The sequence below is a fragment of the Rhipicephalus microplus genome, chromosome 4 (genome assembly GCF_043290135.1).
Source record: "Rhipicephalus microplus isolate Deutch F79 chromosome 4, USDA_Rmic, whole genome shotgun sequence".
Lineage (NCBI taxonomy): Eukaryota > Metazoa > Arthropoda > Arachnida > Ixodida > Ixodidae > Rhipicephalus > Rhipicephalus microplus.
Window position 1 is genome coordinate 107,130,429 of NC_134703.1, and position 144,179 is coordinate 107,274,607.

At 43.0% G+C, this 144,179-nt stretch overlaps 6 protein-coding genes across 13 annotated transcripts in view; 2 read left to right on the forward strand and 4 right to left on the reverse strand.

Annotated features, from left to right (window-relative positions):
• Positions 1–4,652: 4,652 nt before the first annotated feature.
• Positions 4,653–15,740, reverse strand: LOC119172235 (glutathione S-transferase omega-1). Of its 2 annotated transcripts, none has more exons than XM_037423269.2 (5): positions 15,574–15,740; positions 14,214–14,319; positions 13,319–13,538; positions 7,944–8,070; positions 4,653–4,988 (listed from the first exon to the last, which is right to left on the reverse strand). In XM_037423269.2, the coding sequence occupies exons 1-5, from the start codon at positions 15,596–15,598 to the stop codon at positions 4,750–4,752; spliced, it is 717 nt and encodes a 238-aa protein (XP_037279166.2). In that variant the 5' UTR covers positions 15,599–15,740; the 3' UTR covers positions 4,653–4,749. The 2 variants fall into 2 exon arrangements, with proteins under 2 accessions (XP_037279166.2, XP_075749579.1); XM_075893464.1 differs by lacking the exon at positions 15,574–15,740 and adding an exon at positions 14,691–14,801.
• A 10,291-nt stretch (positions 15,741–26,031) lies between these two features.
• Faa (fumarylacetoacetate hydrolase) lies at positions 26,032–38,253 on the forward strand. The gene is made up of 12 exons (XM_037423272.2): positions 26,032–26,262; positions 29,139–29,249; positions 29,320–29,441; positions 30,256–30,305; positions 30,377–30,467; positions 30,575–30,672; positions 31,216–31,368; positions 32,710–32,916; positions 33,343–33,389; positions 35,859–35,960; positions 37,211–37,328; positions 38,117–38,253. The coding sequence occupies exons 1-12, from the start codon at positions 26,050–26,052 to the stop codon at positions 38,191–38,193; spliced, it is 1,389 nt and encodes a 462-aa protein (XP_037279169.2). The 5' UTR covers positions 26,032–26,049; the 3' UTR covers positions 38,194–38,253.
• Positions 38,226–73,348, reverse strand: LOC119172236 (pyruvate kinase PKM). 3 transcript variants are annotated; one of them, XM_037423270.2, is made up of 12 exons: positions 73,202–73,348; positions 60,722–60,880; positions 56,972–57,063; positions 55,925–56,059; positions 55,086–55,278; positions 53,551–53,693; positions 52,780–52,907; positions 52,535–52,685; positions 46,328–46,647; positions 45,176–45,294; positions 39,536–39,692; positions 38,226–38,381 (listed from the first exon to the last, which is right to left on the reverse strand). In XM_037423270.2, the coding sequence occupies exons 2-12, from the start codon at positions 60,858–60,860 to the stop codon at positions 38,324–38,326; spliced, it is 1,635 nt and encodes a 544-aa protein (XP_037279167.2). In that variant the 5' UTR covers positions 60,861–60,880; positions 73,202–73,348; the 3' UTR covers positions 38,226–38,323. The 3 variants fall into 3 exon arrangements, with proteins under 3 accessions (XP_037279167.2, XP_075749581.1, XP_037279168.2); XM_075893466.1 differs by lacking the exon at positions 73,202–73,348 and adding an exon at positions 64,245–64,381; XM_037423271.2 differs by lacking the exon at positions 73,202–73,348 and adding an exon at positions 61,025–61,162.
• Positions 73,349–74,162: 814 nt separating this feature from the next.
• Positions 74,163–94,158, forward strand: LOC119172239 (phosphoserine aminotransferase). The gene is made up of 10 exons (XM_037423273.2): positions 74,163–74,422; positions 74,542–74,602; positions 74,979–75,048; positions 77,030–77,235; positions 81,160–81,237; positions 82,829–82,923; positions 84,740–84,909; positions 88,707–88,835; positions 89,712–89,849; positions 93,873–94,158. Exons 1-10 carry the CDS (start codon positions 74,369–74,371, stop codon positions 93,976–93,978), a joined length of 1,107 nt encoding a protein of 368 aa, XP_037279170.2. The 5' UTR covers positions 74,163–74,368; the 3' UTR covers positions 93,979–94,158.
• Mesh1 (Metazoan SpoT homolog-1) lies at positions 91,507–101,632 on the reverse strand. The gene is made up of 4 exons (XM_037423275.2): positions 101,254–101,632; positions 101,103–101,158; positions 98,336–98,686; positions 91,507–91,660 (listed from the first exon to the last, which is right to left on the reverse strand). The coding sequence occupies exons 1-4, from the start codon at positions 101,441–101,443 to the stop codon at positions 91,574–91,576; spliced, it is 684 nt and encodes a 227-aa protein (XP_037279172.2). The 5' UTR covers positions 101,444–101,632; the 3' UTR covers positions 91,507–91,573.
• Positions 101,633–109,004: 7,372 nt separating this feature from the next.
• The window catches only part of fra (neogenin protein frazzled), a 500,782-nt gene continuing 465,607 nt past the window's right edge, over positions 109,005–144,179 (reverse strand). Inside the window, exons 2-26 of one of the 5 annotated variants that reach the window (XM_075893470.1) lie at positions 141,961–142,129; positions 141,041–141,186; positions 139,844–140,128; positions 138,301–138,454; positions 137,873–138,015; positions 136,564–136,839; positions 134,983–135,142; positions 133,916–134,070; positions 133,244–133,537; positions 132,237–132,286; positions 131,457–131,601; positions 128,494–128,604; positions 127,083–127,277; positions 126,383–126,478; positions 124,470–124,781; positions 124,221–124,328; positions 123,303–123,497; positions 122,555–122,587; positions 121,461–121,593; positions 120,381–120,613; positions 117,139–117,261; positions 115,417–115,557; positions 112,654–113,001; positions 110,839–111,047; positions 109,005–109,280 (exon numbers count right to left, since the gene is read on the reverse strand). In XM_075893470.1, the coding sequence (XP_075749585.1) occupies positions 109,182–109,280; positions 110,839–111,047; positions 112,654–113,001; positions 115,417–115,557; positions 117,139–117,261; positions 120,381–120,613; positions 121,461–121,593; positions 122,555–122,587; positions 123,303–123,497; positions 124,221–124,328; positions 124,470–124,781; positions 126,383–126,478; positions 127,083–127,277; positions 128,494–128,604; positions 131,457–131,601; positions 132,237–132,286; positions 133,244–133,537; positions 133,916–134,070; positions 134,983–135,142; positions 136,564–136,839; positions 137,873–138,015; positions 138,301–138,454; positions 139,844–140,128; positions 141,041–141,186; positions 141,961–142,129 (4,313 nt within the window). In that variant the 3' untranslated portion in view covers positions 109,005–109,181. Of the gene's footprint in view, positions 109,281–110,838; positions 111,048–112,653; positions 113,002–115,416; positions 115,558–117,138; positions 117,262–120,380; positions 120,614–121,460; positions 121,594–122,554; positions 122,588–123,302; positions 123,498–124,220; positions 124,329–124,469; positions 124,782–126,382; positions 126,479–127,082; positions 127,278–128,493; positions 128,605–131,456; positions 131,602–132,236; positions 132,287–133,243; positions 133,538–133,915; positions 134,071–134,982; positions 135,200–136,563; positions 136,840–137,872; positions 138,016–138,300; positions 138,455–139,843; positions 140,129–141,040; positions 141,187–141,960; positions 142,130–144,179 lie in introns of all 5 variants that reach the window. The other 4 variants (XM_075893468.1, XM_037423277.2, XM_075893469.1 and 1 more) reach the window with 4 other exon arrangements.

The following is a 144,179-nucleotide window of genomic DNA, read 5'->3' on the forward strand; positions in this document are numbered from 1 at the left end:
TGCTTTCACCGCACTACATGTATAAAACCAGCCGAAAAAGTTGAAGCCCTAATCAGCTGTGATAAGGCACAACTTTTGTCTGACGTCACACGCTGCAGCGATGGAACCTGTCCAAGCCACGTGTTCCCCTGATGCGTCTGCTTTCACCGCACTACATGTCTAAAACCAGCCGAAAAAGTTAAAGCCCTAATCAGCTGTGATAAGGCACAACTTTTGTCTGACGTCACACGCTGCAGCGATGGAACCTATCCAAGCCACGTGTTCCCCTGATGCGTCTGCTTTCACCGCACTACATGTATAAAACCAGCCGAAAAAGTTGAAGCCCTAATCAGCTGTGATAAGGCACAACTTTTGTCTGACGTCACACGCTGCAGCGATGGAACCTATCCAAGCCACGTGTTCCCCTGATGCGTCTGCTTTCACCGCACTACATGTCTAAAACCAGCCGAAAAAGTTAAAGCCCTAATCAGCTGTGATAAGGCACAACTTTTGTCTGACGTCACACGCTGCAGCGATGGAACCTATCCAAGCCACGTGTTCCCCTGATGCGTCTGCTTTCACCGCACTACATGTATAAAACCAGCCGAAAAAGTTGAAGCCCTAATCAGCTGTGATAAGGCACAACTTTTGTCTGACGTCACACGCTGCAGCGATGGAACCTATCCAAGCCACGTGTTCCCCTGATGCGTCTGCTTTCACCGCACTACATGTCTAAGACCAGCCGAAAAAGTTGAAGCTCTAATCAGCTATGATAAGGCTCAACTTTTGTCTGATGTCACACGCTGCAGCGATGGAACCTATCCAAGCCACGTGTTCCCCTGATGCGTCTGCTTTCACCGCACTACATGTCTAAAACCAGCCGAAAAAGTTGAAGCCCTAATCAGCTGTGATAAGGCACAACTTTTGTCTGACGTCACACGCTGCAGCGATGGAACCTATCCAAGCCACGTGTTCCCTTGATGCGTCTGCTTTCACCGCACTACATGTCTAAAACCAGCCGAAAAAGTTGAAGCCCTAATCAGCTGTGATAAGGCACAACTTTTGTCTGACGTCACACGCTGCAGCGATGGAACCTATCCAAGCCACGTGTTCCCCTGATGCGTCTGCTTTCACCGCACTACATGTCTAAAACCAGCCGAAAAAGTTGAAGCCCTAATCAGCTGTGATAAGGCACAACTTTTGTCTGACGTCACACGCTGCAGCGATGGAACCTATCCAAGCCACGTGTTCCCCTGATGCGTCTGCTTTCACCGCACTACATGTCTAAAACCAGCCGAAAAAGTTGAAGCCCTAACCAGCTGTGATAAGGCACAACTTTTGTCTGACGTCACACGCTGCATTGAGAGAAACTATCCGAGCAACGTGTACCCCTGTTGCGTCTGCTTCACCGCACTACATGCCTAAAAACAGCCGAAAAAGTTGAAGCTCTAATCAGCTGTGATAAGGCGCAACTTTTGTTTGACGTCACACGCTGCAGCGATGGAACCTATCCAAGCCACGTGTTCCCTTGATGCGTCTGCTTTCACCGCACTACATGTCTAAAACCAGCCGAAAAAGTTGAAGCCCTAATCAGCTGTGATAAGGCACAACTTTTGTCTGACGTCACACGCTGCAGCGATGGAACCTATCCAAGCCACGTGTTCCCCTGATGCGTCTGCTTTCACCGCACTACATGTCTAAAACCAGCCGAAAAAGTTGAAGCCCTAATCAGCTGTGATAAGGCACAACTTTTGTCTGACGTCACACGCTGCAGCGATGGAACCTATCCAAGCCACGTGTTCCCCTGATGCGTCTGCTTTCACCGCACTACATGTCTAAAACCAGCCGAAAAAGTTGAAGCCCTAACCAGCTGTGATAAGGCACAACTTTTGTCTGACGTCACACGCTGCATTGAGAGAAACTATCCGAGCAACGTGTACCCCTGTTGCGTCTGCTTCACCGCACTACATGCCTAAAAACAGCCGAAAAAGTTGAAGCTCTAATCAGCTGTGATAAGGCGCAACTTTTGTTTGACGTCACACACTGCAGCGAGAGAACCTATCCGAGCCACGTGTTCCCTTATGCGCCTGCTTCACCGCATTACATGTCGAAAACCAGAAAAAAAGTTGAAGCCCTAATCAGCTGTGATAAGGCTCAACTTTTGTTCAACAGGCTTCACCATTTTGATTTGAAGTGCCCATTTATCAGAATCCGACATACCTAAAGAAAAAATTGTAAATGCCACAGCCTTACCACAATTTGTTCTGAAGTGCCCCTTTATCCAAATTTGATGAACCTTTGGAGAACTCCAATCTTTCGATTTTCAAAGGCTACACACAGACTTAGCATTTTGGTCTGAAGTGCTCATTCATCCAAATTCGACAAACTTTAGAAAATTGGCTAACTAGAGATTTTCAAGTGTTACAGGCTTACCATGTTGGTCTGAAGTGCCTATTTATCAAAATTCGATTAACTTTTGGAAAGCTCAAGTTTGCCAAATTTCAACTGCTACCAGCTTACCATTTTGGCCTGGAGTGCTCATTCATCAAAATTCTATTAATTATTCAAAATCGGAAAACTGGAGAGTTTGTCTGATGTGCCCATTAATCCAAATTGGACCAAGCTGTTGCCTTCCTTAATTCAGAGGTGTATTTGGTTGCTGCAAACATGCCATGGAGCCAATTTTGTGACAAATTGTGTCATTAATGCTTTCACATGTACAACTTTTTCAAGTTCTAATGTGTCCCCGACATTTTTTTTCCCTTTTTTTTAGAGGTAGAAGGTAAGGGGATGGAACTTAATTCGACAAGTAATCTTGGTTGTTCAGTGGGTGAGTGACACAAGCCATGTCAGTTAAACAAGGTTAACGAAAAGTCTCATTTTTACGCATACAGTCTTGCGATTTCTGATCTGGTCTGAAGCTAGCCAAATAATTAAAAAGCCTAGTCTGCAAAAAACACTTTAATGACATGGACATCCTATGCAGCATAAAGAGAATATAAAATCACGAGACATACTGTAATACGTGACAATATTGTTAAGTAGCTTGCCTTTTAGGACACAAAAACTTTGGAGGACAGCAGCGCTTGACAAGAATGACACTTTTGAGAGAAGACAAGCTAGATTAGATGAATACAGATACTTACGATTTCTTTATTCTTAGAACAGAAACAGTGGAAATCCTGGAACACAATGCTGAGCCTCTTAACAAGCAAAACAGATTGCATAGTTTAAAGCACTTTAACCTTACCTTTCTCATTCTAAAGTATGTGTTATATATGTCCTGTATATTAACAAGAATGCAAAAGCAGTGGCAACCACAGGGGACTTAGTGACCTCATTGAAAGGACCCGACATAAGCAGCAACTTTATTTAAAAGCTCTCAAATTTTTAGGATACTGTGACAGCAATTACACATACAACTGCATTGGCAATAAACATGCAACGGCAATAAACATGACAACTGCATTTGGGAGCACAGGCCACATCATCAGTTCTACCCGCTTTCATTTTCCCACTTCTCGACTGTGCAAGAATAGCTTTAGAGTACTAGAAACCAAAACCATTCAGCAGCAAGAACGCATGCTGATGTGTGTACAGGTGCTCCAAAGTAAAACGGAGCACCCAAGCTGTGGCCAAACTACACAACAGCGATGCCGGCGTGCTCCATTACAGAAGTGGTTGTTCATTTTTATACAGAAATGACGGCCTTATCTCCTGGCACATTTTCATATAAAAATAAAGAACCACTTCTCTAATGCAGCACGCTGGCATTTACTTTTGCGTACCTTGGCCACAGTTCATGTGCTCCGTTTTACTTTTGGAGCACCTGTAACCACTGCTCACATCATATTCTACACTTCATTTGTCTAAAATTGCATCAACACTTCTTTGAGAAGCAAATAGGGTCCAAGCAACAAGGCTGTAAATGTGCTCCTTCAACATTCTAACAGGAGCTATCACAGTTATATTAAAAATAAATGTAAGCCACTGGCAGTGTAAATGGTCCAGTACATAGATCATGTGCTCACTATCACAACACAAAAGTTTCCAACAATTAATTCCAGCAAACCACATAAGTAGACCAACAATTCGCAATCACAGCACACACAAAAAAAGATGTGAACTAAGAAGAGAGATGAACTGCTTTTATGATCATTTCAATGCACCCTTACCAACCCTCCACACTCGCCACACTTGACACATCAAAACTGCAAGAAGGATGCTACCTAGTCACTTTCAAGCATGAAATAAATATTACACATGTTGTATCTAATCAAACAAGATGGACAATACAATTACTCATCGAGAATATATAGTTCTGCACTTCAAAGTGGCCTAACTAAGGTCAACATAACACTGCTGCTTCAAAGCACTTAGTGTTCTTGTCAGAGAAAGTTGAGCAATGCATTAGCAGCAAGTAACTATAAACTTGACATGTCACAGGTGTCATTAAAGTAGTGAAGCGGTACAGGCTCTCAATGTTACAGGACAGTTTTTGGGAAATACAGGGCCATACGCTGTACAAGATCAGTATGCAGAATAAAAGCTTTACTTCATAAATGCAAAGACGTTTATAAAAAAAGATATAGGCATGGCAAAGATCCCGGATATGCATAGTTTAAGCGGACTGGCTGTAACCGAAAGCGTATAAGGGTAGATACTGCTACAAATCCCTGTTATTCCAAAACTTACTTTATGGATAACACTTTTTTATGGTGAGATGGTGCTTAATAACACCTGCATAACCATATCTGTCCACTTGCATAATCACAGGCCTACATCGTAATCAACATTGTTCTCAAGCACACTCTTTGTGTGCTGCAGCAGGTAATCTCCGTTCAGAGTCGTCATAACTGCTTTGTCTTTCTTCATAGCTTCGATCCACTTGTAAAGGTGTGGGAACTCTTCGACAGTCGGAGGCTTCAACTCGGGAAAGATGGTTGCAAAGGCTTGCACTCGAGGAAAGAAGGGCCACACCATGTAGTCTGCAAAACCAGGCTTGTCACCTGAAGTAAAAGTGAAAGAAAACACAGCTAAACATTAATGGATCCTTGAGCTACAAACAGGTTATTCATTCAGTTCATTCATTCATTCAGTTTATTCATTCATTTATCTTTCTGATAACCAGAAAAGAAGGGTAAGTGTGTACTAATCACAAGATCTAGAGTCCATGTAATTCGAGATCAAATAGCAAAGTTATTTATGAATGATTGATTGACTGGTTATTACTGTTTGAGTACACAGTGCTCCCGGAACAATTACACTCATGAAATACATTCAAAACCATCACCTTAATGATGCTTTCAAGTGCGCATACCTGTTTGTCAGTTTTAATAAGAAAAATAAACACGTACTCCTTGGAATAAGCAAGCCACAACAACAAACTCAAGTTACCAGAGTTTCATTCTTGACATTAGAGAAGGCTTGCTATGTTTGGCCCATCCACAATTGCACAATAGTGTGGCTATGAGCAACCTGTCTGCTTTGAGCAGAGGAAGCCATGGCTAGTGCATGATGGGCTATGCAATGAGATGTCCACATGGCTTCCCGCATTTAAACCCTCACATCAAAAATGCAGTGTTGCGATCTCAGCACATTAAACCGTAACTATTTCTACTGTAGCAGTCATAAATATGTTAAGAGGAGTGCTTTTGCCTCATGACAGCAATCCTTACACATTTCCAGGCTGATAGGCCCTCGTTTGTAGAAACTGCATTAAGTGAAGAAACTCAGTCCTACTTCAAGTAAGGCAATGACTATACATGGCAGCACAGTTTCCTCTAAACCATCTGATTTGCACAATGACGAAGTATCAATGTATCAGCAGTGGTCCCCCGCAATATAAGCAAACCACCCCAGGCGCATCCAAGGTTTGTTATCAGGACTGTTTATCTTCAAAATTTCATCAAAGAGATGTTTTCTACAGTGAAAAGTGGAGAGCTCAGGGTACTCTCCATGGTGCAGATTAGTGATGTTACCTAATCCTCTGCCTGTTTCAGAAAAGAAATTGCATGAATCTTGGAAATGAAGTGCCTCTGAATAATTTTTTAGGTCTTCTCAGACACATAGAATAAAAAAAAAACAAATAAAAAATCTGTATTTTTGCATTGTTTCCGAAAAAAAGCTTAGTAGGGAAAGTTTATATAAGGTGGTGCAGTTGACATGAGAGCAATGCTGACCTACATACCCAAACCACATTGGTTGCATCTCTTTTGTGGCCTGCGTGCGCAGACAGGTATTTGTGACTGTGCCAACACTGCTGAGCAGTGGTCATTCAAGAGTAGTGTATACCCCCCGCAAAAATGACATTTATGCATGCAATTTTATCATTATGGCAAATGAGGAGACTGAACATGGGACGTGTGCAATAAAAATGCAGGATCAGCTCAGGACGAAATGAATAAGCACACACTTTTGGTCCTTTAGTAACATTAGATGAATAGAAAACATGAAAATGTGTGCAAGGCATTTGAGCCAGGCAGGCTTTCGAGGCGCTGTTAACACTTGCAAACTGCTTTACATATCTGCATATTGTAAGGGATGCCAAAGTGGCTTTTGGTGTTTAACCCTTTCCCAGCAGAAAACAATCTTGGCTCGTCCATGGTGAAAAGAGTATTCAGGGGCTCCACAGTTAAGTTATATTGACTCATTTTGCTCAGTTCTTTTTGGCTTGAAAAGATGGTGCAGTAAAAAATTTATAAATGTGCTCAAAGCACGCATTTTGGTAAAAAAAAAAAACTTGGTTCTACCAACACGTATAACAAAATGAAGTCCTCGTTTGTACAGGAGTGTGTCGGCAACAGCTCTGTTCAGAAATAAAGCAAAAAAATGCTTGTTTGCTGAGGTTTTGTTGAACTTGGATAAATTTCAGTTCTCCTGCAAGTGTTGCAGTGACTACACAGAGCATTGTATTTTCCCTCACCAACACATCCGGGCCACAAACGCATCTCAGTGTATTCGCAGTGGATGCCGATAGATGTAAACAAACCCCCAAGTTTTTTTGTTTTTTTTCAAAGGCTAGTTTTCCCTAGCCCTTTATTTTTTATTTTATTTCAAATAGATGTTTTCTGCATTGAGGACTAGAGTGGCTAGAGCAGTTTCTATGGTGCAGTGCAATGATGCCAGTACTCTGCATATTTCAAAAAGAAAAATGACTTCACTTGCATCTTGTGAAAAAAAAAAGAAAAAATGTCTTTAATTAGTTTCTTAAGTTGCTTCAAGAAAATTAAAATGAAAAATCACATAAAGAATCGGTATTTTTGTGCCACTTTTGGCCCAAAAGCTTGGTTGGGAAAAGGTTGATGTAATGTAATGGCTATGCAGAACTATATAGTACTTGTATTCACTTGCACGTCTTAAATATAAGAGATTTGATACCAAAGTACACTGAAAGTGCTTGAAGGGTCCCTAACCAGGCTACATAGCGAATTTTAGTTATGCACTAGAAGTTATAACGTGCCCAATAGAGTGCCTTCTGCTGCAAGAATTTTTCAAATTTGTTTGTTAGAAGGAGAGCTATAACACATTTAGAAGTTGTGCGAAACTATGACGTGAGGAGGTGAGCTTCACACTTTTAGCCACTTGCCCTGTTGAACATTCGCAAGCTGAATTGCAGCCCTGCATTCTCTTGTACCGGACGTGGAGCCTCACGTGATGAGCGCACATCACAGTACGCACACGCCCAATTTGTGTGCATGATGCACCTTCTTTATTATGCTGTGCAGTGAAGCACAAGCACTTACATGTACCGAGTGTGATACACCGCTATCCCAACACAGCACAGCGCCTGCAGAAAAGGCTAACGATGTTCAGTCTGAAATTTGACAATTTCCATGGGATGCAGCGTGTAACTTATGGCAGACGTGATTGTGAATGAACAATGTAAGCACTGTGATTGTCAGCTGAAAGTGGCCAGATCTTAAGAGGGGCCCTTTGAGAAAGCACATAGAGCACAAACTCGCCAGAAATGTAGAGAGTCTTTCTTGCAGACAGTTCCTCTTCGTAAGCTCGCACCTTCTCCTTAAACTCTTTCCACAGCTCGACTCTGTTGTCCTTGTTGTAATGTATCTTGAGCACTGGCATAAGGGCCTGTCAGTAAGGTTTGAAATCGAAACAGAAACAAATCCACTAACTAAACAATAACATCAGAACCAAAGATGCATTCCAAATAGTACCATCATGACTACTTTTGGCTTCTACAACTTAAAACATAGACTGATACTTCTAATGAAGCATGGTACAGTGGCTTTGAGAATTTCAGGACTATAATGGCATAGAGTGCAAAAGATATAAGTCTCTTGGACGTGAATGAAAAGAGTTTCAAAAGCTGCACGTGGTGCCCCTGCAAGAGATGCACTAAATGGCCAGTGCTGTGCCTCTTTTTTTTTTTCTTTTTTTTCATATACCATTGCAAGAACCAGATAGGCTAGTTGTAAATACTTATACTAATTAATTTTTCACTGTAAGCAACCGTCATTAACTTGCTCGGAGTATAAAGCTACAAAAAAACATTGTTTTTTCAGAATAAGAAATACCGTATTTACTCGATTCTACCGCGCCCTCATTGTAACGCGCACCCGATTTCCACCGCGAAAAAAAAAAAAAAAATGTTAGACATCGATTGCAACGCGCACCCATTTTTCTCGCTCGCCCGCACGATCACACCACTCGAAAAAACAACTCCTTTTGGTAGCATCTTCTATTTAAATATGAAGTACGGGCGAAGCTTGTGCCCATCTGACGTGTAACAGAGCATTGCCGTCACTGTAGTTTTACCGTGGACCGATGTCAGCACGCGAACTTGCTTTGCCCCCTTCTTCTCGACGGTTGTAGTGCCAGGCATGTCGAAGTAAAGAGGCGTCTGATCGGCAATTCCGATTTGCCCAAGCAGGTAGCCGTTGTTGCGCCGCAAGTTTAGAATGAACCTCTGAAAACTGTGAAGCTTTTCATCGTACTCCTCCGCAAAACTTTTCGCATATGCATGTTCTTCTTCGGAGGGAAAAGCCTTTCCTCTTCATAAAGTTAGTTAGCCAGCACCTGCTCGCTTTAAACTGGCTCCGCATTAGACCTTTTTCTAAGACTAATTGCATAGCTCGCATTTGGAGCAGTTCTGTCGTCACGGGCCGCTGTGCCGCTTGCTGCTCAAGCACATACTCGCCGAGCAGCTCTTTAATTTGCGGAAACCGACCCTGCTGTGGTCCACTGAAGCCTTTGCGTGAACCTTTGCTGTCGACAATCTTCTGCTTTTGTTTCCGCCGGTCCCGCACGCATGTTTCGGGAACTCCGAACGACCGCGATGCGGTCCGATTTCCGTCCGTTTCTGCACACGCGATGACTTTTCTTTTAAAAGCGGCATCGTGGTGCACTCGAGTTTTTGGAGTTGGCCCTTCCATGCCGTCGATGCGAATGCACTACTAGATGACGAACTCCTCAGCACACGTACGAAGTGCCGCACATGGGAAACACATAGGCAGAAATGGCCGACGCGCCATGCCGACGCACGTAGGAGGTGGTCATTTTGGATTTGCCGATGGCAATAGATTGACCGTAATTTTTTTGTTCGTACTCGATTCTAACGCGCATGCGATTTATGAACTGGCTTAACCGGAAAAAAGGTGCGCGTTAGATTCGAGTAATTACGGTAGTATTTTTTTCTTGTGAGCCAAGTGAATCACAAACTTAAGCGAATTTCGGTGAAACACTTTGAAATCAGATATTGCTACTGAAGCTGACATGAGAAAAATTCCAAGGTCTACTGCACTTTGACAAAGATGTGTGACACTTCGTAAAATGTTCTTTAGCTTACCTTTTCGTCTCGTGTTATGCCTTAAGTCTCAATTGCTGTTTTTTGTTTTGCACTATATATAACTATTATTCTTAATATGTCTTGAATTTGCTATTTTAACAGTACCCCGTTCCCATTTAATACACTCCGAATGAGGATGTGCAAGTGCAACTTGAATAAGTATATAAATAAATAAATAAAAGAGGACACTTAACTAAAGTTTAGTGCAAGGAGACCTAGTTGAGAAACAACAATGACAAATTTAGTGACCCATTGAGAAATGAGCTGCATTTGACTGGTCAGTGTCGTTGAAAACAGAAGGTGTCGCCTCGCTTATACCAATGTTGCTAAAATAACTGATCAGTGAAAAATGTGCCTTCAAACTTTCCTTGATCACAGAAATGTTCAATGCTGACACGTGCAGATGGTTCCAAAACCTTTGTCATGTACACAGGAAAGAAACCATGACTTATGTGCGGGGCTGTAGGATATTATTGGAAACAAAAAAGACTAAACAGAAATGCCATGCAGCTTCTCTGAAATAGCTGATTTAATAGGATGTGCCTCTACCCTAACCCTCGAATGCAGAGATGTTACTTGACTCGTACTTGACTCGTTCTTGACTCAAGACAGTCTTGCCGGTCGCCATAAATCGTTCTCGAACTTGCGGATGACTTGAAGGCGACTTGACTCGGTCGAAGTCAGGACAAGTTTCAAGTCAGCTGCGGGGCTTGCTTGAAAGCGACTTCACGCGTTATTCCAACATGGCCACCTCTCGAATGGACGTCGCGTGAAAGGTGGCCGCTTTTGAGTTTGCTTGCCTCGCCATAAGCGTAGCATTTTTTGAGGCGCACTGCCTGCCGAAGATTCTTGGAACCGCTTTACGTGACCAAGGAAATCCGATGGAGTTGTACGACGAGCAACAATTCCACGCTAGGTACAGATTCATGAAGAACGCCGTGGGGCAGCTGCTCGTTATGTTGCCGCTCCGTGAAAGTGGGGACAACCGAAGACAGCCCGTGCATCCAGTGTTACAGCTACTGATGGCTCTCAGGTTTTACAGCGCTGGCACATTCCAACCAGTCACCGGAAATTTCGTCCACATTCCGTAGTCGACAGTGTGCCGTGCAGTCGGAAAAGTTACGCTACTCATCGCAAAGCACCTGTACGCGATGCTGGTGCGCTTTCCGCAGCCGGCGGACTGTTATGAAGTGGCTGAGTTCCCTTGCGTTACAGGTTGTGTCGACTACACACACGTGCGTATAAATAGCCCCGGTGTCGACAACGCCGAAGTGTTCCGTAACCGCAAAGGCTATTTCTGTTTTTCTATAACACGATGACACTTTCCGTGTCTTTCGGTAAAAAAAAAAAAATTGACTTGGTGCTGCGTCCGTGTGCCTCGTCTATCCTTTCGTCCCGTCCAGGGCGCTGTTTCTCGCTCAGAAAGGCATCGCTTGTAGCACAACGCTACGTAAAATTACACACACACAAAAAAGAGGTGCCCCTATCACGGGTTTTTTTATCCGCGTCACCATCATGCAGCGATACATTGCTGCACCCCACGAGACAGAATTCTGCTGAGGGCAATGTCCTGACCCCCGCTTTTTCTTTTGTTTACCAAGCTCAACAAAAGGATACGAATCACATTTGTTCCCAGAACTTGTTTTTTTTTTTTCATAATAACTGCGACCTAGCCAATTACAGGCATGCACACAGGCGAACAGAAAGGCAAATACCGTGAAAATCGCGTCACCTCGTGAGCCAGGTCAGCACAAATACATGCCATGGCGTTCGATTGAGAAAAAAAAACGACGGAAGAACCCAACGCGATGCTTGTTTCTCCTCCAAACAAGCAACCGTGGAGAAACGCACCGCATTTGGGTGGCCACTAAAACCAGCGGGCAACGAACGCTTTACAGAAGCAACACTGCGCATCGCTGTGGTGGCAGGCACCACGTGCCGCTCGTTAGCCGTAAAATGGCAAGAATATGCTTGTGGCCCTTCGTTTTTATGGTTATTTTAAAACGTAGGGTCTTTTTTTGGTGTAATGCATGCCTTACGCGAACAACTTCATTATTACCCTCGCTAGCAGGCGAGCAGCGTGTTTCTGCTTTGAAGCTCGTTCTTGACTTGACCAAGCAAGACAGCCTGAGCATCTATGAAACGCGAAGGCTGACTTGGGCGTTTTGAAGTCCGCTACTTGCTTCGCACCGACTTGCTCAAGTTAAGTTGAAGTCGCGAGCCAAGTAACATCTCTGCATTCGGGGGTAAAGCTGACAATTTTGGGGTGCCTGACTGCTGCAAGGAGATTACAAAGGAATGTTCAAAGGTTTCATGATGCGGAATAGTTTTGCACCAGGGGCTGCATTGTATGTCAAGACCTTTCAAGCTATCACTATAAGCAGATATTGCAACGGTTGATCCCCTGACCCGTTTGCATACCACTTCGATGAAGTCTTCACAAGGTTCCATACTGCATGAAAACAAAGAAAACAAATCCCTGAAAGCAGTATGTTGTCCCACCGTGGTTGTCTAGTGGCTAAGGCACTCGGCTGCTGACACGCAAGTCGCGGGATCGAATCCCGGCTGCATTTTCGATGGAGGACTAAATGCTGTAGGCCAGATTTGGGCGCATGTTAAACAGCTCGTAAACAACCTCCGATATTTTTTCGAAGCATTTCAAGTAAACGCGCACATCGTTTGCAGAATGCCGTCGCGATCAACGATTCTGCACGTGGCAGCGCTAAGAGCCGCCGGTGCACCACCAATTTCAAGAAACAATCTCTCCTTCTTTCTGGGCCTCCGCGTGACGCGCCGTGCCACATCTCCAACGCGCCGAGCCAAATATGCCAAATATACTGTGACTGGTCGAGCAAGAGCCTACGACTTCTCATCAGTGTACAAGCAGCTGTCCACGCTGCTTGTTGTTGTTTGTCATGTGCGTGCGTGTAACATGTGCGGGGCACAACGTGTCTTTGTACGGGTCTATCGCGTTGGCAATCCTTCGAAGGCGTGCGCGCAACGCAGGTTTTATACCGGCACGATTATGGCAGCCACGGTTTGCCAACAAGCACGCAACTGACGGAGTCGACGGCCGGAGTCGCAGCAACCGAAACTAGATGGTGTATCAAGCAGCGTGTCAGTGATGACGTATGCCACTTGAGATTGGGAGGGGTATAGGAGGGGCGCTCGGCAAGAGGGCAAAGTGGCGTGAGAGAGAATACCAGCTTAGCAAAGCGCATGAGAAAGCGAAAGGTGTGGTCATCACGGTTTGATAATCAACAAGTCTAAAAAATTCTCGCAGTTCTGTGTTCGTCGTACACTCGTGCACAATTTCCCCACCACAACTTAATTTCGACCTCTGGGTAGTTTACGGGCCCTTTAAAGAACCCCAGGTGGTCGAAATTTTCAGAACCCTCCACTAAGACGTCTCTCCTCATCATAAGGTGCATTTGGGAAGTTAAACACGACATAGCAATCAATCAATCAATGAAAGCAATATGTGAAGACCAAAGCCCAGTTGCCTCTTTGTACACTTTCAAAGTCACTCACCGCAGAGCCGACTTCAATAAACATCTTCTGCCTCGCTTTGAGGTAGGGATCCGTTGGCAGAAGCTTCTCCTTTCCATAAGCATCGTCCAAATACTCTGCCACAATCAACGATTCGCAGACCAGCTTGTCGTCCTGTTGGAGTATTGGGACTTTGCCAGCTGGATTCAACTTGAAATGCCATTCGGGCTTGTCCTTGAGGTTTATATTAACAACTTCATGGCTGGAAACAAGACAGAATTTAAATAGAGGGTTTCATTCCAAAAAGCACTGAGAGTACATGGAACAATTATAAAATGATTAGACAACAGAGGCAAAGGGTGCTGACTTCCAACTAAGTTTTATTTAGATAGGAAGGGCATATATACAAGTCAAAGAAGACGGTTCGAGACAAACAGAATAAAAAAAAAGGAGAAACGAAAGGATGTACAGGTGCAGCGAGTATTGCTTCATTCTTTTAGATACTTCAAGCATACCTCCACAAGCCACCATTTGTGCCCTAAAACCCAGCCAGGTAATCAAATTCTTGATTAAAGCGCTACAGAAGGTGCACTAACGCATTTATCATCTAGCTTGTGTATCTAATCAGCTTTGATAACTTCAGTTATTGCTTATGTATCAAATCGGCTACGATAACTGAAGTTATTGAGCTGATTTGATACATGATTTGAAACACACAATGGACAGTCCACGAGGTGGACACCATGAGAATCGCGCTCCAGCTGTGCTTCAGTACAATAAACCTGCGGTAAGCCCCTAAGGAGGTGCTTATTTCAGTGTGATTCGAGTCGGTTCAGTTTTCACAGCGTACAGTTAGCATAGATCACTATTTTGTAATGATTATTCTAACAAACAGTCATCACTTGCATTTTGCAAATCGTACGCGATTGATACTTACTCAATATTCTTTGCATGGAGCACGAGGAGGGCCCTCTGACAGAATGGGCAGAAGCGCATGCTGTAGATGCGGAGCTTACCAGGTGCCAGAGGGGGACATGGCATGCCTGCACAGTGGTTCCACAGATCATCAGAGATACATTATTTGAAACAATACAGAAGAGCATTCCCTGGGAGATCGGCTGCTTCACCACGAAACTGAACCATAAAAACGAAGTTGCATCTGCTCAATAGATTCGCTGCTTGGGATATGCATCATGAACATCGTAGGCATGCGCATGAGGGGGGTAGAGGAGGGTGCCTCCTCCCCCCTATCACGTAGGTGAAGGGTGCTGTGATGAACCTTCGCCCCCCCCCCCCCCCCTCCTGAAGAAGAAGCCTGCACAGGCATACGGTGAACATGTAGCTGTTACAAGGGCAAGGACGTGCATTTTCAATTACTTTATCCGATATCATAGGAAATCTATCTTGTACTTACTGCTCCTTTGTTCTTCAGCATATTTTGCAGAAAGATAGCTGAGCCAGCTAAAATTAGGAAGGCATACAGCTAAACACTAAGTACTGCGACCTGGGGGAAGGGGAGGCCCACAACCTCCACCGTTGCTGCCTATGGAATTGATGCTCACACATATTTAAATATTATAATCATAATTATGTTATTACTTGTTATTAGAAGTTATTACGAACACAATAAAGTGCCTCCTGCACGCTACAGGACGTAGCCACTCCCTGGCTACGTCCTGTAGCGTGCAAAACAAGACAAAAAAAGAAAAAGTCTGACAGTGGCTTAACAAGCAGGAAGGGGTTTTCAATCTCACCCCCCCTAGTCCCCCACCTCCCCCAACATATTTACATGCCTAGAACCAACATATCCGCGCGCATGACGATAAAAAGCAGTAGGACCCCCCGTGAGAAAGAAGTCTCTGGCTAGCCCCGTCATTAAAATTAAACATTTCCAACTCATAGAATCTTTTCCAGCAACGTTTTTCCTGAAAAGTGACAAAAAATGTTTTTCAGGCATTACAGTGAATGATCCAGCGCATAGCGCATACAATGCGTTCTCGCTTCGGCGTTTCGATTAACAACAAAACAGCGCTAATCGTCAAACAGCTGTTATACGATTGTCAGAGAAAAGCGTAACACATCTGTACGTAACAGTACAAAGCTTCTGTCACAGGCGTTCGTTTCAACGACCACGTGTTGAGGAATGTGCAATAGAGTGCATATTGTAAGGTATAAATTTTCGGTCTGACACCAAACTTCCGCGACATCCGCCGAACGCGTCTCAGGAGAGGATTTGCGCTGGAGTTGGACGTTCACAAGATCACACAAAATAAAGCGAAAACAAACGCAAACCTTACCAGATTTACAAGCTTTCAGCGACATCCTGGCAGCACAGAATATGCCGTGCAGCCACTTCAGTTTGAGCGTAGTGTAAGAACAGCCAGTCGATAACAGCTGTTATATCAAACTGTGTAACGTTGCAGCTGGTGCGACCCGGAATGCTGCAGAGCAGCGAGCACAGTCCTGAGCCTCCTGAGCGGTCGGTAAGCCAGCCGGCAAAAAAAACATCACGCCAATCTTTGAGGCCGCTGCGGGCATGATCCATCCCCACTGGATGGCAGCACGTATTTATATTGACAAAAGCGAGCCATCATGCGGGAAATTGAAAGTGATAGTAACGGAGGAACCTTTCGCTGTGGTTGCAAACTATATTATAGACCCTACCAGAGCCAGCCGCAAGCCCAGAGCTCTACCTTACATATTACCCAACGTTTTTTACTAACCGCATTTACTACAGTGGCCCTGACGAAGCCTGTTATGGTGTGGAAACTTACAGATTAATCATAATGTGATTGAAATACAGCAGAATGTCACTGAGAATAAACGGAGGGAAGCCGACGTTATAAGCGAAAGAAATGGGCCATAGCCGGTCACATCATGACAACCGTAGGGCAGCGGCGGTGGGGCATAATTTGAAGTTGGAGGTCCAGCAAAGCGAGAGAGAGGGGGGTTGAGGAAAGGAAAAGACTCAACTTCTGCAGCCCTGATTGGAAGCACGACTCTGCGCCTGAAGGGGTGGAGTGAGGGTATTAAATAAGCGGAGAATAGAGAAGAAGGAAAGAAATGGCGTCCATGACCGAGGACGTGGTGGGCGGTTTCTATAGCCGGTTGTCCAATCCAGTGTCCCCAGGGAAGCGAAGAACCACCTTGAAGACCTGAGTGTGGTGGCGTACAGGGAAAAGCTAGGAGATTGCTCTCTGTAGCCGCGGCAGACTATGACGACTGAGTGCGGCGAGCAAGACGTCTCGTTGTGTGCGAAGCGCTGGACAAACACACAGCAGGTGCTGGCTACACGATCGTCAGGGCGGCAGCGTAGCGACAGCCACCTCAATGTGAGCCTCGAAAAGTCTGAGGCGACCACGGAACGGCACACACAGACGGCGGAGTGATTCACTTCTTTCGCCAGGGCGTCTGCCTGCTCGTTTCCTTGAATTCCCACATGAGATGGGACCCAGTGCAGAGAAACGTACATCGACGCCACAGGCAAGGAGGCATGCAGTTTGGTGATAAAGAGTGCCTAACAGCGCAAACGACAGGAGGGGATAGGATCATGCGCTCCTTATCATGTTATACCCACACGCCCAATCCTACTGTCTCTTCAGTTTGGTGGCGAGCAGCTGTGTTCCGAAGGCTGCCCATACAGGTTTTGCCATGGCGAGCAACGCAGCTCTTGAGTCGCACGCGACAGCCACGAAGCACATGGGGGGGGGGGGGGGGGGGCTCCAAGCGTCGTTCACCCATTTACGCTCTCAAGCAGGAGAGCGCAGATGGGTGAACGACGCTTGGAGAGCCCTCCCAGACCGGTGTCGATAGCCAGTGGTTTTTCTGTTGGAGGAGGAAGATTGATGGATGGCTGGAGGCACTGGTCCCACAGCTTTTCGATAGATCTGCCGCAGCTCGCCCATCCCAGTTCCTGGTCGACTTTGCAGCCGGGCAAGCAGGCGGCACCTATCAGGCGCATGGGCTAGCCGATCAATGTGTAGTAGGCCACGTTGCTGTAGGAGCTAGAAGAGAGGCCAGATACCCGCCTCTACCAGGGTGGCTACGACTTGAGAGGACCACGGCAGGCTGAGAACACAGCGAATGAGGCGTCTGTTGCAACTCGAGGTGCTCCAGAAGCCACCGAGGAAGCCAGCAAAGCGATAGACGGTTTATTTGTGCAGCGTTCCTGTTCTTTTTGAGAAGATGAGCTCCCAGAATGGCTGTGTCCGGAAATCCAACAGAACATGCTAGATTTTGTAGTTTCCGTAAATGAACCGTCAATTGGTTTGCTGGACTTCCAACTTCAATTTATGCACGACCGCTTCTGATACGCACATGTTGATTTATTCGTTTATGCGCATGCGTGACAAAAGGGTATCTGAAGATTGTTGAGTAGCGCACGTCCTCGTCTTCTATCATGCGGTTATGGTAGTGCGATCATCGGTTTCATTTTGCGGCTTTGAACGCACTCGGGGCTTTGTTTATATTTGTTGTGTTTTGGTGTTTGTTTCGGATGAAAGAATAGATCCCTGTGAACTTCGTGAGCCGATTTGAATTGGTGAGCCTAAAAGTTTAAGACGAACAAGTGGAACTGCTCACATTTGCTGAAATTCGCCTAGCGGCAAAATAGCCACGTGCCACATGGCACCAAACGGAGAAGTTTCTTTAGGTGGCGTAAAACGGAGCCGAAACAACGAAACTTAGTCATATCCGTGAACAACCCGTAATTCCCAAGCTGGCTGAAGAGTCATGCGTTGAAGCCAACGTTTTCAGATTCTTGTTGCAGCTACCACAGACACTCCCGCCAGACTTTCCTCTAGTGTACTTTAAGGAAACTCTGTGGTATTAACTACCAATTGATATTTGCGAACTGGAGAACTATTGTCTACTTCGAAAACTAATCCTGAAGTTATTGCTATAGAGCCTAGAGGATGGAGCTCGCGCACATAACTGTGAAATCAAATTGAGTCATGGTCATGCATTGCAACGTGGTGGAACATGTTAAGGCTTCACAAGTGGTGTTTATACATATATACGCTACCTATAACTGAGTATTGGGGGAAAGGTGAAAAAGCTAAGGACATTTGAGCAGAGGCGTGGCCAGAAATATTTTGCAAGGGCGAGGGGTGGGGAGATTGCACTTTTTGAAATGGTCATTATACGCTATGTCATGGCGAAAAATTATTTGCAGGGGGGTGGGGAGGGGGGGAGTCCGGTGTGCCGCCTTTGGCTATACGTCCCTGCATTTAAGTGAACCATGTGCATTTCGCTGAGGATGTTGTACAGTCGCCTGGTAGACATCGTACAGTATTCTATAAATGCGTTGTACAGTGTGTGTGTTGCATAAGTAACCAGGCTGCTGTTAGAAAACATCAGTAGAGTAGCCAGACTTTCTTTTTTTCACGGGAGGAGAGGGGATTCAATTATACTTTCTGTTCGTGTGTGCGTTGATATGTACGTGTAGTGGTATATTTTTGAGCACTCTATTACGCTTTACGGGCGCTATTGCAGTCATTGACTCGTTTACCTTCGCACAGACGGCCCACCAAACGTTCGCAGCTGGGAAACAACGGCACTATGCACAGGATATAGTATTTTGTTTTTTTTTTTTTTTTGCTCGCCGCGCTTATCCGGTCGTCAATGCGCGCGTGTATAGAGGCGGTACATTGACGTGAATTTAGAGCTGGGCTATAAATATTTTAAAAAATTCTTGTCTTTATCTCCGCGAGGGTAGCGGTGATCGAATTTTTGGTGGAGGAGAAAACACCCCAGGTTTGCTTTTTCAAATTTAGGTGCACGTTAGAAAACCTCAGGTGATCAAAATTTCCGGAGTCCTCCATCATGATGTCCCTCAAAATCATATCGTGGCTTTGTAATGTTAAACCCCGACAATTATTACTTCTCTTTGGTAGATTCTAGAAAAAAAGTAAAGAAAAAGCTAACCCTACTGCCATTCGTAATGACGTACAAAATACCATCGCAATTTTCTTATTTTGATGTGATCGAGCTTCACAAGCAAAAAGAAAAAAAAATACAGCATATCCATGAAGTGAATGATGATGAGTGGGCGAAGCTCTGGGGGCCATTCGGATGGACTTGAATACCCCTTACATTGCCCACTCGAACACACAAATGAGTGACAGCACGTGTGCACAGCATTACAATGCTGTTTTATGGGTCGTATATGGTACTGAGGTGCGGACTTCGTTTTCCCTTCATGAATACTGCCTTATGATTGTCGAAATAAAGAATCAAGGGTTCTTGGATTGAATTTAATGTGAAGTGCGCAAAGACGAGCTCTATATATGTCCTCCTGGATGTTATTCTATATTTGATTGCTTATTTCATAGTTTATTGTACTATATGTTACTGTTATTCTATATTTTAGTGTATGCTTTTTTGTGCTTACCAGCACACTTTGTATAACCTATTTGTTTTTTATGTGTTTATCAGTACAGTCTGTAATACTTATATTATCTATCTGTACCACTGTCTACTATGGCGTTATATCTCTGATGTATGGCTTCATATCTTATGCATTGTATCACTTGTTTTGTATTTAAATTTCAAATAGATTAATTTTGACAGCTATAGACACGTGAAGGACGAGAGAAAAGAGAGGAAAGGGCCTTTTACTCCTCCACACCGGCTCTTCCAACTAAGTACGACAACGCAAACGGTGTAAGCTCGAACTATTTCAAATATATATATATATATATATATATATATATATATATATATATATATATATATATATATATATATATATATATATATATATATATATATATATATATATATATATATATATATATATATATATATATATATATATATATATATACAATGTGAGCAATAATAACAACGGTACGGTTAAACTACCCCACATTTCTTCCTTCCGTATCATACGTTTATGACTCATCGAAATATTGCAGGTCATGCACACAGTACACCTGCGCGTTACGCAATGCAACAAATTTCGCGATATTAATTAACCATCGCGTAAATGACCACTTACGCACGACTACGTAAAAAAATAGGAATAAATTATTTTCAATGCGGTGTATTGTTGGTCATTGGTTCACCAGTGTGCGTCAGAAATTTTCGGCGTGCCAAGATCACCTGCTCTCTGCGTGGCGTCACAAATCCGCGAAAACTCGCCGTTACAATGACGCGTGCACACTAAACAACGCTATGCTCGGCGGTATACGCTGAATAATACGTAAACCTTTTTTTGAAGTAGTGTCTCATTGCAAACGTAATTCGAAGAAGCCACCCGCCAATCACACTGGCAGCGGCTATACCGTACATAAACTGGCGATGCTCAGACACGTGCGTAGATATTTTCAGTTGTAATACTACAATATTGAACGCTTTGTGCGCGTATACAATTACTTTATGTACACGCATCCTTGTTGAAAGAGGGGCCACAGAAGACGGGTGTTTTCCCAAAGCAGGTTCGAAACCTGTCGCAACTCTGTGGTTTATTACTAAATTGCCGCGCAGATAGCTTTGGTTTCATTCCTGCAGGGACGCTGAAATTATTTATTTTCTTGCATTGATGGCCACCTTTCAAGTTGAAGGGCAAGCTTGAAAGGTGGCCATCTCAATGCACTCGAGTATGATTGTTTATAATTCATCACATTGTTACAAGCCGATGCATTCGCCACAGGCTCGCGTCTCTCATAATCATATGGCGGTTTTGTAACGTTAAACCCCAACAATTATATCGCTACAGGCTGCCTCATGATAAGGAAGGCGAAGCAAGTGGAAACCTTAACTCTCCAGGTTAACCCAAGCCCCTAAAACACTGAACACTGCTGCACACGCCTTCATCGAGTAACATGGAACTGCTTCAATATTGAGCAGCGGCGATGCTAATCGTTTTTCGAAGAAAGCAATTGAAGTTTGTCAAACAGGAAGAGCGTTTGATCAGTCCGTATACCTAAAAAGTTTGCTGGTTCCCTCCCATTTTGCGCCGCCCAAGATGCGAATTTCAGGCCATACAGAACGAGGAGGAGGAAGAATAAACTCCATTAGAAACCACAAAATTTGGATAACCCGGCCTTTTTTATATAGTGGGCTCAAAATTTGACCAAGTCTATACTGTACGAGCAATAACGACCACCGGATGACCGCGGCGAGCAAAACTATGTGGTATGTGCATGCAGCGTTTTGTTTCTACAGCTGCGAATATTTTTATGGGGGTATGTGAGGATATGTCAAGTAATCAGTGACGGAACAACGCTCGTAAAGTGCTATCAAGAACTTAACAGCTATGCTACGCAAATGCATCACAAACAGAAAAGGAATAACTTTTGCGCTCCCTTCATTTTGGTGATTTAAGTAGAGTAGAGCGACATCTCAAGCTTGATATTGAGCGAAATCATGCGAAATTTTTAGCCGTTGGTATATTGATTGCCAGGTGCTACTTCTAATTTTTAAGTGAATTTTATTTTCCATTTATATGTAAGTGTACACATTTTTTATATATTCGTTTCCCCTCCGATTTCACATTTTTGCTTTCATCTTTCGCTCTTCTTGATGTTTATTTCAGGAGAAAATAAAACGGATCAGCAACCACTACATAGAATGTGGATAGAAGGGGCCTATGAGGAAGGCATTTGCCCTTAAATGATTCTCGAATTACATTTATAACTAGGAATCGAATGGATTCACTAAAGAACGTTATTGTTTCACGAATTCACCGCCGCAAAATTTTTCAGAATCCTACCAGTACGAGCGGAGTTACGAAGATTTGTCGCACGCTGCAATCGCATTGTCTCTTCTCTTGTGCCGACGAAAACGTTAGAAGCTAAGCACGGAGGGATCATACGGGGGAAAGAAAATGTGCCACGCGCGTAGTGACTTTGAGCACCTTTAGGGGCGAAGCTCCTCTTAGTCTGACATTGCCACATGTCACGCGTAACCGGCAGTATCTTCCGAACAGTATAATAGATGACCATTTCTCCTCGGTTTCCTAGATGGCGTTACTCTGACGCTACTCTCCGCTCGGCTGCTGCACGCGCTTTGCCTGAGTGCGCGAGGAACAAGTGCCTCTCTCTGTCTCTGGATCGTCGACGTACGTGTCGTATCGTTGGTGGGGCATGGACGAAGCAAAGCAGCGGGTGTGGAGGGCCGATCTCCCTAGACCACATTGCAGCTACTACCGTGCAGGGTCGTGAATAGACATCGTGTTTGCTAACATTTCCCTAAAACCGGTACTCGAACCCCTAGCTGTGCACTTCTCCGACTACAAGTGAGTAATATGTAATGGTAACTTGAAATCCCAATAAAAGTTTTCTTCAGCGTACCTCACGTGATCGCATGATGATTTTATCAGGCGAACTACTCGAAGGATTAACGGCATTAGCCATAACCTACGAAGATTCGCCCACCTCACCATCATTCAGCTCGTGAATATGCTGTGATTTTTTTTTCTTCGAATGCGCAGCTTTTCGGTGCAGTCGCGAGCACAAGCATGCCAAAGTAGTGACCTTTCGCGGCGGCTCCAGTAACAGCCGAGCGCGCCATGCTCAAATCAGCCAATGGCTGTTATTAGGTCTAGGACGTAGTGCTTTTGAGCCTGTAGCGTCATTTGTCGAGAGAATAGAAAGTGATATTTAGTTAAGTTTCGAGAAGTTATTGTAATTTCCAGGTCGCGTGCTGCGCTATGATATTTGGTACGCGTGTTCTCTGGAGCAGCGACTACCGATCAGCAGCGTTTTCTGACCATGCTGAAAAAGTGTTGCAGGTCTCCTTTGAAAAAGAACACTGGTGTGTCCTAACTGAGGAAACTGCGAAGCGCGAAAGTTCTGCAGTTTAGGAACCACGAATTGCAAGTTCGCAAATATTCCCGAGTTGTTCAGGGCTATGAAATTATGACATGCTTAGCAGCACAACACTTCTAGCTATTACTACAGGTAACAACGATGGTCATGTCTCAAACAATAACATGGGCAACGAAAGGCAGAAATGCAATATGGCAACGTGAAACCAGTATAGGTAACTTGTCCTTGCAACACTACCGACTCGCACGCCTTCCCTCCCTATTTTTTTTTCTTTTTCGGACCTATATAATTGTTTTTAGATGCGGAGCATCTAATACTCGAGGCTTGTAGTGCGGCGCCGTCCGCAAGCTTCCTCCTCCTTCTTCCACCATCTGTGCATCTCTTCCTCCTCTACACACCGCGCGCGCTTCACTCCTCCACCATCTGTGCACCCTTCCTCCTCTACACACCGCGTGCGCTTTTCCTCTTCACGAACATTCGCTAGCTGTATAATGTAGCGCGCATGCGCCGTCACGCTTCGAGAACATCGGCAGCTGACGCGCGCGCATGCGCCGTCGCGCTTCGAGAACATCGGCAGCTGACGCGCGCGCATGCGCCGTTGCGCTTCTCCCCCTTCTCGAACATTCGACAGCTGACAGTGCATGCGCCGTCGCGCTGTATATGTACTCAAGGTCGGCGCTCGCTCGCTCAGTTGCCGCTCGTCGGTTGGTTTGTACGGCGCGTCGACGTCCAAGGTCGCGGTGAAATGAATTCCAACGAATCCACAAACACAATGATCGACGTCCCTTCGACCAGCGCCGCCCTTTCGCATACGTGTGTACGTGTTCACTCATTTAACACCCCCTCCTACAACCACGTTAACCAATTTAGCCATCGACCCAAGTAAGTCGCACTTTAACACCCTGTTAACCAATTATATGCTCTGCATCCTCCTCAGTGTTCCCCCGAGGGAAGCTGCGGGCAATTTTTTTTAATACACCCAAGACGCATAAGGGACGAAAAATTTCGCGACACGCGTTCATTTTATTATCTGGGCTATAACGTCCCAAACCCTCGATATGATTATGAGAGACTTCGTAGTAGAGGGCTCCAGAAATTTTGACTGTTAACGCGCGCTGACATCTCACAGCACACGGGCCTCCACCGTTTCGCCTCCACCGAAATGCGACCGCGATCAAACCCGGTCGCGGGTCAGCAGCAGAGCACCGTATCCTCCGATAAACCGCGGCGGACACGCCACGCGTTTAGTACGCAGTTTTTGACGTCATCTTACGCCGTGCTCTTGTCATTCAGTTTAAGAAGACGCATTCTAGCAATACGGTACGCTGTCGAGGTGCTGCCTTTGATCCTCCACGCACGTTTCTACAGAATTTACAGAATTAATATGATTTGAAAGTTGTATAGCAAAGTTGTATAGCAAAATGCTGTATAGCAAAACGAATGAGAGACGCCGTAGTGGAGGGCTCCGGAAATTTCGACCACCTGGGATTCTTTAACGTGCACCCAAATCTGAGCACACGGGCCTGGTGCATTTTCGCCTCTATAAAAAAAAAAAATGCAACCGGAATTCGATCCCGCGACCTGCGTGTCAGCAGCCGAGTACTTTAGCCGTAGAGCCTTAGCCACTAGACCACCACGGCGGGGCGCCGTGTAGGAAAGAAAGGGAATTTGAAGGGCTGTTTTTTATTTGTTACGAACCACATCCTCTATACTTTCCTTTAGTTTGCGCTTCTTGTCTTGTACATGTATCATTAGTATAGGTCTGCAAAAACTGCGGAACTCACTCAGGCTCACTTGCACGCTGGACTTGCTCGGACGCAGACTTACCGAAATGTTTCTTAGTCGGACTCACGAAAATTTTCTTGAATAAAACTCAGACGCACTCCGACTGACGACTGGATCTGAGTCCGAGTGAGTCGACGCATGAGTCAGTTCGTCTACAATTAGCTACAATTTCGGTCATGGTGTCAAGGCTCTTTAAAACCAATATATCACGCAAACGATGCTCTTCTAGGTGCCAGTTCGTCTACAATTAGCTACAATTTCGGTCATGGTGTCAAGGCTCTTTAAAAACAATATATCACGCAAACGATGCTCTTCTAGGTGCCTTTTGACATGATACCTTCGAATACGAGTTATAAATGGTTGCAAACCAGCAAGAACAGTTTTCTTGAAAGTGATGACACCATAAGATATATTTGTCAAGAAAATCTCAGAAACAGGTGGCAAGCGGAGTGGGGGGAGAGGGGGAGAGGAAAAGCTCATGGCACTCCCTGCGGAATTCATACCTCTCATCAATAAATATTCAAATGGTGTATGGACGATGCTGCTTTTAGAATATGGTGCGAGTAGGTGTGAGTATAAACGTGAATCCAGGTAAGGCTCACCGATGCTGAAGATGGGTGATAGGACCATAGGTCGGCAGACAGAAGTGGAACTCGCTGAGACTCACTCAAGAAATATATCTCAACGCGCTTTGGACTCACTCGGACTAAAACTCACCAAAATATCCCTCACCCGCACTCACTCAGACTCACATTCACATCTGCATCTGAGTGAGTCAACTCATGAGTGAGTTCGCTGACCTATGATCGTCGTACAGACACAAGATACGCAAACAGCATCTCAAGAAGTCTCAGAAACGCGCGATTTCAATATTTTGGACGTCTCGTCATTGGCGGACCTCATAGCAACAAAACGTAAGGCACTTTGGCAAATTACTGCAAAATTTAGCGAGAGTACGTATTCGTCGCCGCGAATAAATTCGTCAGCTTTTGTGAATAGCACGGCTTGGACTAATGAGCTAAGTAAACGAAGCAGCGCGTGGCGATAGGCAGCCGGAAAAAGCCACACACGCTGGCTAATCGCAGATGGGTCCGAAGATGTCTAGCAGAGAGCGAATGCGACGAGACGAACGATGCAGCCACGTGGCCTTGGCTGTAGTTACTTGATGCCCCTAGACCAGTTCCAGCGCCTCGGGTCAAACCAAGCGATAAGGAAATGAAGAGCACGCCGCAGCTGAAACGACTCCCCACCCCCATCATCTCCCTCTCACATACTCGCACCGGTCCGACGCCACTTGCCTCTCGCAACCCACTGTCTGCTTGTTGTGCTGAAACCGACCGCTTGAACATGTCGTTTGTGTCCGTGCCCGAGGATTGTGACTTTTCGTACGAAAACCTGCCGTACGGGATCTTCTCTACACCGACAAACGTATGTATAATGCATGCTGTTCAAAGAGCTCAACTCGTGATACTTCGTCCAACGAAGGCATCACCGTCACATTGTAGCTGGTACCTGCGCGGCTACTGTTCTTGCGCAAGAGCATGGACTCTTCGGGTCCCCAGTTGGTCGTACGGGGCATTCTTTTTAGCCATTAGCAGTGCGCTGTAACAGTTTTCCAACCGGTGGTTTTAACTTTCCGGCTTCGCGTACGAGGTGCTGGGCGTGCCGCGGCGCGAGACCGCGCGATTACGGTGCCCTCTGTTCATGGGCGCAAAAATGTCCAGGGTGTTATGCTCAGCAACATTTCTACTAAATAAATGAAAAATGAAGTGTGCAACTGCAACGAGCCATGGTGGTAGTAGCGTCTGACTGTATGTTGCGCGCTCTGACGATATGTTGGTAGCTTTGTCACGTGATTGTGAGGCGCGTTATTCAAACTTTACGTTCGGAGATCTTGATAATGGGAGTGTTCGGTGATTTTCGGAACAGCTGGGTCAGCGAAACGAAATAAATAATGGACAGCACTGCACGTTACCTCACGCTTCATCATCGATGCAACGTTTTCTTTTTTTTTTTTTTTCAGAAGGAGTTTACTCGCTTTGAGTGACATACTTATGTTGTCATTGCGTGCGGGTAACCCTTGAACGCAGGACAAAGTTTACTGTTTCTATAGGCAAGTTCATGGCTTGCATAGATAAAAGAATCCAAGTGCAGTGGTTATCTGACAGTCGTGTATCTGTTGAGACAAATATTGACGACTTATGTTAAGCTCTTGTGAAAGCAATGTGCCGATAATGATCTGTGTAAAAAAACAAGCGTGATAACGCAGTTTTCAAATATCAAACAAGTTAATACAAAGCACAATGTTGTTGATTCACTCACACCTTAGTTTACAGAGTTCAGGTTTTGATGGGTTGGACGCGCTATTTTTCTGTAAGAAGAAGGGTGTGGGGTAACAATGAAAAGCTTGACATTTAAAAGTTAAATATGGGTCTGCAACACCCCTACTCAGCTTAAAGATTAAGAAAACAGAGTTGTGTCAGTACATCCGGATCCCCCCCCCCCTCCAGCACCCCTAGATTCGCCAATGTAAATTATACCGCATTTTCGCCAATGTCAATTATGTAACGAATGTGTCATCAAAAGCTGTTAGCTTTGTAGCCATTGCTCAGAAAAACAAAATAACATTAGGGGTAGGGAATCATGAAAGGGTAGGTTTCATGAAAGGTGTATAACATCCAAAAAAGATGGATATATTACACAAGAGTAATACACGGTGTGAACCATGTTTATTGGCAGCATTATATACATAGAACTTGATACACTTCTGAAGTCAATATGCTATTACTGTAAATATCGATAAAGGTGTGTTATTAAACAACTGTAATAAAGTTTGGATGAGTAGAATTGAAATACATTGTTATGCACTCACACAATGACAGCTAGAAAAGTAAATCAGTTGCTCCTGTTCTAGTTATCACTTGGATCCACATTTCATGCCTGTCATTTGACTTAGTTGCCTTAAAGAGCTTCGAGATTTATTTTGTCCAAGGAATCTTTGTTCACTGTCTCTTATTCACCACGGTGGAGCAGTTATTGTGCTTGGCTGCTGACCCGAAGCTTGCGGTTTCAAACCTGGGCGCAACGGTCGCATTTCGACAGAGCCAAAATGCGAGAGGCCTGTGTACTGTATGATGTCAGTGCTCGTCAAAGAACATCAGACGGTTAAAATTTCTGGAACCCTCCACTACAGCATCTCTCATGATCGCATTGTGGTTTTGGGATGTAAAACACTAGATATTATGATATGATTGCTGTTCATTATCGCTACTTCGACACAATAGCAAAATGTAGAAGAGACTGAAAATAAACCTGTCACAAATAAAGAATTATTACGGTTCTCTGCAACAGAGGTGCTACACAAACATGGCAGGTCCTAAATATCTACATGGAAGCATACTGTACATTCAGAGATAAGTTAACATAGGGCTACAGATGGAGCCCGTTAGCTCATATGGAAGTAAAGCTATGACTGTTCCTCTCCCTCCCTGTACCTAACAGTACATGGGAAACAATTGTGTGCATATACTAGCTTCCTCTATTGGTTTTTAATATTTGAAAGGGCATCTCCAAACTGACCAATCCAACATGCCTCACAAGAAAAATGTTTGGTGTGCTTTCTCTGAGAAACGCGCATGCAGCACAGCGTGTCATGCTGGTAAGACTAGACTCACGGGCTAAAAACTCGAGATAGCAAGCTCAACAGTACTGCAGTATGAGAAGTACCGTAATGGCAGAGGGTGTACATTGTGACAGCAAAAATTATCGGCCAGTAACACGTGTACATGTCACAGCAGTTTAGCTGAAACTTTCGCAGGAAATGACAGAAATATTGTATTATTTGATTCGGTTGTTGATCAGAACAGTGAGGATAAATGAATACGAGATTCTGGATATCAACTAGTGTAGTATTTGTGCACTTCCGAGGATACAAAAAGCTCACACAGTTAAAAAAATAACAGTGTTGCTTCAAATAGCCAATTGCTATTTGTTTCAAGGTTAGTTGGTGATAAACGAAATTGTGGTAGTACATTACGATGCCACGAGAGTTTCACTTCTTTCAGTGCATGAAATCCGCTACTTGAGTCACCGTTTTTGCATATTTGACAATCTTCAGCTTATCGACAAATAGTGTCAAAGGTTGAATTCCGACCCACTGCATTTCAGTGTAGGTAGAATGCAATGTTTCTATAGCACAGCGCACTCAAAAATATTGTTGCCTGCTCAAAACTATACTGTATTTCCCTACTACATGGCTTGTGCATTGCTGTAAAATATTCCAACCCATTATTGATCTCCCACAGAAAACACCTCGCCCTGGCGTAGCCATTGGAGACTACATCCTTGATCTAACCGTGGTCAAGCACTTCTTCACTGGGCCCCACTTGAAACAATCACAGCATGTGTTTGAACAGGTATGTAGTAATACTTCTAAAGAAATGTTACCCTGGAGAAAAAGTTGACTTTTTGCATGTATTCCAATAGAAAACCTTAAATGAGTTCATGGCACTGGGCAGACCAGCATGGGTGGAGGCCAGACAAGTGATTCAGAAGTTGCTATCGAAGAACGAGCCAGTCTTGAAAGATGACATAGCTCTGAAAGCCAAGTAAGTAATGCTGCTTGTAGAGCAGTGCATGGTTACTTTGACAAAAACTGATCGCTTCATCTGCATGAGCTGGTTTTCCTAATCAAGTCTTACTTTCTGGCTTCACTCTGTCTCGTGTTCTTTTTGAACTGTTGATTTATTACTGTTATTTAAAGGGCAAAAGCAAATTGGTTTGAGACAAGCTAGTGATAGTGTCCACAAAATACACTGCACACAATTGCCTCAATATAAATGGAAGAAGAGCTGCACTGAATTGGAAAACAGGGGAAAAAAGAAAAATAAGTGTGTTTAAGGCTTTGAAAAATTACTGAACCAGTTAACATGTCTGATAACAAAAAAGATATACACATGACAGTTTGAAGGGGCATTAGACAGAAACAAATGCGTCAGCTCGTGAGAAGCTAGAAATAAAAGAAATTCTGTAACTCAAAAAAAAAAAAACAGTGCTTATTCTTTTCTTTTTTTCATTTTTTGCCAACCTTATTTACCAAATGCTCCACATACCATATAAAAGGATGTCATAATTCGTCTAGATAACTATTGACACAAACTACTAGCTTTTTTTCTAATACAGGGATGTCTTTTTGCATACTCATTTTAGAATGTGTGACAGTGAAATGGCAAGCATATAAATCTAACTGCCCTTGTTAATAGTAAAATTGCAATAAACCCTTCTGGCATAATGAAAAAAAGCAATTCTTGACAAGCTTCAGAGTTGACACTGCAATGCTCATCTTGCGCTAATTGTCACCACATCTGTCCCGTATTTAGTAATGAAGAATAAGCCCCAGTTATCATTTGTCTCTTTCCCAAGGGCACTGGTTCCGATGTCGCAAGCAACAATGCATTTGCCAGCACAAATCGGTAAGGTGCACGGTGTGTTGAGTACGTTAGGCAAGGTGTATGCTCATTGTTTGTATAATTTGATTCATCAGGCGACTACACCGACTTCTACTCGTCTATGAACCATGCCACCAACGTTGGCATAATGTTTCGTGGCAAAGACAATCCCCTGTTGCCTAACTGGTAAGAAAGAACATTCTTATGTAGCCACACCCTGCACAGGCCTGTCCTCTAATGTAAATGCAGTGTTAAAGATGTACAATAATGAATTATTGCCCACTGCTTTGCAGGAAGTACTTGCCTGTTGGGTACCACGGTCGTTCCTCTTCAGTCGTTGTCTCGGGAACTCCGATACGTCGTCCAAATGGCCAAACCAGGCCCGATGACGGTAAGCATTGTGCCGAGTTCATGACCACGTAAATATTATGTCAGACTTCAGTCCAGTTAAATTAACCACTCATCATCACTCACTAAATAAAAAATGCAGAAAGCCTTTGCCTACGCATGTGTTAACTAGCATACTAATAGAAGTTAAGTTGACATAAGCTGTATCAAGAGTGAGTATGAAACCACTGCTTTTAAATGTATTCATAGAAGAGAGTAGGTAACTCAATTACCCATCTTCAAAAGACATTAGCATCGCAAAGGTGCATATCTATCGCCTGTTTTGTGGCAAATTCTCTATCCAACCATTAGAAGTGTGTTTAATGAAAACATGTAATGCCCACAGTTGCAAAAAAATTTACCTATGGCACGTGTTGCACCTTTAACATAGAATTGTATACAAAAGTAGCTCCAGGAATCCATCACATAATTGCTTTGCAGTGCTCACATTGGAAATGTCAATATGTCCTTCATGCATTATTTAAGAATTGGACTGCATTAAACGCTAAGCCAAAGTAGTGATCTCATGCGGTTTCTCTTACTACAGCCAAGCCTCCTGTGTTCGGACCTTGTCGGCTGATGGACTTTGAGCTGGAGATGGCGTTTTTCGTTGGTCCAGCTAATAAGTTGGGTGATCCAGTGCCAGTGCAGCAGGCTCATGACCATATCTTTGGAATGGTGCTCATGAATGACTGGAGCGGTAAGATTTAAGAATACCGAGTTCAAATTTCTTTAGGTAAAAATTTGGTAGGCTAAACATGCCCTCGACCAAGTGTTCTATCCATTCATCAACAAGCCCCTTTAACATGAATATGGATGTGTGGAGAAAACGAAAGGAAATTAATTCCGTTTCAATTCTAGTTAGAATCATGCATGGGCAACCATTCAACAGTGAAAAGATATAACACTGCAAAATGTGTGTATGTTATCAACAAGTATTCTTCAGTGTATATACAAAGCACATTATTGTTTATGATAACTAAGTTGTAGAAATGTGATGGCCATTTGATTTCGGATCGTATATTTAGATCACTCTCAAGCATATTCTTTCAGTTCCATGAGGATATTGGGACTACATCTTTACACATCCAGGAACAATCCCTTATAGTACATACTGACATTGCCATTGTAGTGACACATTCAAAGCTGTGAAGGGAAACTTGATGAAATGGCTTGACGAAAAAGGGAAACTTGACGAAAAAGCCACATCTCAACTATGGCTCAATACTTTCGCGGCATTAGCCGCAAAAATACTCAGCCATAATCTCCTCTTAAGTTACCTCTAATGCTCTCCCAGTTTAAAGAATCATTTTTCAAGAAGTGCAGCCTGCGAAATTTCATCTCGTGGAACACATTCTGTAACTTGGTATTACCGTCTGCATCTGTACATGGTCGCCATGATATGGGTAAGCATGTAAAATGAAATGCAATTCAAATATACTGTGAACACCTTCCTCTCACCCCATGCTATGAGTGGAAAGGAGGAGGAAAGCAGAGAATGCTTACTTATAGGAAATGACAGAGGAGATTGGACAAACTACATTTCTTTAGCCAGTTGCTTTTTCAAGGGTGAAGAAATAGGTATTGCCTGTATGACTCGTATTATAATAAGTTGTAAGTTCAATGTCAGTAACTCAGCAAACTCATAACAACACATTAACATCTGTCTAGCTATTTTCATAACTTTGAATTCCTTGCGCAAATGATACGGAGACAAAAAAGACAAATATTTCCCTTCCTTTTGTCTCCGTATTTTTTGCGCAAAGAATTCGAAGTTATGCATCTTTATCAACCCGCCTAACTCGCTGCACTCATCAGCTATTTTCCCTACATATTTACATTTTACTATGCGAATATACATGAATTTTTTACAAATCGGTCCATTTTACTGTGCCAATGTCGATGAGTTATCATTTAGGAATCAGACATGTTGCACACTTTTTTCCAACAAACATCCCAGGTGTTTGCACCAACATTCAGCGATCTCGTGAAATGTGTTTGCAGCATTTTGAAATGCTGATATCACTTTTGTTGTGTGCAGCACGCGACTTGCAGAAGTGGGAGTATGTGCCGCTGGGCCCATTCACGGCCAAAAACCTGGGCACCACCATCAGTCCTTGGGTCGTTACCATGGAAGCACTTGAACCCTTCCTCTGTGCAAATGTACCACAAGACCCAGCTCCCATGCCTTACTTAACTCATTCAGACCACTACAACTATGATATCAACCTTCTGGTGGATATTAAACGTGAGTAAATATAGTTTTTCTTTTCCTTTAATACATTTGGGCATGCATTAGTCACACACACACGTGCTTGTATGTGTTGCACTCGTTTGTCTCTCGTCTCTGAAGTTTGCGCTGTTTATCATTTCAATTGTGGACTGTCGCCTATCAACTGATGTTGAATTACAAGAAACAAACTTTGCCTCCTGTAAAGCATGTTATTGAATGGCTAAGATAAAACTACTGAAGTACTAGACCACATAAAATGCTCAGTGAAAAGAGGCTGAGCTGAAAATTAATATAGTCTTAGTGACTGCATAGATACTGTGAAGGCTAATTATTAAAAGAAAAGAAAAATCTGACTCACTAAATATATGCAGCTGCAGTGTTCAAATTTCTACATTTACAAAAGCAAATGAGTGACTTAAACATCATATTTCTTCTCGACAGCAAAGGGTGCTGCAGCAGCAACTACTGTGTGCAAATCCAACTTCAAGGTGAGCAAATGCAACTTGATTATCTAGCAAAACTAATATCTACTAGAATTACACGATCTGTCTTAACTGTTACTGAATGATGGCACTCCTGAACTAGACAAGCTCCATAACACCAACAAAGAACAAGCACTTTTGGACAAAGAAATTTGCCATACTTGCTTACATAACTTGTGCCCCCTTTATTGCTCTTTAATTTACATAGCGCCCCAGTTGAAACAAGAACCTAAATTACACGACTAAATAAGTACTTGCCCTGTGAAGAAATTAATGGGTGTTATTTAATGTGTTCAAGCACTCAAAGCAATACAATAACTCGATCGGACTTTAATAATGACAGTACATTATACGTTTGTCAGCACTGGCTGGATGTAGAGCAGTTTTTAAAGGGCAGTAAAGAGTTCCGCACTTTTGCTACGTGAACATGCTGCCGCAAGAATTTTGTAAATATGTGCTACAATAAGGAAGTGACAGGAGTTAGAGCATTCGTCTCAGCCGGTTCCAAACTTTCGCGTGGCTCGCCACCCTTCTCTGCCATAGGAAGCGGAAAGAGTAGCCCATCCACGCGACTCCGCCCACTTCTGCAATGTCACACAACATCCATGATACGTCGTCAGCGCGCACCCAATGACCGAGCAGGGCTCCCCGCAAATGAGTACGTGTCATAGCGGCAAGCCCAGGAAATACGGAGCGAGGGGCACTTTTTCCCTCGCGCTGAGGTAGTGACACGCTTCTTTATCTTGGAGGCTTTCGTTCTGGCGATACCGCTTCTCCCGGTGTCTAAGGCTGTACAAAACTGCAGAGGGCAGCACAGAAAAATGAAAATGCTGACTGCGTGGCTGAAACTGCATTGCCTTAAGGCCAAGGTGCTGTTTCGTAAGGCGAAGAGCCAATCGGCGAACTCAGTGGTGCATAATATTGCCCATGGGCAAGCTTTCGTCAAACTGCGCCTACGAGGAAGATTTGGTCAGGCAAGAAAAACAAACAGGGATTGTTTTTCGAAATGGAGGGTCTGCGCAGCACTGCAATATTCGGCAGATCTAGTTCTTATTGTTTCTTCATGCATGTGCAAGAACCGAAAATTTCTTGAAGTGTGCCATGTTATGACATGTACGCAAGCATGTGGGCTAAACTCAAGAGAGTTAAGTAGAGCTGTCCAAATAGCGAAATTTTGGGTGCGAAGCTAATTCGGATATTTAAGTGTGAGTGCAAATAGAATATTTTTCAAACATTACTAGGATATTTCTAGGATACCTCAAAGTGAAATAGCAGGAAAAGGTTAGGGAGGATTTTAAGCAAATTCTTATACGATAGGAACATCTAAATGTTTCTTTTGGTTAGGTTAATAAAGTGCTGGCAGGGTGGTCCTTCATAGTCATCTTATCAAGAATAAGGCAATGCAGAGGCCAAATTGTATTTAAGTACTTGATTCGGTGCAATCAAAGTGTTGCGGACAACTCTACACACTTGAAAAGCAAAGATGCTACTTCCTCAGCCTCTCCTCCTTTTTCAACTTGTGAAGAAGCCCAAATGACGTGGCACACAAAGGTGTGCTCCCTTGAAGTCCAGACTTGCGAATCTGCCTTGCAGATATCAATACACAAGCACTGAAACTTTGGATGCTAAAAATCTGAACCTGATTTCTTCAACTTTCTGCCCAAACATTGGGTCCAAAACAGCATTAATTGAGCCCCAACATTTGCCACCTTTATCATCTCCATGTTAGAACTAGCGCTTTATTGAATCAATACACTTGTGACTGTAGCAGAGTCTGAAAGGCAACTTTGCGACAATACAAGAATGTAATAGGGAGAAGCAAAAAAAAAAAAAAAATCCGAAGGGGTTATTGCCATTTAGACGATGACTACCTGCCTTTAGGAAGTTCAAATAGTAAAATTCCAGTGCAAATCGAATCGAATAGCAAACATTAAAAAAAAATCAAAATCTAGAATATTCGTGCACCCCTAGAGTTGATGTAGTGTCATGTTAGATATACTAGAAAGAAAAAAAAAAACTTTCAGGAAGATGCAACAAAATGAATTGCAATAAATTATGAGGTGTAAAATGCAAGAATCTTTTTTCATCCTTTTTTCATGTGTGTCATCCACATTAATGAACACCAACCAGGTGGTCAAAATTAAGCAATTAAGAGCATTCATACAGTAGCCTCTGTGCTGTCTTGAAACGTTGAGCCCATAAGTCGTTTCCATATCAAGATCCTTTATACATGTGTTGCATGGTGCACTGATGATTGAGCTCACCATCGATTAACTACCTCCTGCAGCTTGAGTAAAAAAGCCAATTGTGGTCAAGAAATTAGATCCAGATCAAGCCTGATCGCATTCGGAAGTGACCGACATAAGTGTTACCTACAATCATCTACACCAGCAGAACAGTTCATTGTGGCACACAACGATCTATATACGTGGCGCTGCTGTCATAGGCTGGTAACTACGTGTTTCTTCACCGCAGTACATGTATTGGACCATGAAACAGCAACTGGCTCACCACACCATAACTGGTTGCAACCTGAACCCCGGAGACTTGCTGGGTTCTGGAACCATCAGTGGATCGGTAAATATGCAGTTTTCTTTGGCGTCCACAGCTTGTGATAAGTGCGAATTTAAACTACGCATAGAAAACTTTGTCTTCTGTCTCCATCGGCTACTTTCAAAAATTTTTCACTAGCACTGATTGCGTGACAATGGTGTAAAAAAAAAGTTGTGCTGTGCTCATAGGCTCCTTATTCGATTGCTTCCCGAGCTGCTGCTTTGTGGCTTTCAATGGAAGTGAGGCTACAATGCTTTCTGGACTACAATATGCTCACTTGTGCACTCCTCACGGACAGAAATAAGAATTCAGGATTAAAGTGATGCGCACACTTTTGTGTCGACCACCTTCAGTTTGTGTCCCATTTGTTTTGTAGCGACATGACCCGGAGGCCACGAGAAATCGCCCACACCAGACGTTTCACTGAACAGTTTTGATATGGCGGTTGAATCCGCGACTGATCATAGCTTATTACTGCCAACGAAATGTGAGGATGTTGACTCCCACAACACCCGTTTTATATTTGGCGAACAATATTCATGGTAGATGACATAGTATCTGAGAGATTCAGTGACAAAAGAAAGAAAAACGAAGCCTCATGCATATGTTACATTTTCCCCCGGCCCTTCAACCACGAAATACCAATCACTTTTAGCGTCACGTGTGTATGAGCTTCGTGTTCAGTAAGAATGCGCACATGCCAACAGCTGTGTGTTCCTACTGGAAATGGTCATGGCACCTGCTGTGCATTTTTTTATATTTAAACAAACTGCGAAACTTTGTTGCATTTACTAATCACCAGCTCATGGATCATTTCATTACTCACTAATGTGCCAGCAAACAATGCACGTGTGAATGTGTGTAAGAGGGGCCTGAGGCATGTATGCAATCTGCTTTTCATCTTTGCCACGTGCTCACCAGATAATCCAATGGTGAAGCACTACATTTTTGTGAATCATGCATTCTTTCTTTAAGGTCCCTCAAGAAACCTAGCAATAGCGTTCACAGGGGCAGAATACAAGTGCTTGCTCTATGTGTGAAATATACAATGAGGTGAATAGAAAGGACTTGGCTCAAGAAAGATTTTGAATATGATTCGAGGCATTGCCAACAGATGTGTTGCATGTGATACCTGGTGCGACTCTTCCATTTGTGTTAAGAATGTTGAAAAAAATAAGATGTTGGTGTGCAAGTTGTGTACACGTTTCTTCAACTCCCAAAGTGCTCTCGTATTAGGCATTCATACGTCCCACGCTTTGCAACTACAATTTCAGACTGAGGACTCCTATGGTTCGATGCTTGAGCTATGCTGGAAGGGAACGAAGCCTGTTCCCCTGAACAACGGAGAAACGAGGACATTTTTGAAAGATGAGGACGAAGTTATCCTTAAAGGTAAGCATGAACTATTACACTTGTCCTAGATCGCATTATTATTTACGCAGCTGGACCCCTTAAAATAAGAGGCACAGGGGAGCAAACTAATATAAGCAAGTTTACAAGCACTCATTCTGATCAACCCGTATAGGATGCCGCATATCCCGCATCCTATAAAAGGGTGCAACTCAATAAATAAAGTCTACTCTCGTTAATTCAACCTCGAAGGGACCTCTAAATTTTGTTTGATTATCAGAAGTTCTCAGATACAAGACTGTGTGCAAGGTGACATCACACATTATGCTTAGGCATTGATTTTATCCGATCTAATTTGAAAACCTAACTGCACACAATGATCATAAAGCAGAGGTGTAAGGTCCACAAGTTTATCAGCCATTTACTGCTGGTCAGACCTCTCAAAAAAATTGTGAACTGCCAACTGCTTCTTTGCTACATGTGCCTTCAGCACAAAGTTCTCAATACCAGCTTTAGAAATATTGTGCAGGTTAGATGGGTCACCACAGTTTTCATATGCAACATACTATCCGAATTCGATCAGTTTATTCTACCAAATCACCATTTGCTATAGTTTTCGTGTGAGCAGGTGCAGACAAAGTGCATTTGTTGAGTGTGGCGTTAAATGCCACAGTGCCAACAGTAAGCTTTTCAAAGCAGCATACGCCGCTGTATAATAGGCCCCTGTATATTAATCTACAGCATGCAAACAACATACGCCGCTGTATAATAGGCCCCTGTACATTAATCTACAGCATGCAAACAACCCATCCACACATTTTTGCATGCAGGTTACTGCCAAGGCAAAGGACATCGTGTGGGATTCGGAGAATGCAGGGGTGTCGTGCTGCCAGCTCATCCCCTTTGAGAGCACAAGGAGCAAGCATGCCAAGCAGGGAGTGGGGAGAATAAACAGTTTTTGCATTTATTTTTGCCACCACCTTGCAATTTTGCACAGCATGCATGGTCTTGGAAGCAGGCAAAGCTTGGACCGAGGTTCAAGGCATATGGTGGTCTCCCTCGACACCCTCAAACATTCTGTTCTCAGGCACATACCTGTAAATTGAGAAAGTGCATTATTGCATTCGCCGCGCAAGGCTTTTATTTGTAAAACAGTGCGAGAAAGCAAAGATTTTATTACAGTATAGCGAATGTTAATTACTACTGAAATGTGATGCACAGCAACACCTAATGCAGTTTTTACTGCAGGAACTTGCACAAAAGCTGGAGTGCAGAATGAGAAATTGCAAATGGAAGGCAGAGAGATTCTTTTAATTATCTGATCACACGGACACCTTCCTACATCTTCATACATTTCACAACATGGGGATCACAGCACACTTTCAAACCGGTTGCCAGCAGCTGCTCGATGAAGTTTTATTCTGAGAGTTCAAATAATTGACTGGATCACTTAAAATGATGCCACCAGCACCTATATACAATGAAATAGGTTTAAGCTTTAAGTGGAAAATGGTTAAGAACAACATAATTCGCATGTTCAAACTGCATCAATTGAAGTTTTGATTGCCCTGTATATGATCTGCCATTACAATTGCACCTGTGCTCTAAAGTGCCTTAATGCTGCTGGTGGCCATGCTTTAGAGAGTGAGAAACATCAAAATGTGATCCTCAAATTTCCTTTGGATTGCGTGTGGCACCACTGCTGTACATGTATGGGAATGACAGAGAAGGGGCCTTTCGCGACCGGCTCAACACATCTATCACTAGGGTGGTACTGCACAAACAGCAGTGCCACAAATTTAACACAATTGTGAAAATTTTGTTACAGCTGCCACTCTACAAGCAAGCATGTGCTGGCAGCAGAGTTGCAGACTAGAGACTTCATTTTGGTCTACTACTTTTGCTTTCAGAAGTCTAACCACAGAAGTGGTCACTTCCTCTCACACAAACTGCACAAGAGATAATGCAACCAAGTTTGAAAAACATACGTCGAATGAAGGATGCAATGGGGGTGGGGAAAAGGGATTTCAAACATCGCGCAGGTTTGGTGTAATAAACCTTAGGGAAAAGACTACAGGAGGACACAATCCATACCAGGCCTTTCGCGAACAGCCCCCTCCCCGCCAATCCCGTTCAGAACGGGTGAAATACATCCGCCAGCGGCTTCACACCTCCCGACAGGCAACTGCGATTGCGCAGCGCAATATACGCATTGCACTGGCTGGTGGTGGGGGCCGCCTTAGACGTACACAACACGCAGGGTGTTGGTGGCCCCGGCGCCCTTGCGCCAACCGGTCACGACGATGACGGCGTCATCCTTGCGCAGAAAACCACGCAGCTTGCCAACCTCGAGGGCGTACTCAATGCGAGCATCAACGTCAGCAGGCCAGTCAGCCTGGCGCTCACCTGCACAAAAACAAGGTAGATCAATGCCTTTAGTGATCATACCTGCCAACCTGGCAACAAAAAAATTTGTAAAACGCCCTGTACAAGGACATACAAACAAAAAAAAAATCGCGAAAAACAAAAGGGGGTGGGAAGGGGGCCTCAATCACAAGCGCCAACATCAGCGTTGCGGTCTTATAGTGGATAGGAGTCACCGAACCGAAACAACTTAAGGTAGAGAACCGAACGAAACAACCGAGGGTAGAGTTTTTCACTAAGGTGAGAGTCTCAAAGGATCAACACAACTAGCAGAATCTATTTCAGTTTAAACAACTCGCGTATGTCTTCCTGGGACACATGTGAACGGATGGGACGGCGCAGCTGGCTGCCGCAAAAGCGCGGGTCAAAGCTTTGCTCACTACTAGATTCTTTTGGCAGGAATGCCAAAATGCATCTGGCCCCTTTTTATTGTGATAGCAGTTATATGAACAGTCCAGGCTACTTTTTTACAGTCACCAGTGCCGCTATTCTTCATATATGTATACATATCTAAATACTCAAAAAAAAAAAAAAGGCCACTCGCGCTCGCCCCCGAGCTCGTCGCAATGTGCCTCTGCTTGCTTATCTCTTCCGTGTACTTTGCCCCATGAATGGATGCCTGTGCGCGCACGCTTATCCTTTGGTGGGGGAATCATGTGCCTTCGGCTTTCACTAAAACGAAAGCGTTAGTTACGGGGCGAGGTAAAACAACTGGGAGATTTGTCAATTTCTACTCATCGGTACCTGTGATTACGTATCGTGCATAGTTTTTGTTTAAATTTGCGTTACGTGTTGAATTCGTCCTGCGAGTATTGTGTTCGGGCATCATTTGTGTGTGAGCAGGGTGCTGCACGTTTCAATCTGCTTGCCGTTTTCAGTGTTGCATTCCAAGTTGTTGCTGTCGCATTTATTGCTTCGCCCTTGCGGTGAAACTAACATTTGCTATTTTTTTTCCGTATTTACTGCCTATAACCTACCCCTGCGTGCCCTCTGAGCTGGTAGATCGCCATCGCGCCGCCCCGACTGTGGTTTCGTGCGCGGTGGTTGCGGCAAACAGTAGTTCAGGCACGCGCCTTGAAAACTAAGTCGTTTTATGCGGTCTACGATAGCATCTGCCGCAGTTTTGCGTAAAGCAGCGTTGCTTTCACTGGTTGAGCGCACACTCTCGGGGTTCTGTCAGTTATGTTGTGGCTATACATGATCGTGTCAAGAGTGACCGCAGTTTCGTCCACAGCGGTTGTGGCAACGACAATCATACGCACTGTAGAAGACAGCGCGTGCGCCGGTCGCACGCGTACTTCTGAAACTTCGAGTATGCGGCTCTTGGCCTTCGTTCGACGGTTTTCGTACTAGAGTTTGTATCACGTGCCGCGATTAGGAAATGTGTTCAGAACGTTCGAAGTGAGGCCCAATGAACATAATGGAATTTGGCTTGGGGATTTAAGAATTCGTATCTGCCGCGGTTTCGCATCACTGAAATTATACTGTACGTTTACATGAACGCCTCTCAAACTCATAATAAAATAGGGTAGGTTCAAAAACCCTGGAGCAGATTGTGCTGATTTTTTGTCAATGGGGCCAGATTATGCACAGAAATTTCATGACAATCGTAAAACCGCAAAAAACGGTCAAAATCCGGGAGACTTGGCAGGTATGCACATGAACGGCCGGGACGGCGCAGCTGGCTGCCACGAAAGCGTGGGTCAAAGCTTTTGTTTGGCTAGCTACTAGATTCTTAGGACAGGAATGCCAAAACTTTCGTTCAAAACTAAGTCATTTTATGCTATCACAACTGCCACAGTTCTGTAAGTAACCTTGCCCTACAGTTACTGTAGAAGATAGTGCGTGCGTTGGTCGCACGCATACTTTAATGTTTGCTCATGCTACTCTCGAATGGCCATCATTCGACGGTTTCACTACTATTGGCCCAATGGACACATGAATTTGGCTGGAGAATTTCACGAATTCGTATCTGTCGCAGTTTCGCATCACTGAGACTACTGTACGTTTATATGACCACCTCTCAAATTCATTTATAACAAAATGCGGTGGGCTCTCAAAAAGCCTGGAACGGACTGACCTGAACTTTCGTCAATGCGGCCACAACTCGCACACAAATTTAGATTTCAGAGATGTTTTTACGGCAACCGTGCAAACAAAAATCGTCGAAATCCGAGAGTCTCCTGGACAGTGCGGGAGACTTGGGTATGTGATGATAACACCAATACATGTTCTCTACTGGTGGCGGAATATAGCACACAGACAAGCTATGACAATATGCCGTAGCCAATCACAGATGCTACACTATTTTATAATTTTTTTTTTATCGGAAATGAAATATTTTTCGTAAAATTTCAGGTAAGATTAGTAAAATTGTAAACACGGTCGAAATGTGTTTACTTTACGTGAAGAAAAAAGTTAGAAGGTATGAAAGTAAGCCTCTGCATTATTTGCATGAAACCTGGTGCTACTGTGTACTGAACGCAAGATATTTGTGTTTGAAGTCGCTAAATAACTGCTGCACTGCCTGTACTACTGGCTTGGCACACTGAGCTTTTAATTGGCATGGGCCAAGGCAAACAAGCATGTGAGGGGGAGACAAAGCTAGGAAAGCTAATGATATTTAAATATCTGAAGATATACAGTCGAGCCTCAATATATCGAACAGCGCGGCGATCGTAAAATAGTTCGATATATCCAGAATTCGATATAAGAAATCACGAAAAAAATGCGTCAACAGCTTGCTGAAAACAACCAACGAACCGTTCAAGCGTGGCGCAGTAAATACTCACTTGACTCAAACATAGTATTTATTGTGTTGGTTCAAAATATTGAAAAAGAGTAGCCTGCTTTTTGTTGGCCATGGCGTGTTTGACGACTGCGTCCTCAATATAGTCCAGGCGATCCATAAGTGATAGGCCGGTGCCTTCAATCGCGCCGCAGTGGCGGCGCACAAGGCCCAAGGCAGCTACGACCTCATCTGATGTCGGGAGTGGGGCACCATCAGCGCTTGCGAGATCCACCTCTGCAGAGTCTTCATTTGGCTGCTCAGCAGTAGTTTCGGTGACAATCTCCACATCCGTGAGCTCTGCCGTTCGGAGTTAGGCCTGTCGCACACCACAGCGCGCGACAGGCCTAACTCCGAACGCAAGAACACTGCGAGCACAACGACTGATGCCTGCCGATGCTACACGGGAGGAGCTTGCAACAAGTGGTGGTGGTAGTGATTGGAAGGAAGTGGAAAAAGGCACCTAATTTCTGTCTGCCTTCAGGCGACACGGCCCAGTGCCTTATAGGGGTGGGGGGAAGGAGGGATAAAAAGAATAGAAGGAAATAGATGAAGAAATAGACAGGCAAGCCACGGAAAAAAGAAGGGGATAAGAAAGTGGGGATCCAGCCGAAACAGTCCAAGGGCAGGGCGCCACAATGCGAGAGCTGCTGCACGGCGTCAGGAGACCGCGGAGGGCGAACCAGTCGGCGGGAGCTACGCTGGCGTCGGAGATCGCGAGGGCACAACCGTCCAGCTTGAAATCCTGCGAGCGAATCCTCCCAACAAGTGCGCAGTGTGCCGTTGACACCATGGAGACTGCAACGACTGCAAGCTGCAAGGCTGCGGCCCGCGAATGCCGCTACCTTAAAAGTGGCGCTCTCGGCGCCATCGATGTGTGCAGCATTCGTAAACGCCCGCCGCTCTACCGCTACTTTCGAGAGTTGCGGGAAAGCTCGCCACCTGTCAATGGAGCGCGTGCGGTTTGGGGTGGCTGAGTTCGATATATCCATTATGTCAAACTTTGTTCGAAATAAAAAATCAATAATGCGATTTCCCGCGTTCCGTTCGATATAGGAACCATTCGATATAGGCAATAATTCGACATATCCGTGTTTGATATATTGAGGTTTGACTGTAACATGGCAGGAGAAAGCACAAAACCGGATCGATTGGCAGATCATGGGAGAGGCCTTTACCCTGCAGTGGGCATAGTCAGGCTGATGATTGAAGTGACTAGCTTTCAAGGGGACATACTATTCAAAAAAATTATATTATAGCTTAGGGCAATGAAACTTGTTTACGTAGGTTTTTATGCAGATTTCAAATCAGAAACAGCTCTATATTGAGTGGCATAGTTTTCGTTTTGTATAATTGCTCCACATCAAGACTTCACATTTTATTAATGAATGAGAAAAATGCTCAGCCCATATGCTCCTACTACATTCATAATATTTATTGTCGTGAGAGTTAATTGTCGTGACAGCTTGGTATTTACATTAAATAATGAACGAGAAAAATGCTCAGTATGCAGATTTAGTGAAATTGTGCAAAATGCAATGGCAAGAGGAGAGGTGACAATTTTTAGGAGACTATAAAGAATTTATTATAATTTAATTTAATAACTTAAATAATTTAATTTGAGAGCCCTCTTGAGCTTTTTAAATCCTATTTTAACCTACTTTGAGGTTAACGCTTTTTTCTCTTGCCATGAGAAAGCAGAGTATATTTAAGGGCTCTTTTTTTTTGTTAAGACAACAACAGACTGAATAGGTGTTCAACATTCACCATCATGGCTAGAGGTGGCGCTGACTAACACTCCCACATTTATATTCAGTTGGTAGAGCATCAAATGCATTATTCAAAGGTCGCAGGTTCGATCCCTGCCCACGGCAAGTTATCTTTTCATCCACTTTTCACATTTACATTACAATGCCCTCATACAAACTCCCCTGTACTTTCCTCGACATGATTGTCCATTAGATCTCATTTAGTAAGTAAAAAAAGTTATGCATATGGGAAATTCAGAGCTTAAGTTGGTGTACAGTTTGTGTACAAATTTCAGTGCATAGCGTAGCACAGTGAAGCGTGGAAATACCTTTCAGTACTTCTTGAAATACGCAATACCACCACACGAGGTACACCACAGAGGAGACAAATTATCTTGTGCAGTGGTATTGCATTTTAAATGTAGCAGCAGTGACAAGGTGACAAACTGTCTTTACACTTGGCACTGTAGCACCTTGTTAAGGGGAGACGATTGTCTTAAAAAATAGCACGAAATTGTGAAAAGCGCCAACTGAAATTTAAGATGAGAAAGTAGAGTAAATTTAAGGGCCATTTGTTTTTAAAAGCTTAATATACGGAACAAATGTTTTTAAAACTGAAAAGAATGTTTTTGGCATCATTTATTTCTGATAAATGAAAAACATGTTTAAAACTGAAAAGAATGTTTTTGACATCATTTATTTCTGATAAATGAAAAACATGTAGTTTTGAAAACTACACATGCACACATGCATGGCAATTGCCCCCCTTTAGGGCACCAACAGGAGATGTAAAATACAACCCGGCTGTGACCGGCTTTTACGATAAATCACTGCATTATAATAGATATGTTTTGCCTTATTACAAAGTGGATTTTAAAAGTTGACTTTCACAAATTGCTCATATAACCCATGCAAATGCATTAACTCACCCTGGTAGAGCAATGGCAGAATACCCCTGTAGAGATGGGCCTGGCGAACGGTCTGCTCCATTCGAGAGATTGCCAGGATGGGGCACCGGGGTCGGTACTTGGCAATCAGGTGGGCAGTCCTGTGCATTAGACATGCAGATTTGTTTGGAGGCACTGTCAACACTGCAGTCCACTATGACAGCGTGGTTAAGCGATTTGGCACCGGACCCAAGGAACTAGACTTCCTTTGTGCTGAAGTGTACCGCTACGGCACAATTTCCTGCGACATCGCTTAGACAAAGCGCTTGTTGGAAGAGCTAGTTCCATGGCTGCAAATTCATCATGTTGGTGACATGCAGCAAGTGTTATTAATCGAGAGCTTCAAGGCTGGCTGCAGGAGCAATAAAGTCAATTGCCCCCCCCCCCCCCCCTTAAAGTGTCTGCACTCCTTCACTTGGAACCGCTGTGAGCGCACATTGACATGTTACAAAGTGGCTGGATCCGCCTTTGGGCTTCATATGCCGAATGTACTCGCGTAATTCTCGCACTCTTATAATTCTCGCACCCCTACCTAATTATCGTATCCCTGAAAACTGCAGCAATAATGTCTGCTCGTTCCAGCCACTGATGATGATAGCAAGTTTTATCTGGCGCCATATTTTAAGCATCAAGTGCAGTAATATTGCACGGAGGTTCAATCCAAGCCAAGCCAAAATGGCAAGTGTGATGCGGCGTGTTCTGTATGTTGTGTTGGTAATCTTGTCACATTATCTCTGTACGTTTTTGTGGAAAGTTTTCCCCTCGTAATTCTCGCACCCTCCTACTTTGCATCAAAGTGCAATGATTAAGCTTCGATTGATATGTGGGGTTTAACGTCCCAAAACAACTATATGATTATGAGAGACGCCGTAGTGGAGGGCTCCGGAAATTTCGACCACCTGGGGTTCTTTAACGTGCACCCAAATCTGAGCACACGGGCCTACAACATTTCTGCCTCCATCGGAAATGCAGCCGCCGCAGCCGGGATTCGATCCCGCGACCTGCGGGTCAGCAGCCGAGTACTTTAGCCACTAGACCACCCCGACGGGGCGACAATGATTACGTGAGTAAATACGGTACATTGCTGTGGTACAGATAAGCTAGAAGAGAGACAAGGAAGGGGATGCCACTTGCCTGCCAGTAGTAGTGATGACAACGATTGCAGCGGCGAGGCACTTGATGGATGCCGTGACAGCAGCAATGGCAATGGTGTGGGTGCCATCCGTGGGGCAGGGAGCAATGTGAGACAGGTGGACGAAGACATCCTTCTGGTAGAAGGCGGACTCTGCTTCGACGCAGATCTTGTGCATCATGGTCACCACTTCCAGAGGGTAGTCTCCCTTGGCGGTCTCGCCGGAGAGCATTACGCAGTCGGCTCCGTCCAGAACTGCATTGGCCACGTCGGATGCCTCGGCTCGGGTGGGCCGTGGCAGGTGGGTCATGCTCTCCAACATCTGCAGAAGAGGAGCACATATAGCCCGGTAGTTACTTTACAGCAACTGAGCACTGAAAGTGCTTGTTTACCCCCTAATTAGTGTTTATTTGCTTTTTTGAATTTATATGAAAAATTCCCTATGGTATAAGTGCTTGTTTTTTTTAGACAATATTAATGAGAACTGTGAAGAAGAAAACGCATCGTTGGCAAACAACATCGCCACCGCTTGGGTACTGGGTGCTTGGCTTCGCTCGCTCGGCTCGTGCTGATCATCGCCGGCATCTGCTCGACCGTTGCTCTTGTCCGATCGTGTTTCATCGTAGGACCACCGTCGCAACAGTCGCCAATAAACCCTTTTTCAATTGGTGGAGGGTGCTGACATTCCCCGTCGCCTGAACCTGGGTGCTGCCATTCGCCGTCGCCTCAACCTGGAGCTGCGCAACCGAACGCTACCTACCATCATGGCTACCAACAACGCACAACCTGGCTCTTCCACTCCATCCCCCAGCAACCCCGGCGTTCTTCGTTTGCGAGAGCCCAAAGTCTTTAGCGGAGCTGATGAGACTGACGTGGAAGACTGGTTCGTTAACTACGAACTGGTAAGCGCAAACAACAAGTGGGATGACGCGGACAAATTGACTTACGTCATCTTTTACCTCACTGACGTAGCCGAAATGTGGTATAACAACCACAAAAACGACATTACGACGTGGTCCATCTTCAAAACGTTGTTCGCTGACGTTTTTGGCCGACCCGCTGTCCGCAAGTCCAGAGCCGAACAACGCTTGCGGACTCGCGCACAAAAACCAACGGAATCTTTCACAAGCTACATTGAAGACATCATTGGACTTTGCAACCGACTGAACACCACCATGCCCGAGTCGGAGAAGATTCGACACATCCTCAAAGGGATAAATGACGGTGCATATCAGCTGCTCCTCGCCCGTAATCCTGCCACCGTTGCGGAACTTGTTACTTTGTGTCAAAGTTTCGACGAGTTGAGCAAGCAGCGCGCCCTGACTCGGCCATTTTCCTCACACGCCGACTCGCTCTCCAGTCTCACTTCCGTTCCTGACCACGCACCAACCCTGCAAGAGATTAAAGACTTCGTGCGTGAAGAAGTAGCTCGGCAACTGTCGTTGATTCCCTTCACGCAGCAGCCGCCGTCCTCTCGTCTGCCCTCACCACTCCGCGACGTTATTGCCGAAGAGGTAGCTCAGGCTGTTCCCGTCGCTGCCCACCAGCAGCCTGTGGCCGTGACTGTTCCCCATGCGCCGGCTATGCAGCCCGTGGCCGCGCCTCTTACTTATGCCCAGGTGGTACGCAGCAGACCCCGCCAGCAGCTTTTGCCACCCATGCCTGCAGTTGCTCCCCACTCTACCCCTCTTTCGACACCTTGGCCTGCACCGCGAGTCAGCAATTCCTGGCGCACTGCTGACAATCGACCAATCTGCTACGCCTGCGGTACTCCAGGACACGTGGCACGATATTGTCGTCGTCGTTTCCAATCGCAACACAACGCTACTTGGCCGTTACCGTATGACCCGCCGCCCACGCACCTACCTGCTCCCTATCCTTCACCGCAGTATGGCTACACTAATCTTCCCGGGTCTCAGTCACCCCAGCGCCCAGCTCCGACTCACTCTTCCCGCTCGCCGTCTCCTCGCAGGCGATCTCTGTCCCCAATGCGTCCCCGACCCGCTTCCTCCAACCGGGAAAACTGAACGCCGCAGTTCCAGAGGCAAGAACTGCGCCGTCATCGAAATGCCCAAGTCCTCGCACTTCACCTGCTAACGTCGTCGCCATATCTGTCGATGGTGTTTCTACATTTGCCCTCATCGACACAGGTGCTGCCGTTTCTGTTATAGCCGCCCAGCTCTGCCGCTCCCTACGCAAAGTGACCACGCCGCTCTCTGGACTATCGCTTCGTACGGCTAGCGCACAGCCAGTCAGACCTCTCGGCACCTGTACAGCCCGCATTTTCATCCAAGGCTCTATGTACGTTGTCGAGTTCATCGTCCTTTCGGTGTGCTCGCATGACGTTATCCTCGGGTGGGACTTCCTGTCACAACATCATGCCGTCATCGACTGCGCACGCGCTGAAGTTCAATTTTCGCACCTGTATGACGAACCTTTGCACGAAACTCTTGAGCGGTCTCCAAAACTCGTCGTACGTGAAGACACTGAAATTCCGCCAGCCTCTCTTGCCGTTGTCCCTGTTTGCTGCGATGACCATAACGACGCTACAGTAATGTTTACACCTTCCGACATTTTCATGAGCCGCAGAGCCGTTTCCTTGCCTTTCGCTACACTCGACGTCACTGCGGGCCGAAGCAATATTTTCGTCCACAACCCCCTTTCTGCACCGCTTACGCTACTTGCCGGCGAATGTCTCGGTCGAGTGGAGTACCTCGATTCGTCTTTATTCCTTAACATGCCAGACGAATCGTGCAGTAGCGCCTCGACCGAACTTCATGCCCTTTCCCCACTGGAATGCTCATCGAGTGACACCTTCTCGAGTTCCATCGCCGACACCTTAAGTGCCCATGAACGCACCGAGCTTCTTAATCTTCTCCAGCACTTCGCGAATTCATTCGACGTTTCTCAGCCGCAATTGGGTCGGACTTCCGCAGTGCACCACTACATTGACACCGGTTCGCACCAGCCATTGCGTCAAAGACCGTACCGTGTCTCTGCAGCAGAACGTCACGTCATCAACGACCAGGTCGAAGAGATGCTACGCCGTCGCGTTATTCAACCATCGCACAGTCCTTGGGCATCTCCTGTCGTTCTAGTTCGAAAGAAGGATGGATCGATTCGATTTTGCGTCGACTACCGGCGATTAAACAAGGTGACGCGGAAAGACGTCTATCCATTACCGCGCATCGACGACGCCCTTGACAGCCTCCAAGGAGCCGAATTCTTCTCCTCCTTAGACTTACGATCTGGATACTGGCAGGTTCCTATGGCAGAAGCTGATCGCCAGAAAACTGCGTTCATTACACCAGATGGCCTGTACGAATTTAACGTAATGCCATTTGGGCTTTGTAATGCTCCTGCCACGTTTGAACGACTCATGGACAACACACTGCGTGGACTGAAGTGGTCTGTGTGTCTATGCTACCTCGACGACATTGTCGTTTTCTCTCCCGATTTTCCTACACATCTGCGTCGGCTCCAACTGGTGCTGACGTGTTTAACCAACGCTGGGCTCCAACTGAACCTTAAAAAGTGCCGCTTCGCCGCGCGAGAGCTGTCCATCTTAGGGCACATCGTGTCCAAGGATGGTGTTCGACCCGACCCTGCAAAACTGCGAGCAGTCGCTGAGTTCCCGAAACCTACTACACTGAAAGAATTACGCAGTTTTGTCGGACTATGCTCGTACTTCCGGCGCTTCGTGCGAAATTTTGCGTCGATCATGTCACCACTGACCAACCTCCTACGCTGTGATGCAGACCTTTCATCCTGGTCTTCTGACTGCGACGTCGCGTTTGCCACGCTCCGTAGTCTGCTAACATCTCCTCCAATTCTTCGGCATTTCGACCCAACAGCTGCAACGGAAGTTCACACAGACGCTAGTGGGGTTGGTCTAGGCGCCGTCCTTGCCCAACGCAAGCCGGGCTACTCCGAATACGTCGTCGCTTATGCGAGTCGCACACTTACTAAAGCTGAGGCCAATTACAGCGTCACTGAAAAAGAGTGCTTGGCGCTAGTGTGGGCGCTTCGCAAGTTCCGCCCTTATTTGTACGGTCGCCCATTCAACCTGGTAACGGACCACCATGCACTTTGTTGGCTCGCCACATTGAAAGATCCTTCTGGCCGCCTAGCTCGGTGGGCACTGCAAATCCAGGAGTACGACATTCGTGTCATCTATCGCAGCGGACGCAAGCATTCTGACGCCGACGCCCTGTCGCGTTCGCCTTTACCTCCCGACTCGGCCTGCGAAACCACTGGTACCAACTCCGTCGCATCTCTCGACCTCGACTCTTTTACCGGTGAACAACACAAGGACCCGTGGATCGCTTCCCTTTTTAACTGTCTCTCTGGATCGTCAACCACTGCGGTACCACGATCTCTCCGACGTCAAGCTGCTCATTTCGCGATTCGTGATCGGCTGCTACACCGACGCAACTACGCCCCCGAAGGTCGTAAGTGGCTCTTGGTTGTCCCGCGCAGCTTGCGATCACAAATCTGCGCCTCCTTTCACGACGATCCCCAATGTGGTCATGCCGGAGTTTTCAAAACTTACGAACGCATTCGCCATCGCTTCTACTGGCGCGGAATGTATAATTTCGTTCGAAAATTCGTTATGGGCTGCCCTGACTGTCAACGCCGCAAATCACCGCCTTTCCACTCGTCCGGTGCGCTTCAACCGCTCCCGTGCCCTGCCAAACCTTTCGATCGGATCGGAATTGATCTCTATGGCCCCCTACCGACCACATCAGATGAAAATCGGTGGATAATAGTCGCTGTGGACCATTTAACACGCTACGCTGAGACCGCCGCCCTTCCAAGTGCCACTGCGCGGGACGTAGCATCCTTCATCCTTCATCGCTTCATACTAAGACATGGTGCACCTCGAGAGCTACTAAGCGACCGAGGTCGAGCCTTCCTATCAGAAGTCGTCACGTCTCTGCTTTCTCAATGCCATGTTGTTCATCGCAAGACCACTGCATACCACCCGCAAACTAACGGGCTCACGGAAAGATTTAACCGCACCCTTGGCGATATGCTCGCCATGTATGTGACATCCGATCATACTAACTGGGATCGCATTCTTCCATTCATCACGTTCGCATATAACACCGCGGCACAGTCTACCACTGGATTTTCACCTTTCTTTCTTCTTTATGGACGCGAACCATCCCACACCATCGACACTCTCCTTCCATACCATCCTGACGCATCCGAATGCCCATCTGTGTCCGAAGCTGCCCGTAATGCGGAAGAGTGCCGTGAACTCGCACGCACCTTTACGTCGCAAGAACAACAGCGCCAGAAAGAAAACAACGCCGACTCTTCACAAAGCCCCAGCTATTCCCCGGGATCACTTGTATGGCTGGCTGTTCCTTACCAAAGCGCCGGCATATCCTCAAAACTCGTTCCAAAGTACGAGGGCCCATACCGCGTTTTGGAGCAAACCTCGCCGGTGAATTTTCTCATCGAGCCACTTTCCCCATCTGACGACATGCGCCGGCGTGGACGTGACATCGTCCACATCGCCCGCCTTAAGCCATATCATAGCCCTCTGCCTCCAGACTCTTAGGTCGCCAGGATGGCTCTTTTTCGGCGGGGGCAAATTGTGAAGAAGAAAACGCATCGTTGGCAAACAACATCGCCACCGCTTGGGTACTGGGTGCTTGGCTTCGCTCGCTCGGCTCGTGCTGATCATCGCCGGCATCTGCTCGACCGTTGCTCTTGTCCGATCGTGTTTCATCGTAGGACCACCGTCGCAACAGTCGCCAATAAACCCTTTTTCAGAACTAACAAAACAATGATGCCGAAATATAGGGTATGCTAGAATGGCAACAGGCGGTGTTGATTGACATTTATGTTAATTTATGTCGAGCACATTTGCACTCATGTACCTTATGAAGTGGTCAGAGGGATGACCACCATGATAGCTTAGTTATCGGACTCCTTATTCGAAGGGCCCAAATTTGAAACCCGCCGGTGGCAAGCTATCATTTTGTCTGCTTTTCTTTGTTCACATATGTATTCATTACATTTAACACCCCCTACACTTCTCTTGGGACCATTGTTCATTAGTTCTCATTATGTTGCTTTATTAGCTGTAGGTTTTATTCGTAGGAATAATAGAGCTATTTATCCAGGAAACTGCCAAGGCTGTCAAGAAACTAAAAACTGTAGAAGAAAAAGCTGAATAGTATAACTGTAGCACATACCTGAGTAGCACAAATAACTGGCTTGCCAAGCATCTGGCACTTAGCAATCATCATTTTCTGAGCCAGGAAAACTTTCTCAGCTGGAATATTGATTCCCAGGTCCCCCCTGGCCACCATAACGCCATCAGCCACATCAAGGATTTCATCAAAACTGCAAGACATTAAGGACACGGTCCGAAGAGTTAGCAAAAGCGCTGCATGTGAACATTAAAAGGACAACATTACAAGGACAAGCCAAAACGCACTTGTTAACACCCTCATCGTTTTCGATCTTGCACATGATCTTGATGTCCTTGCCTTTCTCACCCAGGATTTGTCGAATTTCCTTCACACCGTTAGCACTTCTAATAAAAGAAGCGAAGATCATGTCCACCTGAAAAAAAAAATACTTGACATTCAGCGCAGAAAAAAAAGACTAAAAGCGGGAAAAATTTTTCCCATGCCAGGTTTCTACAGAACTATTGAACTTCAACCGATTATTCCAGCTATGTTGCATGCCTTCGAACCTTCGAAGTATACAATGAGCTTCCAGGGAGTTTCTTGTTAGTACTTCAGGCAATAAGAGATTAATAAGAGTTTTCAGAGGCTCCAGCCATGCACACATCCATGAAAAGACATGTTTACATTACATTTGGTTTAGTGGCCTGAAAATCACAGATTTCGAAAAAAAATAGCACAAGAAACGAAAGACCAGAAAGAATGACATGTGTGTTTTTTGTGTGCCCTCCTCTGCTTGGTCTTTTATATTTCCTGCAGTTTCCCTCCACTATGTTTTACTATGATGTCTAAGCAACTGCTTTGTGTATTTTGACCATATTGCTTTATTAAACAGTTTCTGGCTCTCTTGGAAGACTATAGAGCCTCACTTGTAGAGCCTGAGTATATATCTGTAAAATCTGCGTCATGGTAGTAGTTGGTGGAGAATTTCATGTGGAGTCTGCACGCATTTTCGTGGCAAGTGCAGAGTTTTTGGTATCGTGAAAACCAACGAGAAAATACAGCAAATGGAGCCTAACCTCTTGTTCAACACCGAACAGCAGGTCAGATTTGTCCTTTTCGGAGATCGCTGGCAGGTCGACCGCAGTTCCAGGTAAGTTTATACTTTTCTTGCTACCAAGCATGCCACCATTATCAATGGTGCAGATCACCTTGTCATCAACTGAAAAGGAAACATTTTTTGCCAGTTATTTGTCAGCTACAGACACGCCCATACTTGCCATACTCATATCTACACTCACACCGGCGCACAAAGGGATAGGCTGGTAGGTTAGGTTATGAAGAGTCATGAAACCGCACAAAACGACGTCAACTAGCGAGATTGTGTTTTTTTTGTTACAAGTACGAAACTGTGATATCAAGCGAAATTTTGTGATACTGCACTAAAAGATACAGCGTTTTGTAAGCCTACAAGTGCGAAAGTTAGGTTAGGTTATTGTGATACCACAAAAAGCTATGTAAACTAGCGAGATACAGCGTTTCGTAACGCTAAAGGTGCGAAGGTTAGGTTAGGTTATATTAGCAAGCGTTAACGATATCAACTAGCAATAGTGCTTTGTTTCGTTACAAGTACGAAACTGCAATATCATGTCGTGAAGGCAGGCAGGTATGGTTAATCGTAATTTTTCCTCGGCGAAGAAACATTGGGAGGGGGGCAAGAGCCTAACGTGCTACCCCTGACTACGCCACTGCCTACGTCTCGTCTGACAGAGGAAGGTAGTCGAGCATAAATATGTTGTTATTTATACAATTGCCCTATGCATTGTTTGCTTCATTTTTATTTTTAAACAATATCAACAAAAACTAACAAAACAATGATGCCGAATATAGGGTGCGTTGGAACAGGTGGTGTTGCCGTTCCGGGAGACTTGGTATTAATATTGCTTTTGAAAACCAATCGCAACAAAGACTAGGGCAAATTGGGTCTGAATGCATAGTACATGTTGGGGAATGATATTTACAGCGAATTACTTGCAATGGTTTATTTCATTTATAATCAGTTTAACTCTTTTGTAGTACGAAAGGTGGGGCGGGAACATGAAATTATGGCTGGGACCAGCTTTCACTCTTTTGAAAAATGTAAAGCTCCAAAAAGCTGTGGGTATCTCTGCTTTGATAAGATTGAAACCGAAATCAATGTTGAATCCTCGCGCAGTGCCTTCAATATTCAGCTACAGCATATTGCAGGCCGACTAGTGTTTGGAGAAGCGCCGACAACAAGGGGTACGGTGCAACTGCAGAGAAGCAGACCATTCTCCTGCACCGGTCGGTCTGTCAGGCTATGTCTATGTCACTTGCTCACAACTGTAATGGTGCAGCTTTTTTTTTCTAGTTTCAGTATAAGAATTTAAGTTAGTTTTTCTTATTGGTTAACCACTTCCATAAATTTAAGAGGTTGCAGTTTGGCAGGTAGCAGCATGATCAGCTAGTCTGCCTATTAAATAGGGCCTTTTTGAGGTGTGCACAATTTCATTGCAGTAAGCCTCCTACATGACAACCACAACTAAACTACACTAAAATTTTAGAAACTTGTGCACATGTGCTGGATACTCACCAATCTCGTTCACAGAGAGGCAGATGAGTCCATCATCAATGTAGACCTTGCTGCCCACGTTGAGCACCTTGGTGATGTTCTTGTAGTCTACGTAGAGAGTGTTCTCGTCGCACTTGTCTTTGAAGGCCTCGTCTGTGGTAACGGTGATGGTTGCACCCTTCTTCATTTCAATTTCAGTTGTCTTGCCCTCTTGCTGCAAAGACGTGCATGCCGTTATCAGTATCAATGCACACACGAGGTGAAATCTGGTGCAACAATAATAGTCGTTGCTTTTAACATGACATGACCAGGCAGCCGGGTCTTTTTTACAGCGAAAGTCCGTTGCGAGATCACAACAGTTGTTTTGGTGACGTAGTTGTGCGCCTATAACACCACCGGTGGTTGGACGAAACAAAAAAAAAAAACATACCCCCCCCCCCCCCCCCGCCCCTTAGCCATCAAGTATTCTACCCCCTGTGCTTTCTTGTATTCAAGTATTCTACCACCTGTATATTTTTGCTTACTAAGTGTTCTCTTGCAGTAAGCAAGACTACAGGAACGCAATTTCAGCTAGGTAGTTGAGGTTCTTTAATGTGCATCTGAATCAATAACTACATAAGCGTTGCAATAACTACTGGGTTATCACAGCAAGTCAGAGAAAGGTACGAAATAACTAAATGGATATACAATGCAGCTCCTAGAAATGAGTATTCAGTAGGCTTAATAGAACCTGAAGGGAGCAGAAAAAAATGCGTTCAGTTGAACAGGAGATAAAGAGGTGTGCAGAATTTAGTTTCAGAGACTTGGCCATTTCGTTAGAGATGGGGTCGTGACGAGAGACAACTCGTGAGGCGACTTACCCCGGTGATGACCCCCGTGCGCATCTCGGGGCCCTTGGTGTCCAAAGCGATGGCAATCTGACGAGAATCAGGCTTGATCTCTTCGTTCAGCAAGCGGTTTGCTTCACGGATGTTCTTGATGGTTTGCGCGTGGTACTGGTGAAGAAAAAAGTAATTTCAGTACGAGGAGCACGAAACACAGTCACCTGTCATTCTGGACACTGCAAATTTGGTCAAGTGTATTTGCTACTTTCAAGCGTACAAGATCTGTAGATTGCCTAAGCTTGCGCAATTACAAAATACAAAAAAATGCATGAACAACCTCATCAGACAACATAGCTCAACCTGGAGCAACCATTAACACTACATTTTAATCCTGTAATGCCCACGATCAGTTATGCCTTCAGAAAAATTGCAAGAAAAGGCTGGCTTATTACTTTTCTTGTCTAGTTCATTATAAAAAAAATGTGAATTGAAATTTTCTTTGAGGTGTAACTTAATTAGTAATGATGGGGAATAATTATCATCGTATAATATTGAAGTGCTTACCGTGACACCTATAGTATCTTTTAGTAGCTCTATTGAGGTATTATATTCAATGTATCAAATACAATACAGTAGGCATTAGAGGGTTAAATCAAGCTGCTTGAGCTGACCATGAATACAGCACCACATTTCCTCACGTATAAGCCAGCCCTGCACTGATGATGCAGCCTTGGCCCCTAAAGGGCTATGCACTTGATAAGACTGTGTGCTTTACAAAATAATTAGGCCATTTTCACAGATATGACACCACAAACTATGCCTCAAGATAAAAGATTTTTTTATCCTGTTTAAGACTAATGAACTGCTTTCAGCAGCTAGTTTTCCTACTCCCAATCAACGTACCAGGCACTCACTGACACAAGGCTATCTTGCACACCGAAATTCTTGTGTGTAACTTGCACTAATATTTTGTTTTCTGCAGGTTATACAAGAGAAAATACGGTATGTGCAAGGCACCAATTGTGAGCATAAAAAAACATGCACGCGGCATGGCAGCAATTTATAAATAAATTGTATTTGTACCTCATGAGAACCGTGTGAGAAGTTGCACCTGGCAATGTTCATGCCACATTTCATCATGTTCAACAGCATCTTCACACTCTGCGATGCAGGGCCTGCACAGAATGCACAACGTTGGAGAATCACCACAAATGCTCTACAGGGATTGCCACGGTGCATTTGGAGATCCAATCACTTTTTGTATATTTAAATGAATACTTCAGCAAGAAAACTGCTTTTTTTATCAGTATAGCCTTATGTGTCATAGAAGTTGAAATTGAATTGATTGTAGCGTAAAATTAACAGCAGCAACACAAGACCAAATAATGAGAGATCTATTCATTTTAATCCCGCCACAACGGCTTCGTCAAAGGGGCCCCACAAAACTGATCCAAGTGATTACCGAATAGCCACATTAAGAAGGATTAAGTATGATGAGAGTTGCAAGAAGTGCATCCACTTTGTTCGTAGCAGTAAGTGCTCTGAAAGCTAGACATGGGGGGACGACTTTTTCCAAACGTGCGCCTTACTTTCAATGTGATCTTGAGTGTGAGCGGGCGCATGGTGGCACCCTGAGGCGTAACTTCAAACATTTCACAAATCTAAAAGACTTAAAGTGAATTAAACTATCAGAGGAAATCCTTGCAAAGGAAATTTAATGGCAACTTTTTGGTGGCCGAAAGTGCAAAGTGAAGTTCGCTGTTACGTCGCCATCCTGGACCATTAACACCTACTCGAATACACTAAACTATATCCCACACAGCTGTCGAGTAAGGCAAGAGATTGAAAGTATGCAGAAGTTTTTTTCTGTTTGCCTTTGTTAGTTGTACGTACAGCAGAATGAACTTATAGCGAAGCCTTAAGATAAAAAGTAATAAATAGACATTTTGAAAAGAAAAAAAATATTCATATGTACAGCAGAATGAACTTTCCCTTAATAGCTCCCGAGATATTGAGGCCTTACGATAAACAGTATTAAATAGACATTTTGAGAGAATAAAAAAGTAAAATAATTTCTTCAAAAAACACTTCAACAAACAATCGAGGTACCCACATTTTGCAATGAGGATGCCCATGGACACCAGAAATATAGAAATATAAAAGTATAGAAATATATTGGACATGTGGCGACAGCTTGTCCAAGATTAGACTGCCGCTTGGTGCCTCTCCTGATCTATCAGATGCTTATGAAGCTGAGTTTTGTATTGAGATCCCAATAATTTCTTAAATGGCTATAATCAATTTCATTACCGCCCGGGCATCTGCAGTTTCAGTTGTAAATAGCAAAGCATGCTGTTCCTTAGATGCCAACGCCCGAATAAGTGAACAAAGGCTTTCATTTACACCTTTGGCACATTATAGAAGCTTTTTTTTTTTGACAAAGCAAAGCTTTGGACACAAGTGCTGGCAAATTATTAAGATGCCACTTTTTCGGTTTACACGCAAACTGAAGATGTTCAATGAAAAGTGTGGTGTTGTCTCTAGGAAACTGCCACGACAGAAAGTGGTGTTCAGTATAGATGCTCCCGCCATGGTCACATGCTCAGGTAATCTTGAATCGGCCTGTCAAAAGATCAGAACTGTGGAGATCAATCAAGAAAGCTGCCAAAGCACAAAATAAAAAGCGCTATTATGACAGCCACCGTAAACCTGCTCCTGCATACACATTGTTGATTAGGTGTGGGTGCTAAAGAATGGCAGCGAGCCAGGCAGGAAGCTACTTGCCATGTTCAATGGGCTATTCAGAATTACCGAGCATGTAGATGAGAATAACTGGCGTGTGAGCACATCAGATGCTAAATGCAGTCTTGATAAGCAAAAAGAAATGCCATGCACGTGTGGTGCCTTAAGAAAACATTTCCGTTCATTGTCAAGTCCACAGCAAGGCCAAATGATGAAAAGTGGCGATGCAGCTGTGGGGCATGAGTGAGACGGCGAGAAAGAAAAGGACGAGGGGCATAGAACAGAACAGCTTGCTCTGGTGTCATCTTGGGCATCTTGTTTCACAACATGTGACAGAGTTAGCATTGTGACAGCAACTAACTGAAGTGGCTATCTAAGCTGAGTGATTTAGGTTAAATAATGCCTGCTCTAAAGTGCTTCCACTGAGTAGCTTGGCTTATGTGCACACATGTTTCTACTAGAAACCCCAAGATGTACCTCGCCACAGGTTAGCCCACAAGGGGTGTAGGGCCTGTGCGATTAGGGCTCTCACTTCAAAAAACATTCTTAGGGTTATTAAGGATTCATTAGGGCATAAATGTAGCATAAAAAAAAAACGACAAGGACAAGAAAGTGAACACCAGAAGCGCCTACTCTTAAAAGCTATATTGCTTGAACCGAAAATGTATAACATCTACCTTCACTAAATCTAGCGCATGCGCATCGTGGGCGAAGCAAGGCATGAAACCAAAATAAGAACACCTTGCCTTGCTTTGCCCACGATGCGCATGCGCTAGATTAATGATCGAGTGCCAAAGTATATATTTTCGGTTCAAGCAATAAAGCTTTCAGTTGTGATTAGGCGCTTGTGGTGCTTGCTTTCTTGTCCTTGTCTTTTTTTTGGCCTACAATTTCGCCGTAATGAATCAGTACCAACTTGCTTGCCTCTCGGTTTTGCTTCACATTACCTAGTAATCGAGGGAACAGTAGAGAGTACCTGTTTCAAGATGTACTCCCACTCAGCAGCTTGCCTTATCCACACGAGACTGGATGTGCACACATGCTTGTACCAGAAACCTTAACATGTGCCTTGCCATACACAAGAGCACAAAGAGTATGGGGGCTCGTTGAATAGAGTTACCTCGGAATTGAGAAAACAATTGAGAGCACCTGTTCTAAACTGTGCTCCCACTGAGCAGCTTGGCTTATCTACATCCCAGCGTATATGCAGACATGCTAAACCAGAAACTTGTAACAGGTGATTTAAGTGGGAAGGGGGTTGATCAGATTAGGCTTAATTGGTTGAGAGCACATAGCACATTCACACGAAATGATGGTGGAAGAAATAAGTGGCTAGTGTTACCTAGGAATCAAGGGCCTCTTTTTCACTGTTAGAAACAATGAGAACTGATTAACAATACCTAGGGTCATTCAGCATTACCTAGGAGACTGCAGGGTTATGGCCACGCAGGTTTTTGCAATAATAGCAGCAGAGGGCCCCGATATTGACTGCCCCACCAGTCATGGCTTAATTTTGATCTTCGCATTCACTCGACCGAGGAAGTAGCAAGAAGGATAGGGGGGGGGGGGGGGGTATCTGAGGAACTCTGCTACTGCCCTCTAGTAGAGAACCGCGCGCCCGACTGTTCCTAGCTGCGACCTTTTCCGCACGACAGGAATGCTGGCAGGTGGAGCGACATTTGCAGAGAAATGCCGAAGTGCTCGAGACTGCGACCCTCGACTACGGCAGCGTTAGCAGACATCGAGCCGCTAACACCACCCGTAAGAAACTATTCAGATGTACACCTGTAGACGCGGCTGCGTCTACAGGTGCACATTTCTCTGCAAATGTCGCTCCACCTGCCAGCATTCCTGTCATGCGGAAAAGGTCGCAGCTAGGACAGCAACAGCCGTGCGCGCGGTCCTCTACTAGAGGGCAGTAACAAAGTTCCTCCGATACCCCCCCCCCCCCCCCCCACCCTTCTTCCTCCTTCCTTGGTCGAAGATGGCTTGCTGATCGACTGAATCGCGCGGTCTCGCTATGGCCGCGCGGGCGTGGCCCAACATCGGTTCGGAACGGCGGGCGACGGAAAAGAAAATGAGCGAGCTCACCGATAGTGCAGATGATTCCAGTCAGCCTGACAAACGAAGTCGGCTGGTTGATGTCCAGAGAGCTGAGGTGTTCAAGCAGCGTGTTTGCGTGGACGGCGTACATCTGCTGCGGCTTCGGTGGTTCTGCAACGGTCGCCATGGTCGGTTCTTTCGCTCGATCTGCAAAAGAAATGAACAGGGAGGTGTAGGCAAAAAAACGTCGGGGCATTGGAATCGACGCATACCAGCGGAGGAGAAGAGCTAGCGAAAATAGGGACGAGCAAAATCGCCGAACAGCCCGACAATCTCGTGGGGGGTACTCACGGGTGAGCGCGAGCCCGAAACGGAACGGCGACGATTCACGTGATGGCGATACCGGCCTTGGCCCGAGGCGGCCCGAAACAGTTCCGATAGGCGAGGGCTATCGGCAGAGAAGGGCCCACGCCCCGAGCAGCACCGGATGCCAGAGATAAGAGGCGACGTGTACGACCGTGCTGCTACGCGGAGCGCTTCGAACTGAATGGGTCGAGCTCGCGAGCACGGCTGGGCTCGTGCAGGTCTCGCACTGCCTGGACTGCACGATCCAGGCGCCCACATGCGTGGCGCGTACGGAAGAAGAAGTTCCGCGTGTGGCCGGTGACAAAGTTGCAGCGCGCGCGTGAAACTTGCCGCGCAAAATTGGACGTCACATCTTAATATGGTAATACAATATGCGAATGGCCAAGCAGGGCGAGGAGGTCGCGAGCAAAGCGGACGAACAACACGGCCGGCGCGCGCATGGCAGCTAAAAATTTTCTTCAAGGATTGCAACCGACAGCGATGACGACAAGAGGTCGCATTATTCTTTTGAGGCCAATCCTCCTTGTGGGTATGAGCCACGATCTTTTATAGGCGAGAAACACACTTTATAATTATAGGCAAATTCACCTTATAATCGGCAAATACCCTCCTTTGGGTACGAGCCATTTGCACAGGAAAACAACAACCACAAATAGGCCAAGGGAAGCACATATAGAGGATTTCAATTGTTGTCTGGTGTACTTGCGTGATTCAAAATGAACTGGATATGAGTCCCTCCCTTCCAGCAGTGGGGCTCAAACCCACAACTGAAAATTGTGTAGGCAAAGTCGCGGGCTCGGATTCCACAGGTGGAAAGAGCGACTTTACATACCCTTTAATGTAATTCAGTCACACTACATACACCACAGTAGAAGACGTCACACTACATACATTACAGTAGAATGAACGTCTCTGTTGGATTCAGTTGGTTGCGCCTAACAAAGAAACGAGATCCCGAAAATTTCTTCTGTACGAGGAATTTATGTGGCTATACCTAACATCCACTGGCAGAACACGATAAAGGACAGCAACTAAAGAATAATAACCAAGCTTTACCGCGTTCCAAATTACACGGATGCACAAGGTAAGTAAGTGTTGATTAAGGTAACGTGCATTCATTTTGAGCAAACGCAAGCAACAGCAAGAGCTCAGCGGGTGGCATACATCTTCGAAGAGTACAGTAAATGGTCCTGGTACATCAGTTATTCGAGACTTATTCGAGACATATAGCAGCAAGCGTACGACATCCCATTACGCCGATAGCGGCTCGTGTTGCCAATATAGACAAGTTCACATGGTGCAAAATTACTTTTTTCGAACCAGTGATTCGAACTGACGATGAACCCCCCCGAAGGCTGCTTTCTGCGCACAAACCACGTCACGAGCCAAAGCACGAAGAGGCGCAGTGGCGGCGCATCAGAACATCCGCCCCGATCTGCTAACCGATCCGAGAAACTTTCCGCTGTACGTGCACGGCCGAGTAGGTTCCTAGCGTGGCCTGACACTCCGCGACTCAATTACAACGCAAGCTCTTTCCTTTTGCTATCGTTTTTGCCGTATCTTTTGCGGTGTACGAGTTCCGGTTGATCGATATACCCATCATCGAGCGCGTGACCAAGAACGACCGCGCAAACGACGCCCAAATCAACACGTGCAGTAGCGTTCGAGGGCACCCTTATTGTAAACGTCTCACGGGGCGGTATCAATTTTTATGCGTACAGCATACGTTTCGCAGTGCGCTGCGCAACAATTATAACGCCAACATAGAAAATTACGGGATTTCACCAGCCGCCCACACGATGAGGCACATGTAGACCACTTATTGATTGATGATTGATATGTGGGGTTTAACGTCCCAATACCACTATATGATCATGAGAGACGCCGTAGTGGAGGGCTCCGGCAATTTAGATTACCCGGGGTTCTTTAACGTGCACCCAAATGTTGTATATGTAATGAAGAAGCAGTGGGTTATACAACATTTCCGCCGCCATCGGAAATGCAGCCGCCGCAGCCGGGATTCGATCCCGCGACCTGCGGGTCAGCAGCCGAGTACCTTAGCCACTAGACCACCACGGCGGGGCAATGTAGACAACTTATATCGTGCGCTTATACCACTATATGTACGCGAGCGATTTTTTTTCACTTCGGCCCCATCAAAATGTGGCTGCTATCGAACCCACGACCTTATGTTCTCTGCCGCCGTGGGTGAACCCTCATAACGGTGAAATTCCGTACAAAATGCTCTTGAGGGTTACTTATTTTTGATCGGACATGATAAATGACGATAAAAACACCCGCACTGTACCCTTAAAACCCCTCAGTGTTGTGCGAAGTTACGTCGGTAACGCCCCTTTAAATATATATAGTTTTAAAACATTCGCTTGGTTCGCGACGCCTTCAACGCAGTGGGGTGTGCATATATCACTGAGCGCTGGCAGTTTCTGATGCATTATGTAACGAATGCTGCATTGCTACAACTATATACCGTCGTCAAACACAGTGGGGGCTCCAACACGAAGCTCAGAATTCGCGTCAGGCAGTGCCGCGAACACCGGTGAACATTTTCTTGCGTACAGATAAAATTACACTTGTCTAGAGCGCCCAGTCGGCAGCTCCAGCTGCCCGTTTTCTGCAGAAGTAAAGGCCGACGCCGTAATAATACCAACACTGGTCATACTGCGTGCTATAATTTATGCATGAAAGGAAGCTTGTAGCTAACGTTAGGTAAAAGGTGCGAATCCGCGGCCAACAACAGCGTCGACAGCCACGCTCTCCACTGCTCTATAGACAAGTGCGAGTCTATCTGTAGTACACGAGTACACACTTATAACAACGATGGTTCCGCTTCACATATGTGCAACTTAACGCAAGTAAAGCAACAGCACACCCACTTAATAAAGCTACGGCTAGTGACACAAAAAAAAAAAAAAAGATCTGCGTACCAGCCCTGGTAGTGGTTCAGCGGTTTTACTGTGCTCCACTACTGCCCCGAAAGGTCACGGCATCGATTGCCGGTCACGGCGATCGAATTTCGACGGCGGCAAAACCTTAGAAGGCTTATGTGTTCAGATTTGGGTGTGCGTTTACGAACCCCCGGATGTTCGAAATTACCAGAGCCTTACACCAAGGAGTCTCCAAATCGTATCGCGGTTTTGGGACGTAAAACCCCAACAAATATAGCATAATTAAGCTATCGGCATACCTCCAAAGCGGCTCCTGGGGGAGGAAAACATGGTTCACAGCGTGAGCGTTTTCGGCCGATGCTCTGTCGATGAACACCGACGCTCTGGCCCTGATCGTATCACTTAAGCGCCTAGCGAAAGATTGTTACATGCATATTCCGGCTAAATTTGTCGAGCCTGCAGCGCAAGGCCGGTGCGCACGATGCTATTTTCGGGATAAGGAAATGCCGATAAGGGTTATCATTCCCGCAAACGATGCCACGAGCGGCTCACATGAGCGCGATAAGGCGATATCGAATCCGATTCGCTTTCTTTCTGGCGACGGATGCCAAAGAGAACGGTTTCGGAACAAACGGCGAATTTTTTTTTTTTTTTTTGGCATGCAGCGACCTTTTTCAGAAGGGGAGGGGTTCTTAGTGGGGGGGAAAACGAAACTAGAAAGAGGGGAAGAGGTGACGGCGCGCCCCTTCCCACGGTGCCTCTCAAATGTGGCGGTAGACCTATTTGCTTTGGTCATGAGAAATAAGCCCGACGAATTCAACTTCGCTCGATAAAGAATAAAGGCTGTAGAATATGATCTCATTGAAAGATGGTTCTTGGTATACCTTGGTAACGACGACGGCTGCTGACCCACCGGTCGCAGGATCGAATCCCAGTCGCGGCGGCCGCATTTTCGATAGAGGCGAAAATTCTTGAGGCACGTGTGCTTAGATTTAGGTGCACGTTAGCCCTCTCATACGCATCGCCGCGGTTGACTAGTGGCTAAGGTGCTCGGCTGCTGACCCGCAGGTTGCGGGACGGAATCCCGGCTGCGGCGGCTGCATTTCCGATGGTGGCGGAAATGCTGTAGGCCCGTGTGCTCAGATTTGGGTGCTGCACGTTAAAGAACCCCAGGTGGTCGAAATTTTCGGAGCCCTCCACTACGGCGTCTCTCATATGTATATGGTGGTTTCGGGACGTTAAACCCCACATATCAATCTATCAAAGCCCTCCCATACGGCGTCTCTCAATTATATGGCGGTTTGGGGACGTTAAACCCAAACAATTACTATTCTGTTATTGACTACAACAAGGGCCGAAGCCATGCCTGGAGCTCGGTTGCGCAGGAGGGCCGCAGGGGTCCTGGCGAGCGCGCCTATCATCGGCAATTTCCGCTATCGGGACGATTGCCTCACAGCGGGAGCGCGCCCACGACTGTGCCACCCTAAGGCCCCGAGGTGCTCGCAAAAATGATTGCTTCAGTGTCGCGGGCGAAGGCTCCTTGCAGAAGACCAATTGGAGATGTTAGAAGGTCCATCCGGTCATACAGTTGTTTACACAAGGCGTGTTTTCTGTTTTAGAAAATACCGATCTTTAATTTAAAAAAAAATTTGCGAGAGTCAGGCACCTGTGATATTCGCGCACGAACACTACGTGCAGGAGAAAACACGTTGCCGTGTCTAAAGTTACACTGAACTGATTAATTAACAAAAACAAGTTAATTATAGTTTAAACATTGCGTGAAGGGCACAGTTGTTTATATGAAAAAGTTTGTGACAATTTAGAGAATGTGTGTGCCCCGCTCGTATTTTTTATACATCGAAGATAACAAACGTAATTTTGGGTATTAATAATCGAAATATTGAAGGCCCCGATCTAAGCAATATCGAAGCAACTGCCCTGAAACTAATAACTGAATACTTAATTAACGAGTTCGTGACTTACTCATCTTAACGTAAAACTAAGCGCGTCAAAGTATTTTCACCTCAACGTAAAACTCGTGTGCCAAGTACGTTGTGTCTGACTGTCATATAGCCTATTAAAATATTTAACAAAAAGACCTTGTGTGCTACGCAGTAACGCCCAAGTGAATTTAACCCTAAATTCACCTTTACCGCATTTAAGTAACCCAGGATCTTACGTAGGCAAAGGAAAGTGGAACTCAGTCAGATTCACTCGGACTCAGACTCACAAAAAGTTTCTTCAGCTGGACTCGGGCTCGCGAAAATATTACTCGCCCGGACTCATTCACAATCACGGCTCGACCCGAGTCTGAGCGTATCGACTCATCAGTGAGTTCGCCGACCTATGCCCAGGGATCGTAGCTACATCGAAAGTACACAAATTTCCGCGCCATCCTCGGTCTACCGCAAGGAGCTTTCACCCGCGGCGCAAAAGCAATGCGGGCATGCATCGCTTTCGTCTGTTGCGCGCTTCCACCAGAAATGCCAAACCAAACACTCTCTCGCAAAAAATAACTCACAAGCGCTGCTGCGAGATAGCGCACGCGGAACAATTGCTGAACTGCACATTCGCCGGCACGAGCCGCGATAAAAATTTCGCGCAGCGCGACAATTCGTGCTATCTGAGATAATCTAAACAATATAAGCCGATATGTATATTGAATGAGAATCTGGAGGTAGTGCGCTGCTCCACGAGGAACCCGCCACACACACACACACGGGGCAATTTGCCAACCGTTCGCGAAGGGAATTTTGAGGGTGCCTGCCTGTCACGCACCCACGTCGTGTTTACGCGGTGCAGCCGATTGCGTGAGCCGCGACTCGAACAAAAAAGGCAAGGACGTAAGGGCACCCGAAAACTGTAGGGGCTCGCTTTTTTTTTTTTTGCTGCTTAACCGAAGTTACAGAGAGAGAGAGAAAGGAACAAGTGAAGGGAAAGAAGGATTGAGGGGGGGGGGGTCAGAAAATAAAGGAAGCGATTGAAGAGGATTGCATCAAGGGCTCGTTTTAACCACGTTTTAAGGAAAGAAAGCCCACGAGAAAAAAAGAAGAAACATGAGAAAGCGCTTGCTAATTCTGTTCTCAAGCTTTGGGACCCTCGTCTGTATATTAATATTACTGTACTACTTTTTTGAAATGAATAATAAACTGAAACTGAAAAAAAAAGCTAACCTCGACGATTGCACACTTGAGATCAGCATAACAGTGCGCAAGCACTCGGTCGTGTTTTTTGTTGTTGTTTTAATTTCGCGGACTCAATTCGCAACGCGTCGTAAGGACTACGTTGGACGTATCGTCATAGTGCCTGGACACTGTAGTATAATACATGAACCGAAAGTCATCTGGCTTATTTTGGTGTCCTACAACTGCACGATAATACTTCGCGTCTTCAGGCAATAGTTGAAAAAAAAAGTTGGGTAGTCAAACATAGCGATTCAAAGGGGATATTATCAAAAACATCCTAATGCGAAAAGCGTGCGTTCGGTTCAATTCGCTCCCAACGCGCGCGTCATTGTGAAGTCTGGTCTCAATCAGTCACATGGGAGTTGTTTGTGCGTCGCTTTTATTTATGCCTTGGCACGTCTATCGGTTGCTTCATCGGGGACGCCCCGTCACACTTGTATACGTGTCACTTTTCCAGAATTCTAACAGCAGAACCACGGAAAACGAAATCAGACAACAGCGTTGTATACTCGAAGTTTCCTTTTTTTTTTTTCGCCTTACTTTTAAATAATGCTGGCAGCCATGTGCAACTCGAACGGAGGAGGTATAAATCGGTCGGTTGTTTTAGTTGCCAACAAGGGTGAAAAAAAAAAAAAGAAAACAACCTAACAAACCGAACTTGCTGTACGCTTTTTGATAGACCAAGTGTGAAATTAAAGTGTCTGCAAAACCAATTCGCACGAACACAATTGAGAAAGTACTTCATTAGCGTAATAGCACTACACGTTGACAGGCTACGCAATCAGAAAATTGCATAAGTGAGCCAGCCAATTAGGATCGGTTAATACGTCAGGATTTAGCGCTATTGCGCTTATGAAGTACTTTCTATACTGCTTTTTTTTCAATATTCTGTTTTGCAGTCAACATAATTTTACATTTATTGTGTTAGAAACCACATAGAGGGGCCAGTTTAACATTGCTTTTTTTTTTTAGTGGCTATACAACGCTGCGGATATATAGACACGACTGGTGACGTAAAGCCCATCGACGCGCTCATACATCCGGAGAAGACGCGATAACGAACTGAGAATTTCCGGCCCAAACTCGAGTAGGTACAGATTATCTACTCTGAAAAGGCACTCCACAAGCACATAGCTGCGTTATACTCTTACACCTACAGTGGCAGTTTGCCAAACAATAACGCGCGCGCGAGGAAGGATGCACTTAAACCGCAGGCAAAGCACTGATATGCAGATAACGCAAGGGCCGTTATCGCTTTCTAAAGCCCGCGGCAACGCCTCGAGCTCTCACCAGAGTCGGATAACAACGCGTAGTAATACCCGACTCCAGGTTCTACTTCGCGGCACACGATTGTACATTACAGTAAGGTAATGGGTACATATCATCATCATAATCAGCCTGACTACGTCCACTGCAGGACGAAGGCCTCTCCCATTCTCATGTTCCGCCAGTTAACTCGGTCCTGTGCTTGCTGGTACTTGGATATATATGGGAAAAAAGTGTATACTTAAGGGCTCGTTTTTCCATGTTTTTTGACCCAATATTAATGAGATATAACAGACAATAATGCCAAGGAAAGTATAGGGGAAGTTATTAGACCGAAATGCAATGTTAATACGAAAAAAGAAAACTGGGTGAAAAGATAACTTGCCGTATATATATATATATATATATATATATATATATATATATATATATATATATATATATATATATATATATATATATATATATATATATATAGATGAAATAGATGATCAGAGTTTCTTCCGGCTACCGTAATAAAAGTTATAAACTTCGAGAATAGTGCAGTATAGGAAACAAAACAATAAAATATTTATTTAATCCTAACAGTTTCGGCTGGTGGACCAGCCTTCTTCGGAGGATGTAAGTGAAATGATACAAGTTCCCGTAGCAGAGGGTCACCCTCACAGTTTAAAGACCCTCCAAAAAAAAGAGAGAGAAAAAGACAAGCGGGCGAACGAGGTAGCAACAGACAACAAGAAGCAGAAGAAGGAGAGGAACTAGAAAGGAGCGACGGAGAGCCGCCGGAAACGAGCGGGTAATTCTGGCATTGTTACTTGGTATAGGTAAGACGCGCCGCCAGCGGAGGCGACCAAGAAAAACGGAAAAATGTGGAACATGTTGCTGCTTACTCGCATCCCACACATGGATCGAGTTTAAGTTCACGTGGTTCGGCGGCTGGCCCGTGGCATCGGGCCACACACACACACACAAACACACACAAGAAGCATACGACCCGCTCCAGCTTTCGGAATATAATGGCCACGTTGGAAAGCTAATGTGCCCTCTCCCCCTTCCTCCACCTGCCCTCTCTTGCAGAAAAATGTACAACCAGTCATACTGAAAATAAATAAATGGGTATTTTTGTAAAGGATGAAAATATATTAAAAAGTATATAAAAATAAATAATACTAAAAAAGTACTCAGAAAGGAAAATAAAGTCTAATAATACTAACACAATCCGTTTGGTTCACGTAGCATCGCATTCGTTAAGTTTCGCTATATTATATATATATATATATATATATATATATATATATATATATATATATATATATATATATATATATATATATATATATATATATATATGTGTGTGTGTGTGTGTGTGTGTGTGTGTGTGTGTGTGTGTGTGTTTCTCATCAGAATACGTATGCCTGGCGATAGTGCAGTTACGTGCGCATATCAAGCGAAGCGGACATATGTTAACAAAAATTGATAAATACATACAGTAATCGAAGAAAAATTCGCGTTAAAAATAATATAATAGCTAATCCACTTGATACACCGATAACGCTCACGAAAGCCTAGTCGTGTGGATATGCTGATCAAACGCGCAGAATACAATACTGAGCGCAGAAAGCATTTTTGTACAGCAACGCAACAGACTCGTGCTATGCCAGATAAGCCTCGTGCTAATAACCCATGGTGCGTCAGTGCCGCTGTACTGAACAAGCATCGTAACCTTGTCATGCAAAGGGAACCCAAGAAGAACATCACTGAAAAGACTAGAGCTGCATACCGCGGAGCGAGAAATCTTTGCGACGTACTATATTGTGATTATCATTCCGGAGACAAGTGCATCTCCCATGGTCATCGCACCGGTGAAAGCACCGAATAAACATTTTCCCTCACCAGTGGTCATCAGCTTCCTGCCTACGACCCCTTCAACACCACGTCCGTGATACTACGCCAGTTGAAAAATTCACGTTTTTTTTTATTTCACCCTCTCCATTGTTTCTCACCACTTCCCTCTCTCACCATCTCGCTACAGTGTAGTACACAAAAATATGCTATGTTATACCCTTTCCCTTCCTCATTTACCTCCTTCTAATTCACACATCAGTCTAGGTAGTGTTGCTCCTCACCTGCCTTTCCGAACCCTCGATATATTATGCTATGCCTCCCATTCTCCTCTCTCTCTTCCCTCTTCCAACAGCGTTCCTATTATTCCCATATATGCTTGTACTCGGTAGTGGGGCTTGCCCGATTCCTTTTACGCCCGCCAACTGGCTTTTGCTAACGCCTCGTGCCTTAACTGAACACAACTAACGAACAACAACATCAACCGCCAACGAAGAGTATTCCGTCTGCTTGGAATTCAGTGAAGTTGCGAGGTCAACGTGCCGTGAGCTCCCTCAACGGGCTACCCTAGGTAAAAGAAAATCTCTCGCCGTTTTGCTTTTGTTGTATATAGACAAAGTGCGTCAGGCGCCTCGACGGGGCCGGAAGCGCCAAAACAAACATCGCCGGCGAGCTCCAAAATCGCGACGGCCGCGAAGACAAAAAAGAAAAGGTAAAGTACCAAGGCCGCCGTCGCTATAGGAGCCCTAGCGCTTCCTAAAATTGTGTTTTCCCGCTGGCACCTCGCCCTGGCAGGGTAGCCCTACGCAAGGGGCAGCGAACCTCGACATCAGAACGAACAACAAAGAGATACAATGCGGTACAAGGAACTGGCTGACAGCGAGGATACGATGCCCGAAATACCATTGCCTGGGGGTAATTCAATTAAAATGACCTTGGCGGAAAGAGTAGGGTGGCTTAGAGTGACGCTCCGAAGGACGTCGGAGCGCTTTTGTTCGCAACAGCGGCTCGCTGCATCTCAAGAGAAAAAAAAAAACAGAAAAGTTTAAGAAAGAAAATACATTAATGTGAACAAACAGAAATTATTGTGAATTAAACGAGGACTGCCTTTTCGTCAACCTTAATTTCTTTCCGCTTATAACGTAATTACTACCAATGAATTCCCTAAAATACTTTCCTTGGCTTGGTTGTCTGTTCGTTTTCATTAACGTCGTGTCTAACCAATAAACAGTCTCTTAAATTCCCCTAATTTTGTTCAGGGAAGACACATTGGCTCTTGCTTCCAATAAACCTAATTATTTACACACTAAAATAATGTCAACACAGGGCTAAGTAATATAAGGGCAAGAACTGACGATACGACCACTGTATTTTTATCATGTACAAGGAACCGCGTCCACCTAGCCGAATCGGCAGTTTTAGTTCCAAGTAAACGTTAGTTTGAACTCAACACGCAGAACGTAACGCAGGAACATGCCATTCCAAAATGGGGTATATACAGAAGCATACTTATAACGCGTTGTGAGTATAGCGAAACTGTATTAGTTAAGGTACAGTTATCTACAAGCTTCAAGTTTAAGCATGCCGTAATAAAGGGGGGAGATAGAAGAAAAAAATGACTTTACTGTAGCACCGACGAGAAATTCGAAGTCCTCGTATCGATAATGGCTGATTTCGAAATAGCAATGCCGCTGAGAAAGCCAGGAACCTGTCGCAAGCAAATATACGTTGCAGAGCAATCGAGACGCATGAAATTACGCAAGAAAGGGGGCGTGCCGAGTCATGAAGGTATATACGACTCCCACACGCCACATCCCTCTCAATCTTCGTTATGTCGCGATTGTTTTCGCTTTATTACCTTACAGATTCACAAAATGTTCAGAAGTACACAAATCAGCATTTAATTTGCCAATACATTGAAAACATCGCGCTGCAGATTTGACGTAAACGAGAGAAAGCAGTGATCAATGCTGCTCACAGAAATATATAAAAAAGTGCAATTCTTACAAAACTCTACAATCGCTTATCTTGAATGCGTTAATGCTTTGTTAAGTGCCCCGATAAAAAAAAATGCTGAATTCACAAGTCAGTGTTATGGCTTTAAATTGAGCTTATAATTACAAGCGCTTATGTAAGGATCCGAAAAATTGGACCAGCAACCTTGGTGTAGGATAATGTATCTATACTACACCATATCCTACATATGCGTAATCATAAGGGCCGGTATACGATTGCAAGGACAAGACTCATATCTGATCTCCCGATACTCTACGGCAAAAACAAACAAGTAATCACTCTACAATTACGTGGCAGCATCGGCGTCCATTCATTGACCTACAGCTGCTAAATCGAACGCGGCAATGTTTCGTCACGGTAACGGTTGCTAATATTTTTTCTATAACTGCAATATATGAGTCGAAATCCATCGATGAACGCCTGAAGAGCGAACTGGGGCATATATAAAATTAACTAGTCGAGGCGATCAGCGTTATGAAACATCAAAGAGCGGTGAAGCGCATCGCGTCCGTTAACGCGTTTTGAGAACGAGATCGAATCTCAACTTTACGCGATTCATTCTGATTCGGCTTGGCGGCTCTCTGTCGCGACGGTTTGGAACACGCGTCTTTACAACAAAGCAAGTACCCTCGGATGTACCGGTTACCGACGGTAACGCCAGATGTCCAATGGCGACCTTGTCAAACTCTTGAAGGAGACGAGGCGGTGCCGCCGGTAATCGTGCCGCGGTACAAGAGCTGTCGATATGTTGTTAAACGTCTTATCATTCAATGCATCGCAAGAGCGAAAACATAGCCTGGTAATAATCATAGCCTCTTTTCGAGCGACAAGTGTCTCTTCTTTTTTTTCCTAACGCGCAACGGCAATTCCAGTTGTCTCGGCCGGCAAATGCCAACGGCTTCTCTCGCAGGGCGTCAAGTGAAAGAAAAGATCGCAGCAACACTCACATCAGGGAAGCGTTATCAGGCGATGGTCAGATGCTGCTTATCGGGCCTTGTCTCGTCCCAACGTTGAAGCCGGTGCAGCAGCCCACTGTAGGTGACCTTGTCGCAGAACAGGCTTCCGCAACGAAAAGCTACGGCCGCTGACAAAAGGGTGGCAGCAGCAGCGGCGATAGAGGCGTTAGCGGCGTTATATGCCTGTTTATTCTTTGTTTTTTTTTTTCAACAAACAGTTTTTCTTTTTCATCATAGATGGCTCTGCCATACCAACCCAATCTTTCTCCAACAAGCGTTGCTTTGATGTGTAAGCAAGCGAAAAGCAATCTTTATACTTTCTGTATCGAATAAATGCGCCACTTCTAATGTTACAGTACAGCATTTGTTTCAATTAACGGGTTCGTGTTTGTTACGCGCGCGCCGCGCAATTTAAACATGGCGGCGCCCAGAAACTGGATTCGCCCACCTGCTGAGATCGGCTCCCCGCTCGTTCTTGCGCTGTTGTGTTTAATGCGACACCAAATTTTTGCTCTTCACTGCGGGCTTCGGCAACGCAGATTCTTCCTTCCACTCCAACTTTCTCTACACGTATCAATCTACAGCGCAGCTTTTAACAACCGAGATGTAGTTCTCGAGGATGCTAACGCGCTGCCTCGCGTTTTCAACGTGTCACGTCTTCCGCTCTGTTCTGGGAGGCGTGAACACGATATGAATTGTACAACGATTTCATCCAGCTTCGTGCGCCACATTTGTGTCGCACAAGCATATTCAACGAACTGCGCATGGACCACGCGTCGGCTCAAGGCCGTGCACCGCCGCGTGTCGCAGATTCTGCACCGGACAAACGTAGTTGACGGAGAGAGAACGGACGACCTTCTCTCCGTACGCCCCTTTCTAAATGCCCCCTCCTCTCTCATTCGGGGACTGCTGCGTGCTTGGCCGGTGGTTGCCCATCTCAACTGGGGCTGGGCTCATCCAGTTTCTCGTGTGTACCAGCGACGACCGCGTTATCTCGTATCTTCTTCCTCGTGGTAGTGTGGCGCGTCGCACGACCGTCGTCACGCACAGTCTGTACGGAGCTTGCCACCATCCTGCACACCGGTGTAAGCGGACCGTAGCACACGAGCGCACGCAACGTGGATACCTCCCCACAAGACCTGTTGATCACACCGAGAGATGGCACAGCGCAAGCTCAATTTCTCGGCCGGACCTTCGGCCGTGCCGCTCGAAGTGAGGACCTTTCAACAGTCGTGCATATCTGTGTGCGGGGCAAACTCCGTCAGTGAATTATGAGAAGGCTACGAATTAATTGTCCGTTGTCTTAACGATGCCGTCGATCTCTTTGGCAGGTGCTTCAAGTTGCGCAGGAAGAGATGCTGAATTATAAAGGATGTGGAGCCAGCGTCATGGGTCAGTTCATGATGGCAGTTTTTTTTAAAGTCGCGTGATTTGTGTTTTTATGGTCTAAATGCATTGTATGTGCTTTCAGTGAACGTTTCATACAGCATACACGTGTTACTTACAGATAGACTATTATTGTAATTTGATGTTTTCAGAAGAGATCATCTCTGAAGCTATTTCATTTTGGAATATTACATCTCATTCATAGCAGTGTTTCATATTTATTATGGCATTTGACATAATACTAAGCGATCATCTTTGACTGTAAAAAAAAAAAAATCTGGCCCATGATAAAGATTTTGTATAATGCAGCTAGCATCTATAGCATTACTGTTGAAATTTATGTGCGCCAGTGATGTAACGATGAAACGCATCTATTTTGCAGAATTGAGTCACCGCTCAGCCGAGTTTGCAGAGATAGTCGAGACTGCCGAAGCTGACCTGAGAGATCTGATGTAAGGCCTTCCAGGCTTTTTATCTTGTCCAAGTAGACAGACGACTTACGGACAATCTCTAGGAGAATTCCCCTTTACTTTTATCTTTATGTGAGGCACACTGTGGCAAACCTTGATAAAAATGTATTGCCTGCACTTCCCGCTTTGTCATGTGTTCAAGAATCTCACTGTGTCAAGTGAAGATAGTGTCCTTGTATGGAAAGTATGCACGGAGAAAGATATTTGCAAAAACCTCGCATGCTCATAACTGCTTATTTACATTACTTCTAGGAGCATTTGTTTGTGTGGTTTTTATTAACTAGAATTTCTGCCTCTCTTATTACCATTTGAGGGAGATGTATCTGAAGGCCAGTTCATATTTGAAATATGAGATGGTCTGGTGAAATATGAACTATGAACTGGTGAAATATAAACGTGTGAAATAATCTTGCATGTTTTCACATTTGGCAACTTCTTCAACATACCTTGCATTTGTACTTTCAGCTAATAGGGAGCTTTCTAGTAATATGCACTAAATTAGTGGGCGTAGCATTTGCGTATGGGTGCCATATGAGTATTCGAATATTTGTCCCTCGCAAACGCTTGCACACGCTCGAGTCACCGCAAAGAGGCTTTGCGGGCCGTACACTGTATCAAATTTTCGGCGGGTGGACCACAAACTCTATGTTATGACGCATGTGCAGTGACAGTAACCGCAACAAATAGTGTTTGTGTTCACTATTAGAAAACTCCCTAATTTTTCTCTTTAGAAGTGGAACCTCTTTGTTGCGATTAAAGACATAGTAGAAGCATTTTGATGTTTTCCACAACCACCATCAATCTAGTCTTCTGATACAGGTTTTGTGGTAAAGCTATGAACTGCGAAACTAATGCTCATATGTTTGCGTCCAACAAAACTTGCCGACATTGTTGACAGGTTAAGGCCGAAAGTGACATGTTTAAAAGCAATCCACCATTCAGCTGAGATGAATTTTTGCAAAAGACAATCTATCAATTTTTTTGGTTCCTGCTAAGGAACCAAAAATCGCATCTTGAGAAATGTGCATCTTAAACGAAAAATTGAAAGCTTGCCTATGTGATGTGCTTTTTCTTGAATTTATTTCTTTCTTTGAAGGGGTTTGAGAATCATGGTTAGTTTGAGCATGGTGTTTTGGTAGATTCCTTGCATGAACTGCAATTGCAAGCAGCCACGTGATGTCTGCAAGGGAACTCCAAATCTCTTTTTGAACGGACACTTTGTGCTCCTAAAGTGCAATTTTAGACATTTAACAGTTCTTGAAGAAAACTTTGATTTTCATTGCTAAGAAAGTAGACACACTCAGCTTGACAGAACAAAAGCAAAATATCTGTAATTTTTAGAAAAAAACAAACAAACAGAAACTTGTACTTTTCAAGTAGCATATTCTCTTAAGACATGATGGTCTGTTGCAACAATAAAGTGCAAGTTATGTGGTGTTACTACGATACCACGTTCCTGAGTACTATTGAGGATCTCTAGAAGAATGAATAGGACAAATATGAAAATAGCACAACACGGCATTACTCGTCTTACTCTGCTTTCTTAAAAAAAAATTTGATGGTCAGCACTGTGCTCTGCTGCCTGCTTGTTCACTCCAAAGCCGGTACTAGCTTACCTGACATTCGGTGCTTCTGAATGTTGCGTAAGTTCATGTAGTTGCATTTGTCATTGAAAGTGTCAGATGATCCCGGCTGCGGCGGCTGCATTTCCGATGGAGGCGGAAATGTTGTAGGCCCGTGTGCTCAGATTTGGGTGCACGTTAAAAAACCCCAGGTGGTCTAAATTTCCGGAGCCCTCCACTACGGTGTCTCTCATAATCATATAGTGGTTTTGGGACGTTAAACCCCACATATCAATCAATCAAAGTGTCAGATGATATGTGTATCTGGAGTTGCAGGAATGGAGACACATGCATGCATGAAATCCGGCATGTATATGAAGCGCATGCGGTGCTCAATGCAGGGGCATCCCTTCAAACTACAAAGTGATCTTCATGCAAGGTGGAGGCACAGGCCAGTTCAGTGCCATCCCGCTTAATCTGTGTCCGCATGGCAAAGAACAGAAGGCTGACTATGTTGTCACTGGCACTTGGTCGGCCAAGGCGGCCAAGGAGGCCGAAGCTCACATCCAGGTCAACAAGGTGCTTCCCAAAGTTGACAAGCACGTGGGTGAGTACAGTGAAAGTTTCACTTAAATTCATTTTTCATTTGTGCTGCACATTTAGTACAGAAGCTTGAGCTAGCTAGTTGGGATTCGTATGGGTAAATGTGTGCACTTCACGATGGTTGGATGACACAGTCAGATTCCTCTATAAGAGACAAATGGGTATACGAGACTTCGGTGTACCTACATTGAGTAAAAAAAGGCATACATGGTACACTGCTTATAAGAGACACCTCATATAAAATATAAGAATTGCTCCCTGGCGCTTATTTATAGAAAGGAGTTCTCCGGATGTCGATGAACTTTAGATAAAAAGAGTAGAAGGGACAGCCCCGTCCCTCTTGCATCTGTCTTGTCTACTACTGTTGTCTGTCATCTGAAGCTGATGAAGTGCACACTTTTACGAATGTACCTTTAATGTCCCGTTTATCAAGAAGGCTAGAAGTTTGGATGAGATGGTAATTATTTTCAAGCTGAGGACAGAGTGACAGAAGAGACTTTGTAGTGTTTATCAGCAATGTTTACATTGACGAGGTTATCCATGCTCAGAGAGATAAAAACAATGAAAAGTGCGTTATCAAGCAACAGGTGCAAAACAAGCACAATTGTAAAGGAGGGTAAGGAGAACAGTGGCTGTGTATATTTGCTTTCATGAGCCGCTTTATCTGAAAGGTACTTAGTCACACAGCACCACGATAAACGCTTTGCCCCGCATGAGATATGGTTCGTGAAGACAGCCTAACCAATAAAGCTGTCAGAATCTATTGTGTGGGAATGCAAGAAGAGTTCAGTGACCTGCGAAATACCAGCACTCAGATGGCAGGCAATTTTTTATTCGATAGCGCTGGGAATCAGGAGTTTTCTGTCACACCCAGCTTTCATATTTATGTGGTGTGGCAAATTGTGTGAGCCACCTCACCGGCACAGAGAGTGAAGTGACCAACATGTACGCGATCCATGTTGCAATGAGCTGCATGGGGGCAGTGACAAGAGAGCAAGACACACCTGTATTGGCTTTCTTTTGATATGTGTGGTTTAACGTTCCAAAACCATCATATGAATATGAGAGACTCAGTAGTGGAGGGCTCTGGAAATTTCGACCACCTGGGGTTCTTTAATGTGCACCCAAATCTGAGCACACAGGTCTACAGCATTTTAGCCTCCATCGAAAATGCTGTCGCCGCAGCAGAGATTCGATCCCGCAACCTGCGGGTCAGCAGCCGAGTACCTTAGCCACTAGACCACTGTGGCGGGGCTGTCGGCTTTCTTTTTTTCGCTTCTTCACTTGAATGCAAATGGAAACCAGAGCGAATGGAAACATGGACCAGCACAAAAGAGAGAAGCAAGAAATAGAGGCCAAGGCGGCCCTTGCTCACAATCAAATAAACACAGTTATTCCCAAGTTTGACTAGCACACGAGAGAGTACGATGAAAGTTTCCCTGAAATGCATTTGCATTTATGTATGTTACTCTCGAAAGAAGGCTAGAAGTATGGGTGGATCGCAGCAGTGGTACTGTGGTTATGGTGATCATCTGCTGATGCAAAGAGCATAGTTTCAATCCCAGGCACGGCGGTTGCATTTTGTTAGAGGGAAATGCTATATTTGGGGACAGCTTTCTCTGAAAGCGCGATCAATGTTACAGAGCCAAACCACGTTGTTCGGATAGTTTCGCTGCACAGTAGTCCAACAAAATAATTATTTGCTGTACATAACGAGCATTCATAAAATGTACAGATCATATTTTTTCCCTCAAATGGATAACACCTCAAAATTATTTGGTACACTGTGTGAGATAGCATCATTGTTTACATTTCTGGGTTTTGTTTTGTTGCACTTTTTTTTTTGTTCTGGCATCGCATATGTTCTATTCAAAGAAAAAAAAAGCACAGCCGCCTCGTCGACAGTGCCTTTTTCTTCTGGTAGCTTGCCGCCTTAATCGCTGCATAGATTTTTCAAGTCGTTTGAGAACCAAATGCTGCCAAAACAAACAAAGCAAGCAGTTGCAATGTGTTTGCCCAAATGAGACTGGTGCATCCGCGACTCTCCGTTGTTTTCACATTTTGTTAGTGCAATTAACCAGCTTAGCGGCGTAAGCGAGCATAATGTTGCACGTCTCAAGGTGGAGGCTCTGAGCGGTACCCTGGTTAGAAGCACATGAAGCGAAGGGGAAGCTTCGCCAGTATGCCTGCATGCTCAGTGACTGTGGATCAACACTTAACCATGGAGCGCATGCAAAAAAATTAACTGTAGAAAACACATAGCTGTCATGCCAAAACTGAAACCAAAACCAGTTTATCAGAGACTACCTTAGCGTATTAACACATAGCAGTTAGCGTCACCCCCTGTAGCTTTCACTCCATTGCCATAAAAAGCTGTCCCCGGGTGTAGAGGCCCGCGTGCTATGTGACGTTGATGCACGTTTAAGAACCCCAGATGGTCGAAATTTCCAGGGCATTCCACCGCAGTGTGCCTCAATATTATATCGTGGTTGCGGCATGTGAATCTCCACTTACTATTTTATTACTAGAAGTATGTGCAAGTTGGTAGTGCATGGCAATCTGAGAACAGCGTGACAAAAGGCACATGGCAGCCAATTCCAGCTCTGTTTAATGGCAATGGAAAGGCTATATATTGAGGTGTGCACAGAAATGAGCACCAACACTCAAAAGTGCCTTATTAAACTACATGTACAAAATATTTCTTCAAGGGCCACATGTTGACAGTTCTGTGAAACCTTTGCCTTTTTTTTCTCTTTTGATGATCTATCTTTAGAGCTCTATCAACAGTAAATACATACACTCTTACCTATGGAGCTTTCAAATGCAGCCTTAAATTGACTAGAGGAATTTATAACCCACTGTAATTCGTGCAAAGCACAATACAGTTTTGGGCTTTTTTGTGCTTGCTAGCTGGTCTATGTCTGTGGCATGAAGGACAAGGGGCATAGAAATAGAAACAAACGGGAATTTATAACCATTGCTTATTGTGCAAGTCTTGTCCCTCTTCTGCTTAGTACTTTTCTTTTCTGCCAAAGATGGTTAGAAAATAGATTTTTATTCTGATGGAGGCAAGCAGGGAAGGTTTCTTTGTTGACTATTGTTTAGTTTTATACTCGCGTATAGCTGCATTGTTTCATTGTGTTAGCAATGAAGAAGTGGACATGCATGTGCTAATATTAAAATGTTCAGGCTGCACAGTCTAACACCGTTACGAAAAGAAAGAGCAGAAATAGGGGCAGGTTGAGTATAGTACATGGTCTTGTGCCATCGCACTGTAACATACGTGAACACCCGCCGCGATTCCATACTTGTTATGGTGCTCGACTGCCGACCTGCAGTTCGCGGGATCGAATCCTGCCCATGGCAGCCACATTTTCAGTAGAGGCAAAAATGCTCGAGGCCCATATACTTTGACATAGGCGCACATTAAAGAACCCCACATGGTCATAATTTCCAAAGCACACCACTATGACATCTCATAATGATAATGTGGTTTTGGGACGTTAAGCCCCATCAATTATTATACGTTCTTGAACAGACTGGACATGCCACATATAGTATGAAACGTAAACTTGTACCTTTTATCTGTTATACACATATATGTATGACAAAACCTTCCAAAATATGTTAATTTACGCTTAATGCTGTGGTGTGTCCATCTCGTCTAATTACGTTACAGCAGGATTACTGAGAACTACTCGGATAAATTTACGGTGTTTATGGATGTCGTGTCTGTAAGCATGGCATCACCTAGAAATATCCCTGCATGTACCAAAGTTAGTACAACTAGCACACCACTGGAGGTTTCTAGATTGTGTTTCGGAATTTTTTAGTCGCCTATCACAGCGTGAGGCGGCAGCAGTGAAATCATCATTGCATGAAGCTTTGGACGTGAAGGTGTTGAGATAAAAGATTTTGTTTTGTGCAGGCATTCCACCGCAGAGTGAGTGGAAATGCAGCCCAGATGCAGCCTACCTCTACTATTGTGACAACGAAACCATTCATGGTGGGTCTGCTTCTGTTTGCATTTTAAACTGTGCACGAAAATAAAAGAAAACCATTACAAAAGCCTTGTTTTTTTTTTAACTACAAGTCTGGCTTCATTAAGCTTCAGAGTCTATATGCATGTATAATATATAGATATGGAGTAAAATATGTTCAATGCAGTTTCCTTGTTGCAGATTACTTTCGTGTCAATGTGCATTACCTGCGTTACTTTTGAGCATCTCTGAAATTTGCTTAGTCAGAAAATGTTCTTCCACAACAGCTTAACTTGGGGGATATTCATCCCTGATACAGACCAGATACATAAAGATACATAAACGTGGTTTAATCATATCATAAATGTGAGCTGTCCCAGAAATTGTCACAGATGTGATTTTTGTCATTGTGTTACCTCGGACAACACGAAATGTTTCCTGTATTTAAAACTAACCTATAATATCACACTTTCACACTTTAAACCTTTCTTTTGGTAAAGAAAAAAAGCAATTTAGACAATACAAACATAGCAACAAGGTTATTTTCTCAATTTACACGAAGGCATTGCCTCCAAAGCCCATTAGTGATACTTAATCAAACAAACGAAAAAAATCATTTTACCACTTGTGACTTACTGACCGTTAATAACGTACACGAAAAGTGATATGTCCATAATATATGCCAAAAGGATGCTATTAAAGGGCCAGTGAACAGGCTCAGACATTTTTTTCCACCCACCAGACAAGCTCACCAATTCATACCCTACACAGAAGTGAGCACATTAGTCAAATGTTAGTGCTGCACGTCGTGCAGACCCTCCATTTCAAAAAGCAGTTCCCACGCCTGACCAATCCCCTCGTACGCGCAGTGACACAAGCATGCCCATGAGCAACTTCACAAACCTCTGAGTACGTCGATTGATTATTTGCCCCAGGAAACAGCATCTTGGCCCTGTGATGATGCAATTTTGGTCGCGCAGTCCAGATTTTCATTTTCCTCTCCTGCCCTTTGCTATTTTGTAGAGCTCGAGACTACAGGGAGCAACATTATTGTCAGAAAAAAAGGCCTCAAGATAAAGAGGCATCTCTCTACTCAACAGCTAGGAGAAGGGTGTTCTTCGGGCTGCACTTTCTCTCTGCACCACTATGACGTGTGCTTATTTGTGGGAAGCCCTGCTTGGTCGTAGGCTGTGCGCCAGGGATGTATCGCTGACACCATGTCACCTCGCCGAAGTCGGCGAAGTCGTGACGAAAGGCTGCGCCTGCCCCTCCCTATGACGGAGAAGGGTAGCAAGGCCGAGCGACAATTTTAAACCAGCTAAAACGGTTGTTTAATCGGTGTGCCGGTGTAATTTGCTTATTACAGCATGTATTTACAAAATTCTTGTGGCAGTATGTTGAGCTAACAAATGCGCACGTATTTATCTTCATTGCAATTTTTGGACCTTGGGGTTGTTTATTGGCCCTTACATTGAAAAAAAAAAGTTGGTTGGTGCATTGTGGCAATTGATTGCTGCTGTTTATGACAGAAAACAGTGTGTGCTATTGTACGCAATTTTTTGTCAGTTTGTCAACGTGTGGGTTACTGACAAACACTTCTTTCTGTGTACATAACAGGTGTTGAGTTCAACTTCGTCCCCGACAGTGGGTCAGTGCCCTTGGTGTGTGACATGTCTTCGAACATATTGACAAGACCGGTTGATGTGTCAAAGGTGCGTGCGTGGCTTTGAAATTATTTGCAGCATTAACGATATATAAGTTCATGAAAGCTGCAGTTATATTCAGTAAAGAATGATAGTGGTTGTTTAGAAAATTATGCCAATTTCTGCAGCTAATAAAGAAGTGCGGTACTGCGTACCTAGCTCCTTCGCCTTTGATACTGGGATAGAGGGCATGCGAATGCCTTCTTGCAAATGTGAGCCAAAGTGTGTGGCTTTTTTTGGCACTTCCATTTTCGCAATTTATTGAATCGCCTTCATTGATAAAATGACATAAGGCGGCTACTGTGATTGTGCACTGTTCACGGCGCTCTGCTATTTGGGGGTGCTAACACCACCTGTAAAGTTCTTTGCGCCGCGGGGCGCAAGTGTCTCACACAAAAGCCGTATTTTTGGGGTCACAACTATTGAGCAGCAGGTGGCGTTGTGTTCGTGAGCGTTGATCACCACTATCATCATCATGGTTAGATCGGTAGCGTCGGCGGTGGCCCCCGGCAGCAAGCCTTGGTGGCAGCAGGAGAGAATTGAGCGAGGCTTTTCTGCGGGTGGGCCGAGCGGTTGTCTCTCGTGCTGGGCCAGTGAGAACGGCACCGCGGGTCGTTCCTGGCGGGCCCGCGGGTGAATCGAGCGTTGGCGAAGCCGCCTTGTGTGTGTTCTTGTGTTTTTCATGTTGTTGAGTGTTGTGTAATATTGTGTAAGGCTGTTTTAGAGAGTTGATCCCAATTGATGTTATAATAATTCGACTGACGATCTCGTCGTTCTAAAGCTGTTAAATAAATGTGTATTGTTTGGTTCGTTGCGGCCGCGTCTACTGTGTCCGTTCACTCCAAGAGCGCGGTGCTCGCTCGCCATTTCGAGACCCCACAGCTACTGAACTGAAAGACGTGGGTTTGATGTTGGTTGCAGCGCTTGCATTTTGATGGAGACAAAATTCTGAACACTCATGTACTGTGCAATATCACTGCACTGAAAAAACCCAGACAGTCTAAATTATGTGGAGCCCTTTGCTGTGACACGCCTCATAATATTGTGGATTTGGCACACAAACTTTGTAAAATGATTAAGGTGACATAAAAAGGAGTGAACAGCAGTGGAGGAGTGTACAGGGAACGGAAATTAGGTCACAAGGGGTAAGAGAGAGGTGCTTGTTGTCTACACCTGACTGGTTGGTTATAAAATACCCGACATCATGCTCGAGGTTCTTGGTGTGGTCAGCAAAGTGCCAACCCACCATGCGGCTTCAATTACTGTAGCAAAACAGAAGAAAAGTCGGAAAAAAGATATGGGGCTTGGCATCAACAGGAGGAACGTCAACAATGAGGAGAGATATTGCACCAATGTTTACTGTAAAGTTGAAATATAGTAGACATGGCAAATAGAACCTGTACTCATTCGTGAATGCAACGTGCTATTGGTTTTCTAACTAGTAGCCAAATTCAAGTGTTTAATGGCTTTATTTGTCATTGGTTATGGAAGTGAATTATTTATGTATAATTTACATATATCAAGACAGTTACGGGCTACTTTTGGTTTTAGGACCACCATTGATGCCTGCAGAATAAGCTAATGGGAGATTGAGTATTGCTTCAAATAACAGTTTGTATCTATTGTTGATATGTGATACGCTGTTAAACTAGCCTTGAAGAGAGTTTAAAATCATTGCCAAGCTTTTGTTTCCATGTGCTTTCGTTAGGTCCCCAGGTCTTTTGAGTTTCCGGAAATGAGTGTTGCAACAGCTTGTTTATGACGACTAAATTTTTTGAGCTATGAGTACATATTTTACCCAGTGTTTGGGTTCCTTGTCTTCCAGTACGGAGTCATCTTTGCGGGTGCCCAAAAGAACCTTGGCATGGCTGGTGTCACTGTAGTCATTATCCGAGAAGACCTGATCACCTCACCAGCAGTCCACTGTCCAAGCGTGCTCAGTTACAAGATCAACGCTGAGAACAAGTCCTTATACAACACGCCCCCCACATATGCGTGAGTATAATGAGTACATTGCAGCATACATAACCTTTTTGCAGCGAAAATTATGACCCAAGGCGTGAAAAGATCAGAACTACACGTTTGTATATGCTAAGTTGAGCACCTTGGGGAAGGTCGTGTTATAAGTGTTTTTCGCCACCAAGAACAGGGTTATGCCACATTGCACACTGTTAAGGATCTCAGACATCATTGTAGATCAAGGTAAAATTAGCATATTTTCTTTCAATCAAAGACTAAAGACTTCTTTCATTCCTTTTTTTCTCTTTCTTGCATAGGATAATTTTTTCATATGCCTGTAAACTTCTTAATATGTTGTCACTCAATGCTCCAACATCCTTGGCTATGTATCCCATGTCATATCCCAGCCAGTGAAGGATTTGGAGCAATTTTTTTAGCAAGGAAAAACCTGTTTTAGAGTAGATTCGAAGGAGAAGAAACTGCATTTTGGAGCAGGTTTAGAGAAGACAAAACAGGATTTAGAATCACTTGCAACAGGACATGTCTAAATTTTCGCTGAATATTTCTATTAGTGTGCACACAGCAAACACTGCTGCAGTCAAAACAAGGTGACAAAGCCAGCAGTGAGAGAGCAGCCATTAATCAAGGTCTTAGTACAAACGAGTGTCACACCCTGGTTTCACAACACTGCACAAGATGTGTGCTGAAGTGAAGCATTAGTGACTTGGCAAGCATACGCGTATGGTTTGTGCGATTGACAATTGTCTAAGGTCATTGCAAAAAGAACAAATCGTAGCCAGAAAACCAGCAGTATAACAATTTAAGAAAGAAGCCGAAGAAATTTGTTGGGACTTTCTTTGAAATAACCTGTAGATATAGTGCCTTTAATAATCGCCACAACTCACTAAGACTAACGTTCCATTGTACTAAAAAAAACCTTTAGAGGCATCAATACTGAATGGCATTCTCCCCTTGACTTTCGAAAACTTTGGTTTGAGCACTCACTTCTGGTATTCCAAATACTTAGAAAAAGTATTCTAAAAGAATCTAAAAGAAGTACAGCGGAACTTCAATTATACGCCCCCCCCCCCCCCCCCCACTCCGGTTTCCTGATGACCTGCATTTTATGACGAATCGGTTTAGTCCCGGCAAAATCCCCATAGAAACAATGTATGGAAAACCTTGGTTATACGACACAGTTTTATGCTGACTCCGCATGTTACAATGACTTTCAGATTCTGTCGGAAAAAAACAAAGCACCTTTACTCAAATCACATCTGGACCAAATATTCACGAGCGTAAAATATGAACTTGTGTACTTCAAGGAGGACTACAGGAAAAGTAGTCATCTTCATCGAATGGAAAATTTATTCTTCCGGAAGTTTATGCACTTCTACATATGCCTCAATTGCGTGCATACGTATCTGGGGTCATTACCTAGTCAAGTTCTATCCACATAGAGTAGGTTCAACTGACCAAAAAACTGATATTTTCACATTTTTGGTCCGTGTAAACATTTCCTGGTCGACATACGGCAGATCTCCTGCCTCTGTCACACTCGCAGTCACTAGTTTGCGCACGCATAAGGACACGACGCAGCTGTTTTCAACTTGCAAAATTACTTTCACTTGACGTCAATGTTCATAGCAACAGTAAGCAACACTAGGTGCACTTCATGAGGCAACAAATCACAAGGCGCACAGCTCAGTCACGCATGAACGCATCGTACATAAACTCATTGTTCATCGCCATTATGCGATAGCGATGGCACTGCGTCTGACTATTTTGATAGAAGGCTCACGGCAACACTGTTTCGGTTTCATTTTCAGGCGCAGGTAATTTTGGAACTTTATTTATCGGTAGAAAGATGTGCATTGAATTTAATTGCCTTAAGGCTAAAAATAAAGATTCGCTCGGACGTCCTTCAACTAATTATTGCTGCCATTACCTACCACTGGCAATACTAATTCAATCTACCCTCTTTGCAGAGGCTTATTCAGGCACTTTGTACCCGTTTTTCGGGCATGGCTGACTGTGGTGGTCAATAATCTTAGTTTTTGGATTATACGACGCTTGGGTTATACGAAGGTTTTGCGTGGTCCCCTAAAGGTTGTATAATCGGGGTTCCACTGTAATACTGGTACAATATAAACTCTCACGAATGGGTAGGGGTCAGTGGTTAATCCACGCATAAAGGGGAGGGATTCTTCTCTACAAGGCAGCATTGAAGAAGACAAGTATGCTTGTTGAAACATTGCCTTCTGCTGCAACGCTTCGTGTTAACGCATTTTTTGCTTTAATGAGCTCTCAAAGTGTGATTGGTGGTTATGAGTGCCTGGGTGAATTACACAGTTGTGGAATTACTCTGGCATCCCGCAAACAGGCCAGATGATAGAGGACAGCTGGTTATTCCTGCCAGTAAACGCGCACGAGTGGGACCAATCAACACGACTGAAAGAAAGGTCCGATGAGCCGGCCCATCTCTGTTGCTCAGAGGGCACATGTGATAAAATCCGTACGCGTGTTAGACCAGTTTTCAAATGCTCAAGCAGAGAGGGAACGCACCACCTGTCTTTAATGAAGTAGAAGCGGTGTGGAGAGGGCACGAACTCGAGCAGCAACTGTGAACTTTGATTCTAAAGGTGTGGTCGCGATGGTTGGTGCGTGCGCTATCTTGACAGCCATCAGCGGTCGGCTAGTATACCTGTGCTTCACTCTCAATGCAAAGATATTGTGCTAAATTGGTATCTCACCATAGAACGACTGTCTTCTCTTACATTAGGGCATTCTGGAGTTAAGCGATATCAGATCCCATAGAGCTACCCTTCAGCTTTTCTTTGTATAACATTACAATTTGTTTTTACCGCATTCATTGCTTGCCCTCGCGGTGAAACTGTTCTTTTTTTCGATTGACTGCAACATTGGATGTTGTAACTGCATTCAGGGTACGCATTAGGGCACGTGTTCTTTATCTGTGGCTGACCACACAGCCCAGTGTCTACCTTGGTGTGCCATAGAGGTACATTAGTTTCGGAATCGAGACGCACAACAAGCACTTCTACGGGCGCGAGCAGCAGTTGCACCACATCGTAAGAGACATACTCTACGTGGGTCTTTAGGCTTAGCACAATTAGGAGGCATTGACATCTTTTTTTGCAAAACATTGAAAAAACTTTCGCACAACCGAATTTTCATTCACGTTAAGACGCCAGCGTGCAGTGCCGCAGCAGTTGCCACTTGGTCGTGGTGGCTACGTTGGGGTACGCAGAGTGACTCGCGAATTTAAAAAATCACTTTTGTAAATGTTATCGCCAGTTTCCTATCAAGTGAGAGAGACTATCAACTGCATGTTAAACTTTAAACAACGATGGCTCATGTGGTGGCACCAAGATTTTGGTTAGGTTGAATATAATTACAAAAAGCGCATCACTGGAATGGATTGAGTTAAAGGGCTTTGGTAGCATCATCGAAAAGCTTCAGTAATGTTTGTTGCGGCCAAGACTATCTTTGTCCATTATTGATCTACTGCCATGTAAACAGGCGGACTAGTGAACTTCGGCGCAGTTGGCGCAAGCTGTACTTGAATGTGTGCTGCTAAGCACAGGAATATGGAATTATTGCAAAATGGTGCAATTGGTGCAGTTGGACCAACACTGCATACATGATTTGTTTGAACTGCTTCATTGAGATGACAAGCTGAGTTTATTCGTACTATGAATCGAAGAAGGGCTTTCTTGCAACAGAGAGTTCAGTTTGAGTTAAAATATTTTGTGATATGACTGCGTGTAAAAGTTGGGTATCACGGTACTTGCTTTTTGGTCATTCATGCGCAGCATCTACATCCTGGGCCTGGTTCTCAAGTGGATCAAGCGCAATGGCGGTGTGGAAGGCATGGCAAAGCGATCAGCAGAAAAGTCCAGGCTTATATATGAACTGTTTGACAAGTCTAATGGCTTCTACGTGTATGTATTTCATTTCAAGGAATTTTTTTTTCAGTCACATTTACATGTTGCTTTACTGCCTTGATGCCAATTTAAAGTAGTGAAGTATTTGTATTCCCATGCTGATAGCATGAAGTTACGAAGGCAACTCGTAGAAATTTCTTGGAAACAAAGCTTTCAGTTGACCAGGAAAAATTACCTTGATCTGAGGTTTGAAACTGGAATCGGTGCGCTTTTCTGGAGCAAATGCTATTCTAGCAGATCACAGAGTGAGGGCAAGTTAATTAGGAAATTGAAGCACAGATATGCTGACAATGGTTCAAAAGATGCCTGCATAATGAAAGGTACACCTGCAAGCTACCACATCAATGAAAAGTTTCTAAGTTCAAACCACAGACCAGGATTGAGCTTTTCATTGACAGGGAAGCTCTTCCAATGTGAAAGAACTTGGATCTATGCTTCTACGATACCCACCTGTGTAGTGCAAATTTTGGACAAGAGATGGTGCTAAGTTATAATAATAATAATAATATAAGAGCTAGGTAATATAATATAAGAGTTGTGGGTAGCGTGAGCACATTCAGGCAAACAGCACTACATTTTACATTGAAATTTTACTACTGACAGCCCATTGATAGTAACTTTGCACGGATGCTTTTGTTTGTACTGCATTTATTTTAATCGAGCGGTCGAACAAGAGATATCTTGAGCTGGAGTCTAAAACATCCTTTGTTTGACCACTAGTGATTATGTTTCTGCATTTCGCTGTTATGATGCCATGTTTCATTTATCTGCCATTAAGCTGTGAGAGTGCAAGGTTTCACTGCAGGCTGCTCCTCTTGCAGCTTAAACTTTGTGATGAACTATTGACGCTGCTTGGTTTCTTTTGTGCTACAGGTGCAACGTGGATCGTGCGCATCGAAGTCGTGTTAACATTCCATTCCGAATAGGGGGAACTCAAGGGGACGAGGAGCTTGAAAAACTCTTCCTCAAGGAGGCTGCCAAGAGAAACATGATTCAACTGAAGGGACACAGGTAAGAGTGTGCTAGTAATTGGAATTTTACGGCCATTCTTTCATGTTTTCTCTTCAGTTTAGACCCTTCCCTGAAGTGGAGGAACTATACTCCAATACAGCTTTAGTAGTTCGCAGCATTGTCTCCTGCATGCACGAAGGCGTGCAAAAATGGGCACGCACTTTTGACTGATGTCATGAACTGGATGTCCGGTGACTCCGCCCTCTGCGAACACTGCCGAGTGAACGAGCGAGACTTATTGTTTTACTGCGAAGGGGATTGGCGGTCGTGCTTCAGTCATGGGGGTGGGGCCTCTCCGGACTTCTTAAGTTGCATCCAATTATAATTGTTAGGTATATCTGATGTAATATCACAGAAAGAAAAAAAAGCTTTCAGAACCATCTGGATTCTCATGATATTTGAAGGAATCTATCTGGCTATCTATAATATGGACCACTGAAGATAATAAAAGATGGAAGTCTCAGGTAGGCCATGAAGACATCAGTTTTTCTACGTATTTTAGGAAACTCTCCTAATTGTCACCTTTGGCACATTGGAGCTCTAATCACAACTTAATCATCTGTGTCAGAAACCGGCTACATATTAGGGAAATGGGTATTTATTTATTATTATTATTTTTTAAATGTATGCCTGCTAGTGCAGTTTTATGTGGTGGCCACACGAAAACACTGTTCATAGTATACATACCTCGATAGAAAGCTTGGTTTCGTAGAAGCAAGGTTTTCCACATTGCGAATTCCAGGAAAGAAAAGGGGCACTGAATTTGAAATTATACCAATCATTTCACTTGGGTAGTCATGTATAGGTGCATTTGAACTGCAAAGTCACGTCTCATGTCAACGGTTATCAAGCATGATGCGAGGAAATGAAGAACAAGTAAATATACACGTTGTTTTGCACTATATTGTAAAAAAAACGCCAGGTCTGCGCGAAACGTGCAGCACCGTCACAGCGAAAGGTGAAGAAGCGGCCTTTCAGAGCCTTTTTTAAACACTCTTAGGGTAATTTTACAAGAACACTTGCAGGGTAACCACTACGCCATAAATCATGCGTAATCTTTGTGTAGTAGGGAGGCATTCACGATGCCATCCTTTGTCATTCTTCAGAGAAGTATGATTCATTCATTCTTCAGGCAGTTTGTGCAGTTTTTCCTTTTATTCTGTGGCTGACGGTGATGAAGAATTCTGCCTGAAGCTTTTGTAATGGGTCGGAGCATTCGACAACCCACTTGTTACGCGATTCACATTGCGTGACACCTGACTGTTCCTTTCCTATTCTAAAACGCTTTATTACTAATATTAACGCGATTCCTTTCCCGACATTACGCCTGCCTAAGGCCAGTTTGCAAAAAAGTTTCCAGCACTGGCAAGGCCAGGGTTCGAATCCCATTGTCTCCTTAATGCTTTTTATTTACTACTTAGCCTTTTTTTCTTATTTTCCGCGATAGTGGTTACGAACACCAGTGCCGGCGGACAACTATGGCGCATGAGACCCTTGTTGTCATCTCATAACAGCTTTCACTGTAAAGAGGCCAGGTATCACACCGCTTTTGGAAGAACATGGGGGGTGGTGCTGTCGCTACAGTTTTCGTATTCCAAAAAAAAAAAAAATCTTAACACCCTAGGTACAGTTATGTAACATATTATATGCTTTTTCTAGCATATAATATGAGCTTCAAGACTAGCCATTGTGCGTGCTAGCTCTTTAGTTGTAGTGGCAGTTTGCTAATGCTTGAAAAACTTTAAAAATGTCCTAATTGTGTTGACGAGCAGCATGGAGTGGCTATGCCTTTCGATGCTTGCAGGCAGTACCTGAAATTACAGGAGAAAAGGCCTCAGTAAGGCTTTACACAGGGGCCAAAGCTACACTCTGAACCTTGCACTGTCCAGTCCTAAGCTTGTTAACACGTAGGCTGCACAAAACGTTCTCAACCTTAGTCTGTGTCATTCTTTCACTACCTGATACACTTGGCGACAATTTATCTTGGCAGTGGAGCGAAGGCCAAAGAGACGGGGCTTCGGCAATTTGATGATGCTCTACTGGTATGGCAGTTTGCGGCAGATGTTGGTTTTGCTCACTTGAATTGTTAACGCTTTAATAAAACATATATGTACACGAATAATGTAAATGGGAGACACATTTTGATAGTTGATTGTACATTTTAGTGTCGTATTAGTATGAGTATATTTTTCTTGGAGAACTGAGCCACGCATTTGTGGCCGCACACTGACCCTCCATGTCAGGAATGTTTATTTTGGAAAGCGGGTGTGCTAAAAAGGTGGTCTTGTCTGAGAAATGGAAGAAAAGGCATTCTTGCAGCGTGAGCAATAACTGTGATGTTTTGCTTACGATTTTTCACAATTGTTCAAGTCTCATAATGAATAAAGCAGTATTTACTTCATCAAGGCAAATGGGAAAATTATGAGTGAACTTAAATAGTATTATTTTTGGCTTGGTAATAGGCATACATTTCATTTCGGCAGCTTCTACAATACTGCCAAGAAAAGTTGTCGCCGAGTATAGTAACTCTGACAATCACTTAGAGGAGGTTCCCGATGTACTCCAGATGTTTGTCGCAGAAAGTGCAATAGGGATGATAACAGCATTTTTTGTTGCTTGTTAGCATCACTAATGTATCTGGATGAGGAGCGAGTTCAACAATGGACTTCTGCATACTATCAGTTCTAACAGAGTTGTGAAGAGCTAGTACTATCACTTGGAAGGCATCACTTTCCCAGCAGTTGATTACAGCTTATGGTTAAAGTTACGTCACATGTTATTTATTGCATGTCAGGGTAAAAGCAAAAGAGCAACCACATTGGATGAGCCAAAGTTGTTTATGCTTTAGCAATGACGTATAAAAAAATCTGGGAACATGTTGCTGCCATGTTAAACCATCACCTCTCATGCACTGCCGAGTTACTGAGAAGCAGAGTGTGCACAGGTCCTTGAAAACCCTTGAAATTGAAAATTTCGTTTTCAAGGCCCTGAAAGTCCTGGAATTTCATTTCAGTCCTTGAAGAACCTTGAATATTGGGAATTTTCACAGAGTTCAATTTTTTATGACTCAAAATTCACGGCAGCCGAGTGTAATACTGGGAAAACTTCATTGCTTATCGTGTTTCGTGACAACGCGATCTCGAAATCGGGCACGGTCAAACAGCCTGTATTATATTGGAGAGATTGAGGTATGCGTGCTTGGTTTGGCTTCGGTTGGCCATAAGCCATAAGCTTATGGCCACAATGAGGCTACAGCATCTTGAGCTCTCCAGAAATTAGAAAAGTTGTGCGAATGTGCTTATTGCAGTTACTGTTAGTGTTTAAAATTTGTTATTTTTACTTCACATTTAGTGGTACCCTTCAGCACGCTGCTAATAAAAAAAAAGATGCATCGCACTCACTAGCATCAGCTGCTAGCCTAATGCAGTTCATCAGCCTGCAAAAGACTGTGAAGGTCAGGACTGATAAACTATCATTGATCAGCATTAAGACGCAAATAGAAAAAAGGACTCAAAGACTTGCTCCGAGCTCATAACTTCTAGTCTAGTGAAACTGTGCAACAAGCGAACTAAATGTCTTTTGTTTTGTGCAATAAAATTTGTCGTGAACTACAATCGTGCTCCTTAAATTAAAATTTCTTGAAAAGTCCTTGAACAGTCCTTGAATTTTTTTTCTCGGAAACCTGTACCAACCCTGGGGACGAAATCGTTTAAAAAATTGAGGCTTCAGTTCACCATATCACAAAACTTGTCTGCAATGATGTTGCATTAGCTCCCATGCATTTCAAAGCAGATGTGAAGGCATTGCCGACATCATAAAGGGGCTTGATTTGTCGACCTACCTCAGTTCTACAAATCTATAAGCATTTACTGATAATGTCTGCTAGAAAGCTAAATCCATTCTGTGTTTGAGACAGCTGCTTTGATTATTTAGTTGTGCCTTTTACACTCTTACATGTAACCACAAGCATAATCTTGACACATTCGCAGTGTTTCTAACTGTTGCATTCATTTTTCATTCCAGATCAGTTGGTGGCATTCGGGCATCCGTGTTTAATGCCATGAGCGTGGAAGCGCTCACACCGTTCTTGGAGTTCTCGAGAGAGTTCGAAAAGCAGCACCACAAGTAGCCTTCGCATTCCACCCATTTCATAGAATACACCCGACAGTGGAGTCACATTGCCCAGACTTTTTTTAGGGTGGCTGCCAGTGACTATTGCTTTGAGCCCTCATGACACAGCTGCACACATCGTGTATTCCTGCTGCATGCATTTTACAGTTTATACAGACAAGAAGTTTATTAAGCAGTGTCTTGCACTTGTCTTCCATAGTGACCTTTAAGCACTTCACTCTACAGTCGCCGACCGATTTTTCGGACCTGGCGGGGACCGAAAAAAAGTACGAAAAATCGAACAGTCCGAAAAATTCGTTTTTGCCAAAAATCTAAAGTTTATTGCATCAGGCAGGTTTAAAAAAGTCCTTGATGCTGCCTTGCCTCAAACTACGCTTGGAGGCAATTTGGTTTGCCCGTATTTGCGCAAAGGTGACATCGTCGCTGTAAACGCTCGACAAAATTGTCACCGCGTTGGCGATCTCCGACGGCTGCGGGCGGTCGTCGTTGTCATCCGACGACAACGACGACCGCCATCCGGCGTTGACCGTCATCCAGCGACATCTAGCTGCGAACGTCCACTCTCTATTAGCTTGATTATGGCAGCTTTCTTCTCCATCGTCAGGGTCGTATACTTCCCACGCTTCTTCACACCACCTGGCTCCCGCGATGGCACAGATAGCGGAGCCATGGCACCGAAAACACAAAATTCAATGCCGCAGATAGCCGCTGCGAAGCACACAACGTCTCGACGCTACGCGACACAACACGTGCAGAATGGCGACTGAAAAAAGCTGCAACGACAATAAAAGAATCCTTCTTTCGCCTCGTCCCCGTGCGATGTGATGACGATAGTGCTGACCGAAGACGAAAAAACGGCATCCATCACCGCGTCTTTTAAAAAGCAAACACGGCCTCCGAAACTTAAAATATGGCGTGCGCATTCCAATCTCGGAGGCAGGAAAGGCATCTGAAGACCAAGCTTAGCCAAGCCGACGAAAAATCCAACATGGCGGCGTTCACAATGGCTTGGGGCGTGGCACAAAACGAGCGATTTAGTCCGAAAAATCGAACTTTCAAGGGCAAATTCGCCCGAAAAATCGGTCGAAACAATGCATTAGCTCTATGGGATCCCTGACGGTGCATTTATGAAGTCCGGAATATCCAACAAGTCCGAATTTTTGGAGTCCGGAAAATCGGTCGGCGACTGTATTTCATCCCCTACAACATGAAGTACATGTGAAGGTCTTTTCCTGTGACAGTTTTCTCAGTGCATTAGCAATAAGTGAATAAATTTTCTACTCGATTTTGAGACTGCTGTTTTTCAAGCTACAGATAGTATGACACTTTTTCTCTGGTGCTCCTGTAGACAACCAAGAATGTTGAATGTTGTATTATTATTTTTTTCACTTCTAAATGTACAATACATGTAGTAGACAGACATTTGACTCTGCACTCAGGAATGCTGGAGCCCAAAATTAAAAAAAAAAAAAAAACATCGATCTATTGTAAACGTAAGATACAGGTGATTTTCTGGCTCATCACACTCTTCATTATAGTTAACACAGCTCCAGCATTACCCTGTTATGATGCTTTATCCATTCTAATCAAAAAGCTCTACTGGAAGCATTTCCAAAGCCCCAAAATGCTTCCTTGATGCCAAAAACTGAGTCGCAGCAGGTTATTAAAATGGTGACTCGTTTGTTCACTTCGTTTTGGTCTAATTTCATGATGGCAATGCTGTCTTCGATTCAATAAATATCTGAACAAACCTGTCATTACTCACTCTACATGTGGAACGTAGAAATGAACTGTGAATATCATGAAACAATATATATGGTATGCCTATATATGTCTGTACATGTATCAAGAGTGCAATAGTTTAATGTGTTGCTAGACAAAAGCCACTCCCCATACTATCTTTCAAAGGACTCAAATGTTCCACTCATGTTATATAAGTTGGACCTTTGAAACTGTTTTTCCCATTTAGAAATTTTTGAGAATTTGCAAGTGCTGCTGTACCCACCCTGTATTTTGATAATGCATTTTTGTGTGCCAAGTAAACGCCCAGATTTATTAAAAAAAGATGGGCGAAGTTCTAGTATTATAGTTCCTTGCGATCTTTAGATTTTTGCTCAAGCAGTGGATAAGGTTTTAGGGGCGAAGCACCTCTTAGTCTAACCTTGTCATACGTCACGCGTAATCGAGAGAAGAGACGAGAAAGAAAAGAAGGCAGTATCTCCGGAACAGTGTAGTAGACAGCACTGTCTCATAGAAGTATATGCAAACTGCAGTTAAGTGTGGATATTCTATATGGCGCTGTACCTCTACTCTCAGATTGGCTGCTGCGCGGGTTGTGCCTGGGTACGCGGAGAACGAGAACCTCCCTCAGCCTACTATATAGCCGCTGTATACGGCAAATCGTTGGTGGGACATGGATGAAGCAAAGCGGCGGGTGCATTGAAGATGCTTGCACTCGAATTTCTTGGCTCGCATCTTGTTGATGTTACCCGTGCGCTGTCTGCATTCTCGAACGCGATCGGACGCATGCACAGATGGACGAATCGACAGATGGACGCTTCGCCCCACTCATCATTCACTCCGTGGATATGCTGTGATTTTTTTTTTTACATTGCATCCAGTATTGGTAATGAAATCTAGCACTGGGGCAACACAAAAAGCAAAAAAAAAAATAGTTTTAGAATGTTCTACATTGCTCAACTGCAATGTAAATATTTTATACAGAAAGGCAAAAAATCATGCCGCACAGACTCTCTAAAAGGACTTGAGGGACAATTCCAATTTGTTACTATGCATAAGCAACTTCAGCAAACTGCTTTGCAAAACCATTATTTCAATAATTCAGATTTGAATGCGGCTTCTCTTTGACTGATTAGTGGATGCTACTTTGGCTTCCTAGCTTATCTACTGCTCTGTGAAAAGCAGTTTTGTAGTTCACTAAATGCTGCTCTCGTAAGTGCAAACTGTTCATCACATCAAAAAGCTGTCACAAAAAAGCTGTAATGAGGCTCAACTTCTCAGTGCATTTCGGCATTAATCTTCCCAGTGCATGTCTTTAGTAACAAAGGTAACCAATTAAAACCTTTAGAACGACAGTAAATGCAACACTGAATTCTAAACTTGCTTTAAAGATAAGTTAATGCCAGTAAACACGCAAGCATTTCAATACATGTAACACCAGTAGCAGCTAAACTGTGCAATCTAAACAACGATATAGCCACTTCCAAAGCTTTCAAGTTGACCCAAGCTCATTCAAAGTCCGAGTAAAACAAGCTTCACTTGAAATACATATAATCAATGCCCAAGTTGTCACTATGAAGAAACTAAAAACGGTGTACGCCTAACAAGTCCTCAAGCAGTAGCAGATAACAAAAAGAAATTCACATCCTGTAGGAGAACCTCAAAAAAACCTGCAATACAATATTCAATGCAGTTTAGTGTGCTGCATATCTGGTAAGTGCAGCTAACTACCACTGAATGCCCACCCTGCTATGGCAGTGGAGCCTGATGCAATTTATTATAGTAACTTCTTGAAAAATCATTGTGGCCTGCTTAATCGTTGGGACAGCACAGAATATTAGTGTGAAAATAATTGTCATGCATCTGTGACAGAAAAGAAAAGGTTTTTAATGACAAAATGCAAGCACATGTTCCATTTAAATAACACAACTGATAGATGATCCCCCACCAGGCATGTAGTAGTTTATTCCACCACCACCTTGCATGCAATAATGAACCTGCACAATTAGTAAGCATCAACTACCCTGTTAATGAAGCAAACGGTAAGCAGATTTTTAAACTTTGGATACGTTACTAAATTTTGCACTGCATGTCTGCACTAGATAATTGTCAAGTACCTTACATTGCACTTTCAGAAAGACGTACCTTGATGTGTGCACATGTGTCATTAACATCACTGTAATAGTTGCATAGATATGGTAGATTACGGTACTTTCTTTAACATGGTTAAAAATCTGCTTCCCAGAAAGAGAATAAATTGCTATTTCGGCTCAAACATCCAATCTCGAATGGGCAGTTAGATGTAAAGAGAAAGCATTGATGCATTGCAAAGTAACAGGGGACACAACGGGCAACTAGGAGCAACCTAGAAATATAATAACACTCATTCAGACAAAATTAAAAATATATATATCATGACCAACGAACTGTAATGCAGGATTATATAGGACAAAGACAGTGCTTCCTGCAGAAAGATCACTGCTACGCCCTTTCTCTGAGATCGACTTTCTTGTTCCGTCTGCATCACTGCAATAAGCCGACTAGCTGCAGAAGTTCTCGCTTCTAACTAAAACTAAGAACAGCAACTAAAAAGAAATTCAAAATGCGCCCTTTGCCTTTAGCACTTCGTCCAGAGCATCCTCCATCGGTTTGTTGGTGCCACGGAGTCCATGCACAACTTTCTCGGCCCACTCAAAATATTCCTGCACTCTGGTGCGGCTCCAGCCTACTGGCGTGCACCGTTGGAGGTCTCGCAAGTTGTACAGTTTGTCGGCGAGCTTCACAAGTTTCGCCTCTCGGCTGCAGCCGGGCGCATGTTCGATCTGCAGCTGTTTGCGGACTTGTTTCGGCAGGCTCTTGTCATCCGTCACTTCCTCCACAATGGAGCGCACTTTGCTGCCAAAGTGTCGCTCTATCTCCTCAAACGTGGTATCTGTGTCTTCAACCGTGTCGTGCAAGATGGCAGCCTAGTAAGGTGAGGGAGCAAAGAAGTAATATCGGAGGGTTGACTATGTTAAAAAGCTCAGCAGCAAAAAATGTTGCTGGAGCACCTAATAGCCAAGATAACATTGCTGCAATAATGTTCAACTGTTGCTTAGATTACTGTTTAATTACGTAAAGCACTCATCATAGCAGAAAACAGAAGTGAAAGTAACCAGTCAAGGTGCGCAGAGCTATAGCTTCAGTGCGAGATTAATTATCAACTAAGTCGACAGAAGGACACCATAACACAACTTCATATTTAGCAATTTAGGATACTAGACATCTTATACATGTAGAGATATTCACTACAATAGATATGTTGAATCGAGTGACTTGCACATTTCGTTCGTGCTTCCATGCAAGTCATTTTATAGCAGCAAAATTTTTTTTAATCACGCTCTACACACTTTTGAATAACTATACTCGCAAACAACTTTTCTTGGCAATAAAGGAAAAGCTACAGGGGAGGAGCTAGTGCACATGTACTCCCCCTCGAAGTAGTCCAGTTCAGCTCATGTTTTGAATATATGACTGTGTTAGAATAATACCATCGCATACAATTTACTATTTCCGTTTAGACAGCCATTTGTGAGTGTGTGTCACTAGCTCCTTGGGCTTGTCATCAAAATAGCAGGAGGACAATGCGTGCTCACCTAACAACGAAGATGCCATTTTGACTGTGAGACATTTTATGGCAGTGGAGTAGTACACAATACACTGATGCAATTTAACTGTATCCCCAAAATGAAAACAAAGTCCGTTTATTTATTTATTATATGAGGCTTTACAGAGGGAAGGGTGTAATCAATAAATGTTTTAAAGTGTAAAAGCTGATAATGGTTTTATTATACAAGATGATCCAACTAACTTTTACCAAATCTCTACTTTCATTAGCTGTCCTCATCTGTACGGTACAAACTTTTGGCAAAAAAGCAAACTGTATGTTCAAACCGGTGAGGGACACAGTGAAGATGACAGATATATGGCACTGAAATAATTCTTATGAGTGCGTCTCAAAAAAAAAAAAAAAAATCGAGACATTAGCAACTTTCGGTGATAGCTGACTGTTTGACATCAAAGAGTGAACAGCAGCATGCAACATAGTGTGTAAAGAAGTAAATGTACTATTAGGGCAATTAACTATGAACACAGGCATTATATTGGTAGCGCTTCTTTTCTGAACAGCCCTCTGCTATTCTTTTACAACATGAGGCTCAATCAACTCGCCAGTCGTTTGGATGGTTCACAGTGGAGGAGATGTGCAAACTGCTACAAGTCTTAGGGATGTTTCACTGTCCACATAAGTTGCAAAATAGAAAACTCTTTGCTAATTCTATTCGTCTGTAGCACCTGCAGATGGTACAGCAATGTTCATGCTTTCTTAGCTTGCCAAAGCATCTATGGAGAAGTAAACAATGGTGTAATTACTCTGTCCGGAACCCCGAGATTTTAAAATTGTCAAGTAAAAGAAAAAAACTTGTCAGCAAAAAATGTATATTCTGTAAAGAGAGAACCGAAAGATAGGAAAAAGCGAGGACGGGGCGCCAGACGGGCTATATTTCTAGAGCTAATGCATTGGTAATAGTATTAAATTTGTCATGATATAGTCCAGCAAATTGTTCTTCCACAAACTTTACTTGAAATGGCATGCTGACGCCAAGAATGATATGGGCAGCACTAACAGTGCCACTGCCAGCCAAATCAATTCAGCAAGACAATGATTTCTTTCATAGTGCCATGGTTCTGCATTTCAATTAAGTTGCATGAAAGATGGTGTTTAGAAGTACATGGAAAACCTTTAGAAAAAGAACGACATAGGTTTGCACCGAATATTCACTTCTGCTAAAGGTAATACGTGTTTCTACTTAAGTGAAGTTGTTAGCTAAAATAGCAATACACCACAAGACACAGTGGAGAATGTAATTTTCTAATCTTAAAGAAAGCAACATGACAATGGCTTATTTTTCCGAACTTTAAACATTCCGTATAAGTAATGTGCAGAAACTAATTATAAAAATTATAATGACTTTTAATATTGCTCCACACCATCTGCTAGGTCATTCGTGTTTGATCATTAGAAAAATTATTTCGTACCGTGTGATTCGCAATGAAGTTCCACTTCCTAGCTTCAGTAAATAAGTGTGTATACCTTACATTACACGATACTTCATACGATGTATCCTAATACAGATACAAGATATACCCAAAGAGCGTATAACAAGATGTCTGCCTCTTAAGACAGCCCAGCCTCATCATTAAGTTAGACAGCTGACCATGGAGGAAGGAAACAACTGCAAACAAACGCGCCGTGTGGCCATGCCCTCTCCCCTCATCCCTTCCTCCGTGCAGCTGACAAACAAGTGACGAATAATCGCTAATTCACGAATGACTGCCACCTACCTGCAACGTTGCAATATCGTAGATGTTCGCTTCGTGAGTAAGAATTCTGGCTACACCTGTACAGAAAGCAGGGGGAACGCATCACCGATAACGTTACGTGAAACTTGCAAGTCTCTGAAGTTTACAGGACCGGTGTTCACACTACACTCACCAATCGGATGATTGATGTAAGGGGTTGCGTCTTCGTCTTTCCTGCGCTGTCTCCTGTGCTTTGTAGCAGCAAAGTTAACGGTTTCAATCAGTGTCTTTGCTATCTCTTCCTCCATTGTGTGTCCGTGTCCAGCACTCGCACACCGCTGAAAGAACGTCGTATCTGTCGAGTCAGTGCCGCTTTTCCTCATTACACTGCATGCTTGTCCTTTCTATGAACTGCAGCTTGACGTCTACGCACCACCCTCAACAAAGCAACACTCGTGTCTTTCCAAACTTCGCCCCTGACAACCGATCGAAAGAAGTTCGGGCAAGTTCGCTCGCGTACGATAACGCCACAAAACACTCACGCTCGCCCGCTTGCGCGCGGCGCGCGTCGCTTCGCCGCCCGTCACACTTCCGGTAATGCCGCTAGCGTCGCGAATAGTCGCAATCGCAACGTCGCAACAAGCCACAAGTACAGTGTACCACAAGCATACGTCGCGTTGCCAGAACGCATTTGAACCGCTTGGGCAGCTACTTGAGATGTTTTTAGTCGTTTTAAAGCGCAAGCCCTTAGATGCTTCGCCAAACGTGAATCCCCCGTAGGCGGCGCCTGCACAAGTGATTGATTGATTGATTGATATGTGGGGTTTAACGTCCCAAAACCACTATATGATTATGAGAGACGCCGTAGTGGAGGACTCCGGAAATTTAGACCACCTGGGGTTCTTTAACGTGCACCCAAATCTGAGCACACGGGCCTACAACATTTCCGCCTCCATCGAAAATGCAGCCGCCGCAGCCGGGATTCGAACCCGCGCCCTGCGGGTTAGCAGCCAAGTACCTTAGCCACTAGACCACCGCGGCGGGGCTCGCCTGCACAAGTGATGCAATAAATCACTGAAGAAGGAAATCATCACGCCACAACGTTACAGATTGTAAATATTTGCGACGTCATCATGACGTCCCTGTGATGTCACATAATTAGGCATCATCACAGTATATCATTCATTACTTGTGGTCGCTCCCAAAGGCAGTGCAAAACGTCAGTTACAGTACGATCTCATCTTGGAAGCACTGTGACTGCTGCTTCAAGCTTGAATGCCCCCTAGGTCCCTGTCCTCTGTCTTCTTCACCTTCTTCAACAACCTTTGACAATATATTTTTTTTTAAGGTAGGGTCAATATATAATCTCGCGGGAGGTTGAACATCAGATAGCACTTGCATGCTCGCTACGATGCTTCGGCAGAGTTTAGAAATATGTCACCCATGCATTAGAATACAAGTCTTTGACTAGCCGTCATGATACATTCAGAATTGTAGACGCAATGTTAATGAAACCTAACAGACAATCATGCCAAGGTGAGAATTAGAAGTAGATCTATGGTGAGATCTATAGTGGGACCTACAGTGGGAACTGGGGACACTGAGACACTGAACTAACACTTTAAAATCAAAATATGATACTGGCCAAGCATGTACTGAAGTAGAAAGAGAGACACATAGGGGTATGCTCTTGATGATGTATATTTTTTTGCACTCAGTTTGTTCATTATGGGCAGTAACAGCACTTGTTTGTGTCTCCTCTCTTCGTCCAGTGAGTTTGTGCACTGTTACTGCCCATATAGTATCACCAACTAGCCCAACTATCAGTCCTGCTTCAGTTTATTCAGTTGCTTTTCCTTCTTTGACTGCATAGTTATGTAGCAAACAAATTTGTCAACTAGTTCATTCAGTGAAGTAGTTAAAATAGAGATGCATATCAGCCATGTTCCTATATATTTACCTTTAAGTGAACGTATGTGTGCCAAGTTTCGAACATTTATACTGTGGTGCTTGTGGAAGACAGTTCGATTTCGTGGGGCTAAAAGAAATGAGGTCGTGATGTGATGGTGGCATCCACTGAGAAGAAACAAAAGCAGGCAAGCACGTCCAATCGCAAATGATGCAGGCTTCTCAATAAGCGACAAAATTTTGGTTTGCAAGTCCCATAGTGCTATACGATCTAGTAGTATTTTAAAATTTACAGCAGTGCTGTCCACGAGCTTATTCTTCTTAAATTTGTCTCGATTTTAAAAAGTTGATAAATGTAGGTACTGTTGCGAGCACTATGCATTGTTAATTTTTTTCACTATAAGTTTCAATAATATTCACTGGAATTATGTTTCATGATCATCAAATTGTAAAAGTGTATCACTCATTTCATCTCCAAAGCATGAACAATAACCCTTAGTGAGAGTAGTGTTATCATTCATGAAAGCCATAACTGCAACCATGCAGGGCATGTTCTTATTCGTCTCTGTGATCATTGCCCATTTTTTGCTACATTAGTCACAGAGGTTTAACATGCAGTGATCCAGAGTGTAGTAATGTAGAAATACAATTTCTGCATACTTGCATCATTTGTTTTGTTGAAATAGTGTGGCTTACTGTTGTTCAATTCTAAAATTTTATTGTGAGAATATTCCCTTATATATTTTTACTGTTGCTGAGGTGCTGGCGACAAAAATTTCTAATGCATTAAAAGCTTAGTTTTCTTCACTGCATTTTTTTGTTTGTACTTAGTGAATGCTGTGAATTCATATTCCACAAGTAAATTTTATGTAAAAGCCTATAAAAGTTTCCACACTGAACAGTGATTGTTCTTTCATTTTTATTGGTTGTTGTGTTTGTTGAGTAGACTTCACTTAGGTCCAGATAGAAGACTTTATTTTACAACATAGCTGTTCTGGTTGACCTTTGGTGTGTGCTATAAGATAGAAAATTATCATCGTGGCAAATTGGCACGCACTAAATCGTGTCCCCATGATTCGATAATGAGCATTCTAACCACTCGGCTCTGCGGGGGATGCTAACTGGGTGCAGCATAGCCTTCTACATTGTAGTGCAGCAAGAGGGCGGAAGAGACAAGAGAGGGCGAGAAAGACAGATGCGAGGTCGAGGGAAGGAGAAGGGGAAAGTGAGTATATACAAAGAAGTAGAAAAAAGGAAGAGAGGGAAAAAAAAGGGCACGATAACCACTATAGTAGAGAGAGAGAAAACGAGTAAGAAAAGGAAGCAAGCGAGAAAAAAGCATAGCAAGGGGCAGGAAAAAGAAAGAGTTGAAAGGGTAAAAGACAGGTCAAGCCAGGGCCAGGTGGGTGCACATAAGCTTTGCTGTGACCCATGCTTGCATGTGGTGCAAATTAACTTTTTTTTTTTTTCAATTTTGTGCCTTTTCATAAATTGTGTCCTGATATATATAATAATGAAGACTATAAAGTCCCATATAACTAGAGCTATGAAATGTAGAAATTAAGCTAGACTCTTTTGTTAATATAGATTGACAACTTTTTTTTTTAGAAGGCCTTGCAACACTTTTCTCAGCTTTAATGAAGTAGTCTCACTATTAGCAACTGACATTTTACGAAACACATGGTGCAAAAAAATTTTCAGAATCTGTCGGGTATGAGCGGAGTTACAGATACTTATCACACACTTCAAGAACTTTCTCTGTCCTTTATTGCTAGCAAATGTACTGAAAGCTATGCAGAGAGGGGCATTACAATGGCGGAAGAAGATGTGTTTCTTCGTCAGCGTACGTGATGACCTTGAACACTATTTGTTCTTGTCTTTCTTCGAACATGCGGCTTACCATCCGTGTGATCACAAGTGCAAACACACATAGCTGGCGGCATTTTTTGGCAGCCACAGCAACCACAGAGCAAATAACTACAGTGTAAAAGAATATATGGAGCAGAAATTTGTGTAAATGGAATTGTCTGTAGAGAGAATGGGGAGTGATTTCTAGCTGACTTTGAGAATTATTTGTAACTTCCAGGCCGAGTTCCATACTATAATGTTTAGCTCCTGTGCTCTCAAGAGCACAGGAGCTGATTGGTAGCGTTTCCTGACCCTGCTCAACAAGTGTTGCAGGGCCCCTTTAAAGCATTTTTATAAATGGTACCACCAGTAAGCTTGCATGACCAACATGGGTGAATCTGCAGGACAGTATGTGATATATTTCATTTATCTCGACAAATTGTACATAAAGAAATGTTTGTTCACACAAAACACAAGCATTCAAAAGTGTTAAAAAAAATGTAAGCACCTCATAGCATTCACTACCTATAAATGGCACAGCAAAGAAGACTACAGCATATCTATAAAACGTACACGCAACGCTTACATATATACAAAAGCAAAACACTGTGACCGGGAACTAAGTGACAGATCATCCTCGCATCATTAACAATTTCCTGGCTTTGAGCTGCATGTTTACAAAATTGTGATCATCATCAAGCATGTCTCATCCTAGAAGAAGAATTAAAAAAGCATGTTTAGCAAGCAAGTATAAAAGACATGGAAATTTAACAACTCATGACTGATATTGACTGTCTACCGTAATAGTAGTGAAAAACAGGACAGTCACAACAATTCATTCATTATTTTAAGTTCTGTACACCACACGCACACACACAAACACGACCTTCACTTTCACAGTGAAACTCTGGAAAGGTTTTGAAAAGTGAACTAATATTTATAATGACCACTTCCACACATACTTGCATACACGTAATGCAGTGCAACATTTGCTGTATCAGTTAATTAGAACCTCTTGTATACAGAGTCAAGCTATTTGGCCTGTTTGATTATGTTGAAAAACATGCCAACACACAAAGTAAGTTAAATGAGTGGCACAGAATATCTTAATGAGCACACACTTAGCTAACCTTTCTTGATGCAACATACTGTTTTCCTATAGTACATATAAGCTGTTCCTTGGTACACACATAACTATAATCACCAAAGGCCTCACACACATATGCATAGAATTTCAAATTTTCCTATATTTATGAATGAAAATCAAAGCTTTGTAAGCAATTTTGTATGTTTACCCATCACAGCTCCAACTACAACTTTCTGCTGAAGTGCATTGAAACTTTGCAGCAATGCATTCCACATATCTGCAAAACTGCACTTAAAGGAATAAACTTATGCGTAACTCATAGAGCCACTTTGTATTTAAGTTCATGGAATTTTCAGGCCACGGGTTATGCATGAAGTATGCCATTATGCATTACTCAATTCCCTTCATAAAGTAAGTTCGCTGACTGCATGGGTAGAATCTCAGCCAACCCTGCACAGTTAACAGGTCAGGAGCTACAGATACACTCAAATCTCGATATAACGAACCAAGATATAATGAAATATCGGTTATAACGAAGCAAAGAATAGTTTTGCAATCGATGCAGTCTTAGAAATACACCTTTATAACGAATTTTCTGATATGAACGACTTACTTCCATGTAAGAAGCAACTTTGTTATATTGAGGTTTGGGTCTTGTGTGGACCATCTTAGAAGACCTTAATTTCACCTAGTGAGAAATATTGGTTTTTAGGTTCAGCAATACATGTCTGATGCTTTTGTGACAGACACAAGTTTTAACATATGTGATCCTCAGCTAAAAAAGCAGAGATATGCACATTCCCACATCTTTGAGGCAGAAGGTTGGTGCAGATTAAGCTTTCCAATTTGCTCATGGTTTGTTGAAAAAAAAAACTTACACGTCGTCAAATTGTATAAGACAGTAGCCAGCATGATTTGTGTCATGCGCACTTACTAAAACCCAATATAACTATTAATATAACTAATATTTCACCCAAATCAACTTCTTGATCTTTATATGTATATAATGTGCTTCACACTACATGAGAAAGAATGCAAGTTCATTGCAGAATTTTCAGCTAGCTCTCGCAAGAAAAACGATAAATGTGGGTAACTTTGCTTGTGGCTACAACATCCCAGAGTGAAAGCTGGGCTAGATCAGTGACTTTGTAATAAGGCAGAACTGTCTGTGAAAGAACACGATGGTTAAACTTAATCATTTTTTATTTTTCCGACATTTCAAGCTAGCCTGCAGAAAACTGAGAATGCATTAGTAGGCTTTCTCTTCTCACAGTGTTAATATGAGCACATTTGGCAATGAAACTCTCATCCCCAAGTTAATGTCACACTTTATGTAATAGAAATGTCACACTTCGTGGAATAGAAATGTGCAGTAGCACATCTAGGAGTAGTGCTGTGGTTATGTGAAAACAAATGCGACAGTAACTCTTAAGAGTATAGGTATGATGGCAGCAAATTCTTGCTCACTCTTTTGTAGATATGGCAATGATCGTTTTAACTGTATGTAGACTGGTGAAACGTTAGTATCAAGCAGTTTCATAAACTGAACTCACTCAGAAGCACGTAAGTAGACATGTCAGAAACAGATCTAGGCCGAGTAGACAAAACCAAGAAAAGTGCATTGGAACGGCTTTTGAAACGGCCAACAATTATTGACCGAACCATCATTGGCGAAAAAGTTGCGCAGCGTAGTAGTCACAGCAAATTGAATATCTGTGTATCGTTTGCCCAGCTATCTTGAAGCCCATACTCCCAAGAGACTATGCTTGTAAACACCTGTCAACACTTGAGGTGTAACAATGCAGTGTGCCCACCTTGCACAATCTTTTCTAGCATCTTTGTTTCCTATATGAAACAGCATACCTAGGCATTCGCGAACATCTTATAGTACTTACACAGCTCATGAAGGTATAAAGTATACCGACATTAACAATGAGGAAATTTTCTATAATGATCGAGCGGATTAAAACGTAGGATCGGCAACATAATTACACAATAAGTATACCCTGCTACGTAAATGAGATTTCTGAACGTGTATCATCTGAGCTGAGAACAAATACTGTATATGTATACATAAAACAAGAACAACAAGCACACGAGCACGCTTGGGCACGAGTATTGCCTAAAAGAGTAGAGACACCAAAATTTTGATCATATGAGAAAAAAGTGTACAAGAAATCAATCATGATGAGTAGCAGTGCAGATGATATCAATTTGCGATGGTCCATTTTTTTTTTCTATTCTTTTCTTCTGCGAACCATGTTTTTCCTTTCCGCAGTTTTCGAACCTATCACATGACCTCCCACAATAATGCAAAAAAAAAAAAGCTGTTAGGCATGTGCACAGCCTCTTGCTGGTATGCACAGGATTCACAAACTTTCCATTTTTTTTTGGCAATAGAAAAGAGGTTCATAGATTTGCCAATTACTTGAGACCACAAATGTGCACAAAAAGTGGTAACACTTTCATGTATGTGCCAACAACATACGAGCTGCAATTTTTTAAATGCAATGTGTTAAAATATCCTTTCCTTTGAGTGACCTGATGCATTCGAGAGAACAACTTCGAAACGAAAGGTACTCCAGTTGTTTCAGAATCTATTACCTAGAATTAAAAGCCACCTGCCCTCTGAACGAGAATGAAAATTGGGTGCCAAAATCTTGATGTCTGGTTTCCTTTAAAGGCTAGTGGCTGGCCTTTGGCACACACAAAAATATATGAAGAAAAAGGCGAGTGATATTTCTCAGTGTGACAACACTTCACTGATTGGCGCTTCAACAATGAGTAGAGTGAGATGCACGGCATTTGGAACTTGATGCTTTCAGTCGAAACGAGTTGGCGCTCATTCAGCAGGCACAAGGCAGTGCCGTCAGAGTGGTGCACTGCGGTCGTATAAAAACGTGTAGTGCTCAGCAGCGCTATGTACAATGCTCTGCAAACTCTTACTGAGAAATTCCGCGGGCCGGCAACAAGTCCATGTTTCCAGACATTTGAGCTGGCCATTAAAAAAGAAAAAAAAAAAAACGGTCAAGAAAACGCGAAGTGAGTGATGAGGGGGCAGGATTCCAAGACATCCCCAACAGAGATGGCTAGTGGCGAGCTTTCGGATTCCCTCCGTTGTATGGCACACTGCGAACTCGGTCTCTCATGCCACAGATGACGGTTGCCTTGCTCGGAAGGCTTGGTGGCTGAACACAGTCTGCTCGTTAAGTTCACTGTATTTGAGTCCTCGGCGAACCGCACGACTAAGAGTCATTTGACTATAGACGGTGGCTTAATTAACACTCAAACTCTGACGCTGTTATTGCGTTCAGGTCCTTCATCAGGCCTTCGAGGTTCGCCATTTCTTGAGTGAGTTCTTCATTGTTGAAGGGTGACTGGATAAGAAATAGAAATATTTGTCATGGTTAGAACCTTGAGTGCTGACTAGTGCGACAGTATTATAAAGGTGTTTCTGAAAACCAATGAGGCAATGCAGGCAAGATCTCTAACGTTTAGCATATCTAAATGAAGGAAAGAAGTGCACATTTTAGGGCTTGTCTTCTTTGTTAGACACAATTCTGATGAGAATTAACAGACAATCGTAACACTTTCCTAGGCAAAATCGTCTGTTCTCATTAGCATAATGAAATGTTTTATAACGACAGGTGTCCATTAGCACGTGTACATGTCTGTGCTTGCTCATTCATGTTCACTGTGACAATTCTCATTTGTCAGGCACAATCACAGGCAGATGTACAGCTACAAAGTTCATGTCACAAATGACATCGCCGTGTCTAAAATAACATATGTAATGCAATTACAGAATTTCCTATTGCAATAAGCATTTGTAACTGTGACACAAATTGACAATCAAGCTGCATCTTCACTATGTAAAAAATTTCAATGGACATGGCTTTTTCTTTGGCAGAAAATCAAGTAACAGAGTATTCCTCCTGACTCGTACAAGACCATGAATGGTCCTACTATTTTTTTTTTGCTGCTGTACCATTTCTTATTGCGATGTATTTGAAGTCAATGTTTTGCGAAGTGAGCTTGCCTTCGTAGGGGGCATAAGTTGCTTTCCACACCAATTTTAATGAGGGTGTGCAAGTAGTGAACTTGAGAACTGAATCGAATACCAATCGAACAGTGGTCACAGCAAATTAATACGAATTAATAGTTATGACATTGAAGTGAATACTAATAGACTAAAATTCAAATAGTTTTTGTATAAGGCAACCATTTTTAAGACAGCTCTAGAACTCCACAACATTTCATTTCAAGTAAATATTCACCAATGTTAACAAGGGTGCATTACAATTGAAATTACTCGACAAAGAAACGATCTTAACTGAGATAAGCTCATACACAGCACAGTCTTTGAGATATTTTGTAAAACAGGTTGAAATAAAGTGGTTAGGTACTTCAGTAGTCCAGCTGTTACTTTGTCAAAAGCATTTAGGAACCTGAGCATTAAACAACATTTCATAAACCAATGTCATGCTGGTTGTTGCATTGAGATAGTAGATTTAGTGTCACCAAACACCTTCATTTGGTGGCACTAACCTTCTAAGCAAAAAATGCCTTCATCCTCGGATCAAGATCCTTCTGAGAGTCCTATAAAAGCTTGGGCTGCATGCATTTTGGTAATTCAAAAATTAAAAGAAGAAAATTTATATCTTGTTGTTTAAATGCTTTGTTTTCTTAAAAGTTTCTTAATATGTGCAATTATTTGAAAAGTATTAGAAGAGATATTCAGTATTCTGACTCATTTCACCGTTCGAAATTTTCTAATATTTGAGCACGCCTACAATACAACAATCTGGTATGTAAAAGCAGATGCCGTTCTTCTTTGCTAGACAAGTGCCCTGTTTGAATTGTTGGCTCCAGCAACATTCTCTACTTAGGGCAACCATTTGCTTCAAGGCAAGATAAAGGACACGTCAGACGTACGGCCAAGTCTTCCTCCTTCTTGGGCGTGTGAGTGGTGGAGGCGGAAGACGATGCGTCCCTGTTGATACTACGTGGTGAGGCCACCACGCGAGACTTGAGCGCCGACTGTCGCCCAGGGCTCTGCTTGCTCGAGGGACCCCCGGATGATGTGGACGTGGCCACAGAAGATTTCTTGTGCGGACTGCCGCTTACCTGCTGCGGTCGTACTACTGCACCAGAGGGAATTGAGATAACACGACAGATTAGAAGGGCACACAGGTAAAACAGTGAATTAGTTTCGACTGATTAACTATACTGAGAAAACCCTAGTGTTGTTAACTTACCACTATGTACTTATTATTTATTTTGAAAGTATAAGTCAAAAGTTTCACTCCTAACTTTCCTGCCAAAACCTCCTATGGTTATGTCATGGATTATAAGGTGTTTTTTCACCTTAAAACAGTGGTGCACAAAAGAACTAAAACACAAGAGCAAGGAACACAGAAATGGCACAAATAATCCACTCAATATTTATTGAAGCAACAAACTTATGTATCTGTACTTAGATTGACTCATGCTAAAAAACGATGAGCAGACAAAGATTGATTGAATGACGCATTTCCAAGAAGTCTCAACTGCACCAATGGTTTTTAGTGTATATCAACTCACAATACATGTACAAGCTTGTTTCAATAATTACTGAGTTGATAATTAGCACCTTGTTCGTATTCCTTTCTCTTGTGTTATCGTTCTTTCGCACACCACTATTATAGCATAAATTACCAAGAGCCCAGCAGTACATACTTCTGAAGTTTTTTTTTCTTCATATTTTAGCCATAAATCTCAATCAAATTTTCCAAAACTTGGTTCCTGAAGTGTCTGTTGCCTCCAGAAGACAATGAAGTTTATTTTTACCAATTAGAAACTACTACATAGGTCCTAGAGAGTGCCTTCACAATCTATGACATCACAGCGGATGGTGGAAGGATTTCAATCTGGGGTTGCCTTCCACATGATCTTTTTGTGCGTTTTCTCGCTTAACAAGCATCTTCTTGCCGCATGAGTAGTGTTTTTGGCATCATCAAAGAGCAATTTACTAAGGCCAGAAAAATAGTATTTTTCTTTAATGTTTCTTCAAAGACAAGCCATAAAAAAACTGCCCCATCAACCACACTGTCGCATTACGTGTGGTATGAGAGCTAGCAAGCAACAGCATTTGGGTATCATCACCTCTACCATTTTATTCTGGCTTTAAAGAAACCCAAAGAGGGTTTACATAAAGAAGGAGCACTAACAAAGAACGAAATAAAACATTATTTTTCGTTGAAAAATAAGAATGTTTCACAATGAAAGCAAATGAATTCCAATGCAGCAATGCTATTACATTTTATTACATTTGTTTTTGTAGTAATCCAATGGACAGTAGCATGATATCATTATAAGTTTATAATAATATTAAGACACCACGGAGCCTTGCCTTTTGTTTATGGCCCCGAGGTCAATTAGTGTAAATCTATATGATTATATGTATATCAGTGTTGTTTGTTCATTACAAGATTCGCCACCCACTATTATGCTTGACAACAGCTGCCAAATTCCATTTGTTTATAGTTTATAAAAGTGCTGTTTTTTGTACCAGCAGCAAGATTTAACAGCTCAATAGCTACAAGAGGAGGCACAAAATAAATAACCTATGCAGTTTATTGCCAACCAATAAGCTTTAGGTGCATTGCTTCAGTCCCTCGATTATGCTCTTGAAATAAATGTTACTTATGCTGCATACAGTCAAGAAAGCGACACTGCAGCTTAGCGCTGCTTTAATTCACTGCAGCTCACCCATGTGCTTTGGCTGTGGTGTAGACGGCGCACTTTGAGGGGGTGGTGCAGGCACGCTGAAGCTCTTGAGGGGATTCCCCGCATGCACTCGCTTGGTCAGTGTTCCTGTCGTCTCGGCGGTTGCAGAGGGTGGCGGCCCCGAGGGGGGCGGGCCGAGGGGAGGAGCCGAGCTCAGTGAAAGCAGCGGCCCACCCCCGGCTCCCATCAGGGCATTGCTATAGGCGGGCATCTGGCCTGTCCCCAAGGCCGAGCTACTAGGATGGCTCATGCCTGGATTCAAGACGGGCTCGTAAGTGGGGTTCCCACAACCCATGAGCCCTGACTTCTGGGGGCTTGGACCTTCATGACCTGGTCAGAAGTAAAGGAAAAAAAAGGATGATTAATAAGATGCTTTGTTGGGTGCGTTGGTTGATTCTGGAATAGATTTGAGTGCAAGTGGAAAACACACAAGAAGAGAGGACGACCATGCAGTTGTCCTCTCTTTTTGTGTGCGGTACATCTGCACTCAAACCTATTCCAAAAGATGATATTGTGGCCTCGTCGTAAGGTAGAAGGCAGACGGCTGGGAAAACTGGACCAAGCCTAATCTTTTAATGAGCATGAGATGATAGAAACACTCAAGAAAATACACACAAGATAAGCAGTATAGAAAATGAAATTTAATATGAGATGCACTAGAAGAAAAAAAAAGAACAGACTATATGCGAAGGCTTCTAGATTATGTCGAAAAAATGATCAAGTGTTGGTTGCTATCTGATAAACAAAAAGATGGCTCTTATGTAGAATCATTATGTAGCGTTTTTGTGTGGAAGTCTTCTGCAAGTTCACCAGCTTTTTTTTTTGTCTTTTTGCTCGATGATAATGATAGTCACTTTGAAAAAAGACTGAAAAACGCATGTTTTATAGTGCACCGTATGTATGTAGATGAGGTGCACTGTTTTAAAATATCTATTCAGTTTTCTTTTTTTTTTCACCATATAATTTGTAGTAAAGCAGTTTTCATGCTTCTTCAACTACTGTAATGAAACAGCACACGTCTAACATCCCAAATCTGACACAGTGGCTTGATAAGATCATCACTTGTACTAACCAACTGGCATGCATCACTATTTCTATTCTCACCTTTTTTTTTTCTAACATCTGTACCCTCCTCCTCCCTGTTCGAAGTTGGCGCCTAAACCTTTGAATGCTCAAACAGTCAGTATCAGGCTTATTTTTAAAAAATAAACTATAGCTAGATGTGTTCACCAATTGCCATGCTTTTAATGTTTAATATATTTTTAGTTTTAGCTCAAAGAATAAAATGACGTTCAATCAAACTTGTGTCTACTAAAGCACAACTCAGATAAGGATAGTGTGTGAGATCACAAAGTGCCAGTTGATAGGCGCACAACAATACACAATGCAGTGTTATAAGCAAAAGCTTGTGTGAAACATTTTATACAAGGAGGAACGCAGCTTCCAAGGAACTAAAGTAAACAAAAGCTGATATGCAGAGTACAAACACCAGGGAGTTTTAGACATAGGAGAGACAAAGTTCGAGGCCGTTACTAGCGAGTCTTACAAGACAACACAAAATGAGTGTGCAGTAATGGAAGCTGGATGTGGTGTTCTGGGTACACAAAGACGATTGAACATTGATATTGATTGAATAAGCTAATCATTAGTTTATTGTGACATGGTTATAAAACATTGCTTCAAATTAACGAACTGGCCTCTTAGCAGCACTGCCCATTCTAGGCTCGTGTAAACTGCTACAGAACACCATGTCTACCGATTTCTAAAATCCACTATTGAAATGACAAAAGCAGTTTTTGTCCATAAATAGTACATGCAAAAGCTGGCTTCATACATGCAGTAACGAACAGACTCTCTGCGAAATTTCAATACATTTAGAGAAATTAATGCTACGCAGAAGACGATATCAATACTGAATGTAACTAGCTGTCAGTGCTTTGAACTTTGCGTGAAACTACAACTCGTATTAGCACCCAGAGAGATAGAAAGCAAGAAGAGCAAGTAGAGGTAGCAAGAAACACCAGATGAGCATCCGAATTGCTATGCTGCATTGGGGATAAGGGAATGTGAAGAATGCATTAACACAGTACAGATGCACAGCAAGACTATAGTTCATAATTATGGAAGTGCAATCACGCATCAGTAGGTGCCAAGCAGACACTCGCTAGGCTTGTGCACATATTTGAGCACCTTGAATATTTGAATAAATAGTACAGTATTCGAATTTGCTCCAATTTGAATTTAGATGATTAAAAATTTCAAAGTATTCAAAATGAGCAAATGTGTGTGCATTAATCCGCATGTAAATTGCTTGAAAAATAGCTTTAATGCAGTGGAGAAATGCTATACCATAAAAAATGCCCCACTACAACGTCAAATGAACATACATATTGCCCTCACATTGATTCATTCATAATTTTTTTAAGTTTAAAAGATTGTTATACCAACCTACATGCTCTAAGTATAGTAAATTTTAGAGCTTGACATATATTGCAGGTTACTTGCATTCTACCGGAAGTGAAATCATGCTACTATTCGAAGTTGCCTACACTTCCTTCGAAGCAAAAAAAAAAAAAAAAATGACATTTCCACGTGACTTGTTTCAATAAAAAAAAAAGTTTTGTGTAGGTTAATTGGGCCATGGCAAATATGCTAATTTTGTTTCCAGTTTGATAATATTCCAATACAATTCAAAATTATTCAACGAAATCGCAATTTGCACAAGCCTATAATACTCATACATACCTGGATGCATCGCATCGATCGTGACATGTGCCCTAGGTATGTTGTACTGGGTCCTTGGGTAGATGGGACGGCCCATGTTAATGGAGCTGCCTTCTAAGCCAGCATTCATGCTTCCATTGGAAACAGCAGCTGGTCCCATGGCTGCAATGGGGTCCACAACAAAAGCATACGTTTCAGAACAAGCCAAAGCATACAAAGAGGCAAAGAAACAAGAAATTGTTTTGCAGTGTAAACAGATTACCAAATTTCAAGTGGACAAGCATAATCAGTGTACCAAGAAAGTCAGTGCCCATTTAAGACCTCTAGTAATTTACAAGACATGCACACAATATTTACAAAATTCTTTTGTTTCAGACATCAAAACTTTACTTTTTATTTTCCACAGTGAGTAAGGGCAATTAAACTGTCTTATTGCCACTGTCTTAATCATACTTGACTATAGTTCATACATTAACAAAAAGACATTTCGGCATACCTTCATACAGGCCAGGTTTTTCCATGCCATCACAAACATTTATAATATGTGCCCTTAATCTCATCACTACTGCCCCCTGTTGGCATTGCCAACTGAAGGCTGTTGACAAATATCTGCAAAATATTTCTACCCTCCAGCACCGCTGCGAATTCCGGTCTGTTTTTTTTATTTTAGGTGAATCTGAACCTTTGTGTATTAATGCTGCAAATTCTGTAGTGTTCTTGAGGGCACTCACACTACTTCACGACAGTTCATATGACAATGCTAGACAGCTCTCAAAGGAAAGCTATAGTATTTAAAAGCAAAAACTTCATTATAAGTATCATTGGTACATTATGGGCTTGTGCTTCCAGCATTACTTTAACAATACTGCTTAGAGTCACGAAGTTGGTACTTTGTTCAGTAGCATAAAAGTATGCTGTACAGTGCTTAATTCCATATTTTATCTGAGAGGCCAGCTAATTGTATTCATGTATAAAAGCTATCATGAAGGTTCGGGAGTCTGCTAGATTCTAAATGTAGAGATTTTTGCTGTTGCCTACCATACCTGAAGGAAACTTCATTCTTTGTTTCTTTGGTAAGATTGGTTTTTATCTAAACTGGTGCACAATTTCTGAAATCGCAAGACCGTTAAAGAGGGCACTAATTTTCTGGAAACAGTGTACAAAGTTAGATTAATAATCTGCAGCATATAAAATTAATGGTCTCATGTGAACAACAAAACAGGCTTTTTTGAAATTCTTAATCTAAAGCCCCTGTGACCAAATTTTCATGTCAGGCACACTACACATGGCCTGTGCCTAAAGATGGGAAACATTTTCGGTAAGTCAAAATACCAAAGCCAACAATAAAAATACTACATGGTAGGCAATCATGCAAGTGTATTACTCAATTTATTTTTTGGTCTAACTTGAGCAAAATGTCCCCTAGAGAAAAAGAATTATGTACAGTATTCGTATGGCAATGTTTGGCAGTAAAATCTCACTTTCATCACTTGAGTACTTTCCAAGCAGCATATCTTGTCTTTCCAAGAATGCAAAAGCATTGGTATTAATCACAGCTAACAATGTCTAAGATGTTAGCTGATTTAACACTGCTCTTTCACTTGTTAGAAATATCTGATGTGGAAATTAATTTTTTTTACTTTAAGACACGGAAAAAAATCAATACAGGGTGAACTTATGCAGGAGTTGCGGTTCGTGTGGGGGGTGCACACAAAACACAGGTGGGTCCAGGCTGATACTCACATGCTTTACGAGAATCGGGCAGCGACTTCCGAGTGTCAAGTGGCAACATCATGGGCTTAGTGCGTGAAGATTTCGGTAAGAGAGGCTTATCGGTTTTGCCACTGTCGTCGCTGCTTAACTGGTCTGTGCAGGAGTGGGAAAACAATAAAGGAAGAAAACCAAAAGGGGGCACGGACAACGACCATGCATCAACGTTCATCACGTGAGAGTAGCAGGTGAAGAAAACAATGAACAAACTGAACATAATGAAAAGAGAGAAAAAGAAAACATGGTGGGTGCAGTGAGAAATAGTGTCTAAACAAAAAATACACACACTCAAGACAGTTCATCATGCACACATAAAAGTTTGAGCTTGAGTCTTAAAGAGTGCTAGGAGTTGTCTAGAGCATAATTCTGAAGCCGGAACTGCAGTACCTGCTCTCGCAATAAGAGCGAGAAAGTTGTGGCATGTTCATATAAGGCAGCAGAGAACACACATCACGTCTGCGAGAGACATTACTGTGAAAATCCTTTGTCATCAGATGAAGCTACAGTACAGAGCATTATAAATGTAAGTTCTACATTATTATCCCATTTTCAATGAAAGCTGATCTTAAAAGATGAACTCAGTAAAAGAACACAAAGATGTGCGAGACAAACACATGTATTTTATGCAGGGCCCATACCTTTGCAAAACATGATGATATGCAACCAATTTTTAAGAAAAAGCATGCAAATAGTCTTCATTATTTGGCAGTATTTTCGGTGCCAGCTGAAGTGGTACAGCAGCCGTGTTCTGGAAGTACATGCTACTTGAACTACACAAATCCCATTTATATTATGCAAGAACTAGTTTTTTTTTTGGCACTGCACTGGCTTTTAAACACATGGTATGGACACACAACATGTGTGAACTAAACTCCTGCAGCATCATGTGAACTTGAGCATGGCATTGTCATGAACTGGTGCAGCAAGTGCAGCTATAATTCAGGATACTTTATAATTACTGTACAAGTTTTCAGAAGTGAGGCCTATTTCCTAAAACATGCGTTTAGAAAAATGTGAGCTAGCCTCTGATTCACGAGCCTAGTGTTACCGTGTTAAATAGAGAATCTGCAAAAATTTTCACCTACTGCTACACTGCAGGGCTTGTTAGAGTGATCTTGGATGTCAGTAAGTAATGTGGAAGTTGTTGATCACTTATGTTTATAGCAGATAAGCAAATATGTATTCGTGATGTTACACACTGCGTTTCTTGCTGCAATTTTTATCTAGCAGCACTGTCTTTTCAAAGAAAGGCACTGTCATGCTTTGGCTTTCAAAAGCAGCAAATATTATTTAGTGAATACAGGTGTAGAAAGCATAAGTTCGCACATTGTCATGTGCAGATGCACATAAGGAACATGCCAGGCAGGTTAGTAAGAGACGATGCAGAACAGTTTTTGCATGCAAATTTTCAAAGGCCCGGTGCTGGTAAAGTGGTAACTAGCAGCACAAAGTAGGGGTGTGAGAATACCGTGTTTGAAAACTTGCATATTGAATTTAATAGTATTCTATTCGATTGGGTACTCGAAATGAAAAGTACATATTCGAAATACCGAATATTTCCTAATAGTTTTCCAAAAATCAGCAACAATGAAATTTTCTCGAAGGAATAAAACGTGCGAACCAGTGATGATTAACCATTCTTGTTTTTGTCATTAAATTACCCAGAGGCATGTAGACCATATGTACTTATGGCACTGCCAATGCCACATTGACAACAGGAGGAGAGGTTTGGCTAAGAAACTTCGCTGTCGTTGAAGCAGCTGTGTCAGCAATCAACCATCTTTGGTATAACATTAATGATGTTAACACATGAAAATTGCTTATTATTTAAGTAGAAGTTTTATTAGATTAAGAGCTGCTAACAAAGCACCACCTTGAATACTGTTTTTACTAGTATATTTCAACCTGCAGTTATAATATATAGCATAAGCTCTAGTTGCTCAGTTTAATTAATATAGTCTTTTTTTTTCGGTTCAAGGTATAATCATAAGTTCCCTTTCTTAAAGCTTGTGAATGTATTTGTTTCAAATGAAATGATGTGGAGCTGTTGGGATGTTTTTAAAACTGTCACCTTACCAGTCTATGGCCACTTTGAAAACTGTTGCCCCATTATTTTGAAAAACTATTCTATTAGCATTTGATTCATATCTTAATTTTATTCGTTTCTGAAATTCACTATTCGCACAACCCTAGTGCAAACAACAATACCTCAGGTATAGGATATCCCAGTGTTCTGTTAGGCTGTCACTAAATCGTCATGTTCCCGATCGTAGCACAATGCACATTTTTGGCCCCATGCTATCTCATAAAGCGGCACTTAAAAAATTTGGTAATGGTAGTCACAACAGTTTCAGTTGTAGACATCATCTACATCATCTACATATCCCATAAAAACTATATATGCTTTATTGGTTTTGAAACACAGGCGCCAAAAAATTGAACAGCGCATGTATCGTCACGATGAAAAAAGAAACACTAACAGTGGCATGTGGCTTTTGATGTCTTGTAATTATTGCCATGACTAAGTGTGTACAGGCTAGACTAAGGCACAAATGTCAGTTATGCTGCAAGCACACTTCAACTTCGTCACATATTCTTGGCTCACTTAACTAACTGCCCACTGCTTTTGCACTGGGTGCACGTGAGAAACTAAGAAAACCTAAATACGTACTACGTGTTTATTGGCCACCTATTCGCAGGGCAATCTCGCATCTGGTTATTTTTCCCCATCCCTCTTTTTTTTTTCAACTTGATGTTCCCTATTCTCATTAATTTTTTTTTCTGTACCCCCTCCACAATACGGAGTTGCCAAACAAATGTTGTTTAGGATTGTTGAGTCTTTCAGAACCACAGCACGATACGTTCACATGCGTTTCTCGTAAAGATTGCCAAGGACAAGCTCAGCTTCAATTGATTGCACTGTTAATGTTCCTGCAATGGTTTTGTATTGATTAAAGACATGCTTCTGCTGCATGGCAGCATGCGATCTGTGGGGCTGTGCAAGCATGAGCCAATCAACTCTCGTTGAAGAAATCTAAGGCATTAGAAAGGCATTAAAAAATACTGGTACTGTCATTGTTTCCGGTCAGATTCCTTGAAATAGCAGCGCCAGTCACAGAAGCCTAACGCGAACAATAAAAAATTCTTAGCATTCCTCAGATGACATTTCACAGGGCTTGCTCGACCAAGCAATAAGGAGAAGGCGGGAGACGTACCCATGTAGCCACCGCCCGAGTTCTTCTTCTTGTCGAGCGTGCCAATGTGCTCCTCGGAGATCTCCTGGGAGTTTCGCGATATGGGAGTGGCTGTCATGGCTGCCTCTGGGTTGCTGCTCTTGTCCATGGCCTTGAGTTCCATCTGATCATGGTGAATCCACAGGTCGGGTGGCTTCAGGTCCTTGGTCGCTCCCTTGCCCCCCTTGGCGGCTACACCCTTTGCACTCGCATACCTGCACAATCGAAACGAAAACGAAGCACTGTGAGAAGTGCACACACTGACTGAAGCGGCAATGTTTTCTTTGCATGAAAGACTTCACTTCTCCAAATTGACTTAATTGCCTAACCCCACTAATTAAAAAGCTGATTAATGTATTTCCCCAATTACTGTTACTAATAATGTCTTGAACTCTCTTATTAATATGCCTTCTGCTGCAGAAAAAGCAACTGTGGAGACAGTGAGCAAATAGCGGCTTTTCCTGATCTTTTTAAGAATATTGGTCACATTTCTTGAAACACCCTGAGTGTCATTTACATATGCATGTAGCTGGTTAACCATATCGATCACACTTCAATGAACTACCATGTGGTGCTTAGCATTATGGTGAACCTTTATTAATTTGATATGTTAGGTTCTCTGACAAGGGCTTGATTGCTCTAGTTTATGAATGAAAAAAGACATAAAAATGAACAGCTGAGCTTGTCACCTGCACAACACGACTCAGGAGGGCAGACTGCAGTTTGTTAATATGAAATATCATCTAATAAATAAACACCGTTAACAACAAAGGCAAAAAATACATGGGTATCTATTTGATCCATAAAACATGGTTAAGTTCAGTGTGCCACTGTTTGCTTATAGGCATTACTAATAACAGTATCATTGCTAGCTGGCCATGCTTTCATTTTTAGTTGCTATCTGGCCAGCAAGTGCTACTTCATTAAAAGACATTTCCATTGTGTTCTTAATAAGTAATTTCTTGGTTCTCATATACAAAGAGCTATCTGAAATAGCACTGCTTCACCAATTATCACAAGGCACAAATGTACAGAGTTTCACACAAAGCACAGGGTACTTACGTCTTACTATTCACTGGACCAATGTAGCCCTGGCGCCGTCGGCACATCATGTAGCAGATTACAATCAGGATAAGTAAGATGACAGTGAAGCCTGATGCTATTGCAATGTACAGAACGTTGTTCGATATCCCACCTACGTGGAGACAGAAGGCCAACATTAAAGCGTAAAGTTAAACATTAAAGTTATTTACACTATCTTAAACACATTAACGATGCACAAAACCAAATAGTATATCTATAACACGTGTGCCATTAAAATAACTACAAGCAACGCCTGCAAAGCTTTGCTACTAACCAGCTACCTAGTGAATGCATGTGGCCTCCTTCTAGCAAAAATCCTCTGCAAACTAACAAGGCTATTTGTAGATGAAGGTCCACTAACAGTAGCCACAGAAAATAATGCTATGTTTTAGCCAATTCCAGCATTCAATAACTAGTAATGTGGACAGCATGCAAACTATATTTGTTCAGCGATGTTGTAACAGCTATAGTGTACAGCTCTGCAAATTTTTCTGCGACTTCATGCCAATTCTCTCCTGCATTGAACTGTTTGATAATTTAATTTATTACTTTGACCTTCTATGTCTAAACAGTGGTTTTGCAACTGCTTCAAACAAAGAGGCTTTAGTTCTCACAAACAGTACAGTGTATTGTACAACCGCATACTTGAAAGAATGTGTGATGAGTTTATCATGTTGATTAAAAAAGAAAACAACCCTGCTAAATTTACGTCAGTGAACTGTCAGGTGCTTTCATTGCTTTCTTCACTTCACCAATACTGGCAGACATTTTATTCGGGCTTCTAGCTCAGCTCTAACTCTATATATTACCCTAAGTGACATAGATACTAATGTTCACAGAAGTTGTCAAAAGATGGAAGTCACTAGAATTTCCGTTCACGTAAAGCCAAGTGGCTGTTTGATATACAGTACGTGTTGCACATGCACATGCCACAACCCCACAGCTTGACATGCTCAGCGTGGCAGCATGTGGGTGATGCGAGTGAAATCCTTTTTGGAGAAAAAAAAAATTAAAAAAGGCTAAGAACCCTGTCACAGCCAAATTCTTCATGCCATGCTTTGACATTTACTTACCGTTGCTGGTTGGTCCAGAAGCAAGCTCTAAACCTAAACATCGCCAACAGAACAAACAATCCATAAAATTAAAAAAGAAAAGGAACAGCAACAAAAGAGCAGCATACACAGATACACAGACATATACAGATGGTGACACACATGCGCACTCTTAGCATGCAAGAAACTCAAGAAAACCATGTGCAAAGCAATGATATAGAAAAAGCATGCTTTATTTCAAATAACGAAGAATGAAGCAGAAACACATTATGAATCTCAAATGCAGTGCACTTCACTGAAACTTCATTTTAAAATCATCTGTAACATAAACATGTCTCAGACGAAAAATGGTAAACTTTGTTTCCCTCAGCAATACCGTGTGCTATACTGTATACGGCATAAGTCTTTTTCTGAGTACTTTAAAGTGTGTATAGGTATTAGTGCAGTCATAAACAGTCACAAGCAGTGCGTCCTGTGACAACAAGGTACTAAGACTCTGATGAACAACTTTTGCACAGAATACCTTCAGTGCCTTGTTCTAGGGACATGTTTTGATGCTTGTGAACTTAACAGTAAAGTTCTTGGCCATCAATAATGATGGCAACTTTTGTCATGTGTATTTGCAACAACGTGGTTAAAATAAAGGGACACAGTCAACAACCAAGTGTAGAGCATTTTCAGCCATGCAAGAAACGTAAAGTGCTTTGCTACAGGCATTACATGACAGCTGAAAATAACAGCAGCAACCAGGGAGGGTAGCACAACATACTCTTGCCTGTATGGTAGACCACGTCTGTCGAGAGTGGGCCGTAGCCCTTGCTGTTTCGGGCCTGGATCTTGAAATGGTAGGTAGTGTCTGCAGTGAGGCCTTTGATCACCGCGTTCATGCGGTCCCCGACCACAGCTTCCACGACCCAGTCTCGGTCTTTTTGAGAGTTGTCGGCTGTGTACAGGATCACATAACCTGCCCGATAGACAAGCAGAATACAAAACATCTAGTGCAAATGTGTAAAGTAAAAATGAAACACAGGTTTAACATCCTGAAACTATATATAATGGTGTTGCCATAGCAAGGAACTCTGTATCGATTCAAATGAGTTTGAGTTCTTTTACATGCATGTTAATATTTATACACAAACATTTCTGCACATAGCCTCTCTCAATACACAGCCACATTTATTGACAATCTGAGTAAAATGAAAAAAAAAAAAATTGCAAGCTGAGGATCGTTAGCAAGTGGCTTTTTTTAAAATTTTGGCTGCAAAGTGTTACGGTTTCTCGTTTTAAGTGCTGGATAGTTCGGTATAGAACTGTAACTGTTTTGATCAAATGCAAAGCTGCTGTGGCCTTACTGTATGTGTGCTATTGACCAGACCTCTAGTGTGACATGTTACATGATGAATGAATTGTCCCAGCTACACGTTTTAGTGCCGTTTGATAACACAGAAATCAAAGCATTCTCATGTTAATGGCGGTGACCCTTAGTACTCACTGCATCATACATATTGCTAGGTTGATACCAGTAGCGATGACAACATTTCACCATTTTTTTGCCTTCAAAGAGAAACAATACTAATTGTGAAGGCTGATTACAACAGCTGTGTTTTTCTGTCATAACAAAGAGCACACACTGCCAATGATTCAAGCAATGCAACGTTGAAGCATTTGCTGGACGACACGCTCATACCTGTAATCACGCCATTCTGCTGCTTAGGAGGCTGCCAATGAAGGTTCACAGTCGTTGGAGAGTCCTCGCTCGGAACGACGGTAAGGTCTCGCGGTGGGCTCGTAGGTGCTGAAAATAGAAACACAAAGTGCGCTCTGTATACCTAAATGCAAAAGGGTGCTGACATATGTATAATTATACTTGTGTAGAATAAAGTTTCGTCCTGATCAAGAACTGCACCAGTAAATTTATGAGGAACATCAGACTTACCTGCTTCCTGTGTAGTATTGAGAACGTCCATACTATAGGCACTTTCCCGGCGACCCTTGACAACCTTCACAGCGAATTCGTAGAGTGTATTTGGTCGTAAGTCGTCGATCATGCAGTTTAGGTTCGTGGAGTTGAAGTAGCGGTACTTGGGCTGTCCGTGGCCCTTGTAGCGCACCGTGTAAAAACGGTTGTCCGTGATCACCTGGCTGCTGGCCAGTGTGCTGTCGCTCCAGAACAAAACGACTGTGTTGGGTGACAGCACAATAGCCTTGAGGCCTACGGGTGGTAACATTGGAACCAGAGGCTCTGGAGCTGCAAGGGAGCACAGAAAGATGGTGTCATGGGGTTAACAAGAAGCAAGTAAGAAAACCCATGCCTTACACCAGAGCAATAACAAGACAGGGTGATTGATAAGACCATTGTTTGATACACCTATTGGCCAATACATCAAAACTCTACAAATAATGCATACAGCATGACAACTTAGTGAGAAACTTTATAAGTGGTGTACTTTTTTCCTTGTCACCGTGTGCCCATCTCACTGGCAATAAAGCTGGTAACATTTTCATTCCGAGTGAGGTTGAAACTGCACACACAGCCTGTGTGCTAAAGCCATAAATAAAAAATGTTATATAAAGGTGTAGCCAAGGAGGTAACATCTCACCAAAGGATTCTAGGAAATGTGCATTTTGTGTGAGTGGCATGCAAGCTCAGCCCGTAAAACCGACTTTTAGAACCAGTCTAAATGGAATACTATGTGCTAGAATTGTCCCTATATGACTATGCATTTCTTTTGGCTCTAAGTTTGAATACTGGCTTTAGTTTTGGTGCCGGCTGTGTAGCTTCAGCTAAAACTTGTGTGATGAGCCTTTCACTGGATTTAAGTATGGCTAACACTTAGAGGGACACTAAATTCAAATATTATGTCAACGTTGGTTGTCGAAATGGCAGTCCAGAAACTTCGTAGTGTTACTTTTGTGCCAAGAAAGGACCTATTTTGAAATGAAATCACATTTTTGTGCTCTGCATCAGGTTAGCGCACTTCAAATTACCTGCCTCAAGAAGTGGACTGACCGGACCAACACGCGTGACTGTTGGCGTACACAACGTTGTTCGGCTTTATTGTGCTAGTAGCAGCAGAGCAAAAGCAGCGGGAGCCACAGCAGCAACAACGACCATTGATCGATTTCTGGCCATTGGCTTTGAGATTGCAGACCCTTTTGTTTCAACTGCACCCCGCTAGATGGCACCACCTGTGCGTGTCACCATGCTAAAATTGAATTTTCGAACCACTCGCGCCATTCCCCGTAGTAACGTCCGGCAGTTCTTTTTTCTATGAATCAAACAGAAACGAAAAAGCAGCATTTTATTGCATCTCTTGATACAAGAAAGGTTCTTTATTTAGTGCAGCTTGATCGATTACTAGTGATTAATTGTAGGCGGTCCTTCTGATGTCGTCAGGATCATTTTGAAAATGTCCTACTGCCACGATTGTGTTCTTGTGCATTTACTTAAATTCCTCGATACGTAGGGCACTGTTGTTGATAATATTGTCGTTTTAGATGTTGTCATACATTGAGCTTTAATTCACTCTGACATAAATTGTTATTTGATATTATAGTGTCCCTTTAACAAAGTGTTTGTACTTGACTGTTATTCCTGCCACTGAAAGCTTTGGAGTGCTCAGAACACAGTATCAGGCTTACCAAGCCACTTGGTCAACGTGCAGAGTATGATATTAATGAGAGCGGTAGGTAATTTAGTGCTTAAGCTAAGCTGACATCAACTGATGCATGAGTAAAGCAAAGCACCCAGCAATTTAAAGTAACGTACAAAATAAACAAAAGTAGTAAGATACACGAAGAAAAAAAAAAGATATTGTTAAAATGGCTATGCTTATACTCATTACTTACTTGATTCAATGAGTGTCTTGACAGTTTCATATATCGGCTGGCCATCACCAATTTGATTGAAAGCTCTTACGCTGATCACATATTCATTGGAAGGTTCTGGAAACATAAAAAAAATATAATGTTGGACGCATTAATTAATATTCTCAGGTTGTACAGCGCATCAGCATCATTTGCTGGACCTGAATTGATAATTATGGACTCATACGCACCAATAAACTAGAGAACAAGCAAACTATAAAGAAAAGACATGAAAGCAAATGTTCGTTTCAACATTCAATAAATGCTTTCTTTAATGAAAATTGTTGCTTCCCATTGAGGCAAACACTTGGACCAAATAAACCTTCAGTTAATTTGATACTAATGTATTTACAAGTAGTTTTGGCACCCCCCCTGTCTCAATTACTAAAAATAAAAAGACAAAAAAGATCAAGATTAAAAAAAAATGAATTCCTTTTCGTTTTTCAGGACACAAGGTAAGCATAGAGACATCTAATAGCGTGTGATAAAGCCGATACTTCCACAAGACAGAATTGACAATTAGTCATTACGCACATAAACTAATCTTAATTCATTTCACCAAACCCAACTTTCACAGTGCAATCCTTCCTTGAGCAACCACATCGTGCCTGCTCGAGCTTGACAATGTGACTGTTGCAGGTTGAAAAAAACATTTAAAAAGGTAACATAAACAAGAACTCACGCAAGTTTTCAATGGTGTAGTAGCGTTGCTTCCCATTGAGCACCTTGGTGTAGACATCGGGAAGGCCTATGCCCCAGCCGATGGTGTAGCCACGGATCATGATGTCCTGATTTCGAGGAGGTGCCCAACTAACAAAGATGCTTGTCGACGTTGGCTTCGCTCGCAGTCCACTTGGCTGATCGGGTACTCGGGACTCTGCATCAACAAGATGTAAGGCATCGGCAGATTGGGTTAGCACGTGTATAAACATGCCTTCTCAATATGCTGAGCACATTTATGTCTGCAAGTGACTAAATTTACTGATGAATCACTTCATAATTAGCACAGAGATTTATAGGTAGCACGATGGCTGAGTGAAAATTTCTGCTTTCCTATACTTTCAAAGCTTCCGAGGACTGCAGCAGATGGAACTATTCACTCGAAAGTTTATTTTCCTAGCTATATAAAGTGGAGTTTGCTATTCTTTATGTCAGGTAACCTGGAAGTAGTAGCAACGAGGAGTCATTGGACACAGTGCTTCACTTGAATCCAACACTTTGAAAAGTGTACCTTTCTTCAGGGCAGTGCAGCTGCCTTTCTTAGCAGTGCTTTTATGTGCACTTTCCTGAGCTACCAGTTGTGCAGTTTAATCTGAAAAGACTGTTCACCAGCACCACAAGCTTAATTATACGTAATGGCAAACTGAGATTAAAATGTTCCTTACTGATAAACCAATAAAGTTTCGCATCCATCCATCTATAACAGGTAAGTGATTCGAAGTAATAAGAAATAAATGTAACGAGAGAGAAGACACAATTTGTCCATGCTACTTTTATGCTGGTCATTGGATGCACTGGTTTAGACCCCAAATAAGTAAAGGCCACATGGGTCATTGGACTAATTAGAGCCCAAGCTCATGCATAAACTGATCAGCCCTTTAGATACCAAGATACCATTTTTTGAAACAAGAACCGAGCAAAGAGTCAGCTCTATGCAATGCTCATAACAAATAATACAAAGTCGTAGCAAACTGAACCACAAGACAGAGTTCTCCCATTTGAAGTGGTGGTGTTACATTTTTGAGGCAATGTGCACATGTGCAGTGCATAGACACACGCACTATAATATTTCGAAACGTTTCTCAAATAAAGATAATTCCAGGAAATTCAGTAATAATTTCCCTATCTTCAACGAAGTTCAAGCATACTATGCATGCACAACAGCCACTTATTAAACCTAATCCTGCCAAATGTACGAAAGGTGTTTTGTGAGTCTCGTATTAAGTTCAGTGCATTCATCGTGACAAGCATCTGACCACCAAATATTGTTTTAGATTAACACTGCATAGCAGCACCTGACAAGTCTGGTAACCTAATTGAAGCGTACCTTAAAGGTATGATTCGGCCGTAGCTCTTGCACGTGCCGGACTTACCATCGAGATCATTCTGGTATGTCTCCACTGTCATCCAATCCGTGGCCGGTCCTGTCCCATTTACAGACAGGGCTGCAATTTTGACGCTGTACTGGGCCCCTTTTTCCAGTCCTAAAGAGGAGAGAAACAAAGATTAAAAAGAAGAAAGAAGTAAAACACACAAAAAAATGCCAGTATTAAGTGGTTCCAAACTTTGTCAAGCACTTGGCCTGAGCAAGGCCAAGTGGTACTGAAAAGAAAACATGAAGCAGACAAAGAACTAAGGTCACACAGGAAATGCTATTTTTAAGCTGAGTTTGATAGCTGCTCAAAAAAACCCGATATGTTATGGAAAAAGCTTAATACTGTCTTAAATCGCCGTAAATCGTCTCCACGTGTAGAAAAGCTATTTCTTGGTGGCCACGAAATATGGGGCGATGATTTGGCGAATACATTTAATGATTATTTTGTGAGCAATTCTAATTCTTGTGCATCTGCTGATATTACAAAATTTATGCCTGATAGCAATCCATCTTCCTTTTTCCTTCGCCCATTTACAGAGTCTGAAGTACTGTCAGTTTTTCTTTCGCTTAAAAATAGCTCAAGTTGTGACGTTGAGGGCATGCAGGTTCGTCCAATCAAGTATGTGCTTGATTTAATTTGTCCATATCTTACCTACATCTTTAATCTGTCTTTGGCGAGCGCTATCTTTCCCAGGAGGATGCAGATCGCAAGAGTTTCTGTGCTTTTTAAGAAAGGTGACATAAACGATATCAAAAATTATAGACCTATTTCGATATTACCAGTATTATCCAAAGGGCTGGAGAAACTTATACACGTGCAAATGTCTAATTTTTTCGATAAGCACAATCTTATATCTACAGTCCAATTTGGATTTAGAAAACACCTTTCTACTGAGTTAGCCTTGCTACAACAAAAAGAATTCATTTTAACACAATTTGAAAGCAAGAATCTTGTGCTCGGCCTTTACATTGATTTCAGTAAAGCATTTGATTGTATCCATCATTCCATACTACTTAAAAAACTTGAAACCTATGGTATTCGCGGGCACTGCTTAAACCTCGTGAAGTCGTATCTAGATCATCGCCATCAGTACGTCCAGATTGAGCATTACCGTTCAGACTTAAAACACATCAGCAGAGGCGTTCCTCAAGGTAGTATTCTCGGCCCATTTCTTTTTATAGTTTACATCAATGACCTAGTAAATATCTACAGTGATGCGAAATACGTTATGTACGCTGACGACGCTAGCCTATTTTTTTCGTCACCTGAACTTGGTAGCCTTCAGAATAACACCAACACTGCTCTAAGGGCGCTCCAAGAATGGTCAGCAGCAAACGTTTTGCAAATTAATACTAAAAAGACAAAAGCCGTGATTTTCAGACCAAAATCTAAGCAGATAACCTGCGAACACATCACCCTTCTTTACACAAATGAAGCAATAGATATAGTGAGTAGTGTGAAAATACTGGGAGTTACCTTCACACAAAATATGCTTTGGGATTTACACATCGAATCAGTTTTAGGCAAGCTATCTCGTGTGGTTGGTATGATGGCGCGTCACAGATTGATATTACCTTTTAAAATAAAGCTTCTTGTTTACAATGCGCTCTTTTTTTCTTCCTTGTATTATTGTTTTTTGGTATGGGGTACGACGACATATACAAATCTTGAAAGACTTCATGTACTGCAGAAAAAATTTCTACGGGCGCTTTTCAATGTACCCTACAATTCCCATACTTCAGATTTATTCTTGAAGGGAAATGTCATCCGCGTGTTTACCCTATACAATTACAAGTTAAGTATAGCGTTCAAACGAGAGATAAAAGAAAACCTAAAGTTTTTCCACGAGTTATCTCATCTTGCCAAAAACACCCATTCATACGGCACTCGTTACATAGAACAGTGGAAGGTGGTCTCTGCGCGGACAAGCTATTCTATGCAGAAGCTATCATACACGCTGCCAACCCTTTTAAATTCATTTCATAAATTACACATTGAATTGAAAATAACCTCTGCACGAACACTGCGCGAGCATTTCATCAATTCATGCTAACATAGTAAATAGTGTAAAATATTGCTTTTTTTCATTCTTCCTTACTGATGTGTTTTTTTTTTTAGACATATCTGTATTCCGAATATGTGTTTCTTGTGATTTTTGCTATATGAATGTTTTGCCATCGCTGCCTGCACTGTAGGGGTGGCTGCGGGCCTCTGTCAAGTTGCTTGTGCCTTCAAGCAACTTTTACCCGCAGTCTCCTCCATCGCTGATGGAAATAAAAATTATTATTATTATTATATTATTATTAGATGTGGAACAAGCAGCTTGTGCATGTTTTTTTTTTTTTAATCACCTTGTTTATGCTGAGAATGTCAGTCTATGGTAAATATCAATAGTATTCACTTGCGAAAATTCTCTGCTTCGCTCTGGTTTTAAGAAAATATCACAACATTGAGGCAATGACAAATAGAGTAGCCCAAAGCATCAAGTGAACTTATTGTTTATTCAATGTAATTGTACCCAGTGACAACACATAACACTACAAACACAACAATAGTGGGAAGCGTGACTGCCATTTGCCTAAATCTGATATGCGACCAGTCAAACCTGTCAAGTATTCACTCTACATGCATGACGCACTCCGGCGCAATCACCGGTGCCAGCATACATTCCGGAATGTGTGCTCCAATTCAGATTGTACGAGCAGTCTAATTACAGACCAGATTCCACTTCCACAGAACAAAAGGCGAAAGAACAAAAAGGCCAGTTGAGTTGATTATGGTACATAAAGGTGCGTCTTTTGCTGGATGCTATTATGCACAGTAGGCTTTATTCATAGTAACATGATTACTAGTTAAAAAAAAGCGAGGGAGAGAAAGAGAAAAAAAAAGCAGACAAACGAGGTTGCGGTCGGTCACCCAACGAAAAACCAGTGATCTCGATCAGGAAGATATGCACTGACCAGACAGTGCATACAGCCTCCGGTTCCCATCAGTCGTAATGGTGTCTCCCCTGCGGCTACCTTTCAGCTTGTACCTGATCTTGTAGCCAGTTATGATGCCATTCTGGGAGTCCTTTGGTGGGGGTTCCCACCTTATTATAATACTCTGCAACACAATGACAGAATGACAATACTACGTAGTACTATATGCACTCAAAATTGCACTTTGAACAAACTATTATGTTCTTTCTTCTAAATATAAAGATTTTTCAAGTCAATGAAAATTCTGGGATGATTTTTGAAAGGGGGAACAGAAGTTCTGTCTTCTAACTTTTCATTACTAAGAAGCTATATGCAGCATGCCAATGTGGCATACAATAAAACTTCCTTGAAATGTCTGTTGTATTGGTATAGTTCACAAGTATTCAGATTCATTTAAATATAGCTACTAGTTAATGTTGTTGCCATAGAAGGTTAGACATGCAGCATAAATCTAGTCAAGTTCTGTACTAGTCACTGCAGTTCCCACTGATAACTACAAGAACTGAAACGAAAAGTGAGCCCTAATAATAGATGCAACGGAAACAGTCATTGAAGTTTGCTATAGGGTTTGAGTTATAACAATGACCATAACAAACGGTTCAGAGCATGACTAGCATATTTGCTCTGCATGGTGCAATGGTTAATGAGCTTTAAAGAAGTGCTGCTTCTAATAAAGATCATAACGCATTTTTCGTTGAAAATAGCTTAAAACTGCATGTCACACTGAAGTGCTTCAACAAGACAGAATAAAGTACTCACCGTGGAGCTGGCTGCCTCAAGTGTCACATTTTGCGGTATGTCGGAAGGCGCTGAAAAGCAAGAAAGTGTTGAACAAAGGCTTAACATGATTTTTAAGCAGATATGCATTTTATGAAAACTCACTGTTACCTACGAAAAACTTCTTTTTCCCGCATTTTGTATATACAAGTTTGACTTGTCAGCACTGTCGTCCAGCAAATGACAATACGTTATATTTTCAGTAGGAAGCAGAAAGCTCATCATACTTGGCCATAGAGAGGAGAGAAACTAGACTTTGTATTTCTCATAAAAAACTTTTTCGAATATAATAGTATGTAAAATGGAGACAGATGCAAATACTACAACTGCCCGTTTACTAAGGCGATAGAAAACAAAAAAACTGCAGAACCTACCAGTGACTTTTCTTCCTTCATATTGAGCAGATTCGTAAAAAAAGAAGTGAGCCCATCACATGCTCTTTGTACATGCTTTTGCAACTACATTTCACAGATATGAAAAAAATTATGGTAGGTTCTCAGTAGTGGTGGCAAGCCTGAAGGATAATGCAGCTAGATGGCCTCTCCCATCATTTTTTGTCTCTCTTTTCTCCGTTTCTTATAGCTCTTTATTGTATGTGTCTGCTTCTATTTCTTTCTCTAATTCTTTCTTTTTCTCGGTATTCTGTGTGTTTGCTTGTATTTATTTCTCTCCCCAATTCATTTTCTATAATCCTCCATTTCTTGTTATTCCTATTTTTTGCTTCTTTTATTTCTCAACTTCTTTGTCTTTCTTGTGTCCAATTATTTCTATCCTTCTCTTTCTTTTTCTATTGCTTTCTGTCTGTTTCTCTCTTTATATTTTTTTGTATCTTAGTTTGAACTGGTGTGCTCATTGATAGGCATCATTCAAGTTGACACAGAAAACAGTAGGCATGCTGAAGTTGACTTGGCAAAAAAAGAAGGCACACTGTAGCAGTAGTAAGTACAGGTTCAGTACAATCAGATTCATGCAAGTCACTCCAAACTCACCATCTGAAAAGGTTCGTGCGAGTGTCTCCTCAGAGCTGATGCCCGAGCCATTCTGGTTGACTGCCGTGATCCAAATGTTGTATTCCGTGTACTTCTTCAAGTTCCTCAGGTGGTACCACGTGTCGGTAGTGGTAACTCTTTTCTCCTCGTCTTCTGTGGTACCAGTCTCCTGATAGGAAAGCTGGTAGTGCTGTACGACTTCCTTACGGCTCTCCGGTGCCTCCCAGTAGACGCGTATAGCCGTAGCAGACACTGGAATGGCTTTCAAGCTACGTGGTGGCCCAGGGATGCTCACTGAAATGTAGCAGGGAAACAGGTACAAGAACAGCTTTCTCAAAGCTGAAGCATGTGCCTCTCACACACTAAGTACATTAACCAATGTTTGAGTGTTTTACATTATTACAGCACTGCATGTGGTGGTTACTATCTTCAAGCAGTGCACATCACATGATTTGATTGAATGGGGATTGAAGCTTCTTTTTGATAATTACAGAAACCCACAATTAGTCGATGAGTCGAATAATACCATAGGCTTTCAATACTCAGTGGGAATTGGTGTCCTGCTAGGTCAAAAAAACGCTGCATATAGCGTAAACGTTGTGAATGTTTGACTCTTTCAGAGCAAAAGCCCTCAATCAGCCTTTATCGGAATCTAGTGTGCCGGCAGCTTACCTTCAGGGTTTGTTTCCACCTCAAGCTCGGGTGAGCTTTCACCTGGTCCGTGTTCATTGTAGCCAACCACGCGGAAGTAGTACTTTGTGGATGGTCGCAGCCCCTGAATGATTATCTCCTCCAGACTCTGTCTCGTAGTATTCAGGACACGTTCTCTGCAGAACGACATGAACAAGTAAGTCTGCACAGAACCTGAATACTGGGAAGTACTACCATATTCTATTAAAATGAATGTAATATCTTATTATGCAGCTCTCAATATTCCACTGTTTATTACATAGAACAATCAAAGTACAGCTCTTTTATAGATATACTAAAAAATGCTCACATAAGTAACAAGACACATGTCTTCAAACTGCCAGCGAGCTTACAATATATAATTTTTGGATAATTTACTTCTGTTACTGGAGGTGTGCAGGCTGTGCACAGAGCTTGACTGGAATGACAGACCACACAGGTTGACTGACAGGGTAAAAAAAAAATGCTCATAAGTTTTAGCAACGACCTGTAAACTAAGTGCAGTTACTGTCATTAGGATATTGCATGTTAGACATATGCGCAGTTTTTTGCAACGCTTCAGAATCCACTACTTTCATTAATGGTATTCTCTATTGACAGGAAAATCAAATCAGTATTTAGGACCCCTTAAAAGCACCAAGACCAGCGGTCATCTCGCCATGGGCCACCTGCTCTTATTTATCGAAGCTGGAACACCCTGGTGATAGAAATTTCAAGAAAAAGGGTTCTTCAATTTTACCGTTCCATGCCAAACTCAAACATCATAAGCTATTTCATAAACTCAACTTTAACAATGCAATTAGTTGATATAGCTAGTGCACCGGGTTGATTGCACAGGTTGTGTTCAAAGCTGTACCTCTATGTTCCTAGAGCAATGTTGTATTTGAACTGCTTTGTATTGGAATGGCCTTGAAAGACAAACAGCACTCATCAGCAGTACGGCATGCTTGGAGCTATTAATAGTGGGAGCAAATAAATAGCTTAAGTAACAGTTTACAATACACAGCAGTGACTTTTGGCTCTAGCTGTTATTAAACTTTCACACTAACCGAGTGGAGCCTTCTTCCCTGTAGTAAACTGAGTATGCCAAGATATGCCCTTCCACCCTCTCGGGGACACTCCATGAAAGCGTTGCGAAGCGTGTCGACACGAGGCGTGCTGTCACGTCGCGTGGCGCCGACGGGACGTCTCTGCTTCTCTGCAGATGGCCTGAGGTTTCCAGCAAGGGGGTAGTGAAAGTGGCATGGGTAGCAGGGTGAGGAGATTCTGAATTAACAAGCATCAGCAGAAATCCAAGCAGAAAAGTTGATGTGTTATTTGTTTTTTTTTTTCATGCATGTGCAACAAAGAGTTGAAGCAGCAAGTGCAATGTAAGTAATAACAGAATAGTATTTTGAATATTTTATGTGTTTAGTATTGGTTGATCATAAATACAGTGTCACAGGTAGAGAGCGACAGAAATATGTAAGACAAATGCAGAAAGAATGAATATTGGGTTTCGAAGTAGGTGTAAGTGGGTAATTAAGAAGACAGATTCGAAGTGATTGAAAGTGAGAGGTTTTAGTTGGCAGAGAAATTATTCAGCACAGGATATAGCAAAGGTGGGAAAAAACAAAACAAAGTCTGTGAGTTCATATATAAAAGCAAAGTGGTATAATAATTTTTTTTAATTTTTCATGAGTTACATTTAGAAATAACTTCTGAAGCTTTTTTAAGTATCAGGCTGGCAGAACATACAGTAAGATCAAGCTTTACCTTGACTAAACAGCTATTTTAAATATGCCACTGTATTACTGGAATGTTCTGTGTCAGTACATTAAATACAGAAATAATTTTGTTTCTATGTGTACATTGTCATTTAATAACAATGTCAGCTTTCCACAGAAACATACACAAGAGTTTTATGTCTGTAAACTTGGAAAAATCTACGCAATTCTAGTATTTTTCAAAAAAATAAATGCTTCGAGAACAAAGGGCAGCATTGAAGCTCTAAATTTGAAACTTTGCTCTCTTTACCAAACACCGCAATATGCGAACAACCTTTCAAGTCATTTCTGTTAGAGTGGAATATATCGCATAAAGAATAAAATATCTCATTTTCAAAAGCAGGTCAAAGTGTATATGACCTTTAAGGTACACAGTACACAGTATTTCACAATGGCTTTGAAACACTGCAGATGTCAGAACTTACCAAAGAAAATATATTGTTAAGGTTATTCTGTGGCATTTACAACAAAAGCATTATTATGGTATGTTTGTTTTCTGTTCTCCAAAAGAAAGAAACAGGGTGCTCAAATGCTTTCTTCAATACTTCAAGATATGCAAGGTCTCCGGTACAGTCGGCCAAAACTTTGGCTATTGTGCGCAGCGGCCACTTTTTTGTCTGCCAGCGTCATACTGTGGCACTAAGTTACATTGACAAGTGCTTTGTGGGCATACACTTGTCCTTAATTCAACTGAAACTTAATTCGGTCGTATGGAAAAGACACACAGAAAAAACTGCCACTCATGAACGATAGCTAAAGATTTGACCGACTGTACTTACACTGAACATTCGGTGACATATGATACATTCGGTGCACAAATTTGGTGTGCACTATACATGCATGAAAACGTGCTCAATAACTCACCAGGGTCCAAAACGATGAGTTGTACTGCCGTCTGTATGTTGCCAGCAGGGTTAGAGCCAATACACTGGTAGATGCCTTTGTCTGCGTCAACGAGACCCAATATCCTGAGGCTGTTGCCATTGACGATTTGGAAGTACTCGCTCTGAATGATTGCCTCTCCATTGTGATACCAATGTACCAGTGGGTCCGGTTTCCCATACACTTCACACTCAAACTCAACGTCCTCTTTTTCGTAGGCAACCTTATTCTTTGGCTTCTTGGTGAACCTTGGAGGAACTGAAAGAATGGGATTTATGCAGCTTTTACTCAACATTTGCACAGATCCCCAAAAAATCCCAGCACCAAAGGCTCAGTGTCAAACAGTCGAAACTGCTGATAAAAGCATGTGTTATCATTCAAACAAAGAAGTGACAGATCTAGCACTACCGAGAAGTTTCCAAAACAGAGTATTGTTAGCAGCTAAACTGCTGGGCACGCAGGTGACACTGTACATGCCTGTCTGATATGATAGGTCTTACCACTATCATAGACAGAGCCCATCTTTATGCAGCATTTGAACAGGCTGCATTGACTCTGTACAGTACCAATATTACAGTGCTGCAGGTCAAAAGAGAGAGAAAAGATAAAGAGAGTGATTTTTATTACTGTTGGCATCATTGATATTTTTTAAGAATATTGAATCCTGCTTCTTTTGTAATGTGGCTGCACTGGCCAGGAATCAAACCCACAGCCTTGAGCTAAACAGAGCCGTGCCAAGGCTACAAATATACATTGTTGAATAACTAAGTACTGGTGTATGATGATGATAAGAGTGTGTGTGTGTTCAGAAATGTATACCAAACAATGACCATAGGTCGACGGACTCGCCAGAAATGATTGCACCAACACAGTTGCGAATGATACCTCGTTTTCATATTTTATAGATGTCCTTTGAGCCACTAGATTATGAAAAGTTAACAACATAACAATGCTAGTGGTCAGCCGGATTCCCACAAAGCTTCACATGCTTACACCCCAGCAATTATCCCAGTGGCTTGCACTTTATTTTAGGAGGGACAACATAATTAAAAGGCTATAATGCTTTTAAGGCCAATCTGAAGGAGCCTTTTCTATGTTGGTACAAGCAACTATGAGCTTAAAAACTTCTATTTACACTTGTAATGTCCAAGCAGATCATGCAGTCTCCTTTGGCTGCTTTTAACAACAGCTATCAAGCGTAATGTATATAGTGGTATTAAAATGCAGCAGACAATTTCTTCAAACACTTGCGATAGTTTGCAACTGCCGCATGGAAAAAAAAGCACTGTACCTTGAACTTCCACCGTGGCGCTTGCATCGACCGAATCTTCGTGGTTCTCTGCTCGGCACATGTACGTGCCCTCATCAGCTTCCTGGATGCTTTCAATCTGTAAGCTCCCCACGCCAACTTTCCTGAACCTGCTGTCTAGAAGTCTGCAAGAAGAAAATCGGCGTTAAAAACATACCCCATATCCAATCCATAAAAAAAAATGGTCACCTTAACATCTATAACACCAGTATAAAACAACTATTAGACAAACACTAAGTGACAGATGATGACAGAATATAAAAAATAAGTTCAGATCATTCTAGTTGACCACCATTTCAAAGTTAGAGACCTTGGTCTTCACACCACTGAAGTTCTAGGACCACAGATTAAATAATTCGACTAAAAGAATAACAAATCGGGGGCTGGAAGAGGGATAGAGCAGTCCTTACGACATGTCGATGGTGACACCATCTTTGAGCCAGGTGAGATTTGGACGAGGATTTCCATTAGCTGCACAGTCCAGGGTCACGTTTGACCCCTTTACAGCCACAGTGCTTTTTGGTGCTGCCACAAAGGTTGGCGCTGATATCTTGTTTGCGTCATCTGTACATGAACAAATAAGGAATGATGCATTGATTAGAGATTTTGCACTAGTATGAAGTATAAGCAAGCCAGTGCTCATGGCACAGTGCTAAGCACTTGCACTTTACAATCTACTATTTAATAGTTGCCTTGCATGTACTTGTCCAGAAGTCTACCTGATAGCTCATATTGGGGGTTACGTTGCGATTGAACATGAAACCACTTTATCAAGTGTACTTCTCAACCAGTATGTGTTCACACTTCTCGTTAAGCCATTGATTAATCTCCTGACAGAATTGTGAAAGCCTTTGAAACAAAGAAGTCTTTTCACTCAGAAATACAAAATGCACGGGAGGATGCCAAGTAGCTTCGGGTCAACCTTCCTCCATAAATGTATGCTGTATTATGGACAAAAGCTGTATGTTTGGTTTGTAAAGGTATACAGAAAGCGGGGACCTAATTATACTGTGAATCCCATCACTGTTGCCCGTGCAACAAGCTAGTCTGGACAGCAGAACGTTAACACTGACAATAAACGAGTATTTTGCCAAGTTCTGTAGGTCAACTGCTCAATCATGCTCGATCATGATCAACATGTTTTGACAAGAATTGCCTGTCTGTCTCTTGTGGGCAGTAATGGGCAAAAGGAAAGTGCTAGTGAAAAATCAGTGTCAGTGTAACCTGTTATTTTCTACACAATGATGTAGAAATAAGATTGACCAAGGCATTACTTCTGTAAGTATTCGTGTTTAAACAGAATCTATGCTACACAGTCAAAGATCTTGCAGCTGACTGATGAGCATCTCTCAATTTTCAAGCAACCAAGTCAACAGCTAAAGGTCATTGGCTGATGAGCATACCTGGCTATAATGCACTTCCATTCTTCAAAACAAGTGCAAGATCAGGACATCTTCCAGCTAAGGCGGAGCTATGCTGAGATTTCAACTAACCAGACATAAAGTGTTTGAGCGCACTTTGTCTCACCAAGCATTTGCTTGGCTATTGACAAAACTAATATTAATTCCAATAAAGTTAATGCAAGCACAGCAGTAGCATAGCTGTAGCATCAAAGTATTAACCACCTCTCTCTTCTTGTAAAACATAAAACCATTACCCATGTCTGCCGATTAATGAACAAATGATGCTCCCACTAGTGTAGCATGCTGTTCTGTTGATTAACAAAAGAGTTGTAATGCAATTTCTGAGAAACAACAAAAAAAAGACAGAATGAGATGTGAAATGTCACCCCCTATCTGTGTGTTTCATCTTCCTTGAATCTCATTTGAACCACAAGTCTTTTGTTATGATTGGCACCAAGTTGCCCACACTAATACTCTGCTACAGCCGCAGGCTAAAGCTGTCTTGCAGACAATACTTATAAATAAGGTTAAAGTTGATGCCACGCTGTACCATAGGAGAGGCTGACAAACAGGTTTCCAGCTGATGACACTCGGTTGCGGTCAGCATTGTGGGCACTACACTGGTAAGCCCCTTCATCGGTTGTCTGCACAGCGTCAAGCTCCAGGGCACCACTGGGTAGCACCAGCATCCGTGCAGGGTCCAGCTGCAGTGGCTGCTGGTCCTTTAGCCAAATAACATCCGCTGGGGGCAGCGCAAATGCCGAACACGGGAAGTACGCTGTCTGACCCGGGAACAGCCGGAGGTCACGTGGCTGCTCATCAAATCGTGGCAAAGCTGCAACAGATGTGCATTCGTAGTAAGTGAACGTGGAAGGTGTCTTGAAGGCAATGCAGACTATTTGTGACGCACTCTCAGCCCACTGAAAGCATGAAGAAATGCGCTGCTGAGACATTTGCTGGGTTTCTTAAGGCATCGGTGGCTCTCCGAATGATAAACTGTGATGATTGATGCACTCTGTATACAGCATGCAAAGAGAGCAAATACAATACCAACATAGCCTTTCATCTAACTGTCATTTACTTCCACATGCACAGAGGTTATCATGAAAAATATTTAGCAAAAAGTGAAATTTTTATAGCACACAACAGGTAATTTAGCAAGTGAAATTGAAAAGAAAGACCAGAAGAAAATTTCTAGTAAGTTACAAACTCAATATGATTGTCAAACTCAGTGGTTACTTCATCCAGATACCCTGGTCCACTCATCATGCTGCTCAAGTGCAGCAAGTGTGGCCTAATGCTCCCTCTGCTCATCCCTCTTCTACTTTAATGCATGTGACTAAATGCATGGCCAAGGAATCCTTTATCTCTCTAATGCGCTTCTGTACACATGGTGTTCTTCTCCACATCTCCTTACTTTTGTTACCTTCTAATGTGCTGACCTGCCATCCATCAACCATGAACACCTGACAGAGCATTTAACAAAGAAAGCTATTACTTCCACACATGTCGAAGATGCACAGAGATGGCTAAAAAGCTTGTTGTCAGCATGCTGTTTTACAGAAAAAATGAGTGCAAACACACGTTACCATGCATGTTTGCATGCAATACAGGCATAGCTGAAGTAGGGACGGTGTCCTTCTAGCCAACATTGCTGGCTTTTCTGCCACACTCCTGGAACCCCACGTGTGGAAGAACACAGTATGCTGAAGGCTGAAGTTGAAAGCTCAAGGATGAGTGTACTTACCAGCCACTTGTAGCTTTGCTGACCTGCTGAGCATGGTACCAACATTAGGTATGGTAGCCACGCACTGATACACTCCTTCATCAGGACGTTCAGCTCTTGTGTGGTGAACACTTCTAAAGTGCAGAGAGCCATTCGAGAGAATGGACCTGCAGCAATAGGAAAGAAGAAGCATGCAAAGGCTATAAGTTCTGCGGGAGAATGTGAAGATTTACAATAACATAAAAAAGATAGAGGTAACAGTATCACAGAATGAGCTCCATGATTTTATAATTTTGAAGAATGTTGTAAAGATGTGAGCTTAGGCAGCGAATGTAATGACAGAACAGCACTCCCCTAACTCTCGTACTCTTTGCTATTTTTCTTCTTTTTCTCTCATGTGAAATTTTATTGAACTTATAATGTGTTCTAACAGATGTATGTCTAGTTGTTGTGTCAATGACTTGTGCTATGCATCCTTTATTCTTTCCATTTTTTTTTGTGAAATGGTCTCCCTGTAGTGGTGCAGTATTTTGTTATTTTCATTTTTTAAAACAAAGACTACAAGCAAACTTCCTGGCTGCAATACATTTGTAATTACATTTGCAATTTACTGCAACATAACTGCACAATTTACTTTTAAGACAGTATGCTTATTTACTTTTTATATACATAAGTCTGGCAGTGGTAAAAGAAACTGAGGATAGTGACTTGGAAAAATCACAGTAGATAATTTAAATAAAGTGAAAGTTTTCAATCTTGCTTAATTATATTCACAGTCTGAGGTATTTTATAGTAGTTTAGAAGGTTTTATAATGTGTTAAGATTATCTGTGAACTAGCATCAACCATGTATTCCTGCCTGTATGTTAAACATGTCTTTTTAATGCCAGAGAAAAGTAACATAGATTTCATGAGAAGATAGAGACATTTTACCAAACGCACCTTCTGGGGTCGTTAATGAGGTGTAGCAGCGCACCCTCACGCTTCCAGAAGATAGTGGGCTTGGGATCACCTGCTGCAGAACAGTTGAGCAGCGCAGGGCCATCCTTGGAGACAACAGTATCTGTAGGCTCCTCCAAGAATCGAAATTCAGCAAAGCTTACACCCACACCTGAAAAAAAAAAAAGACCATTTCTTTTTTTTATGCCATCGAATGCTTTGTCATGCCAGTGCTCCCACACAAAGAAAATTGACATCATTTTTAGATGCGAAGCGGATTATGAATGAGGCCTCTCCTCTGTTCCACTGTAGCCACCACTAGTACAGCACATGCAAGGTACCCACTATATGCCATAACGTCGAAAATGAGGATCACGAACGATGACTGGCTTGTGCAGTATATGAAGTCTCCATATGCTCTACAATGCATTTCGTATGACTGGAAACAACCAACAGCCACCAGAAGAATGTGCCCAGACCTTGTCTTTGTAAACTTCAGGCTATATTTGATACCAGAAAGCAGTGATAATAATGAAGGCAAAACGAGATTCACAGCTCAACACAATATATAATTTATGACTAATAAGTATTGCATACAACTGTGCACCACTTTATCACTCACTTACATGTGTGAGTGGGCAATGCCACGGGTGACTTACAGTAACACTGAATGACCCCACTGCTTTTCCCACTCATCATCATTGACTTCATAAATATGGCATGGTTTTTTTTTTTAGTTGTCAGTGTATGCAGAAGCTATGTGGCCGTTTAAACGTGGATGGGGCTATACATGAAAGAAGGAAATAATTAAGGAAGGAAGGACAGGCAGACAGACAGACAGAAAGAAACAAAGAAAGAGAGAAAGAAATAAATAAATAAATAAATAAATAAATAAATAAAGGAAAAGCACGTGTTATGGTGAGCCAAAAGTGCTAAAGCATATAGCTGAAGAACATGTTACTCCTCACCCAATGCACTAATTAATGAAACTAAACGCTGTAACCAACCTAAACGATAGATTACATTCATTTTTGACTGATAGATTCTCACAATGATAGTGGTAGTAGCAAAAGAATAGTAGTAGCAAGTACTAGTAGTACTAGTACTAATGGACATCCTTTAGAGCAGATAATAGTTTACCTTTATCGTAATTTAACTCCTCGCATGTACATTCACATTGAGCCCTGCACAGTAAACAATCATACACAACAAGAAAGAAGTTGAAGTGGTTCGTTATTATAACCATTCCCGCGAACACGGACATGAAAGAGGCGGCTCATCGGGACAGGTAGCTCGAGGTTTTCTGGGGACATATAACGCAAGGTGACAGTACGAGCGCGCTTAATGCCGAACACGTCGCAGAGAGCTCACACGGCCTGATGTGAGAGATAAGAGTAATAGGCGTAGCGCCGATCGCGCTTTGCACGTCCGCTTGACAGCGGGCGAGAAAATCGGACAAGGCCGTGAAGAAGACCGGCGCATGCCACAGGCGCGGCCGGCTTGCCGCAAATAGGCCAAAAGCGCGTCAGCGTACGCACTACTGCGACTTCGAAATCACGCGCCACGCAGACGGTACACAACTATTAGCGGCGCGGAGTCGGTGTGTCTGAGAAGAAATTACCGCGTGACCCTGCATGGCTGCGTCGTTCGGCGTCAAGGAACGCAAGATGCGCGGCGTGCACCTGTGCTCGTTGGTGTATCCGTCCATCCATGCGAGCAAGCCATGTCGAACTTTCCGGGTTACGCGAGGACCAAGCCTCTTGACACGAGGGCTGTCAACCCGGGCTCGCGCCGCACGCAGACCTTTTTGTGGCCTTTACACGGCCAGTACGCACCTCCTATTTCTCACATGACCAGCGCGTTTAGAGCGGATGCTGCGTGACGTCGTACAGTGTCAATTTTTATGAAAGGGAACACGGCGACGCGTGGCCTGCAAGCTCCGCCGGCTGCTGGCAGCGCCATAGAACACCTACTAGCAGCGCGTTCAAGCTGGTAGGTGTTCTGTGGTTCAAGCGGGGGCGAGAGCAACCGCATTCTCTTCTCGCGTCACCTCGCGGCAATCAAAACAACATGTCAGTGCTGTTGTGAAAACGCTGGCAAGATTGCAACTCCCTCTCCCTTCAAGGCGATTACTGGCTCGGCTCTCGCGTAATCGCCTTTAAGGGGGAGGGAGTTACAATTTTGCCGCTGGTGTTTTATATATATATATATATATATATATA

Excerpts from the sequence above, each read along its gene's own strand:
- LOC119172235 (XM_037423269.2), bottom strand. The coding sequence starts at position 15,598 with ATGTCGCTGAAAGCTTGTAAATCTG. Across the intron at positions 8,071-13,318 it reads TTATTGAAGTCGGCTCTGCG|GCCCTTATGCCAGTGCTCAA; the intron begins GTGAGTGACTTT and ends CCTTACTGACAG. Across the intron at positions 4,989-7,943 it reads AAAGACTCTCTACATTTCTG|GTGACAAGCCTGGTTTTGCA; the intron begins GCGAGTTTGTGC and ends CTTTTACTTCAG.
- Faa (XM_037423272.2), top strand. The coding sequence starts at position 26,050 with ATGAAGAGCACGCCGCAGCTGAAACGACTCCCCACCCCCATCATCTCC. Across the intron at positions 29,250-29,319 it reads CACAGCATGTGTTTGAACAG|AAAACCTTAAATGAGTTCAT; the intron begins GTATGTAGTAAT and ends GTATTCCAATAG. Across the intron at positions 30,468-30,574 it reads AATCCCCTGTTGCCTAACTG|GAAGTACTTGCCTGTTGGGT; the intron begins GTAAGAAAGAAC and ends ACTGCTTTGCAG.
- LOC119172236 (XM_075893466.1), bottom strand. The coding sequence starts at position 64,275 with ATGTTTTCCTCCCCCAGGAGCCGCTTTGGAG. Across the intron at positions 46,648-52,534 it reads CAGTTATTTGTGCTACTCAG|ATGTTGGAGAGCATGACCCA; the intron begins GTATGTGCTACA and ends CCTCTTCTGCAG. Across the intron at positions 38,382-39,535 it reads ACCAACACCCTGCGTGTTGT|GTATGTGCCTGAGAACAGAA; the intron begins GTACGTCTAAGG and ends CTCAATTTACAG.
- LOC119172239 (XM_037423273.2), top strand. The coding sequence starts at position 74,369 with ATGGCACAGCGCAAGCTCAATTTCTCGGCCGGACCTTCGGCCGTGCCG. Across the intron at positions 74,603-74,978 it reads ATGTGGAGCCAGCGTCATGG|AATTGAGTCACCGCTCAGCC; the intron begins GTCAGTTCATGA and ends TCTATTTTGCAG. Across the intron at positions 81,238-82,828 it reads TGACAACGAAACCATTCATG|GTGTTGAGTTCAACTTCGTC; the intron begins GTGGGTCTGCTT and ends TGTACATAACAG.
- Mesh1 (XM_037423275.2), bottom strand. The coding sequence starts at position 101,443 with ATGAGGAAAAGCGGCACTGACTCGACAGATACGACGTTCTTTCAGCGG. Across the intron at positions 101,159-101,253 it reads TTACATCAATCATCCGATTG|GTGTAGCCAGAATTCTTACT; the intron begins GTGAGTGTAGTG and ends CTTTCTGTACAG. Across the intron at positions 91,661-98,335 it reads CTCTGGACGAAGTGCTAAAG|GTACTGCCTGCAAGCATCGA; the intron begins GCAAAGGGCGCA and ends CTGTAATTTCAG.